Source organism: Labrus bergylta, chromosome 23 (assembly GCF_963930695.1).
Source record: "Labrus bergylta chromosome 23, fLabBer1.1, whole genome shotgun sequence".
NCBI classification, from domain to species: domain Eukaryota; kingdom Metazoa; phylum Chordata; class Actinopteri; order Labriformes; family Labridae; genus Labrus; species Labrus bergylta.
In genome coordinates, this window is record NC_089217.1 from 15,001,447 (window position 1) to 15,129,056 (window position 127,610).

Genomic DNA, 127,610 nt, shown 5'->3' on the forward strand with positions numbered 1-127,610 from the left:
GGACTCATTAACTGTATTTTAATGTGAAATGAGACATTCAAAGATGCAGCAGTTGTTTTCTTTTTCCATCACCGTGACTACAGGGAGACGCTGCAGAGGCGTATCCATGGTGCGCCTTAAGGGACATAGGATGCGATTAATCACGATTTAAATACAATTAATGCACTAATTTAAGACCTTAATTAATCTCAATTAAATAGCCATATTTGGATTAGGCTAAACATCAGAAGGTGAGGGTAAAAAAAAAAAAGATAGTATATTAATTTATCATTAATTCATGAATATATTTCCCATTTCATTGTATTCCCTTAAGCTTATTTACTGATAGAACCTCAATCAATTCTCCTGCCGGTCAATGAGCCTCATGGATTTACTGCGGTAATAATGAATGCACTACACCCCTCACGTTCCCGGCATGCATTGTGGAAAGAGAGAGAGAGAGAGAGAGAGAGAGAGAGAGATCGAGGGTGGGGGGCTTGGCTTGGAGGCTGAGGAGGACCGTGGACCAGAGCGCAGAAGAAGAAGCAGCAGCATCATACGAAGAAGAAGAAGAAGAAGGGTCATAATCCGACACTTGCTCATTACTGACAACCGCTCAGGTAAATTCATTTCGCTTTTTTTTTTTTTTTTTTGATCAGCACCACGTTTTTTTTTTTTGTTTTTTTTTTTCTCCAAGCTTTTGTCTGCGTGTTTGTTTCCGGCTGCGGGCTTTCCTTTTGGAGGAATCAGGTTCTTCTTTTACGCAACAAAGCTCATCTTTTCCGGGTTTCTTTTTTCATCATTATACTTGGATTCAGGCGTGTTATTGAGCATCGGGCGCAGCGTTGTGCTGTGTCACTGTGGTTTGAGTGCTTTGACAGCTTGCTCCTGCTCTACAGTAGGTTTGTGTGCAGGGATTCCCTCAGCCATGTCTCTGCAGCCTCCTGTCCAGTCACTCCTCCGCTCAGCGATTCAGGAGGAGAGAGAGGAGAGAGAGAGGAGAGGGAGGGGGCTTGATATCCATTTCATGATTGTGACCCGGGGAGACGGTGGATAAGAAAGTCATTGCACCCATATTTTGAAGCAGAGTAACAGAAATGGATCGTGTCCATTCGGTTTTAACATGTGCACACTGATAAAAGAAACCTTCATAATATTATTTCTCTGAACTCTGTTTTGAAATTTAGCCTCATGATAATTGCGTTTTCTTGTTTTTCATTTTATTACCCCTCCATCACTGTGTTCAAACAGAGCAACCCATGTTGAATATTCGACATGAAAACCCTACTTATATGTTGATTTGATCATTTTTAAAGACTTTAAAAAGCCAAAGACAAAAGCTATTAGAAAATACTGACATATTGCAGCATATTCTTAGTGGATATCAAACATTTGTCTTTTTTCCACAGCGAATGGATTATGAACATAACTTTTCATTCTTAATGTTTTTTTTCTGTCCTTCTTACTGTTTTAATTTAAATTTTAAGTCTTTCTTCTGAAAAAATCCTTTCTATTTTGTTACTACTTGCATCAAGTTGTTCACAAGCTAATATGCTTACTTTTGTTTATCTGTTTGGTTCTCAGCAGGGAATTTATAGCTGGTACATTTTCTAAATTATTTTGTGTGTGAATAAGCTAGTTAAGCTGTTTTAGCTTTAATGAAATTTGAAGCAAACTATTAAATTGTGTGTCAAAGAAAAAATGATATCAGGCTAAAATATGTCTACAGAGGGCTCAGTAGAGGCTATCTTATATTGACCCATGCTGCTAATTAGAGGTTAGCTTTAAATTCTATGAAGCTTTGAGAGGAAGCTAGCTTAAAATGTCCTGGGTACTGAGGATAGGCTAACTTAAAATGCTATGTAATGCATAAACAGGGCAAGCTTAATTGCTTTGTACCACAAAGAGTAGCTGCAGTGCTAGTTCATGCTCGTTACCGGTGCTCGACTGATATATATTTTTTTTTAGGGCCGATACTGATAGTCGTGGTGGGCGATATAACGATCTTAGATCGTGAAGGATTTTAGCGTGCTGACGATCTGCCAAAGCAGAGAGATCGTAGAACCGGACTAATGTGTTTATTCTATCATGCTGCAGTTTATGCTCCTACACAGACGTGTCTCCTCCTCTTTTGCTCTGCAGCGGTGAAAACGAAAACGAAACTTAAAAGTAAAGTCCGCGTATCTGCATAGTGTGCACAGTTAAGATTACATCTCGGATAGCGACACAAGAAACCGTTTAACGAGTCGGAGAGACGTTAACAGTCTGCTGAGAGTCAGACAGAGAGGAGCTCAGACAGACAGTGATGAGAGATATAACCCCGGTGTTTAAAATGTTGCTGTCTGTGTTTTCTGCTCTCTCTCAGTTTTTAAAAGTTTACTATCAAGCTTCTCCACCCGAAGCTCACCTGTTGTGATAACTGAATTTATAGGGATTACACTAAATGATGTTACAAAGCAGCAGGCAGGTGAGAGTGAGTAACCATGGTGACTGTCTGTCTGTCAATCAACAATGTCCCGCCCCCTCTATGAATTAAACTCTTCTGTCAGTAAAACTTACTTTGATCATGTGTCACAGAATGGACACATCCTGTATTATGTTTGATTAAATATAAACTAAACTAAAGTTAGTCCAATGATGTCATAAAAAACAACAAATGCTGCAGAGCCTGTATGAAGCTCCAGCTGGAGGAACTCTGCAGGGCTGAAATAGAACAGAAACACAAGAACTCGAAGTCTACATGTTTTTAAATGAATGCATCGTGTTCCTGATGAACATAAAAAGAGGACACACAGCATCACACAACTAAATCATAATTTCAAAGTGGTGAGGAAAACCTTCAAATTTTGTGCATAAATGTTGATCAAATTGAGGGAAAGACATTTCTGTTACTAAAGATGTTCTGGGTGAGACCTCCAGACCTCCTACAAAGATGTTTTTTAAATAGATTAAACTCGTCTGCTCAGTTTTTGTGCATTTAAAAACATTATACAGGGAAATATGTTTGGTTGAACTGGTCAGTAACTTACAAATTTGTCTAAAGATCAGTATGAAAAAAATCGTGATAAAATCGTGATCGGGATTTTGCCATAGAAAAATCGTGATATGATATTTTTCCCATATCGCCCACCTATAAGACCGATAAAAGACATTTGGAAACTGAAAAGCATTTGCAGTCTTTCTGTAACATTTTAAAATTGTGATTATATAACAAACCCCAACACAAGAATTTCTTAGATGCTAAAGGAGACTCTCCTGTTCCAGGATGCTCTCGTCTCTGCATGTCAGTGGCATCCAGGCTTTAATGTTGGTTGGCTATTAGTTGTGTGACAGATAGTGTTGTGGGCGGGACATTAAGGTGAGTGAAAAGAGACCCAGAGGGAATTTAACTTAATTCATTGTATCTGCGATCTGAAACGCCGCATATTGGTCACTGATAATCGGCCAGGCAGATAATCAGTTGACTGCTACTTGTTACCATGAAGTACTTTAACTTGTGCTATTTAACTTAGAAACATTAATACTAGCATTTAAAAAACGAGAGAAGTTGTCACTTAATTATAATACATCAGACATGTTGCATGATGGCCAGTATAAGAAATTACAGGTTTAGATTGTTTCTCTTTGTTAAAGTAGATGTAGAGTGGGTGGGGCTCAACAAGTGATGTCACATATTTGAGTTTACCAATAAGAATTTAGTAACATTTGACTCATAATATCTACCTAAACAGCCCTGAAGTTGTAAGTGAAACAGTCAAAACCCCCTTGTCATTTATCCTGCAATTGAGCAAAGAACCCCCAGCTACTCAACCCTCCATAACCCATGAATGTTTTTGCTTTGTATATTCGATTTTGTTTCTGTGCCATGGTCTGCATGTGGCCTGTAACCTTTGAGTCCTCTGTCTCCTCCCGCCTCGCCTCCCCCCCCCCCCCAACCTACGGATAGAAAAGGGCACAAGCCCTGAACTATCCCACCAGACTCCTGATCCTTTAACCTTATAGTCTAGATGTAAGTCCATAACTCTTAAAAAAAATCTTCCCTCAAGATGTGTTTTCTAAACGTTCATTTTGACAGTAAGGAAATACGGACACTACATCCTGTAGAGAAAGACTTCTCATAGAAACAAGAATGTAACGCAGCTTTAAGCATTCCCCACAAAAATACAAACGTACTATAGCTTTATTTTTTAGATAAAATTGACTCAGCATACTTCACAGTGGTAATGGTGGTATGGCCGCTCTCCCCTGAATATTGACGCCAATGACATCATACTTTCAAATAAACACCATGAAATATTTATCAGGCAATAAGCAGGCGGACACAAGTGTTCCCAACATAACCAGCTATCTATTCTGTCTCCCAACAGATGCTCCTCAGCATGAAAGGCTGGCTGCAGCCACTAATGATCTCTGTTTTTTTCTTTTCTTCCGGTGAAATGATAAATCGCTAAATGACGGTGACCTTTTTGTCCCTGATCAGTTTGCCTGGTGCCTCTCGGTGTGCTCCAGACTTTATGGAGGAATGTTCCACTTGGTGACTGGAGGAGACTTTGGAGACACAAGTTGTAGTAATGTGGGGGCTGGTTTGTTATGAATGGAGCTTTGAAATCAATATGCTGCTGATGCTGTTTACATGGGAAATGATTCATCAAGTGCCTGTTAGTCATAACTAAAATGTGAATGGAATGGATGGTGTATTGTAATAAGCTGGACTGAGGGGGTTGCTCTGAAGGGCTGTCAATCAAACTTTGCTTGTTAGAAAAGAATTGTTGCACTTTTGCATGAAAGTGATAAACATTTCTACTTCACTGAGCTTGCAATCTTGTCTGGATTGTTGATCTGTTGGGAAATTAAATCAGTTTATTTAAGCTCCTCCCACTAACGATTGCCTTAAACGATTACATTTAGCCCTATCCCTTTAGATTTCACTTTTAATCTACAGGTTTCTGAAATGTTTGGAGTGAACCTGTCCAAACTGTGGAGCCTGTAAAGACAGAAAAGAATGTCTGAAGTTGCTTTTACCTCCTCTCTCATCCCCTTGTTGCCTGTGTGTCTGTACGCGTGTGTCTGTGAAGATGTTAATGTGGCATCTGCACTGAGAGGTGCGATGAGGTCACTGCGTGGTGACTCGGCCGTGACTCCTCGCCTCACCAACTCGTCGCTTCTGCTGCTGCAGACACTTTTCCCAGAGAGCTGGGACTGTTGTGTCACTGAGCACAATCTGTCACTGCAGCCGTCAGGGTTCACGGTTCGAGGATGACTTTTCTCGTTCCCACCGGGCAGTTCTGCAAAGTGCCGAAGCAGCAAGACTTTCACTTTCCATTTGAAGCTCCATTGTTTTTAATCTGTAAAAGTCGGCTGTGGTGGAGCATCGCAGTCCTACTTGTCTCCCTATTTTCTTATTCTGTCTTCTCTGGTTACGCTCCCCTTGTTTGAAAGTGGCCTATAAAGTCACTTCAAAATAGAGCTAGCGTACTGAAAGCATTTCACAGCATGTTTGCAATTTCAAGCCCTGAAATCGACAGCCTAAGCCTAATAGTTTCCTCACAAGCTGGCATTTTACACGGTTTACTTTTGGCTTATTTAAATAAGCAGCAGGCTTCTAAACAACCTCCCATAACAACTAAAAGACATATTTTTCTCATGACAGCAGAGGTGACAACGGGCAAGAAGTTCAAGCTTTGAATATCAATAACTCTTAGTAAAGAATAAATATTAAAGGTGAACATGATGGTGGACTCTCACAGATTATATCTGTCCAACAGAAAATATGGAGGGTAACCATAGATTGTATATAAAGTCTTGGTTCCAAAAAATAAATCCGATGAAGAAGTGCCTTAAACTTGCATTTCAACTAATGCCCAGCAGGGGGCCTTAAATCATTTTGATTACATAGAGGCATGTTTAAAACATACTCTTCTCATTTAAGTTTTAACCCTGATAATTATTATTGAATGCAGTAAGGGCTTCAGTCGCTAGTTTGAGTTCTTCTCCAACACAGCATCAGGCCATTGTTTGGCATAGGCACGACAAATGTACAATTACATAATTCAGTATTGCAAAAAGGATATGACCGTGATAGACTAATACGAAAAAGTCAAAATAATATAAACATGTAACTCCCTATTACTCTGTTTCTGTCTTTAAATAAAATATGTTTTTTTTTAATCGCTTAATGAGGCAGTGAATTATCCAAAAATAATGATGCTAGCTCTGACTGTATCAAAATGGTGCTAAAGCATGGACATTATACTCAGACCTCCAGTGGATCGCTGGGTGAGAAATGATTGCTTGTTTTCATAAAATGTTTGTTCGTATTCATTGTGATAAATTTAGACTCCTATTATTTGTTTATTGCAAACAATAAACACATCATACTTGGCCGGTGCTATGTGAAAGAGGCACTGCAAAGCGTATTGACTAGGGCTTGGAATCTTTGAGTGTCTCACAATTCGATTCCATTTCGATTCTTTGGGTCACAATTTGATTCAAAATCTATTTTCGATTCAAATCGATTCTGGTTCCATGGATTAAAAGTCTGTTTTTGAATTAGTACATACTTCTGGATCTACTCCATCACTCGACCAAGATGGCAACTCCTCAAATGCCAAACTTGAGGATTGATAAGTTGTCTACATTGATGTGGATTGAGGCTTTGGATCAGTGGTAGAGATGGCCGTCTCTCAACTGGAAGACCAGGGGTTCAAATCCCAGCTCCTGCTGCCACATGTTGATGTGTCCTTGCCAAGACACTTACCAAGTAGCTCCTGCTGCTTTGCGACTTATGAATGTGTATGAATAGCAGCCTCTGCCATCAGTGTATGAATGGGTGTGAGTGTGTGGTGGAAACATTCTTTGAGTAGTCAGAACTGGACTCGAAAAGCTCTTTACAAGCTCCATTCCATTTACCATTCAAGTCTTTGGAATAAAACAACAACTATATTTTCCTTTACATTTGTTATTGTTTTATTTTTGTCCCATAATTCCCTGACCAATAACCAGCTCTGGTGTTCATTAGCCATGAATAGCTGCCCAGTAAATAACGTCATAAGCCTGGGATTCAGATATTTATTTAACTGGACTGTAAGGCTCTCTTTTCTTTTTTTTGTCTTTTTTGTCTTTTATTGATCGGACAGCTGAAGATAGACAGGAAATGTGTGGAAGAGTGAGTGGGTGTAGACTTGTGCAAAGGTCATGGCCGGGACTTGAACCATTAGACTGATGCGTTGAGGAATGAAGGGCTCTGTATATGGAGCACCTGCTCTACCAACTGAGCTAAATCAGCCCCCATCCTCCACTTTTTTTAATTTAATGATTTATTTACTGGTCTTCAGCACATCTCCAGCTACCAGTACTAATTCCATACTTGACTTTATTTTGATGCCGATTTGTCCAAACAAAGCTCCTTTGGAGGCTTTTTTCATGCGGTATTCATCCTCTTCATGCAGTAGTAGAAACACTGAGAGGATGGCAGAGTGCTCGACTCAAAGATGAGTCATGAGGTTACCACCACTGTTCCCTGAAAAGTAAGAGAAGCGTGTTACTTTGTTAGGCTTCTCCTGCACCACATGTAGGATCAGAAATAAAACAAGGAGCGGGTTGCTTAGCGACTGTAGGAACACTGTAGCTCATCTGGTTGCTGTGAAATGGGTCGTTTTAACATTTACAACTTGAATTCTTTCAGTCGCAAAGTTCATTAAATGTACAAGAATTTGAAAAAGGAAGATGCTGACATCCACTGGATATGAACACAGGAGCAGGGAACATTGCATGACAACAGTCAGCAGCATCGTTAAAGTTGGTGTACAAATGAGGATTTGGTGCCCAAAATATCACTTAAATCAACCTCTATTTACAGATCTGTGTAGGCTTACAGAATCTGTAGGCAGATAACACTTTTCTGGTTTTGGAAGGGTTTCTGTTTGTAGTCGTAGTAGTGTTGTCTGTAAGTGTGGAGAGCGAAAGAGGTGTGACTCATCGTCTTTAATGCAATATAGAAACCTATTGGTGATCATCTGACGGATAATGATTGAATTAATATCCATAAGGAGATATCTTCATGCAAATGCAACCAACAATTTGCGATCTTACGTGTGGTACCCAACTAGTGCTCGCACAATTCATCGCATTGTTATCATTATCATGATATGAGCCTTAGCAATAAACACATTGTGAAAGTCTGAATTAATGGTGATTAATCAGAAACAACAACATTTAATGTGGTCAAGTGATGCTTTCCCACTCAGCATGTGTACACTTAACCACTTCTGATGCAGTCAGATGAAGCTAAAGCTAACCATCTGCTAATCTGGGATTAATGAGTGTCAATTTGTGTTTATATGCACTCTTTACTTTTGTGTATTTATCACAATTCATGTCGTTATCGCATCATTGAATAATGTCATGGCACATTGTATATTATTCTCATATCCTGGACGCCTATTCTCAACAGAAACAACAAAGGTAGCCCCAGAAATGTGGCTGTCACTTCCAGGTGCTATAGCATTTTCAGACAATAGCCGATGGGTACCAAGATTGCACTTAAAACTTACAAATGTCAAATGTGCTGGTGGCAGTAGAGGAACAGTTAATAAATTCAGGAGTCACCAAAGTCAAAACTACATGAAATATTGAATGGGAACTATGGTTCAAAGTTGAGATCTTTCAGTATGAAACAAAATGTTGGACTGACTGACCAACAGTCTGACATCAACATCTCTAGAGTTACAACGATGACCAAAAAAAAAGTAAATTAAGACAAATAGAAGATGAGTCAGACTCAAGACAAAGACGTTCACAGGCAGTCTGTTTTAGTTTGAGTTTTTTTAAGCATTGCTTAAAGGCATCATAAACATAGACGCTGAGCTTTATCTTGGTAAGGGGAATTAGCAAAGAAATGTTGTACAGGAGTTTTATACATTTCAAAACAAAGCCATAGAATGATAGGTGGAGTTTCTCCTTTTAATCAAGACATAGCTCATTATATTAAACCAATTCGAAGGCAGGACAGGAGAAAGCATCCGAAAGAAACATTAACCAAATAATGATTTCATTATTGTAAGAGCCTGGAGCCATGATGGAATCACAAAAAGAGGAACTAACCAATCCAGAAAGGGCCCTAAAAGCATAAAAAGACAGACTAGGTCATATTTGGATGTATTCTTTTGTACATATTTCTATATATTTTTAGACCAATTGTTAAGCTAAATGTAGGTTTGTTATCCAAATAGGGTGAAACCTCTTGGGACCATGAATACTCATTTCATGGATAAAACAAGACTATTCAAGATACCTTCAGAGTCTAAAGTGTTGGTCAAAGTCTAATTTTGGCCTGATGGTCGCGCTACAGGCCAGGACAGGAAGTCACTGAAGGTATCATCCTCTGGGGACCATGAATATTTGATTTTATTATTATTCCCATGAGGTCAGTAGTTTTAAGATATTTTGCTCTGGAAGTGGCAGTGTTTGGTGGACTAAAAATTTCAATGAGGAATATAATTATAAATGATGGTTTCCATGACAACAACACTTATTTGCAAGGATTCTTTCACTGTTAAAAACTCCAGGATAACGACAGCCACGAACATCCATCTGGCAGTGAGTCCCACACGTTTATTTATAATCTCCCAGAATGCCTCAGGGCAGGTTAAATGCTTCCTCCTATCACAGCTTCGGTCCTCTCTGCTATCCCTCCTCTCGGAAATTTCATTTCTCCTCACTTTGAATCGTCTTTGCGCTGACCCTCTGCTCTAACCGGTTACACCCCCGGGCCCCCAGCTCAGACCATCATGAATCATTTAAGCCGTGTTTGAGGACTCCTAGTTGACAGGCCACATATCGGGGAGACACACGCTGATCCCTTTAAGCCTGTTACAGTTAACCAGTGTTGGACCATGAGCGTGAGCGAGTGCATTGATGTGGGTTGTGTGAAAAGTTTTAGAGTCTAGAAAAGGAAACAAAAACTAACATTGACTGTTTGTTGTATCAATAAGTCAGCTACCCAACAATTTAAGTTTACTTTAAAGGATCAATATGTAACGGTGACACCTAGGGCTTTAAATCAGTACTGCAGTAATAACAGGAAATATGGTGATTCGTTTCAGTTAATCATGGCGTAAATATATGCAGAACCACATTTAGCACGAGCATTTTGACGTTTTTGGCTTCTCTTTTTTGGACGTCTGTAGCTGAAGAAGAGCGGTGTACAAAAAACGGCTGATGAATGACACAAAGAGCAAATCCAACTTGATGAAACAGGTTAAACTGTCTTACTAACCTCAACAAAACTGACGGACTAATGACAAATTATTGGCATTTAAATACATATATAAACTGGCTAAACATGATGGTTACACACAACACATAGAAAAAAAATAGTTTGCTCCTGACATCGTTTTTACAACGTAAATATTGGCAAAATAACTTGGCATTCAACCCTCCCTTGGTGTGGCAGGTATTTGGCTTGGAGGGCAGATATCCGTTTATAGAGATAAATAAATGGTCGTCAAAATGACCTCCAATGTGAGCTGGGATGTGAGGATGGTGGATTGTGGTCAGTCTGCTTTTGTATTCCATACAGACACTTTAAACTGCATGAAGAGAATCGCTGTGACGATCTCCTCGCCATATGTTCCCAGACTCGCACAAAAACTAGAAAATTACACCAACCAAACAGAACTCAAGGCAACTAAATACATGTATTGGTCATTTGACATTTTGTTAAGCAAATACTGTTGGTTTTGAAATCAAATTAAACTTTCTTGTTTGAATATAAACAGCTAGAATTAGTAGAAATACCAAAATGCCATCACAAAACGTCTGTGAATCGCTGCCAACTAAAAGTTTTTCCAAGTTTTAAGTAGTGACCCCCTGTGGGCATCCCCATCGTGGCCTCCAATTTCCCACGCTTCTTAAAATAAATACACATGGCCTACATTTTTATCCACACTGAGACAGAATTTACAGGAGGTTGGTACATGAAGAGGTTACCTGAGGAACACATCTCTAATTCAGAGGTTTTGCACAAGTACGCCTCACTTTATCGTCGCTCATCCTCGTTAAAAATCAGCAAAAACAATTGGCTTGGGAATCAGAATTGTTACTTTATCACCGCAGACACTACTCTGTGTCCTTAACTAATTAGCCGTCAGTTCTAACGCGATGTGATGTGAAAAGTCACACAACAACACTCAGGGTATGTGATAGATTCAACAGCTTCACAGTCACAATGCCACAAAGACAAAAGGGAGAAACATGTAACAATCTGAGAGCAGCAGGAAGGAGAAGCTGCATCCTCAAAAGCTGCATCTTTGTCGGTTACAGTAAGATTTTCTTTAGAATATAGAATAAGTTAAACACGCTGTACATCAGCATCAGGGGTCTACTCTGGTATTATTCTGCTCCTTCCCCATCATTAAGGGGCAAAGCCTGTGATTACTGCTGAGCCAGAGTCATGTTTTCCTTCAAGGCAAGAAGGAAGGAAAAGGAACTGGAGGATTGTATTTATTATCGGCCCGATATTCGCATATCCAGTGACTATCGGTATGGGCTATTTTATCGCAGATATGTGCCAATATTACTAGATTTATTGACCAATCAAATAGCATTTCATTTGAGTTTGATTGTATTACACTAGCAGTTCTCCGTCACCAGCAGAGGGCGCTATTTAGATTACAACAAGCATTGTCACTATCCAGAGAAATGGATGGGCAACTTTGGTCACAGCAAGGGCCACATTCATTTAATTCTCACTGCCTGAGGGTCAAATTGTAGTTTCCAAAAAACGATTACAATCAATTATGTCTCCAATTTAACTCGACATATACCAGTGATCAAATATTATTATGGACATATTTCTGGTTTTCATGATTTCATGGCAGATTTGTCATGTTTTCTTCTTGTTTCCAATTAATTGAAATGTAAAAATTGACCTGAGGGCCACGTTGAGGGTTGATGGGGGCCGCATGTGGCCCCTGGGCCGCCAGTTGCCCACCCCTGCTCCAGAGTGTCAAGTGGTGACGCACGTACATGAGCAGTTACTCTCCAGTTGAGTGACCAGCTTGTCTTCGTTTCTTAAGTTTCTTAAAACTGCATATCAAGGGGTAAACGAAATAAATGTGTACATTTATATCCATCTATCTCTACAGATTTCAAAGATCTAAGAAAGAAATCGGCCGATAAATCATTTTGGTGTTAATAGCCTCAAACAAGAAACCTTTACCACACAAGAAAAGATCATAAATACTTTGATAACTCTTCATGTTCTTTTTTTTTTTGCCTGTCCTCTATGCATGTCTCTTTATACTATTCACCGTTACCTCCAAAATCTCTTATCACCAATGTAAGCCCAGTGGCAGTAACAGAGAGCGAGATTCCCGTGGTCTCCTCTGTGGTGAAGAGAGAACCAGGAGCCAAAGCCTTAAAGGATTTAATAGCTTCTGATGTGCTCCGGAGAGCACAGCGAGAAAGCCGCTTAGAGCGTTGTTGAGAAGGTGGAGAATGTGCCAGTGGTGTGAAGATAGTGATTTTCAGCAGACAGCTCCTTATCTGTCCAATGGGATCAAGCGGTTACAAAGAGGGCTGAGCTGGCAGTCAGTGGTCCTGTGACTGTAATTTCCACTGCTTGTTGTGTGCCATTATTCTGTCCGTTATCTGGCAATTTTCTGTAATTTGACTTAAGCCCTGCTAGTTTTCTCTGTTAGAGCTTTGTGTTGGGGGGTGGGCACATAAGCATATTACCCAGGGAGGGAATCCCGGACTCCCGAGCTCTTCAATCCTGTAGCCGGAAGGCATATTATATCACACGTTATGGTGTTATTTCTCGAGACAACAAGCATCTGCTGTGATAAAACGCCTTCAGGCAAAACACTGAAGCCTCTGACTCAAGTTTTCAAAGTTTTCTAGTTTACTGTCAACAAATCCCATGCAGAGAATCAAAGCAACTGTTAATTAATCCTCCCCAGTTCCCATTTTTTAATTGAATTATTAATGAATTTTGTACAAAAAGGATAGCAATACTTTTTGAAAGCTGCAAATAATCATTATTTGTATCTTCACTCTGCAGTTACTTTAGCTTCTTTAAGCTTATTGTTTTGGTTTTGAAGTCTTCCACTTTACATTTTTGCTTCAATCTCCTAACAGACAAAAAAAAAGACATTTTCCCAAAGAAAAAAATTAGACTGGAAAAAGTTAGCGACTAGCTGGTGAATGTAATGGAGCATGAGCAGCTAAAGAGCTACATATTTCCCTAAAAGGAGTTTGTGTAAACATGGGCTGCGATTAATCATGAAGTTATTACATCACAATAAAATGCTGTTGTAATAAAGTACTTTTAAGATAACCTGGCCTGAATATAGTGGGCATGCGCCGTGTGTGTTGTTTCCGCTCGTCTTCTGTTTCCGGTTGGTTTTGATTCCATCGTATTGCGCCACACTGAAACTATTTAAAATGTTTAAGCAACAATGTGAGCTGATGTAAAGTTCACTATCAGCACTATTGTTGCAAAGGGTTGGAAATTTCCAAAAGCTGGGGAATTTTGGAAATATTGCAAATCGGAAACTCCATAATATCATCTAAACTTACTTCACTTTATGTAGTCCACGGGGTGAAATGTGTGGCTTCAACAGTCTTGTGCTCTGGGCTCAAAAGTGTGATCCAGGGTTATAGAAATCATCTGTGCATGTGATGGAGGAATAGCATAAATATTCAAATGTACTTGCATGAAATCTGGTGGTTTTAGTCAAGATTATGCTAAAATATATTTTAGCCAACTATATTTAAGTTCCCGGTTAAGGGCCAACCTTCAATTTAGTAAATTACTGGTTTATTCCCGTTCATTTCCATATAACCTTGAAAATTCCCAGAATTTTGCAACCCTAATCAGCACTGCATTTCTTTGGGTCCACAGCAATACACCCGCCAAAGTCCGACGTCCATTGCATGAATGGTTGTCTAGAAACTCCACTAACAAACACACAGACACACACACACACAGAGATTTCTGGATTTAAAGATACTGCTAAAACAACTATCATCCCCGCTGATAATCCCCTCTGGCTCCTCCAGAGGTCAGGTTCTCTGATCTGAGTTCAGCTACTCTCCTGCAGATGCTCAGACAGAAGCTACAGCTTTAGCTCCACATAAAGACTTCCTGATGGTAAACGTCTCACTACATTAACTTGTCGAGCAAAAACATTTGCCCCACTTCCTCTTCCTCCTGCTGCCGGCTTTTTTGAAGACCCTCCTTCTCTTGCACTACGAGAGCACGAACATCAGGCACATCTGCCTGAGCGTTGACGCCTCACTAAGAAATGCACTTTTATTTCCATTTACCAGGAGTGCAGCCTACTTTTAATCAGGTTTAAGGGTTTTTCTCTCCCACCCCCCCTCTCTGCTAGCATGTTGGCATCATTGCAGTTTGATAGCTAATCTGTTTGAATGTCTCTCCTCTGCCACGCTGGGTTCCTCGTGTTATATAACGGTTTTCTTTTCTCCCAGCAGCCTCGATCTGCTTCACAAAGAAATGAGCTGTGAATCATTGCTCGGCAACTTTGCATCATCACTCCTGTGTCACTGTAAAAAAAAAATAAAAAAAAATGCCAGAGGTATCTTCCCCTCCTCCTGTGTGGGTAACCTAATCCTATGCTAATCAGGTTAAGCGGATTCAGAATGCATCAGAAATTAAATGTATATGCGTCACAGTAGAACTACACAAGTGAAGATTCTTTCAATTAACTCGAATAACGATCTGAAAGCTGCCGTTTTATTGCATTTTGACACATACCTGCTTGGATTCTTTTGGCCACTTGGGGGCAGCACAACAAGCATCATCGACAACATTAAAGTTGTCTCTCAATTCAGGGGTAGCATCCTTTAAAAGGACCCAGCCATCGTAGCCACAGAGCACTCAGGCAGAACTGAACTGAGAGGATCTGGTCTTCAGAGGGTTCTCCATTTAAGTCACCAACTGTCCCCGCTCCCCTCACCGTTTCATTTCTAAGCACCGCCCCTGTCGCCCAGCAACCTCAACGGCTGCACTGGAACTAGCCAACACAAGCTAACATCACATGCATCTATAATTTTGAGTTGGAAGGACGCTTATTTTTTAATGTTAGTATTGGTAGATATCCAAAAGTGTGTTACGCGGCTACTTGAGATTTGGCCGGGGAAAGGAGGACGCCTCTGTCGCAGCTTTCGAAAATGGGACAGCCTACGACTTGCCGCTGTGACGCAATCAGCCTTAAAATGTAGCCTTCAAAGGATGCTGCTCCTGGATTGGGACACAGCCAGTATGTTAAGCGGGGCGAGTTTCTTTAGATACCCAGGAACAGAACACAGAGGCACAGAGGCAGGTAACTGGTGCAATGAATTCTTCACTGTACCTGAAACGAGTAGATGAGCCTCTCGGTCTGGTGGATGCCGGGGAGTGGAGCAGAGGAAGGGAGATGAAGGGGGGGGAGGTAGCGTGAGTCCAGAGGTTCATGTGAGTGCTGATTCAGGTGGAATCCCAAAAAGAGGGAGTTTGGTTGAGTACAGGTGTAAGCAAAAGAGAGCAGGTTTGACCTAATCATACACAACAGGTACAAGATTTTGCTCTAATGGTTACTTGTCTATAATCTAGCAGCATGGTCGATTTGAAGCTCTGTATTTTTTTTTAGCAGAGTGATTGGAGATGGCTTGCAGCTGCAGGAAAACCTCTGCACACCTGACCCCACTCCTGTGATCAAGCACACACACACACACACACACAACTCGCACACACACACGCACACACAGAGCGAGTGGGAGCTTAAACCGTGCAAGGATGAGGCAAAGGGCATCACTTTTTAGAGTTTTAAAAGGATTTTGTACAAATGTGTCCAAACCATTTTGCACTGAAATATCCAGAAAAAAAGTTGCAACAGTAACTTTCTCAGATGTCCGGCCAAAATGTTCTCCTATAGCTTTACTATTTGTTACAACAAACCCCTGAGAAAAATGTCTTGACTCTTTAAATGTCAGCTTCTATTGATTTTTTTGTTGTTGATTTTTTAACAACAATAATGTGATTTAAAAAGGTTCACAAAAGCTGTTAGTGTCAACCAGTAAATTGAAGCTGGGGGCCATACATTCAAACCATTGAACTAAAAGATCCTATAAAGCTTTTTTTTGTGCAGAGTGGAACTGCAGATTTGTGTGATAATTATCTGTGGGGTTTTGAGTAATGCAGGGTACACACGACAAGTTAATCTGCTGATTTTGCGCCTCATTTTCCTCTTGATGGTTTTAATGATTATCTTTCCAGATTTTCCTCTGGTTTGAGGTGTGTTAAGAGTAGGGCTGTCAGGGTAAACAAGTTAACGCATTCATTTAAAAAAAAAAAGAAGCTATTTTGCACCCTTAAGGCACACCGTAGCTGAGCCACAGCACTGACCGCAGCGTTTACCTGTTGCCATAGTGATGGAAACTAACGGTAAAAAAAAGTCCCAGACAGCTCAGTTGACAAGTCAAAAGTAATATCCACCTGGGGACATCAAATGTCACTCTTTTACCGTTACTTTTTGCTGTTTTCATTTACTTTTCAATCCGGAAGTTCATTATTTTCTTTTAAAATAAAACTAAATTTGTATCCAAATAGGAAGTAAAGTACCCTATGCTCAAAACAGGACAAAAATACAAAATAAAAGCATCACAAAAACTATTTTAACATGCAAAATAATGGAATTTGCTATTGAAATTCTGCAATTAATGTGTTTTTTTTTAATTAATTTGAAATGTTTTAGTCTCGTTGCTGTCCACATAATATAGACACATCACTGTTCAATCATAACCATTATTATCTGTCATATGAGGTCTCTTACTGTATATTTTCTTAATCTTGTCTTTCAATTAAATCCAAAACCTTTCTTTCCTGTCTAGGATATCCAGCATTCTTCCCCCTCACCTCCTCTGGCCTGACTGACCCACCAGCCCTCCACCATGAACTACCTCCGCCGGCGCCTGTCAGACAGCAGCTTTGTGGCCAACCTCCCCAACGGCTACATGATGGATCTGCAGAGGCCGACCCCTCCAGGTTCATCCACCTCCTCTCCCGCCTCCCCGGCCACAGAGAGACGGCAGCCCCCGAGCCTCCCGACTCAGACCCAGAGCTCTGCCTCTGCCCCGGCCCCGGCCCTGGCCCCTGTCCCGGCTCCGACCGCAGCCCCGACCCCGGCCCCGGCCCCAGCCCCGGCCTCCTCTGGGGGCGGAGGGGGCTTCCTCAGCTCCTTCTCCAGCGTGGTGAAGAGTGCTCAGATGGCCCAGAACGTTGCTGCCGCTGCGCACGCCAAAGCAGCTGCAGCAGCAGCTGCCGAGGGGAACAGTCAGCCACCCAAACCTGTGGTACGCAAACCCAAGATCCTGCTGGTCATCGATGATCAGCACACAGACTGGTGAGTGGCACTTTGATGGTGTTACGGTGTGGGTGCGATGAAAAAAAGGTGTATTTTAAACGTGTGCTGTAGATTTTCCCAGAAGATAAATTCACTGATGTGAGGTAGAATGACTTAAAATTAGTCTCAAACAGTTGTGATTCATTTAAAAAAAGGATGCAGTTCATTCAAATTGTACCTCCAATGACTAATACACAATGGATCAGTTCAACTAACGAGCTGATTTTACTGACTGGACATTATATGACTACAATTCTGCAACATGAAGAGGAGAACTATGTAAAAAAAAAAAAGATCATTGTTTACAATTTGTAAATCCATCAAGAGTGTTGCATTGCATACTTTATAACTTGGGAATTTCTTTTCAGATACATATCTAGAAAATATTTTGTACTTCATTCAAAGAAAAGTTTCCAGTTTTTGAGAATCAGGGATATTTCTTTACTCTGAGAGATAGATAGATAGATAGATAGATAGATAGATAGATAGATAGATAGATAGATAGATAGATACTTTATTGACCCCAAGGGGAATTCAAAGCATCCAGTAGCAGGTTACAAAGACGTACATGACATGAAACATTTGTTACAAATTAAACCACAAAACCGACGCCCCCCCTCCCATACATATATATTAACCCGAAAAAATATTTAAAGAATACCCCTAGATGAATCAAACTTAAACTGTGCAATTAAAAGTAGACTTATACAAGAAATGTACATAACCCATGCAGGGATAAAAATATATGTGCAGTTTAAACAAGAACCTATAAACAGTTGAGGAAAAAAATCCGTAATTAGACCTGAATATAAAAAAATTAAAAAAGTGTTGACCTTCTGAAGTTCTGGTGTAGAGATGTAGAGATGTAACCCAAACCCATACAATCATGCTGGACAGCATATTAACCAGCAGAGGGCACTGTCTGCTTTTGGCTTTTTCTTGTTCGATGTCAGTAGCTGAAGAAGAGAGGCTGCAGACATGGAGGACGAGACCAGTTTTCCTCAGGGGACAAAGTGTGCATCATATCATATCACGCTGACTCATAATGTGTGGTATTGAATCGTGTTGTATCGTATCATAGAATATCGTTATTGTATTGTTTCATGTTGAGTCGTGTTGTATCGTAGGGTTAGGGTTGGCTCACCTTCAACACTGCGTTCTTTGCTCCTGGGTTTTTCCGGGCTCTTTTGAAATGAAACACCTGCCCTGGTTCAGTAGAATAGGATGGGACATCTGCATGTTTATGGTAGACTCTTTATTGGCCTCGAGGTTCACGGGTTATACTCTGTGCTGGAATTAAAAATTGCCATGGTAACAGGAGGAGAGTCTCTTGCTCTGGAGATGACGTTAATGAGAAGAGACGGGATCATGATTCAGGAGCAGCACACATGTGCGTGTTAGAGGCTGATATCTGCACACTGTGGGGGAATTGATTTCATGCAGGAGAGGCGTGCAGCGGCCAGTTTATCATGTTTGTCTTCCTGAATCAATAACCCATTCTTCCATTTTATGAATTGTTATTCTGTTGCCTGACATTTGCTGGTAAATCGCCCTCAGTGAAGCTGTTATTAGCTGTTTCCAGCCCTTTGAATTGATGTGCACAATTAGCCAGGATCATTTTGCACCAGAACATCTGTTTCTGAGGCTCTCCAGGGGGGGGAAAAGGACCATGTCTAAAAAATGATCTCTAAATTAAAGCCCTCCCACTGTCAGCCGCCATGATTGCTCTCCATATTCTGAAAAGCAGGGCCGCCTGTTTTCTTTAATCCGTCTGGCAGAAATCCCAAAAAAGGCCTGTTCATCCTGACGTCCTGGTGGTTTCTGGAGTGAGTCGTCAAGAGATTTATCCTCCCTCTGAGGCATCGAGGCCCACTGCCACTCTCAGAGGCACCATCCTCACTCTTAAGAGAACAGCAGTATTTATTATTCACCTAAACAAACTCGGTTACATATATACAGAGAGAGTTTACAGGCGGCTTTGAAAAGGTAATGGAATTTTTGGGGCTGGTTTCGATATTGGGGAGCGAAAAAATCTGATTGATATATTGGCCGATATCTTTCTTGTTGGATCTGTTGAGATATGGAATCATATTTGTACCAAAGAAATCAAACAAAACTTCTTAAATTGCAAACAAAAAACAAGACTTGGAGAGAAATGTAATCTCACTCAAGCAAAAAAAAAATTACTTGCAATTAAAATATTTGTGTAATGGTGTAAATAATCAGTCTTTTACTTTTCTTATCATCAGTCCTTTTGTTTACAGTTCCCTCTTTTTCTTTCTCACTGATCAGACTTTTGCTCTCACTGTCAGCTTTCTCGTTTGCGCTGCCTGACTATTTGTTTTGCGATTCTGGCACAAACTTCTCGAGTGGGTGGGCTTTATGAGTAATGCGTCCCCATTGGCTAATGAGTTTTTGAGTGACAGCTCAATGTCCCGGACGTTCCAGGAAAAGGACTGATGATAAGAAAAGTAAAAGGCTGATTATTTGCACGATTACGCAAATATTTTAATTGCAGGTATTTTTTCTTTTTTGCTTGAGTGAGATTATATCTCTCTCAAAGTCTTATTTTTGTTTGCAATTTAAGAAGTTTAGTTTGATTTTTTTTGGCACAAATATGATTCCATATAGAGATTGATAGATATAGATAAACATTTATTGTGTTGATCCCTCAAAAACAGTTATCGAACACTTGTGGAAAAGATATACAGCATAACTTAGACAAGATGGTCGCTAAACTGGAAAGTAACTGAGCATGTACGTGCATCGTCGCTTCACACGCTGGAGGGCGATAATGCTTGATATCCATATAGCGCACTCTGCTGGTGACAGCCGGAAAGATAACTGCTAGTCTAATACAACGATACTCAAATGAAATGCAGTTTGACTGGTAAATAAATCTAGTAATATTGGTGCATATCTGCGATAAAAGTAGCCGATACTGATAATCAGTGGATATGCTAATGTCGGCCGATGTTATCGGCTGGTCGATTTATCGGCTGGGCTCTAGTTAAAAGAAGGTAATTTTCTTCCAAAGGACTCTGATTATATGCACGCTTGAAACTGTATACAGTAATACCTGCACTGTATTATACAATCCACTGCAACAGCTCAGATATAAATGTCACCTTTGTGTTACTGTTCAGCCTTCTTTCAAGCTGTGACTAAAATATGTTGTTTGATTAGATTCTGTCATTTCCACGGCCGTCTAGATTATGTACTAAGCTTCATAATAATGTTATTCATTTTCTTTTAGCTTACTATTGTGACCTAGTTAAATGACGGTAGATAAGTGTCTATGTGAAGGAGAAGGAAAATCTAAATACAGGGTCATACAACTTGTAAACACTACAACCATCATAAGAGTATAGTGCATTTTTATTCAGTCTTTTATTCAATATATGTTCAGTCAAAGTCAATTGAAGTCAATTCATATTTGTTACTGTGAGTTTGGTGAACCACATTTGATTTATAAAACTTCTATTTCAATACTTCTATTGTTTTCAAAACTTGTTTGATGTGCAAGTCAACCTGTTCCTTTTCTGGCCACTGGGGGGCACTGTAGTTCAACTTCACAGGCCTCACGCAGACCTGCTCATCAGTCGTCCTCTGCGCTTTGATTTCTCTGAGCAGAATTGAAGGACTTGGGCCAGCAGATGGTGATGTTTCATAGGCTCTGAGGTTTATGTGGAACAGTCCTACTGTGTCGAACAATTAGCATTGCACCGTTTGAGCTCGCAGATGTTCTGTTATCAACAGGGTCTCTTGTGAGAGAAAGCTAAATATAAGCCAAGAACACATTGTGACATAACATATCTTCACACTGAAATGTCTAATATATTCAGTAAATGAATGTTAGGCTGCAGAAAGACCAAAGCTTTAGGGTTCTGGTAAAGTGTGACAGGTCAAAATTAAGGAAAGTTCTATGTCAGATCAAATCTTCACATCACACCGAAGGAGACCAATACCATCCCCCAAGTGAAAAATCTAACTCGGCACAGACCAGGACCCTGCTTTTAGTTTTTCTCATCATTTTGGTTTTTATTTACAACCTAGTTGGTTACAAGTCTGGGATGTCTTCCTTCAGGTGTTCACACCTTTGCCATTAATTAAAAGGCTGATAGAAGGATGGAATCAGTTAAAACACAGCTTATGGAGGTCGTTTAGTTACTTACAGTGGAGATTGTAGAGTCTGTTGGGGCCTTCGGCATGAATCAATTGGGGGCCCTCCACTCCAATCAGCGTTCATCACCATCATGTCTGCCAATCTCCCAACACTTACTCTTCTTCCTCTTGTTTCTTTTTTTCTCTCCTATAGACGGATAATTCCTCTTCATTTTTCATTGTTGACTGTCATTGACAAATTTTGGTTTTCACAGTGATGCTGCATGCAACGCTCAGCGGGGCAACGAGACTGAGTGCTGTCAGATCGTGCCCCCTTAGGGAGGTTTCCTACTGTCGTTGCAAAATTTGCACATTTTTCGGCCACTGTCTTGGTTTGTGGGCCCCCCTATTGGTCTTGGGCCCCAAGCAGTTGCCTGCCTTGCATGTTGACAAGCCGCACCTCTGGTCACTTAGACTTAGCCGTGAGTTAGGTTTTCTGATGATATATCGATTGCTGATATTTCCTCCAAGAAACATTCTCACTCCTATTAAGTAATCCAGTGATACTTGTACATCCAGGGGAACATTCAATAATTCTGCTTTCTTTTTGTGATGTCAGTATTCCAAAAATGAATGAATAATAATAATAATAATACGCTTTATTTATAAAGCACTTTTCAAAACAGGGTTACAAAGTGCTTTACAAAAATGAAAATAAAATAGAGAAATGTGAGGAGGACAAGGATTCAAAATGAAACAACAAAATAGGGAGAGATTAAACAACAGGAGTTCCACAAATGATAGAAATAAAAAGGAAATTAAACCATTTAAAACCAGTGAGGCAATCAAAGACAAAAGGGAATAAAAAATGTAAAAGAATACATTCAAAAGATTAAAAGATAAAAGATTCAAACAAAGGAAACAGATTCAAACTCCTGAAAAGATCGAAGATGATAGCTTCCTTAATTTGGAGCTAAGGATTAACAAACGCTCAAACAACAAATCCCCTAAAAGCCCTACCATTTATGAAAGAAGGGGCACAGTGTTCTCAGTTTTGTCCTTTAGCGTCAGTGATGTCAACCAAAGTGGTAGGCTGAGATAGTCGGTCAGTCACTGAATCAAGAACTCTTTAATACAGAAATCTTTTACATTTAGAAGAACTTAATTGTTTGATCACATTATTCTTCACACAAAAAAATGTATTAAACTTTGGAGGTGTTTCCCATTCACTTCAGTTCAGGTCCAATCCTTATTAGGGATTACATTTACAATTACATCCCAATCTGTGCAAAGAGTGACTTTAAATCTGAGACATTTCTCTTAAACTTCAAGTGTTAAAGATAAAGAAGTCAGTGAGGTCTGACTCTGAAAGGTGCAGGTAGAGCATGAAGCAACGGCTCCTCGGTTAAAGCTTAACCCCCGAGACAAGAACAACTCGTTAAAAAAAAAAAAGACCAAATATTTGGCCGCTGCTTTGGCAACCTGTCTGTGTGTGATGTTAAACCTGCCTTTAAGCAGCTGAGCCCTTTTGTTGATTCATGGATCTCGAGGAAAGACGGCGTAATGTATTCTGTTTGGCTGTGTAAATCTCTGCCATGACCAGATAAAAGTTTTTATCACCCTTTACGGCCTTCTAGTGGAATCACTGCACGGCCTGGAAAGCCTCCTAGTGGTGTTTCTTGAGTCTCCCAGCAGTTACTTTTCTAAACAGATGTGCTGTTTATGCATCTTTCCATGCATTTCCATCAATCAACTTTGATTTCATCTTGTATGTGGCCACTGGTTTTACTGGGGCCACAGAAGCCAACAAAACGATTCATCAGGAGGACAAACTCTGCCAGTCCGCTGAAGCCACAGCACAACTTTACTTTATTGCTCTGGCAAATGTCCACCAGATGAGTACAATAAACTTTATATTCACCACTACATATTCTCTCTGTATCTGGAGCAACTGTGAAACAACCTACCACGCTCAGTCCGGGAGTCATCCAGCTACGCAGCTTTAAAGGTCACATATTTTGCAAAATCCTCTTCACCATGTTTTTCTAGCACTCATGTTTCCCTATAGTCTGTCTACAAACCCCCCAATTATGAGAAAAGTCCATCCTCTCCGTCTTTTGCCTGCTCCACTTTTCAGAAAATGTGTGCTCAAACAGGCCGTTTGGAGAGTTTCCCTTCATGACATCACAAAGGGCAGTAACCCCTCCCCCAGGTGGGGGACACTCCCACAGCTAGGTGTTTGTTCTGCCCTCTGAGTCTGCCTTCTCACCGTAAACAATAGGACATGGAGCGAGAAAGCCAGAGACACCCAAGCCCTTCCAGAGAGGGGGCGTGGTCAGGCACAGCTCATTTACATATTTAAAGGTACAGACACGGAAACAGCCTGTTCTGAGCAGGGCTGAAATAGAGGGGTTTATAGACATGATCAAATACAGGATCAGAGTGGATTTAGAACAAGAAACTTCACACACATGTTTTGAGGAGCTCTGAGACTTATTTAAAATTAGGATAATATGTGACCTTTTAAAGGGTCATCTGAAGATGCAGCTTGATGTTGAGACCATGATTTGTGACCATGTCTAACCATCATAGTGGGTACAAATATAAATCTATGTTTTCTAACACTGGTTGGTGTGAATAAACAAAAAAAGAAGTCTGATGTTTGTTTTTATGCCAAATTACCAAATTATTTGCCAAATAAATCATACCATGATGTCCAAGGACAATGGCCCCATTGCAGATATAGTGACTGTGGAGGCAAATAGTTTGGTTATAATCAAGTAGCCACAAAGCCACTTTAGCATCAACTCTTTTACCTCTGTTTTGGGCTCCACCATCTCATTAGGGCAAATGTTTACGTTTTTTCACCAGCTAGTTCTGAACTTTGTCTGACAAGTATTGTCTGGCATGTTGTTTGCAGTAATCTAAAGCTATAATATACAACATTTTAAACAATTTAGCAGATATGAAATGTTTCCTTACTAAATATATCGTTGAGTAATGACTTGACTAGAAAAAAAAAAGTGAAACATCCTGTGGGTTTGTTGTTCTCAGCTCTGTGTCCACACTGATGGGATGCCACCTGTTTCAGCTTTTTTGATGTTTCTCTCAAAGGCTCAAACATGTTTCATACATTATTTTTGAATTGATACTCTTCCTTCTCCAAACGTTAGCCCTGTCACCGCATAGGGGAACATATTCGGCTATGTAGAGGCACAATGATGGAGTTTCGTTGCAAGAGTAAATTCAAGAAGAACCAACTGACTTTAAAAAGACTTTTTTTGAACTCAAATATTTCACAGGAGTCAGATCCAGAACAGCTTGGGGCTGAATATCTGAATGGAGACCAGTCCTACAACCAGCTACACTTGGTGAGAACAGTGAGGGTGGGGTCGGGGGAGGAGGGGAGGCGGTGTGCTTTGTCTTGATCTGAGAGGCTGGTGCTAAAGAGCGACATCTACTGGACATCTACTCTTAATGTCACAAACTATACCTTTAATACGATTATTTTGCTAAAACAAAATCAAAACAAGTTGTTGGCCAGTAATCCAAAAAGCTGTGACACAACAATAGTGTTAAGGTTTAAAAGAGTGACTAGAACTGTCCTGACTTGAAGGCACTGTGAAGGTATCCCAGTGTCCGTCCATCCACCGCTTCAGCTTTGGGGCTGAATTTCCTCTTGGGCATTCCAGCTGAGAGGCTGAGGTCTCTGGGGAAACATTGCTCTGTCCTGACAAGCTTGGCCTTGGGCAAAGACTGATGCACAATAGCAGTACACAGCACTGAGGCAAAGTCTCCGAGAGCATCACCAACACCGTGGACAATCCCTCCCTCTCTTCCTCTATGTCTCTTGCTCTTCCTCTCTCTCTCTCTCTCTCTCTCTCTCTCTCCCTCTCTCTGCAGGCCGACATGTAAGAGGTTTTTGCCAAGAGGCTGTCAGTCTGTTTGCACTGTGTTCTGAATGATATGAGCCTCTGATTGCTCAATTCGACGGCTCTTTGGCAAAGTGTTTACTTCTTCATGTATCTCACAGAGTATGATGAGATCCTTCGGTTGCCCTGAGCCATATGAAGTGGGTTTTAATTTCATGTTTTGTCATGCAGGGAGCCCACACACTGCTGTAACATCTCAAAGATTAAAAAACAGAAGAAAATCTCTTTTTTGGCATTTATCAGTCCTGGCTGTACTTCACAAACGGGGCAAAAGTTCACAAAGTGCAAAGTGCAGAACACGATGCAGACAAACGCCACATGGAACCAAAACTTAACAACGATAGAGATAGTCAATTACTGTATGATCTTGTTTATGCTTGAAGAGCATATTGAGGGGAGGGTCTTCTTAAATAATAATATAAAGAGAACATGTAAAACTGCTCTCTGTGACAATTCCCATGGACAAATTGTGTTATGATGTGTCTCCAAATATAAAATTGGCTTAACTAGAGGGTCGATTAATCTTCCTTTTCTTACAGTATTCTATTAGTGGGAGCCCTGCAACCTTCACAGAAGAAAACATGAGCTAAACCAACATATGTAGAATGTAATCATCATGTAAAAACATGTTTTCACCCCTAAAAAATCTCTTGAATAAATATGGCAGAATTGGCTCAACATCAGGTTTAGCACAGTGGCTACATATAGAAGCAGCGATAACTGTAAAACACACACTGGAGGGCCGGTCGGGTTTGTCCACATGCATGACTCATATGCTTTCTATTAGAAGTACACAAAAGTAGGAACATATTCTCATGGTAAAAAAAAGGAATTTTGCTCCATGTTTTTATAGTGGGTGTGTGCACATCGGGGGAGAAGCAAAGCCCGGACCTCTTTAGCAGAGCTTAATGTTTACATTCAACATTATAAAGCAGTTGCTCAAACCAGAGGCCCGTCAATTAAATTGATCACTCAGGGTGACGAAATGTTTTGCAATACTTTGCAATGCATACCAGTCATTTTTGTAGGGTGAGCCTGCAGGACGGCCTCATGCTCCATGGTGGTGGTGGTGCCCGGGTGACAGAGGGCATTGCATGTCTAGAATGTAGGTCAGTCACGCTGAAGATTCACGGCTTCCAGAATTACAAAGAACGAGACTAGCTAAGGGACCCCAAACTTTAAAGTCCAACAGCTGGGACATGTTAAGATCAAGATCCCCCCCCCCCCCCCCCCCATCCCCTCAGCAGCCATAATGAACCTTAATGAATGGACTTAATAAGGACAGATGCAGGAGATGAACAGCAACAGATGCGGACATGAAGATGACAAGTCGAGGAGTAAAGACGCTTTTTTTTAACGAGAGGCTCCAACAAAAAAAGCTGTGAAAGGAAAATGTTTGTGTTTTGGTGTGAGGAGGTCGAGGGGCACTTTAAATCCCAAACAGCCTGTCCCAGTAACTGAAAGGCCTCTAGCATGTAGCCTAGATCCTCAGCTATACGCAGCTCCAGCCTGAAGCCTATGACAGATTGTTAACCGTCCCATGCCTGTTAGGGGTGAGAGTTCAAAGCCTAGTCTTAGAGAGCACTGGGACGTAACATGACCATAACTATTTATGAGACGACAATGAGCTTCTCAAGTCAAGAAGGCTCCACATCTTAAAGCATTGTGCTTGTCTCTGATGGATTGCAATCTAAAAGGACAGGGTAAACTACACCTACTGGGATGCAGCTCATCTTTCCCAAACAGAACGATACATTGAGAACAAGCAAAACCCTGTTTTCAGAGCAGCGTTGTTTTAATGTTGTTGTGTTTTTTGCCACAGTTGCTGCAAGAAGGACTACAGTCTTCATACTGTACATGGGGCGCGCCACATAACTGTTTGGTTATCCATGTGATAGAACCCGTAGATTGGGCGTTGTGGGTGACCCTGATCCACGATACCCATCTGAAAGTGTTCTGTGTTTTAAATAAAGCATTTAGAATAATAGCCAAAAGGTGACCAATCACAAGAGGGAATTTTTTGTCTGTGGTTTCATCCAATGGGCCGTTGAGGGAGGCAAGCCAGACACCAGTGACAATCACATTCTCATTACAGCCATTCCAGATGAGAACCCTTCCAATCCCCCAGCCAACCCCTCATACTACCTCTGTGGGTACCTTCTCGACAATTATCAGCACAACTTCATGATAAACTGCCATTAACCACCAATTTACAGGACAGATAATCTGGTTTTCCATGTAGTGTTTCAATAAAAACTTTATAAACATCCAACAGCAGCACCAAGGGAACCATGCACATATCACCAACGGTTGAGTTTTACTCATAACAGTGAGCACTACTCTCAGTTCTGTGGCATCTTCCCCTAAAGGAAGGATGCAAACTTTGGAGAACATGTTTTTGGGACAATGAGACAAAATCAAGCATTGTAACTGGATGCATTTGGTGTGGAAGATAGAAGTATTCATATAAACGAGCTGAGCTGTATATGTTAGCTCAAGCCTTTTATTGGAGTTTCTTGCTAGCCCCCTTTTATTTATTTAACCAGGAAAAAGTCTCATTGAGATTAAAAATCTCTTTTACAAGAGCGTCCTGGCCAAGACAGGCAGCAGCACAATCACAGGGTTTCAGACATAAAACACTTAACAACAATGAACATAAATACAGGAATCACAAAAAGAACCATTCATCAGAATCCATCATAAGTCATCAGCAACAAAGCGATCAAAAAGGGCAATACGAGTTAGCTAAAAACATCTACAGTCAGATATTTCTGCCTCCAGTACAAAAACAAGCATAAGTGCTTTGGGGCTCCTGTATATGTTCATGAGATCGTCATATGGCTCCCAGACGTTCGTGTGAGCAGTCTTTATAACTACAATGGATGGCTTCTTTGATACTATCATTTAAAGATGTCTGCAAGGGTTTAGGGTTACCTTGACCACATCAAAAAAAATATATATATAAATAGCCTGAAGAAAAAATCCCCCACTGGGACCATCCTTCCTTCCTTCAGGGAGTTCTCTTTATTCTAAGCTCTGTACTTCACTAGTAACTCTTTGCCAAGAGATCCTGTGTACTAGAAGTGCCGCAAGTTCACATTCTTTAATTATGGAAAATCTGAGTCATTGTTGTGTCCGCTTGTGAGGTATTTTAGAAGGTCTGTTGAAATTTCAGCCCTCATTCAATGAAATAAACAAAGGCTATTTTAAGGATGTTTTGACTGTAAGGAGTCGCTGTCTTTTGGTGCCAGGGCGGGGAATTCACAAGTTCATGCACGTAAATGAATTAAAAGGTTTCAACTGTATTTAAAATCGTTTGTCATGCTGTTCCTTGACATTTCTGTCTTCTGATTTTCTGCAGGGCAAAGTATTTTCGAGGGAAGAAGCTGAACGGAGAGTATGAGATCCGAGTGGAGCAGGTATGGTGGATTTTCATAACAATACTGCCTACTTATTCAATGTCAATGAGAATGATCACAGCTGTGAACATTAAAGCTGCTTCGATTATTCAGTCAGCACTGCATTAAATGATAATGTGGACAACTTTTTATTTGTAGCTACTTCACGAGTAAAGCTTAACAAGGCAACGTGAGCTAATTCCCGCCAACAGTAGAGCGCAATGAAGTTGATGCCATGCAACAGAGTTTATCAGTACAAAAAAATAACTACCAACTCCTTCACCTGGTGCTCGAAACATGTTTACTTCTGCTGTGTTAATGGGCATTTTTTAATGGGGTTGTATGTGACTTCTGGGGCTCCTGCAGTCAGCCTCAAGTGGACACTTAAGGAACTTCAGGGTTTTGCCGTAGCACTGGCTTCTTTTTTCAACACCAGTTGCTGATTGGTTAAAAAAAAATCCAGAATAGCTGCAGCTGGTGCATTATTCTTAGGAGGGGGGGGGGTCTTCATTTGATAGCTTGATGCTAACACATAACAGAATTTGTCGTTAACAGGCTTATAGAATTAGCATCACAATTGCAGTAATTTTAACTTAAATAACAATATTAATGTTCGTCTCCTTTGTACAGTCTTTAATGCTGCAGTTGGTGGTCTGTTGATATGATGATCAAATCAAGTGGGTGTGCCATGACACCTGTCACTCATTTATACTGGGGAAATGAATGGAAGAGGATGCTACAGTGCGAGGGCTGTAAAACATAAGCATTAAGACATGTTGTGTGTGTTACTATTAGGCTGCTACTCTAGGCTGCAAAAAAATTAAAACAATCTGTTTGTAGTTGAAGAATAATTCTCTTGTTTATATTGAATAACAAAAGGAGGGCTTAGCCCTGCAAGCCTGTTTATACCAGCTGACCCCGAAAACTGCTATACACAACTTAATAATTTGAGAAAGCTGGAGTAAAAAAGTTGTATTACGGCCACACCTTCATATCCACAAAGCTTATTTGAAGTTGGTTATCATTTAAAACTTAACTTTAAGTATAGTTTAAGAAGAACACTTAGACACAAGACTGAGATAACAAGAATGATGCCCGTCTCCTTATCTGAAAAATGTGACTTATAGCCCAGAGGTGATTAGCTTTACTTAGCATTACGCTTTGAGGCGGAAACAGCAAACCGTATACAAACCCAAACATTAACAGTCTGCATATTAGCACTTCTAAAGCTCACTATTTAAAATGTTAAAATCTCATTTGTTGAGTATCTACTAAAAATGAAGTTGAAAGACCAAAATGTCCCCCCTTAATCCCATTGTTTATGCTAAGCTAGGCTTTTCTAACCACTTAATAGCATTAGCTAAATACCTTACTGAAAGACGTGTCAATCCTCTTTTCTTTGGAAGGAAACAGAGACGCTTTTTTAAATAAGATTTCAATTAAATATATCAGGAATGTGTGTATGAAACTTCATTTGAAGTAATAACTTTGTTTAGACTATTGGTTCCCAACCTGGGGTCCAGACTCCCTGGGGCAGGGGTTCCCAAACCTGCTACATCCCTGGATGTGATTAAGGCATTTATCATTTTATCATTTTATCATTTTTTACATATTACTTTAATTTCAGCATAAATCTCTCTTTACAAATATGTTGGTTTCTTTTGGCGATTTTTTTGCCTATATCGGGTAGGACAGCTGAAGAGAGACAGGAAGTGTTAGGAGTAGAGAGTGGGTGAAGACAGTTGGATTCGAACCCACAGCCCCTGAGATGATGACTATAGCCTCTATACATGGGGCGCTCGTCATAACCGCTAGGCTATCTGCGCCCTGACAATTTTTTGTTTTTGTTTGAACCACTTGTTTGCATATATTATCACAGCAATGGGTTAAATATACACTCTATAATTATTATTATTTTTTAAAGTTTTTTCTTTTAAGGTTTCTCGGGACCCCCCCTCTCAGTGTGTCGCGACCCTCCAGGGGGTCCCAACCCGCACTTTGGGAACCACTGCCATAGGGACCGTTTTTCTAAAAGTTAATTAGATTTCCACATACTAACTATAATCATGATAAAACTCTTTCGGTAAGAATAAGTACGTGTAAGCCTATTCAGATATGATTTCACATTAAAAATGATTAAATTAAAGTTAATATGTGACAGCAGTGGGTCACTTTTTAAAATACAAGTAAGGGGGCCTCTAAGGAAAAACAGTTGTGGACCACAACTGTTGTAGATAATGTCTGATATACCTCAAATAACCGCTGGGTTATACATCTGGGAGTCATTGTTTGGGACTGGATCTTTGAAAGGCAGAGGTGGGATTTTATGAGAGAAGGATAAAGGGACCACAAAGAGCTGGACCGGTGATTTTACGGCCTGTTTGCTCAACTCTCGACTGTTGTGGTCACATCCTCTTGTTGGGACAGGATGCGGCTGGAATAAGAATCTATTAAATGTAAACTTTCATTATATTTGTTCTTGTTGTGTCTCAGATATTGAACATCAATAAAAACAGTAGCGGAGTAAATGAGGGCCCTCAAACTGATGCTGAGAGGGACCATATGAGCCCACCAAAGCTCAGCTCCAAATGACCTACTTAGATCTCCTTTGGACCCCGACACTATTTCCCAGAAGCCCTCTGCTTTGACTACAACAAGTCAGTCACTAATTGTCTTCAGCAGCCAGACTCCACACATGCTGTTTGTGCACCTCGCTGCGAGCTTCAGGACAACAGAAACCCGATCTCTGTGTGAAAAGTTAGCGACATGCTGAGATAAGGACGACAATAAAATCAGCACTGCACTTTTTCCCCTTCTCTGTCTTCAATCCCACTTCCATGTCAGGTTTTAACATCTCTATACCCAGCTAATATTTTGACTAATATAAAAACTAGTTGGGGGTTTTAATTACTTACTTACTTACCTTACTGTCTACTCTGTACATTTCCTGTCTAGTGTAGTTGCTGGTGCGCGCTCCATTGGCTGAGGCTTTGGTTCTTCAGGCGGACAGCCCGGGTTTGAGTCCGACCTGTGTCCCCTTTCCACCATATCTATCCCCACTCTCTCCTGTTTTATCTCTAGACAAAGGCATAACCCCCCCCCCCCCCCCAAAAAAAAAAAGTGACCTAAGCATTGATCAAGTAGTCCTTCAAAATGAAATGTGCACTCGGATGGCCTTTGCCTGACATGAGCTCGCTGTCATGTCTCATACTCATGCAGTGAAAGCTCTCTGAACCAGAGCTGACAATCCTCAAACTATCATAACTCCCCTCTGGCTTACTCGCTGCCATATAAGGATCCATATCTTTAGACTGCAGCACAGACTGACCACAGCATGTGATGCTGCAGTGTGGAGGCCTGATGCCAGCCTGTAAGAAGTAGAAAGAAAGCGGTTTTGACTCTTCTGTCATTAAGGATGCCCCATCCAAAGCCTCAACCACACGGCTAATTTGGGAGCCTATTGTTGTGGATCTTTTCTCTCTAGTTTACATGACCCGCTTTGAAGTCACATGTTGGCAGGCGTCTGTGGTCCAGTGTCCACCTGGTAACTCCTTTTGATCACCTAACAGATCCTCATGGGAGCGCTGGTGGTGCGCTCCTGGAGCTCCTGAGCGTCTGATAGTAAAAAAAAAAAAAAAAAAAAACAGGCTGTAAATGGAATGATGAAACGTGTCCAGTCGTAGTTTATGATTCTGCCAAAAAAACATTCCAAGAAATCCTCACTTAGATCAGTAAAACAGAAAAGCTTTTTTGATTCCAAATTTTTAAAAACTGCCAGAGTTGTAAAAAAGAAGTCCCACCGATGCATCACTTCAGAGCCAAATATACAAAATGTTCCCCAGCACGTGTGGAGCTTGGAGTTACTCTCACTCAGTGTCAGTTAATCCCTTGTGGTTTCTAAAAGAGGGCTAATGTGTAGTTACATCAGGTCAGTGCTCGTTTTTCATGAGTCCGTGACTCACTTGGATCACGGGATCCAGGAAAAAAGAAGAAGATAAAAACCAATAAAAATAATGTCAACAAAAATCATCTACTTTTCAATCTGGTAAGTTTTTCTCCTTCTAACCACACTGTCATAATCCTGCGGGAAGAAAGAACAAATTAAGTATACAGTCATTATGGCAGCTTTGAAAGGCAGTCCTTCATTCTGCTGGACGATGTTAAAATTGAGATTTTTAGCAAATGATGTAAACCATCATCATCATCATCATCATCTAAGTTTAGTGTGTTAAAGTTAAAGCACTAAACACAAAGAACAGCTCAGGCCCAAAACCCTCAAATGCTTATTTTCTTCTTAGCTATCAATTAGGTATCCTTAAACTCTCCATACTAAGAAAAACATGTTCTTACATGCCACGAGTAAGACAATGTTGAGCTTGCAGTTCCTGTTTGTTTTTTCGGTTTTTGATTTTGAAATACTTTATTAATCCCTGAGGGAAATTCTGGTTTACACTCTGTTATTGAGAGACACACAGGCCTGAATTACATACGTGCACAAACAGGACCTGTGAGAGATGTCTTTTGTGGGGCTGCTGCACACTGCTACGCAGAGCAGTTGGGGTTTGGTGCCTTGCTCAGTTCTATATGGATTACAACAAGCATTGCGTCAAACTGTGATTCACTTACATGCACAGTTATTTTTCAGTTGAGTGACCATCATGTCTTCATTAAATATTAGAAATATCTTTTCCACAAGTGTTTGAAAACTGCATTTGAGGGATCAACATAATAAATATATCTATCTCAATCTTTCTCTAAAGGTCCAAATTGATCTAAGAAAGATATCGGCCAATATATCGGTATTGGATTTTTTCTCTCCCCAATATAGATATCGGTACACATCGGCCCCAAAAAGCCCATATCAGTCGGGCCCTAATTGTGACAAATATCAAAACAAAGGTTTGCCGGCTGCAATGGATGTTGATCACAGACATGATCACACCCAAAAAAAAGTCTGCCAAACAAACTGCCTGTTTGCTACCCACAATCCCTGCAGAGTCATAAACACAGCAATTTACACAATTGGACAAATTAGCTGGTTTAACTTGAGGAGGTCTGTTGTTTGTGAAAGAACGAGGGAGCAGTTCTTCAGGGTGACTTGACCATGTGTGGTTTTGAATGCTTGGGGCAACATCTGTTTGGCAGGCACATGACCTCAGCGCTGTCCATGCTACTTTGAGCTGCAGCAATGGCAGCTCACAGGCAGTTTGGCTGGATGTTATCTGTACCCATTCTTTGGCATTTGCCATTACGCAGGGCAAGATGGGCGATTTGGCATGGCCATTGGGCTTTTTGCCTTCTGTTTCCCTGTAGCATTTAGCATCTGTCTTGGATTTCAACATTTAGTGCCTCTATAGATTATCCCACTGCTCTGCTGTACAAGGTGGTAGTGATTAGAGGCAAATACTTCTGTGTGGTGCACATGAATGGACCACTGTACTCCAGACCTCTCAATTGCATCAGTATGTGATACGACAGAGCTTATCAAGAATTACTGAAAAGTAAGACAACAAAACAGGCTTGCCCTGCAACTACAAGTCAAATCAGCACTGTTTGTTCTCGCTTGACATTTATACACAAAACTGAAAAGTCTTACCTAAACACAACTCTGCCGTTTTACATAATCGCTTTCGAGAGACTTTTTTCTTTGCACCTTCCTATTAACTAAGAATGCATTATAAGCTGATGTGAATGAAACAGCTACTTCTTTAGTCGGCGTTGTGTTTGTTTTGGTCGGTCAAGGTTTTCTGGAAAGAAACCAAATGGAGGAAACAGAATAAGAGACACTTTGGTACACGGAAAAACATCTATTTTTAAATGAGAGGAAGCAACATGATTAGAGGCTCAATCCGGGTAAGGACATTTTTATTATTAGCTATTCCTGTTTGCTCTTCAACTTGGGACAAGGTCGGTGTAAGAAGGAACATCATAGTTATGTGTGGAGGCGAAAAAAGGAACGTTCAGTAAGTTTATTTATGTAATAGATCTGTGCAAACACATCTGGGTACATATATTTTATTTTGACTTAATTGGTTCCTTGTGAAGCATTCCCCCATAACTTTAAGTATTCAATACATTATACCAACACATGCTTATATAAATGAATCCAAACCTTTCTGGATCAGAAGGTATATAAAGGCCTTGGTCCACCAACAGCCTTTTGTTTTGCACCAGCAATGCCCACGACAATCAATTGTTTCCCTCACTGTGAATCTGACACCTACCCTGCAGGGACTGTTAAACATTAAAAATCCTTTTATAGAAATCATCAACCTTGTTGCTGATGGCCTTGTTTGCTGATGTAGATCATATGGAGGCATCAGTGTTGGTTTAAGTCTGTTTTCAAAACCAGTTAAAAACTCCTCACAAGAGCTTTAAAACTCCTGTGAGGATCTTATGGTTTGAATTGATTTTGGCACCCCCCTGTGGACAAAGCAACATTTTCTGATTCTGTAAAAGTCTATTTAAAAAGCATACAGTTAAACATTTTGTCTGACAGCTAACCTGCAGCACTGTTTTTTAGGCCTTAAAAATAACTTGTTGCCTTGTTGCTAGGTCATAAAGAGGCGTCATTATACATTTCAGTATGTTTAATAGAGTCAAAAAGTCCTCACAGGTGCTTTAAGTGAAAGTTAGCTCTCACGTTTTCTTTGCAACATTAACCTTTTGTTGTCATTTGGCCGTAGTGAAAGATTTCTGCAGCGAGATATCAGACAAGAATTTGCACAATGTTGGTAAAGTTCAGCTTCCAAACCGTCTCAGCTATTTTTTGCTGAGGACAAAATAGCCTGTTTACAATTTGACTCATGGCCACATGAAAGGCACCTCAACCACCTGAATCTAAGGACACGGGTTAGTCCAAACCTAAAAATATCCACAAAGATTCCAGATGAGCTGCTGTCAAGTGGTGTTTACTCTACTGTCCACGGGGTCACATGGCTGGGTGGTCAGGACAGAGTGCAGGCGGACAAATGAGGCTTGCTTGTAAATTGCTGTGGCCTTCTGTGGCTAATTTCACATGTGCACTTCTGAAAATTTCTAGAAAATGTCATGCAGGCAGCCCCCTGAAATCTTCCTGAGTAGATTACACATGCACCTCACACGAGAGGCTTTCCATATGGGACAGAAAAAGGAGGGCTCAGGAGGTGGGACATGATGTTACAAGAAGGAAACGGAAAAGGTGGATGAAGCCAGAGAATCCGACGCTAAGATGAACATTTTAGATTTTATATGAATGCTACGTGTAGTCTATCATATCCAACATATCAACAAGAGCAGCGAAAAACCTACTGGCAGACAAAAAACTTCTAAGGATAGAAATTATATAACCCTGTTCCTATTGCTTGTGGTGAATGTTACTGGATATTTTCTTACCCAGATTTAATGCTTAGAATGTAGTTGAGAGCTGGCAGGAAAAATTCCAGGTAAAGATCCAGTGGAAAATTTGCTCATTTGTGTTTAAACAAGTAGCTCACCCCAAAAATTTTGTTCAACTTTCAGGAATTTTGGGTGTCTGTGACAGCTTAATCGGCTAAATCATTGCCTTAAGATTCTATGCTTTCTGTCAGGTATGAGATATTTGTTAATCACAATCAAATCAGCTTTCATGATTCTGTTCTCTTTAATCGGCCGGCTAAAATAAGGTTTTTAATTCAGCCTGAATGCAGGTCAACAGATGAGAAGAATCAGCTCTGGAGGCAGTAGTCCCTTGTATCAGTTCCTGTTTTCCTTTCCCAGGGCAAGAAGTGCTCTAAGACAAGTGTCTGAATGTGTTACCGTGATGGTTACCATGGTGCTGTGAAAAGACCTCCTGTCCTGTCTTCTGGGCCTGTGCCCTACACCAGCCACTTCATCCATTACCGCCCAATGACAGTCCTTGTTCACACTCCTCTTACCCTGAACCAGCCAATCAGAAACGTTGTGGAATCCGTGACCCCTTGCCAAAAAGGTTGCCCACTCTCTGGCTTTATCTGGCTGCAGCTAAAGTCAACGTAGGCCCCTGTGTTTGGGATGGGATTTGTTGAGGAGATGAAATGATGAAGTATATGCGCACATGTGAGCGAATGTGTGCTAGAGCATTTCAGAGTCTGTTTTAGGGAGGAATGCGCTGCCGAGCTCACAGATGTTTCTTTCAGAGGAGGGTATCAGAAGAAGGGAGCTGAGAAAAGGAAGGGAGCCAAGAGCATGTCCTTGAGGCACATAGTGTGTGAGTGGCGCCTTGTTGTCCCCTAAATAAGATTACGGCATTTACTCGCCCCCTGCTCTTCCTCTGAGAGTGCAACACAATAAATAAAAGAGGTGGGTGTTTTTTTTTTCTCTCTCTTGGCAAAAAAAAGCCCCAGTTTCGTTATGTTGGTGCATTCTTTTCTAAACCAACTCACTCCCCCATGCAGAGTTTACACAGGCTCACAGCTCTGGATGAAAGGGAATTTTATCTCCGAGAGAGTATTGCTGATAATATTTCCGTTTTATGTAGATGAAAGCCCATGTAAAGCAGGCTTAAAGTCTCAAAGGATGATCACAGTATGAGAATGTGTAGATAGCGATTGACTTAACTTGCCATGCAAATTGGCAGGGGCTGGGTTGAGTAGAGGGTCATCTGGAGGATTTGCTTCCATCCCCATACATGATGGTTGTATTAGGGCCCGACCGATTTGACGTTTTGGGGCCGATACCGATATTGGGGAGCTAAAAAAAAAAACAGGTACTGATATATTGGCCGATATCTTTCTTGATGTATCTCCAATCTTTAGTGATAGATATAGTTAAACACATTTCCTGCATTGATCCCTCAAATGCAATAATCATACACTTGTGGAAAATATATGTAATCAAAAAAAGATAATCACTGAACTCGAAACAAACTGCGCATGTATGTGCATCACCGCTTGACATTCAGGAGAGTGATAACGCATGTTGTAATCCACATAGCGCCCTCTGCTGGTGCCTGAGAGAGAACTGCTAGTTTAATACAATGAAACTGAATAAATCTAGTAATATCGGCCCATATCTGGGATAAAATTAGCCGATACAAATAGTCACTGGATATGCTAATATCAGCCGATATTATTGGCTGGCAAATTTATCGGTCGGGCTCTAGTTTGTATGTGCTGATCTATATTAGATGTGTTTACATTGTGTGTCTGTTAAAGCCCCAGAGCAGAGTAGCTTACAGCAGGTTTGTGTTGTTTTGAGGCTATCGCAGCCTCATCTAATGCTAACCTGTCTGTCATTCATATAGTTTTCATAGCTATAATACTCTTATATTTTTTGCTTTCATAAGGTTATTTGTGTAAATCAGACAATTTTTTTAAAGAGATCGGACAAAGTCAGAGATTCTTAATGACATGACATAATGCATTACAGTGAGCATGTTTACATGCAGTTAAAGAAAGTCGATTTATTGTGTTAGGACTTTTGAAAACTGGACTTTTAAAATGCATGTTAACATGTTAGTCTGGCTGAAATGGTTCTGAATTTCTTTCTCAAAGTCGGACTAACACCTAGATAATGCAGTTGATGATCTATTAAGTCTTGCATGTATACACTTTAATTCGACCACTACACAATCCCTATGCCTTATTTTCTGTTGGAAGTCCAACAGCATTATAGACAGTATGTATTATAACAGAAGTTGCATTTTTGCCTGTCTTTGGATATCACTCTCAGACTCTGACTGGTAGATGATTCCAAAGCAGAGGGGCCTGATAACCAAGGGCTCTACCTCCCATAGTACATTTAGAGACTGTAGGTACCACGAGCAGGCCTGCATTCTGGGACCGTAATGTTCTCGAAGGGTAGTATGGCACCATTAGCTCTTCAAGATAAGATGGTGCCTGGTCATTAAGGGCTTTGAAAGTGAGAAGAAGGATTTGAGATTCTATTCCAGATTTTGTAGGGAACCAGTGCAGAGTTACAGCCCTTTAATCTGACTTTAAAGAGTTAAACACTGTACAGTCAGGCTTTCACTTATTTATTTATGTAGCCAGTCCAGGATTTAATCCACTGACCCTCCAGTCACGAAACCCTTTTCTTTGATTAGCAGACTACCATATGCTGTTAGCAATGTGCTGTACATGTGTGCAGGGCTTCAATCCAAAATGCAATGTGTCTTTCTGAGAAGGACTTTGTTTCTGAGTGTTTGAAAAATATTTGAATAACATCCAAAATACACTAAATCTCTTGAAGATCTCTTTCACAGAGTCACTTCTATCAAACAAAAAGCTGTAGCCATGCAGTAAATTAAAACATTCTGTTGAGGTTTTTTGTTTTTTTTGGAGTTGTTTTAATTGTCATTAATTTCTTCAGGCGTAATTTTATTAGAATGAAACACTTTCATGTGATAAGTATCATTTTGGGTGAGAATCTCTTGCAAAAGAGGCAATGACATAGTAATGTGTTTTCTGTAATGTCAGGGGCAGCTTGCTTAAGTCGTGTGACACTAACAGCTGAGGTGGAAAAAACAAAGCTGAACTTTATTGTGCCTCAGTTTGGCACATCTATGGTCAGCTTTTCATTTGATTTGATAAACATTTCTTCATTGAAAACAACATTCCCTTTATACAGTGTTAAGAGGGAATAAATTAGTGAATTTGGTCCATTGCAGGCTCAGAGTACTGACGGACAATTGAAATGCAGCCATGTTGTTTTTGTTGTGTTGGGTTTGGTAGTCGAACACGTCAAGGCTAATTGAGTTTTTTTCTTTTTCCACACAGAGTCAGCAGGCTGCTTGTTCAGGGCCCATTACATCCTCTACATCAATGTCACTTCCCATAATCAAAAGTGATCTGAAGACTAACAAATGGCCGCCATTTTTATCGAGGTCAACTTGCTGTTGTTTAGCAACTCTCAAGGGGCTTTCTGTGTCTGGCATTTACAGCGATGAAGCCTTGAGGTTGGACTCTGCCAGGAAACATTAGAAATGTGATCCAACAGTGTTGACTGAAACCAGTTTTATGTACTCCACCTCCTCCTACCACCTCCCTCTGAGGAAACAGAGTGCATGTTCAAATGAAACAGGGTTTCTAGTAGAAGACCACATTTTGTTCTTTTGAGGTTTCCTTTGGGCCAAAACCACCAGTTGAGAACAGTTTCTCAAGCTTTCGGCCAACTACTGTAAAACTGAAATACCACTTTACCATGTTTCTCTAACACTATATGTGTCTCTGGCCTGTCGACAAGCCCCCCAATCATGAGAAAAGTCCATCCTCTCCGTCTTCTGCCTGCTCCACTTTTCAGAAAATGTGTGCTCAGAACAGGCTGTTTGGAGATTTTCCCATTGTGACATCACAAAGGGCAGTAACCCCTCCCCCAGGTGGGTGACACTCCCACAGCTAGGTGTTTGTTCTGCCCTCTGAGTCTGCCTTCTCACTGTAAACAACAGGACATGGTGTTAAAAAGCCCAAGCCACTCAAGTCCTTCAAGAGAGGGGCGTGGTCAAACACAGCTCATTTACATTTAAAGGTACAGACACAGAAACAGCCTGTTCTGAGCAGGGCTGAAATAGAGGGGTTTATAGACATGATCAAATACAGGATCAGAGTGGGTTTGGAGTAAGAACCTTCACAGATATGTTTTGGGGAGCTCTGAGACTTATTTAAACTGGTTGAAAAGGAGGATTATACGTGACCTTTAAATCTCATCTTGATTGATGATCTAGGTTCAATGTAGTGGCAATTTATACTAGTTCAACATTTCCCTATACACGACACTTCTCTTTAAAGCATTGGATTTATGCAGGGGTAATGTGAAGCGCCCAAATAAAGCTTGTCTTGTGCCATAACTATGTCGAATATTTGTGTGTGCAAACTGGGAGTGTAAATATATAGGTTACCGTATATAAGACGCAGTCAGATTTTTGGCGGTCTCAAAGAGGGGAAAATAAGTTTAAATTGTCTTTCTGCATTTTTTTTTTTCAATTGCAAAGCAAACAAACGTTTCCACACCCACAACTTTTCTGTACAGCCTGGTCCACATCACTAATGTATACCAGCATGTGAAGCCACCGCCTGAAAAACACAATAAATGGAGGCCAATTTTCAATTGCGTTGGGTTATGTGCAGTGGCTGCACTTGCAGTCATTGTAGTGCATGACTCTGAAATCTATGGTATAATGGTCCAGCAGGAATATAGGGACAACCCCGCTTTTTTAGAGAAAAAGGGAATTCAAATGGGTCTTATGCATCAAATTGTGTAGTATTATGTGAGTCATCCAAGTCGGCTTAAACACTTAAATGCTTCAAGTTTTGCGACCAGTGCCTGAGAAGAATTGCCTTTGTCTGATAATACAGAGTACACGTTGTGATCATTGTTCACACCATTCCCTTTATCAATGTTAATTTGGTAAAAAAGACATTCACATCCGTATAATTTACAACTGCAGTGACTATAACAAGTAGGCAAATCAAATTATAACTCCCTTGCCCATTTAGGAAGTCCATTCCCAGAAGTCATCTGTCCCCCCTCCTCTCTTGTATCTCTGGGAGTTTGTTTGAGTCACTCGGCCGGGCTACAGCCTTTCACAAGGCTCTCACTGTCCTGGGGGCCAAAGACTGCGGATAACTCAATTTGCCTCCTCTCACCAACTCTGCCTGTCTCTCTGACTCTTGTCTTTTTCTCTCTGCTGTGCTAATTCAGAAAGTGTAAAATGAAGTCAACCTGATAGAGTCTATTGTCTGTTTTGTTGGTCAGGTATACTTTGTCAGTCCGCCTGTTAGTATCGTCATCTGATGACTTGTCAAATGAATGCTTTTACTTTCACTTCTGAAAATGAATGTAAAGTTTTTATACATTTGAAAGACCTTTCATTTGATAACTATTAACAAACCTGACCTTTTATGGAGTGCTGTGAAACAATCTCGGAAGCCATCTGCAATCACCTGACAACAACACATTTTTTCCGGGTCTTCCTGGTGTAGCCAGCGCTTAGCAATGGGGCATCTGTGGCTCAGTGGTGGAGTCGGTCGACTCTCAACCAGAAGCTCGGGGGTCCAATCTCCAGCTCCTGCAGCCATGTCTTGATGAAACCTTAAGCAAGATGCTACCCCAAGTTGCTCCTGCTGCTTCAGCGGCAGTGTATGAATGGGATTAGTTAATACTGATGGTCACTTTACAGAGCAGCCTCTATCAGTGTGTGAATGGGTAGGTGTGACCTGCAGTGTAAAAGCACATTAAGTGGTCAGGAGACTAGAAAAGTGCTATCCAAGCTCAAGTCCATTTACCATTAACTTCCAGTCATGACATCCTTTTCTGTGTATTGCCATTGTTTACAGGCTTACTAGCAACTTGAGAAGTGAGAATGGAGTTGGTTTTGAGAAGCGACATTTTCCTGTAAGAGCACCATCATCGTGGTGTCGTTTCTTCCCATCGCTGCAAGATCCAATGACACTGTCAGCACTAATTCATACTAAACATTTGATGCGGAAAACAACGTTTTTGGAATTTAGGAATAATGCTTGCTCCAACTTTATAAAATAGATTCACAATCCATGTACAATAAATGTCTAACACAACAATTAGCTTTGTTGGCCACCATATTGGTGCTGAATATCAGGGAATGTTTGCCTTAAGAATGATTATTGTTATTGGCCTCACCACTACCATATCAGTGGGGATACACTCTTAAACCTGTCTTTTTTTCCTTTGTGCTCCCCAGGCCGAGTTCTCAGAGATCAACCTGGCCTCCTACGTAACCTCGGGATGTATGGTGGACATGCAGGTCAACAAAGGGGGCTCCAAAGTGGTCAGGTAAGATGCTTGAGGAGCCAGAAGGAGAGCGAGTCCACTGACGCATTTTGCCTACGTTGTCAGTTATCTGCCTCATTGAGCCTGCATAAAGACTCCAGTTCATTTCTCTCTGTAGCATTGAGCATGGATGTGTGTGTGTATATAACACGCTTTGTACTCAGGGCTGTAATGTGATTATGCCATGGGGGAGCTAAAAAAAGACATTACCCTTTTTTAACCTTGTTGTGATGGTAAAATAAGAAGGATTCAAAGTATTAAATCTTGTATGCTATTCCTGTGTGTGTGCTTTTAGCTCTCATTATGTCACCTTATGTTGTTCCATATAGCAAAACAAATGTTACACAACCAAGTGTATTAGCCAGACAGCATGAGCAGAGCTCCTACAATACTGATAACTCCCTCCAGGGCAATAGCTGCAAAGCCAGCTCTTATGGTAACCAGGGAGGCGGATGGTAAGACATTAGTCAAGGTATTCTTTGTGCTAAATCACTCACTGTGTAAAAATCTGTTTTCTACAGTCTATATCAGCTATTCTGGGCTGACAACGCTGACAATGTGAACCTGGAATAAGAAACTAAAAGATTGGGGTGCCGGTAGACTAATTGTTAGTGTGCACGCTCCATGTGCGGAGGCTGTACTCTGTCAAGCAGGCGGCCTGGGTTCAAATCTGATCTGTGGCTCCATTCCCTCATGTCATTCCCCACTCTCTCGCTTACTGATTTCTGATATTCATCCACTGTCCTGTCTCTAAATAGAGGCATAAAAATCCCCAATAAAAATTGGGGATTTTTATTGGGGATTATTATTATTGGGGATTTATTTATAATAAAAAGAAAAAATCTTGCAGAGGTAGCCTCTGGTCAGCAACCCTCTCCTGCAGAAGCAGCAGGTCGACACGGGAAGTTGGGTATTAAAATAGACAAGGAGAGCACTGACGATCAGCTGATCAGAGTGGAAAAGATGACTTCATGCTCCTGCCACAAACAACACTTCGAATGCCGGAAGTGCTTTATTGAAACAGACAACAAAACAAATATTTAACATGCAAAGATCACAGCTGTAGAGCAGCCATGAACATTTTATTCTATTTTGACAAAGTCACCTAACTATGTGAAATGTATCGTGACAAACTTGCATTTCATCTAGTCATTTTTGTCATGTGTCCTTGGGCAAGACACTTATGAATGGGATTAGTTACTTCTGATGGTCAAGAAAAGCGCTATACAAGCTCAAGTCCATTTACCCTTTATCTGGGGGAGGGGTTATCAATCAATCAATCAATCAATCCATCCATTTTTATTTGTATAGCACCAGTTTAAAACAAATGTTACTCCGAGACACTTTACAAAAAGCCAATAAAATACCTTACTCATTGCTATATTACAAAGACCAAATGTTTATCCATCATGAGCAAAATTTAGCAAAAGTTACAGTGGCAAGAAAAAACATCCTTTTAAGAGGCAGAGATCTTGAGCAAAATCAGACTCATGATGAACAGCCATCTACTGAAAAAGCGCTGAGCTTGAAAAATGGGATGGGGGAGATGGGATAAGAGGCAGGGAGGAGGGGCTACTGCCCTTTGTGATGTCATGAAGGAAGACAGAGAGGATGGACTTTTCTCATCTTGGGGGGGGGGGGGGGGGGGTTTGTAGACAGACTAGGGACACATGTTAGAGTAAGAATACATGGTAGTGTATTTTGTGACTTAATACACCACATGCTGTACCAACTATCATAGGCAGTTTTAAATAACACAAGGTGTCAGTTCAGAAACTTAGAAATATGCATCCATTGTTGTACCTGACTGTCTCAGTACACTCATGATAGTCTTCTGCTTTGTAATCTGGAGTCTCCTGAACTCCTGCAACCCCATTGGTCTGTTCGATCAGCTGGCTGAGTGCTCAGCATCCAGTCAGTGTCAGCCAAGTTCCAGCCTTCTTGTGGAATTATCAAACCAATCTGTGCTTTTGGCCTCGACTCCACACAGTTTAGATTTTTTTTTAAAAACACAACAACTTTCTTATCTGTGAAGCATTAATAGCCTGTAAGTGCAGTGCAGTTGAAACCAGGCGGGAATAAGAACAGAGTGGGAGCAGTAATGCAGCTTCTGTGACAATGCAACACTTGGTCAGACACAGAGGTCATTGTGTGGTTGGAATTTTCTTTTTTTTTTGGGAGGCGTGAGGGGGTTGATATTACTGTAATGACGTTGAGTGCAAATTGGCTACAGATGGTCTGACATTCATTTGCCAAATAATCATAGTTTAGCTTGTTGTTTATGACCCTGAAGTTGACTGCAGATCATTTAACGGTTGTTCATAGCTGACAGACACAAATTCAAAGCTGCTATGTTGGAGTCAAACACTGGAAGTTTCTTCAGATAAAAGATCAACAAGTGTGAACTGATTGACATCGACCTTGCTGCAGACTGAAGCCAATGTTAGTGTATTATTTATTTAAAGCAGTTGTGAATTGTGTGTGTGTGTGTGTGTGTGTGTGTGTGTGTGTGTGTGTGTGTGTGTGTGTGTGTGTGTGTGTGTGTGTGTGTGTGTGTGTGTGTGTGTGTGTGTGTGTGTGTGTGTGTGTGTGTGTGTGTGTGTGTGTGTGTGTGTGTGTGTGTGTGTGTGTGTGTGTGTGTGTGTGTGTGTGTGTGTGTGTGTGTGCGCGCGTGTGTGTTTGGGGTCATCCAAGGTCACCTCACATGCATATGGCTGCATTTACACGCTACTGTATATTTAAAGCAGGGTCCTGCATATCCACGTGTCCTCAGTCTGTTGTGTTCTCAGCGCCGACCTCTGACCTCTGTCCACAGGCATGCTCTCTGAACATTTCTCCTCTGCTGGCTCGAGGCAGCGGCACACTTTCTCACACTTCTGAGGTTTCACTGCGGTTTATTCAGAAAGGTTTCTCTCACTTGTGTATTGTTTGCTATGCATTACAAAAATGTGAATCTACAGTACTGTACTGTATAGTTAAAGGTAAATGGTAAATGGACTTGTGATTGTATAGCACTTTTCTATTCTTTTGACTACTCGACACTTAAAACCACTGAGCCCACAGTAGCCTCTGTGGAAAAAACGCTCATGCATAGTGCAAGTTGACAAAATCGATTGGAAACGACATGCAGAATATCACCATGTTGACATCACAGCAGCTGTTTGATGGATCCAAGTTTTAGGACTACTCCGTTTTACACAGGCCCTCAATTTGTATATCTTCACTGAAAATAACCAGATCAAGCTTCTCCACCAATTTCTCCAATTTGGAACAATCTTTAAGGAATCCCTGGAAGAAAATAGAGACATGCTTGGGTGATAGGCCAAGAACAATTATAATACAAACAACGCAACCAGTTAGACAACACAAAAAAAACCAAAAAACATTCAAATACTATTATCACAACAAAATTCTTACCATGCAAGATAATACAGACAATTCTGCCAAATATTTACAGTACAATTTTAATACAGACTACACAGCAGGATAGACAAACCAGATAATACGACAACTCAAACAAAAGAACACCAAACAACCGAGTACCACACACACCATACAACAGAACAAACAGACAATATAACCAAATATAGACAACACAAAATACAAAATACAGACGAAACAACTTATACAGACAACACAGCCAAATATAGACAATAATACCAATTATACACAATACAACCAAATACAGACACAACACAAACAAATGCAAAAAAAATAGCTACAGTAAAAGAACAACTCAACCAAATAGAAAACACAAACAAATAGAAAACACACACAGCCTAACACGACCATATAGCTTGACATGATGCAAGGGGCCCAGCCTTCAACATAGAACTCTACAGGACTATACACAGCTGGGAACATAGCAGGGACACATATGGAGGTTTGTTGCCATGACTGTGGCAGGCTTGTTGCTGCTCATGTGTTGTCAAATAGATTTATAATGTTTTCTTAATTTCTCTGTTTTTTTAAATGGAGGCAATCAGAATGTTTACCTGCAACCTTTTTGGCTGATGTATACTAAAACTTCTTGCTGTTATTCCTTGTTACTAGATAAGAGATGGAATAGAGCGTGAATGCCAGTTTCGTGGTTCCATGAAAAACTGGACCTTACATGCAATTTCCTTTCACTATGTGCAACGTGGCACGCACTGCACTGCCTCCAGCACAGCAGAATGACACACCACAAGATACAGTAGTTATGGCGTGTTGTGTTCTGCTGCACTGCTGTAGTCAGCCCTTTGGCTTCTTTCTTCTCGGTTGCCAAAACCTCCAGCGAGCTGCTCGGCTCCAAGTAGGAACACTGGTCTGGTTGAGAGTGGTTTTCACAGAAGCCAAAGTATGATAAGCGTCAGAGCAACATTTCTCTCCTCCAGCATCCCCACAGAGCTGCTGGTGTGGCAATGGAACCCGTTCATTAATTAGAAGTGATTCAAGTTGAGTTTTAACGGAGATTGATTGAGGAGTTTGTTGAGTATTTGTGGAAGTAGTTCTGGGCTGCAGCGTCAGATTCATGGCTAAAATGTGGATGTATAAGAAAACTTGAGGGTGTTTGGAGGTCAGTGCAACCTATTTTAAGATTCAGTTAAAAACGTTTATTGCTGGTAGTGGGTCTGATTATCACTAGCTGCTCACATAATTGCCCCTTTTGGAACACTTCAAGAATAGAAAGTACGCGACAGGAAATGTTGGGAAGAGAGAATGTGGGTATGACATGCAGCAAAGGGCAGAGGTCGGATCCGAACCTACAGCTGCTGCGACAAGGACCATAGCTGCTGTACATGGGGTGCGACATAACCACTAGGCTATCGGCGTTCCCCTGAATAGTGACTTTTAATGGAACAAGCTGACATAAAGCCAAGCAGACATGTGCTTCCTAAATTCTGAGCGTTCTTCGCTATATACATTACCCTCACACATTCTACCATCTTTTGATTTTTCTTTTGTCATTTTGTCATAGACCTTTTTTAGCATAAAATATGGGTTGTTAATTCATTTTTCTGATGAATGAATTTCAGTAAAACCTGAAAAAAGTCAATTAAAAATTGCAATCTCGTATTCAATGTTTCACAGTATTGAAAAGTACCCAAGCTTTAAAAAAAACAACTGCAGATCTGTAGTCGCATTTTTTATCCAAAAAATGTCAGGGGTTGGCAAATACTCAAATACTGACATTTCTCCATGTCCAAATGCAGCTTTGACACTCAATGTCTGAAAATACTTTAGCTGAACTGACTTGGTTAGTATGTATTGTATTGTATTGTATTTTAGCAGATTATTTCTCAGATTTACTGAAGAAGTGTTGCATGTTATTTCTGTGGGTGTGGTTTCCAATGTTCCTTGACATATGGGATTCTTGGCTCTATAGATGGAAGGAGGGAGACTTCCTAATTACATGAACAGATCCTTGTCTGAATTTCTCTGCTTGCCTCTTACTTAATTCTCTTTCCTGAAAGCTGCCGGTCTCAGACAGACAGGGTAACCCTCTTTCTTTCCCAATCCCCTCGGAGCTCTTAAACAAGACTGTCCTCCTTTGGTTACCTCAGGTGACGATTAACCACAAAGACCACACAGAGACAATTCACACATGCCTGAACACCCCTTGTCTTGATTCCTATGAGAGTCCATTTTAATCAGTGAAGGACCTGTCTACCCAGGGTGGCCTCAACACCTAATACCTCAGACAGGTTCATCTTGTTACTGAGCAAATAAATCCCTCTGACGGACTGGTTGAGTTCAGACGTGGCTTCAGGCTGGCTTCCTTTAGGAGTGCCGTGAATGTAATGACAGCATACACAGGCTGTTTTCTAATACAGCCAGGAATACAAATGGTACCGCTAATTCCCTTCAACTCCTAACAAACACTAATTTCCCCTCCTGCCAGAGGTCATTTAATGCTGCATCGCTCTTCCAGCTCCTTCTCTTCATAACATCTGCCTCCCATGGGACTCTTATCCAAATACTCAACACAATCTCTGTTAAGCAACTAAACATTCTCTGATTCGTTGTGCTAGTAGATGTTAACTTACACCCTCTCCTGTTTGGATTTTAGAGCCGCTATTCAAATATATCCACAAGTCTTTGTTATGACAGTAAACAGGGAGCATCTTTATTTTTAAACGGGGCTTACGCTGCATTTGGTGCAATTGTAGGAGATGAGTCCTGGAGTGTAATTGACGCTGGGGATGATCCAGAGCTCTGGCTGGTCCAACCAAACCAACAGCCAAGATCTGAACCACTGCTAGGTTGCTACGGTGCCACTGTAGCCACATCCACACCCAAAGGGAGTCACAGACGAAGGCCAGGGGAAACAGGGCGTCACCATACACAGAGAATGAACGGTTGAGGGCAGAGCCGAGATTAGCTTCATCACGCCATCCAGCTTTGAAGCTGAATTATTTAAAAAGCTCTAGCTACTTTTGCATTTTTACATATTAACTTTCAAAGTGACTTGGAACCACAAAGCCCCCATAAAATAATCAATACTTTAAATTCTGAATTCCAAGCTGGAGCCCCTTCCAAAACTCAGTTGCCTGTCATTGAAGTATGAGTGACTTGGCCTTGAACATGTTTCAGTTCTGTTTAAAATCTTACATAACAATGATGTTGCACTGTGACTTTTGCTATTTCGTCTGTGCTCGTAAACGGAAAGCATCGACTTGTCTCTCTAAGGTGCGTTTCCATCCGATGACGCATAGGCAGTGCAGCACAATGCACCATTGTGTACGAATACTGCGCTGATCCTTGGTATGCACTGTTTGGCATTTGAGGCATTCCCGCTGACTTCTACCCCGATTATCCTTATCACTGAGAGACAGACTGATGGGAGGACGATAAGACCCTCACCAGCCTTTGAGCCAGGCACAGTGGTGTTATGAAGAATAATGTGCCCTGCAATTCACACATCCCTGTGGACCTTATTAAAAGGTCAGAGATTCTGTATGATAAATGGATCTGAAGACCAAAATGGCAGTTTATTGTCTTTGAATAGTGGTCTGCTCCTGGGATTCTGATGAAAACATCCTGTTGGCACTTTGTACTGTAAGCTGTATGATGTCCAAATACAACCGTCAAGATTTCTTATCAGATATATAAAGAAAGGGGAACTTTTCTATGACTTTAAACAAGTTTACTGGCTCTTTGGGCATTACCTTTCTTACAACCTATTGCTGGTTTGAATACATTTTTTTTTTACTATTAGGAGCACATAACGATGCAGAGATTGTATCGTTTAAAGACAAGTAGTGATGAAAAAATCTTAAATGATGACACCTTAGATTCAGATTGATACGTTAATATTATCCATACTATTAGATAGAACTTTCAAATCATTACATTTGGTTCATGTCATTGCAGAGCTTCACAAGTGAAATGGGTTTACAATAACAACCATGGAGGTAATTGCCTTTTGACAGTTCCTTGCTGAAACTGTTGGCTCAACTGCCTTTCAAATCTAGAGAGAACTGTTTCATGTCACCAGTCCAACACATGAGTCCAATTGGTTAACAGAAAGATTCAAACTTCTGGTACTAAATTCTCTTTTGTTGTCACGTCCTTGTCGCTAACGTTGTTTGAGAGGGGTGAAAATGTCAGGGTATGTCAGGATATGATACTATTCATTACAATTTGCTGAGATATGGTAGGATACAGGTACTATTTGATGCGATATAATAAGCGATATGTTGCTCATGATGATATCACAATGCAGTTATGAGATAATGAATTGCAAGACAATCATAAAATGGTACATCACCATATCTGATAAACTGATGAATACAAAATGCCTCTTAAAAAAGGCAAAGTGCAGGATTAACGTATCACTGCAATCTTGTGTAAGTTTCACCTCTTATCACACTCTCATCTCTTAACTCCATGTTTCCCCTCCTCCCACCTTTAACCTGCTGTCGTCTTCTTTTATCCGAAGGTCAACTTCTTTGTTGGTCAAGTAACTTTTTTTTGTCAGATTGGCATGGAAATCTGTTAAGAGCACCGTTTAAAAAAAAAATTAAATATATATATTTCACACTAGAATTTGGATAATTGTATCACACAAGTCAGGAGGACCATATATATTGTAGAGCCGACCGATTAATCGGCCGGTCGATAATATCGAGCATATCAAGTGAGTACTGGTATCGGCTACTTTGTTGCAGATATAAGCCGATATTACTACATTTATTCACCAGTCAAAAAGCATTTCATTGTACTACACTAGCAGTTCTGGTGAAAGAGTCTGCCATATGGATTCATTGCCAATATATCTGTATGTACATTTTTTCTCTCCCTAATATTGATATCGTTGTCTGACCCAAAAATACCACGTCGATCGGGCTCTAATATATTGACGTATTGGTATTTTGTCCCACTCCTATTTTCCACCTCGTTTTGATGCTAAAGGGAAGCATTAAGTCGTTTATCAAAGTTCTTTTCAAGAAGCCTTAAACCTAACAAATGCCTCTGTATTGATTTTTTTTAAAACATGCTTTACACATAGACACCCCTTGACTCACACATACAATACAAACAGTTATGCAGTACAAGATTAAAACTTAGAAAAGTATGTCTCATCTCTTTGCAAAACTTGTCCCAACTGTTAATTGCCTAATCTGACATGGACCCCTTGGAAATGCTAAAGACCACTGAAAATAACTTTATAATCATAATCAGTCTGCTTCCTGATGGTCTTGTTTGCTTTTGTAGGTCATAGAGGCATCAGTATTAATTTCAGGTCTGTTTCATCACCAGCTAAAAACTCCTCACAGGAGCTTTACTGTTGTTTCCCCTTTTCACGGCTTGATTTAACTTGACTCTAAGAATGACTTGTTTACGTGGATATTTTTTCCAGCATGTCATGCTCAATTTACGATTCAAGTGTTGCTCATGAATCCACATGGATCCATTCCCTCCTCATGTCCTGATCTATAACCCTGCTTTACCCCCATCAGTGCCTGTTATCAGCCTTTATTGCGCCGCTGATAACCCCATTCAAAGGGCGCATTAGCATATCGCCCGAGAAGTGATGACTGTAGGGCCCGAGCGATTGGGATCGTAAAGCATAGATGTGCTGCTTCAGTGTTCTCCACGTCCCCCAGGGAGCCCTGCTTGGGAAGAAAAACAAAGTTAATGGGTGGCAAACCCCAGTAATGCTCTGCTGCTATAGGGCACACGCTCCATTAACCGCAGCCCAGTGAAAGCCATCCCAGTGGGCTCAGGCTTTTCTGCATCTGGACTGTCTGTGCTAATGAGGTAGAAGAAAGGTGTTCTATATCTGGTTTTATGCATTTATTTAACACTGCATTGAGTAAACAGTTTGATGTTCAACAGTACAGCTTGTTGAAGCTGTTTTTTATCAGTCATATTTAATATGTCACCATTACATTTACAACTGTTGTTAGAATCCCTTTTGAAGTTGTTCAATTATCCCTTGAAAGAGAAAATTAAAAATATATTTTCTTGCTTACTGCTCTTCCAAAATATACTTCCAAGTGTTTGACAAATCTTTTCAGAGTAAACCGAAGTATTCTCATGCAATGCTAACAACACTTTGTCACAGCCCCTCTGCATTTCATGGAGTAACAGATAGCTTGATGTCTTATGTGTGGATGTTTTTATTGTAAGGCTCAGGCAATTTTTGAACTCATTTCTTTTTGTCTGATGACGATATTTCCTCTTGGAGTGAAGGCCAACCTTTTTGGGTCTTCCAGTGTTGCTAATGGTTAGCGACAAAGGGCACCCTGCTAAGACTTCCTTTACAATGTGCTGTTGTTTTACAGTTGGTCAGGCAACTTGTGTTGATTAGAAGCAACTTGAGTTTGGGTAGTGAGACGACATGTAGGGGTGGCATCATTAGCTTCACACATGTGGATTTTTTTAAATAACAATTAAATAAAGCAAGATCAATGTTAGATGAGTTCCAGTTCCAGTTTGGTAATGGATTGCATTCCAACCCTGATCCTCTCAACGCCTATACATCTCCACGCTTATCTTATGTTATGCTGGTTCTACAAGAGAAACCACAACAAAATATTTGTTTTTTAGATTCCTGTAAATGTTGTGATGGGTATTTAACCATTTCCTTACATGTTATAGAATAATGAATATATTCATCAGGAAAATTATCAGCATAGTAATGGATAAGGTTCAGTTCTACTTACTCCGATATCTGCATTCTCTTGGATGCAACACTTCCATATTCTTTTAGATTGGTATGACAGGTGTATTTTAAGTCAATGCTGAGACTAATGCAGCTTGAAACTTCAAGTTCAAGTGCACCTTCTGAAGCAGAATGTTATTCTCTTTGAGCTTTGGGTGTTTTGCTGGAAACGGCACGTTTGCACAAATAATAAAAACAGGAACTTGAGTCTCACATGGACTGTTGGGGTCTGGTTTGGTTCTGGAGCTCTAATAAACAGCTTCATCCAGTATAAATAGCAGATCGTTTGGTCTGCTGCCACTGCGGCTGAGTGCAGCAGCAGCAGCAGCAGCAGGGAAGAACAGCTGTAGTCTCTCTGTCGCCAAGACCTGATCAGTCCTCAGTAGGCCAGCCAGTCGAGTCCCGGTCTAACATAAGCAACACGTGAAGACCCAGATCCTCTTTAAGGACCTGGCTGTAATTTCACTCTGCATCCTGCCGCCCTTTACTTCCAGTTTGTGTTTACCTCTACATACACACACTCATGACAGGTGACATATATGTGTTGTGCAAGTGTCACCTGGATAACACGTATCGTTCACAAAATCAAAAGACTTCCGGTGCTCCTGGAGCCAGCCTCAAGCGGACACTTGAAAAACTGCAGGATTTTGCACTTCTGCATTGGTTTACTACGTTATTGTAGTAATGATTCAGAGCCCCCCTGGCGGTGGAATCTACATATTGTTTCTTTAAATTAAGAGCACATTACTGGATAAAAGATCGAACTAGCACCAAAGATTTTAAAACTGCAGTAAATGACAAGAATGTGAAACATGCAAAGTTGCCCCATGCCTAAATCTAAACTGAAAACATTAATGTGTAAACCATGACTGCAGTCGTATTGAGTTTCCTGAGTTAATGTGAGACGTGTGAACTTTAAACGAGGCCTCCAGGTGCCTGATGGGTCGCTTGGCCCTACTCCCAGAACAATGTGTAAAGGAAGGATTAGGCTGTGTTAATTGGATGGATGGTCCAAAAAGATTAGGTGCACCAAGAAACAGTTCTTCACCCCTTCAGCCTGACACAGTCGCTGAATAAGGGCCCTGACTGTTTACACAAAGCCCAGATGCAGTGTGTTAATGTGATGACAGAGGTGACGTCTGACCTGAGAACAGTCAGGTTACAGAGGTGATTCTCGTTAAACAGACACTGGGGTAAAAAAGCTTACATGAAACAAGATAAATTGAGGGCTTTAAACTTGCAATGCACCTTTCTGTCTGGAAATCATGTTCAGAACTTTCTAATGCATTTGAATTCACAAGTCATGTTTACCCTTCAGTTGTCATGAGAGTCCTTCTTCAGAGTGTCAGTGTCAGCTCTTCAGATGTTTGGATGGCCAGGGTTCACGAAGTTCAAAACTAAAAAGCTTGGCTGCAAAACCTTTAATTTTGCTGGTATTATTTTGTCAGAACAGGTATGCTTACAAGTACAATAACTTTGATTAAAGTGTAGAGCTGAACAGTGTGGTTCTGGAAGTAAAGATCCCATCAATTTTCTCCATAGGGAATTCGATTATTAGCCATAATGTCATAACCATCCAATGTAGATTATACCACAAGTTATCTGAATGTGAAACAATGGTGTATGCTCCTGTAAAAGACACACGTTCATGTGATATTAACCTCACAGCAATGGCTGTTGGCTGCTACCACTGAAGTTCATGGTTCAACACACTTTATATACACACACTACAATATACTGTATGACAAGATTATTATTAATAAACACAACAATAAAGACAAGAATGTTTTCTACGTCAACTTGCTACATTAAAAAAAGGCCCTGTTGATGACAATTTAGTCAAAGAACAACCGATCCATCCACAGCTATTGGTCAGTTCTGAAGGCAGGTGACTGGCCGTGTTGGCATAGAGATGCTTTTTAAGCTAACAACATTAGCTTTCTAACTTGCCAAAAAAGGAAACGCTATCTCGCACATGTTTAGCAGTTTCCATGTGCACCTTTTTAGTAAGGCGTGCTAGCTTGCAAACATTTGCAAAATTAGCATTAATACAGGCTGGTTTAAGGGAATTTAAGAAGCAAAGTACAAAACATACTTAAGTTTGATACAAATCTTGCCTTTTAAAGTTCCCCTAAACTACCTTTAATTTCCCAATCAAAGACCGTGAAAGTCTGCTAACCTAATACCAAAACCTTTCAGATACCTAACCCAAACTCCACTCTCCATCCTGCTGCAGGTCCTTTAAGCCAGACTTCGTCCTGATTCGCCAACACGCCTACAGCATGATCCCCGGCGAGGACTTCAGGAACCTTGTGATCGGCATGCATTTCGGAGGCGTCCCGAGTGTCAACTCTCTCTTCTCCATCTACAACTTTTGCAGCAAACCCTGGGTGGTAAGCAATCTTTAAATGCACTGTCTTTCTCTGCTTTAACCCACAGAACGGTGTCGGGAGGCCCTCCCTTGGCGGCTGCCTCCGACTGATTTATTTGGGCTATTATAGGGAGCTGTAACACCTGTCTCTGGAGAAGGTGGAGCGAGTGGCCTCCACCACTGCACATTATTACTCTGTAGACAGATTACAGCTTACAAGAATGCAGTGAAAGAGTGTAAATGCTGGGTTCATAATTGTAGTCTTTTGACCTAAATTATAACTTTTAAAGAGCAAGTATGTTTCACAAGAGACACACACATAATTCCTCAGTGGCGAAAAATGCACTGCACCATATTTGAGCTCAATTATCACATATTTACAACAATGTTAGCTCTTTTATGATCTCCCTCCCCCTTTGAAAGCCCACATCCTAACCAGGCTGCCCTCTTTCATACAGGAATCCATTTATTTTTCATCAAGTAGCTTTTGTGGAAGCTGGTGTTAAAAGCAGCCATATTGGATATAATATCAGTTTAACACATCATCATCTTTATTGGCTGACTCAGGAGCCATGTTAGAAAGCAGATAAAACACTGTTCCTTTCCCACTGCATATAAACACAGTACTCTTTTTAGCATTGTATTGCACGTCATATGTTACTCCATAGTCAGAATGGCTCTAGCGCTGCTAGAGGGAACAAATTGGCAAATCATCAGCCTACATGAGATCATTGATTACATTGTTACCCAGCTCAACTTATCACGTTCATATATTGTGATAAGATACAATGTTACATTTCAAGATATTTTAGTATTTGGTGTGGTCTTCTCAGGTTGCAATGGAGCCAGAGCAGACCCCCAAAATTTGAATCCAACTTAAATAACTTGTGTTATTCCAACATATTTTAGCCATGTTGTAATGAGCTGTTTGGCGTTTTGCATAAATATAAATTGGGCTTGAAGTCAGGTCAGCCATTTCAGCCGAGAAGAGTAACCCTTTTTGTGGCGTTTTGGCTTTACGTTTACATGATAATGACAGAGTTTTGGGTGCCTGAAATGCAAAGTTTTGATAATGGGTTCCACAGTGCAAGCCTTTGAAAACAGCTCCCTTTATGTCCTCATGTAAACTGGCAATATGCAGTTCCTCTGAAAACTGAGATTTAAAAAAAAAATTCACTACTATGCAAAGGATGAGTATGTTAGTATGCATGTTATTGTTTCAATATTAAGTCATACCAACAACTACTGGCCTGGCACTGTGCACCGTGTACTCCAGCGTTTTAGTCGTTTATGTGGGTGTTCACAGCAGTTGTCATCAATAGATCATTGTCTGAAACTGGAACTTTTTTGCAAATGCAAGCATAAAACAATTCCTATTTCTGTGGATAATGTTCATCGCCTTAGGAGGAAAGTCCATGACAGTACGGACATTGACCTTCAAGTCGTTTCTGCAAAGCTTCAAAGTTTTGCATCATTATCATGATGTAAAAGATTCTTTCCCCACAAAGATACAAACCAAAGAGTTCAGCATGTCTGTGAAGAATAAAGAGTAACTTCTCTTTGATCATGGTCGAGTCAATTTAATGAAAGTGCCCAACTCAAACTGTTCAACTTGTCTTTCATGTTTTCTTTCTGTTACTGCCATACATCTCAAAGTTGGATGGATGAGTAAAAAGGACTCTCTTACATCATCAATTGCAGAATGCTGGGATTTCTTAGCCAAATATAACTGTTTGGCCTATTTCCCCCACCTTAGAAGTAGTTAAGACACTTCAGCTTGTCCTCTGAGCCAACTTACCAACTAAAAGTCTTTTCAATTTATTTGGCTTATTCTGTGACTGGAGGTTGGCTGCACTTTGGTGCAGCAGTGCGGTGTTGCCTCACAGCAGGAAGGTTCCTGGATCCAGTCCCCGTCAGAAAGGGCCTCTCTGTGTGGAGTTTGCATGTACTGTGGGTTCCCTCCAGGTACTCAGGGTTCTTCCCACAGTCCAAAGACATGATCGTTAGGTTATTGGTGACTCTAAATTGCCTGTAGGTGTTTATGTGAGTGTGGCTACTTGTTTGTCTCTATACGTCAGCCCTGTGATTGACTGGCCACCAGTCCAGGGTTTTGCCCAATGACAGCCCAGCTGTTTGAACATACCCCAATGACAGCCCAGCTGTCATTGGGGTATGTTCAAACACCCCCCTTCAGAGATTATCAATGTAGACTTCTGGACCACACACTAATTTTACTGAGCCAAAGGTCACATATGAAAAAAATATATAGTAGAAGACATCAGCAACATCCACTTAAGCAGAATATAGCCCAGACTACAATTCAGCTGTTGTGAGGTTAACTCTACTGTTCTGATATGGATACAAGTTCAAACTATCATCTGAAGCAGCTACAGCAGGTAAAGCAAAGAAGGTCCACCAGAAAAAGTAAGTTACATCATTTAAAACTCTTGATTTCCTTCCTGGGAAACAGTTCAGGCCTCCACTGTCAGAGTTGGGTAACTCTATATTGGATCCTTTCACAAACTTCTGATGGGGCAAGACACCCCGTAGAATCCTAATAAGATGTTCAATTGGAGATTACCCATTATGCCACCAAGTCTGATTGGTAATGTTGTGCTACAGACACTTTTTAAATGTTGACATCTGACTGTTTTGTTTATTTCTGTTTGCAGTTTTCTCAGATGATTAAGCTGTACCACTCCCTCGGTCCAGAGAAATTCCCCCTGAATGAACAAACCTTCTATCCCAACCACTCACAGATGGTAAGTGCCTTGCAGATATTTTTCTTCATTTAAACAAACCAGAGAACAAACACATGCTCACACAACACAAACAAAATCTCTGTAGGCCTTGTGTCGCCAGTTTTTCATTAACTCTTTATTATAAAAATATAAAACACAGAAATTAAGTCAAACATTTCTATAACCCCTACAAGGAAACATCCCCCCACGAACGTCAGGAATCAGTGTTCACACACAGACTGTACACAGCTTCCTCGATTGAATTTCTCTTAAAGGATCAAACTTGACTGTTTCTGTGTTAAGCAGACAGTATATTTACACAATCAGGAACCACAGAAATAATGACACAGAGATGCCACAACTGGAGGAAAGGGCCCCTTCATCACATTTAAAAACCCTTGAAAAACTTTCCCTTGATGCTCAGTAACCTGTCTGATAGCCTCTAAAAATAAAAATATTATGCCTTATCATTTCATGTCAATTTGACAGGGTGATACTTCTAACATTTCATTGATATTCTAAGAAATAAGCTCAGACACGTGAGAATTCTGGTACCATTTCTCATGTGTGTCAATTAAATATGCAACTACAGAAGCCTTAGCTAGTCTTAGCTTAGCATAAAAGACTGGAAACAGCTACATTGGCTTGGCTGTTGTACGTTTTTAGGTTAACTCTCTCAAAAAGTGTTTAAAAACCTGGCCAAGAATACCAAATCTACTTTTTAATGGTGTTGGTTTGGTTTGAAAACAAGTTAGCTTTAGGATTCTGTTAGGCAGATTTCATTACTTGCGAGCAGAACCAGGTAGGCTAAGCTAAAAGGCCGTATGCTAGCGTCTTAATTAGTAAACAAGCTGTGTCCCAATTCAGGGGTTGTGTACTTTGAAGGACCTATAATCTATAGCCCTCGAGAGCACTCATGCCAAACTGAACTGAGATGGTTTGTCTAAAGAGGGTTTTGTTGTTTGCATCACCAGCGGTTCCAACCCTACCCTTATGTTACCAAACTCCTGTTGCCTAGCTACCTCGACAGCTGCACTGAGATTAGCTAACATATCCAAAGTGTCAAGGCCCCTTTAGTTTTTAACATTTGTACCGCAAGCTAGGACACATTTGTAGGCCCCATATTGAAGGAGCCTTCAAAATGGGACCGCTTTCCGTAACCTTAATTTGTTTTAAAAGTTGTTAACTACTAACATGTGAAACATTAGCATGTTCTATTATCTGGCCTCTACTAATTGTAATAGATTTTCATGTGTTGTTTTCTAAGTCTTTAGTCTTACAAAAATAAATAAATAAAAGGACAGCCTTCGACATGCTGCTGTGATGCAAAATGCGCCCTTGGAAGGTTAATGCTGCTTTGGTTAGCAGTACAGTATTGATTTAGTTTTTCATGATGGAGGAGCCGTTACCCCCTTTTGAGGCAAGTCTGTGTCTACAAATGGAATGGACTGAAGGTACGGCACTGGGAAGAGATAACAAAAAAACCCTGGATGGAACAGGTGAAGAAGAATGAATTTAGTGACAATATTGTTACTTTCATTTATATATATAATATGTCCATTTGCAATAGTTAAATACAAAAAGTTTGAATATACACTTACAAAATATCTCATTGTCTGAAACCTCTGTCTATGCTTGATGCGTGTGAAGAGTACCAGCCAGGGGAACTAATATGACCAAGCCAATCAAAAAGTACCATAAGTACCATACCATTGGATATACTGGTCCTTCATTGTGGATGGTTGCACAGGCTGTGGTGGTTGTCTTCTGACTGGATGTTATATAATATATATTTTTTGTTTTGTTTTTTGCAGACACACCACATGGTAAACGTGAATTCCATTAAACATATAAATAAAAGTATTACAGAGGTTTCAGCTGAGTTGATAGTTCATTTCTGTAGCTTACGTTATATACAGCAAAAAAATAAAATAAAAATCATCTCTGCAAGAAGTGAGCTCTCCCCTGCGTTGGCACTGTAACACAGACATATTTTAAGATATTCATCAGTGCTCAATAGAGAGGGCGCCGTTTGTCATATAACTGCAAAACGAGTTACATTTGCAAACATTCAGGTAAGCAGAGATGCTAGCATTCATAGAAACGCAAACAGTATAAACCGTCAACATAATCAATGTGTACTTCACTGTAAAACAATACCATTTTCAAAAAAAACAAAAAAAGATTCTAGCCAGAATAAGAGGTGTAACTGTCAGGGATAAAACCTCTCATTGGCACTCGATCAGTATTGTAGAAAAGTTCCTTGCCTGTGGTCTGTTTTGCTAATGTGCAGAACTGAGGCTAACGCTAGCATGTGCAGTTCACAAGCAATAATGTGGCTCCTTTAAATCTCAAATTTACAGAGTGATAATTGTTTGAACTGTTTAAATGAAATGAATGAATGACCTTTACTTGTGAGAAGCTAAACCTACCTTTATGTACAAAAATATAGTAATACTAGGTCAGCAATAAGCTAACTGCTGGTGGCTAATTTACCCTTATGATGCTTGATCATTTTAATTATGTACCAGTCACTGCTCGTCTTTGACTAAAGAAACACAGTGACGTTATTTCTATAATTTAGACAGTTCTTCAAATATCTCTTAAGAGACTTTTAAATTGAAGGGCTACTTGGTACGGGAAGTCGTTATTAAAGTTCGACAGGGCAATGTGCACAACAAAAAAAAGGTATTGTTTTTCAATCAGAAGTGCTACAAAACAGGCACTGTAATGGATTTATTCTTTTCTCTTTTTAAAACCCCTTTAAAAGAGGCTGACACTCAGGCCAGTGAGCTTTAAGAGTCCTGTAATTCTCTAGAACTGAAAGGACGGGACGGATACAGGGAGGTGGCAGTGGATTTTTTTGGGGCGATGTGATTTTGGGTTCAGGGGTCAGTGGCGTTGATGGTGGTTTTGTCGCGTGCGGTCATGCCCCGGTACCAGCTGCAGTAGCCTTCCTTCTGCTGGATGCAGGCGTAGTGCCGGGACTGGTAGCCGGGATAGCCGAAGTGGGACAGCATGTCCGTCCATAGGCACTCGTTCTTTGAGGTCACGAAGCAGGGCAGATAGTGGCAGGGCTTAATCTGAGGAGACAGAAGCAAAACTGGAGATGAAGCCATGAATCAAGAAACAGAACAGTATATTAGCAACAACCAGTGGGACATGTTCTATATTGTTTGTTCAATGTATGAATCAAAGACAATTTTGGATGGAGCGAAGCTAGCTGTTTCTACATGCTAATTATCTTTAAGATAATGTAAGCTAGCAGTCTGGTGCAACTAGTTTGATATTTAGCATACTTGTTTGAGCAAGGCACCTCAGTCTTCCAAGGAAAGCAAATAGCCCCTAAGTATATTTCAGAAGTAAATGGCATTCACACATTTGTCAGAGGATCGTCAAGGGGCTTATATTCCAATTGAGGCTAACCCTTTAGCAACAACAGTTAGCCAAGGGGGTGAAACGTTTTTTGTAAAAGTCAAAAGTAGAAATCCCTTAGTGAGTGAAAACATTTTCACACAGTTTTCCCACTAGAAATCAGCGTCTACGTTCAAAAGATGCACTAGATTACACATTAAGAAGATGGAATCTCATCTTTGCGCTACCGCTTTTCAGTATTTGCTTTCAATTACTGCAGCAGATTAGCCTAAGGTGTAAAAGGGCAGCTTTTTGAATCATCAACCGTAAAGTGAGGAAGCATTCACTGGCTTTTTTTGTATGTATTTTATTTAGAATGCTTCAAGTACGTCAGCCAGCATCCTGAAGTAGCGTTGATTTTGTCATCTCATAATCATATTTTATTACATTTTACTGAGTCTCTTTCATGCGTCACACCTCCAGGTGCTCGCACAAAAACACAAGCAGCATCATGGATGAATACACCGCATGAATTGACAGGAAGAAGCACATAGCTACTCAGAGGTGATGAACGGAAACGCGGCGTGTTATTTATGACAGCAGAAAGGAGTCATCAGCTGCACTTCTCTGGATCTGAATGTGCCAGCAAAGTCACTCAGAAAGTTAAGAGGGCACACTTTTCTTTTTTTTTTGTTGTTTTTGTTGTTCATGCATGAAGAGTCTGCCCTCCACGGTTCAGAAATGTTAGACACAACTTCCTGGTTTGTGCAGTTTAAATGGAGTGTGGAGAATAATTTTCTAACCGGTGCAACACGCTTCCTTTCTTTCCACCAAGATAAATCATCATTAGGAGAGGAATGCGGAGGATGACCGAGTGCCTTAAATAAGTGCGATGATGTTTACGCCCGCCTGTGATCCCTGACTCTCACTCCGAAGCCTCAGCTGATCGATGGCCTTCTCTGGATGCCTCTGGGCTGCTGCCATCTTCACAGTGAAGACGGTTTACAGTCGCTGCCTGCACTGGGAACAAATAAGTCTCTCTGCTAAGCCACTCATACTGATAGGGCCTGATGGTGTTAGCAGATGTCCAGGACACTTATGTACAGTAGGACGTTTACGAGGCGGGTCAGCAGCTGCACAGCGTCAGGCTACATGTTTCAGATACAGAAAACTTGGAATGAAGACTAGAGCTGATTCCAGAGCTGTTACTTAACTCACATTGACAGTGGTGAAACTTGTTTTCTCTGAATTTCTGTCTCTGTGGAACAGCTATTATGTATTGTAGAGGAAACGGGGCTCATAATTTATCCTCAATAACAACAATATGGCACTACAGCCATTTAACCGTGAAGGTTATTGGAGTTTAACAGACCGGTTCTAGCCATGCAAGTATGTGTTGGCTAGCCAAATAGAAACTGAGCATTACCATAAATGAGCCTTAATCGGTTTGACTCACACAGGGGAGGCACTTCAGTAAGAAAGAGTTCCCTTTCTCCTTTAAACATTAATCAATATTCTACTTGACTTTACAGACACCCTGCAACATTCAGTTTAAGATGTGAAATGAAGGAGTCAGATTTAACTCCTCCTTCTCTTGAACCTCCTGCTTCATCCTCATAAAGCAAATTGAATGTCCTGTTTTGACAAAGGTTACTTTGCAATGTTTTTACTCACCCTGCAAGCGCAGCCCAGTTGGTAACGATGGTTGATGCCTTTTTTCTGGGCCAATGAGAGACGTTCCCACCGCTCATTGAAGTTGCACAGACCTGTGTAGACCTTGTCATCATAAACTCGACCTGAGGAAGAAAAGAACAGATGGAACCGGTTACTATTTTGAAAAACAATTTGAATCTAATAAGCTGTGTTTAGGATTGAAGGAAATATTTCTGGTGCTACTTGGCAACTTGACAGCCACCTGCTGCTCCAGAGACCGTTAACATGCCATCTGACTTTAGTACAAATGTTAACACCTGATTCCAGCTGATCAGGTGGTGTGGATATGGCTTCTATCTTCTGCAGTCACAAGTCTGAACAGGTGCTAAAAGACTGATAAAACATGTGCCCTTGTATTAAAAGGGGAGCTTATACATATGTGCATTGGTGCGTTGAGCTAAATGCTAGGTAGCATGATAACGTGCTTGTAGTGATGATCTTGAAGTGCATACATTAGGGCTGGAATGTTTTCTAAAATAAGCATCTTGCATGAGACGTTTGTAATTAGTGCTAATTAGGCACAGGCGGGTGAGGGGTGGGGGTAGTGAGTGAGGGACCTCTAACTCAACTGCGTCTTTCTGGATACGGGAAAAGGATCTGTTTGACATTTAAGGGGAAGCCATCCAATATTTGAGATCTTTTACTATAAACTGTTAATGTCAACTAACTTGTGGGGCTAAAGCAAGAGCAAGCTGACCACCAACTGAATTTATAACCAGGGTCCGTGAAAATATTAGTGATCCCACTTTAAGACTAAAGTGGTGATATGAGAAATAATAGACAGAACTAGATTTGTAGCTTGAAAGCTTAAAAATACCACAATCCTTGATGGTCATTTAATCACAGTTAGCATTGAATGGCTGGTATGAAACTTTGTAGACTTATTCCTAATCTTTAAGGCAACAAATGCCGTTTGTAATTTGCCTAATTTCATAATCCTCTACATGTAACACAGGATAATGCAAACACACTGCTCAAGCAATCCAACCTGTTTACCTAAGGAAAGACAATCCCACACTGAAAGCCCATATTAAACCAACACCTCTATTTCAGAATTTCCAAAGGTTAACAGACATCTATTTTTAACGCTGGACCGTTAGCGGCTAACCGCCTCCTGAGACAGGTGCACCGCTGCAGCCTGTGAGCTCTCAGTATTTCATGATTTGTCACCATATGTCTCCGTCGATGTGTTGTCACCATACGGGAATTTGACAGCTCACAAATACGTGTTTCTTCGACCCCCCTGAACCTCCCTGCTCGGGGCTGCATCCCCACGCTGGGATTACTGGAGTCACTCTCCGGCTTATTACATAGTGTTGAGTGTGTGACATGCTCCTTAAATACTGATCAGGCCTGGAGCACTGGAGGCTTGATCAAAGGAGAGCCAAGCAGCTCCTTTCATAGGCCATGGTGTGTTTTAAGTGCACGTAATGCAGTCTCGATCATATGGAGGACTTAATATAGACGCCCTGAGAACACTGAAGACGTCAGTGATGTCACTCGCACTCTGACTGGGTAAACAAAATCGGTCGCTGCCTGGCAACGCATGCTCATTCACATGAACTGTGGGGTGTAGTTACAGTATTTGCAGGTTGGGGACTTAGCGACAGTTATATGCGCCAAGCACAGCAGGGTCCAAAGTAAACTGCACCTCTGTTGGAAATAGCAACTCATAAAAAGCTTTGGCTGGAAAACACCAGTCGCTTCCTGCTAGCTGTTAATTACCACTTGAGAGAGGGAGAAAACGGCTGCTTCTGGCCTGAGAAGTTGAGGGGGAAAAAGTGCAGAAGTTTAATGAAAAAAGGGTCCCTACTTTGCATGCCTGCACTGTTGTTAGTTGTAGTTTATAAATAGTCGGAAAGTTTGTGTCACAGGGCAAATGAGGAAGTCCTTGGAGAGGAGAGGAGTGAGAGGGGATTTTAGGCCAATCAAACTCGCTCTGAAGTGTTTATGGGCACAAGTCGCTCATATGTAAGTGAACCTTGTTAAAGACAAAGTCAGACAGTAAGCTTACCTGTGATCAGATACTGGTACTTGTTGATTTCAAACTTGACACCACACAGACTCTCTGAGGCGTCTGTGTAAATGTGCTGCACGTGCTGGACCTTGTCGAATCCTTTGTACATCTGCAAGACATGGAAAAAAATAAATCTGGAGTTACAACCTGAGTGAAAAGGTGCAATGCTGTACTCCTCCACCTGACACTACTAAACCTGACCCCAACTCCTCTCGTAAATAATCAGGAAAGAAAACAGTCCTCCTGCTTTATCAGATGACATTCCTGAAGGACTGCTTCGTGGGAGAAGCAGTATTAGGCACTGCCCTTAACTAAATCATAGTTAACATAATTATGTTGTGCAATACGCTTTCACTTTGATGCTGCTTTGGCAAAAGGTCATTACTGAACCACGGTGGACCTCAGCTCCTTCTGTTTAGCTCAGGCATGCAGAGCGCACAGCGTTTGCCCTGAGAACTGTTTTCTTCAGAGTAATTTATTTGTCTGGGAACAACAGGAAATCCCTGTTTAGACGTGAAGCTCCCAGAAAAGCAGAACAAACTGTGACTTAAGCCTGAAACTGCGGAGGTTTGGGAAAGCAAAAGGCATTTGTCTCATAGGATTTGTTGAAATTTGGAGGGAATTGTATTCTCCGACAGCTCACAAGGAAACCCACTGTTTGCCGTATGAACCAGCAGACTGTAATACAAATACATAACACCAAGAGGTGCAAAGGTCACCTCTAATTCCTGGGGATAATCCTTACAGTGATGATGTGTGCGCTTCACTAATAAGAGGCCACTTAATGCTTTTATACAAACTGGGATTGTACTGATGCAGTGCATGACTCTATTGAGATGTTTACACTCTGAGGGTGAAGTTTGGTTGAGCTGAAATGCCTTTAAGCCCGCTAATCCTCCGGCCTGGCTCCTGTGTGAGCAGCAGGCCCATGTCAGCATCTGTCAGAAATATGCAGCATTATATAAGAATATAGAGGAAGTGAAGAAGAGGCTTTCAGGATAAGTATCCCAAACCGTTTCTCGGCTATCAAACAGCAGCTGAGGGGGCGGAGGAGCAGTCCTGTAGCTAAAGAGGTTCCTGCAAGTGTATGACATTTCATCACTGGTGCATTTCAAAGGGAGGTAAAGAATTTTCTTAAAGTAAGAAATGCATTTAAGTGATTATTTTTCCCTGGAGTTAAACACTGAATTAAATGGTCCAGTGGTAACAAAATCATGGGTTACATAGCTACATGTTTAATGTCAAACTAACCTTGCAATAAGGTTGTCAAAATGTTCAATACTTTATGATACTGTTTTTTGATTTCACCATTCTTTTAATGATCAATAATATCACAAAATACCAAAGTTCAAGAAAACTACCAACCTTCAGCCTTTTATTTTTCAAAAGAGAGAGCGGGTGAGGTTAATTCAAAGTCCTTTTGGTGTTCCATAAAGATACAAATGCTACGTTTAACAGACAGAACTGAAGAGGTGACAGCACTGTCTGAACTTCAGAAATACATTGGCAGTGTATTGGTACCATGGCAACAAAAGTAGAAGTCCCATGCAACGTTTTGGTAGCAAAAGTATTGTCGTTTAAAATGCTGATAACTTGACAACCCACATGACATTCACAAGCTTGGTCATTCCACCAAAAATGAAGATGTGTTTCTCCGTTGATTTATTAAATAATGGGGAGCCGGTGGCCTAGTGGTTATTTTGCACGTCCCATGGAGACAGGCTTCCTTGAAGTGATTTGGTGTTTTGTGGAGCAGCGATAAGATTTACGTTCATACCTTCATTTGCTTGACTGTGTAGCGCATCGTTCCAAAGGGCCCATCTCTCAGGAGCTTCTTGCCGACCACTTTTGCTCGAATCACTGTGAAGAGAAGAGACAGTGTGGTCAATGACTTCAGATCAAACTGTCACATTCCTTCTTCGCAAGTATTACCCTGAGCTTTCCTCTCCAATCCTTCAAATAACACACTGCCCCGGCCAGCAGGAGGCATTAGGAAAGCCATTATAAATACCATTTTAGGACTAGGTTGGCACCACGGTTAATCCATTTATCCGATTTTCTGCATTGCTGCGGTTTGCCAAGGGAGGCCAATGCAAAAAAGAGAAGAAGAAAAAAATACTAGAGGGACGTTTGAGTTTGGTAGAGGAGTAAGTGGAAAAGAGGCCTCGTGCAAGTAATAAGGCTTCATCCTCATTGCTTTTGATTCAGACTGAGGGCTGCTAATACCGAGATAAACCTTGTAGCATTTACAGGAAATGTCACTCCCACTTCTAGGAACTTAAAGACGTAAATTTGACTCCTATAAGCTTTTTCCTTATTAAAAAAAAACATCAGAAAGAAGTCATTTGCAGTGTATGTTTTTCCTCTGAACAGGTTTCCTTCTATATCAGAATCAGGGCTTTAAAAGATCTTATCAGTTCGGGGGACCCTCATGTAAATGTCTACAAAGGGAAAACAATCGTTGCTGACTTTGATTTATTTGCTTTCACTCGTGTTGGGAGTAGGGAAGCTTATGGTGGAAGGCCACAGGGGCCTGCATAAGCAGTCAGTCCTCTGTGAAGTTCACCTGCTGCCCACATTCGACCGGCCGCAGACACAACTAACACAGGCTATGTTTGTTATCTTCTCCTGCTGGAATTTCCTTTACACATTCTTCTGGGTCTCACATTCCCCAGAGAGGTAAAAAGAAGAAAAAGTCTGAGGCATGTGGCATCTTCTGTTTGGTCCCTATTTGTCGAGCTGTCTTCCTTCCAGGCAAATGGTATAAAAATAAAAGTCAGGAAGCAGTTACGTCACGCCCACCCAGAAGTGGTGACCACAAACTTATTCTGGACATGAAGACCCCAATGTGAACCAAGGCTTTATATAAATAACCTGGAAAAGATTATTTTAGGCTAGTATGAACGAATCAAAGGAAACTGAGTTATCCAACAGTTTACCAATAGAAAGACAGCGTATTGAGTTTCAAACAGTTCATATTAAGTTGGTGTCTTTAAGGAGTGTTTCTAATGGCCAGTGGTAGAATTTGAATCAAAGAAAATAGTCAATGACAAAAGGAAGAGTAGTGGTTGGAAGAATTCTTACACCTTTGAGAGGCTGTCTGTACTTTGGTGCTAAATATATGAATATGCCAATTATAAGCAAGTTATGGTAACCATGGTAAGCATTTTATCTTAACATGTCAGCATTCAAGCATTGGCTAATTGGCACTAAACACAAAGTCCAGTTGGAGCTGAGAGGCTAAGCTTTGGTGTTAAATGCTAAGATACGCATGCTAACATACTAGCCACAATGTACAAACAACAAAGCAACCATTGGCAACCAACTGTCACTTAACACAAAGTCGAGTTGAGGTTGGGCATCAAACAACGTGAAAGTTGGACGTGATGAGCGCTAGGTGTAAAGTCAGAACATCACCTTAATGGTTACAATTCATCCCCTTCAACCTCATAGTGGCCTTAGATAAAAGTTAGGGTTCACTAAAGTCTTAAGTAATTATCTTCTTTCTAGAAGGGATTGTTGTCCTAATTTTAAAGCATCAATCCTTTATAAAGATATTTTTGTCTGGACCAAAGTTGCCAACTGACATTGTTGGAGTTTGCTTGGTTAATTAGGTTGTTGCACTAAAATATCTGATGTTCCATCGGTATCAAATCCATAAATACCGACATGCATTCAATATGCTGGACTACAAAATCTAAGTCTTTCAAACAGAATAAGGTAACATGCAAAGAACATTGCTGAGTGTTTTTCACCTGCCAGCATTGTGTTATATTACTTATAAACAGCTTCACAAGAAATCAAACAGCAACGACAAACGTCACTTCAGACCTTTTAGTGCTCCGTATGTATTGACTCCCTGCCTGCCCTTGCTTTCTGACCTCTCGCAATAGATTTCAAACATTAAATCCATTAATCTGTCAACTCTTTTCATATAAACTAAAGAATGCCATTGCCTGATGGTTTCTGCTAAATGTACCCAAGCGCTTTTTGACAGACGTCGGCTGCTGCAATTACAGAGGAACTTGGCTCAATTACAGAAGAATGTGCAGATTGAACAGGATACTTCTGTTACAGTTATATACACCGCCAGCTAATCTAAAGTGTCACCCCAAAACCTAGTTTCTGACCTCATAACCAACCCTCAGACCCCGGCTAAAATATAGCTGATTATACCGAAGTACACCTAGATAGGACCTCTCTTGTTGGAAGGCGGCCACTAATTGGCCAGCGATGGTGCCATCGCCCAAAGGAATGCGTGAAGGGTCTCAGCTGCTCCGGAGACAGAGGGTTTGAGTCATACTCCCGACTGCGACCCCTTGACCTTCCCTCCATTCAGCAGTCATATTTACGTTTCAGTGCAGGGCTGCCTGGTCACGTCAAAAAGTCTACATTACAAGTGTTTCTTTAACCCAGTTTCATAATGTGATCTCACATCACACTGGTTCGACTGAAACTATGAGCATATTGTGTGGATAAAAGTCTGTTTATCCTCCACCCTTAAACTCCTTTCTTATATACTGACACTTACACTTAAACCCCATGTACACATATATACAACCTCACAAGGATATTCAACCATTTCCGGTTTTCTTAGGTTTTTCTAACAGGTTAGATTACATTTTGGTAAGTAGTGTTACTCAGAATGTTGCAGTTATTCTCAATATGAAGTCAACTGGAGCCATTGTGCATGGTTTTCTGTTTTGACATGCGTTCAGCTCACACTGACATGAGACTTTAATATTGTAAAAGCTTACTGTAGTTACGTATGCAATCTGTCCGATCACATCATTTAGTATTTGGATGATCCATGGAGCTCAAAGTTCTATCAAATCAAAAAGTAAACGCTAGTTAATTTAAGATAGCTAAACATGACTAATCAGAACATGAAAGATAGTTAAACACTTTATATAACGTATCTGAACACATTTTTGGGAAATAATTTGGAATTAAACATGGGAGGCAGCAACAGGTTATCCTACTGGGCGACATGATCTAATTTATTACTCAATAGAACAAAATATTTATGTTGAAATATCTGTCAGCAAATCTCTACTCTTATGTAAGAGTCTCTCTCTCTTCTTACTTTGTTAAAGATGAGGAATTACAGCCCAGTACTGTGACGCACGAGCACTCATCTTCTGCAGAGGATCTGACATACATTTTCAAGAGTGGGAGGCTTGTGGTGATAAGAGCAGTAACCAGGGTCTGACAGAAAAGAAGTGAATCCATTTTTCACTCTGTATCTCTCGCCTTAAGCAGGGGGATTACACAAGCATGAATGCAAGCGCTAAATCGTAAGGTGAGCATGTAATTTAGTGAAACATTTATTTCAGCCTACGTACGGTGTGGCAAACTGCAGACATGACGGGAACGAGGTTACCCATTTGTGCGCGAGTGTGTGTTTATGTGTGTGAGGACGAGAGAGAGAGAGAGAGAGCGAGCAAGGCACGAGGTGCATGACGCTGATTTTAGTATGCAGAAAGTGGTCCAAGTGTGAGGAGGCGAGTGGGAGGAAGAGGAATTCTCAGGACGACACACTACCACGCTCAAAAATAAACACTGAAACTGTATCCTCTGAAATGCTGCAGCATACAGCCAGCAACGTCCACTCACTGCTGGCAAAATGCAAAGACGGCCAATCAAGTACTTTGACAACTAACTCATGTAGAATAAAACTCTTCTACAATAAGTCATGGTTGATTACAGGGAAATGTTATTGATCTGACAACACTAGATTAACATTGTAGTGTAAGAGTCAAAGTACAGGAGAGTCCTAAAGGCAGCATACTGACCCATAACTACCAGTTACACAAACGTCCAAATAGAGTTAGCTTCTTTTCATACAAGACCAGAAGACTGGAATTATGTTGCATGTCTTAGATGAAATGTTGCATTGTCTCCTCAAGTTGCACTACTGAGAGAATTGTGAACCCATGTGGGACTTTGAGTAATCACATTATTAATCCAGAGCAAAGAAAAGGGGCACAAGTGATGGGAGTAGTGGGATGTAGTATTTCTTGACTTGAGAGTTGTATTTCATCTTCATTGCTTTGTTTTTGAAGAAAAATGTTTTCCTCTTTCATCAAGGCGACGAATGTCTTTTCCACAAGATGTTTCTGTTGGCTTGATGCATGGGAATCTCTAACCCAACTGGTCATTTAAATTATAATACCAGGCTCACCGACCTCAAAAACACCAGTTGTCTAGGCCAAAATTGATGTCTCCGTAAGCTTCCTTCACAGTACAGCCCCGTCTCCAAATTAGTGAGTATCTGAGTGTGCCTTAAAAGAGTCACAACCAACTCTTGAAGCCTTGACAGTTGGCCTAGCGTTATCTGTGTGCCTGCTTTCTGTATCTCTCTTCTCTTCTCACTTTGTCATTCACCAACTTGCTGTGGCTCTTTTTGCTGATTGCCTCTCATCGTTTCCTTTAGACTTTTGGTTTGACATAAATTGTTCACCTTTATTTCTTGGTCAATGAAGGGCAAATGACTCTTAAGTTCTCTTATAAAGTGGATGTGATGATAAATAGAGGACTGGTCTGTGGTCCAATAGTTATATTTTATGCTATGCTTGCATCCATGGCCCCTATTGCGGGCCTCCTGTTTAAAACATAGAACCCCTAAGAGGCTGTGTTGTCATTACAGAAGGGAGGGCCGGATCGGACATTTGATACGCCTGGCTCAGTGGACAAACATCCCAGGCTTGTTTGGAATCTACAATGTTTGACATCTCATTGTGTTTTAGCTCTCTTTTGGGAATACTATGGATATTTGATCCGAGCTTACATAACAATCCTCTACACAGGGATTCCGGCTTGCTCAGGTTGTCATCTGTCACCTGTTGGAGGAGGCTAGGACTGATGAAAAGGGAGTGATTTAACTCAACACTACATAGCTCATTAGCAGATTGATGACTCCTCTTTACCCAACAAAGCACCCAAAGCAGAGCAGGATCCCTTTCTCTCAATGGCCTGATCCGCTATCCCAAAACGAGCATACGCATCACGCTAATCCTCAGCAACTGACCTGGTTCACGCTGGAATCATGTAAAGATTTGCTCCTGTCACCCAGAGCGCTTGGGAACCAGCGTCCTAGCAGAGCGATATTAAATCTCAGGGTCAAAGTTTACTGCCGGGCCTCTAATCTTACCTTCGGCGAGGTTTGGGAAAACAAGCGCTGCTCATTACCCCTGGTGAATGAGCTGCTTTAACCAGAGCTGCGTAATAGCAGCCAACTGGGTCTGAGTGTGAAAGCAGCCAGGTCATTGCTTGGTGCCCAGGTATGTGAGCAAAGAGAACTAACAAGATGCCTTTCTAACCTGGTCAGAACCGAGACAAGCCACTCAAAGGCACTGTGGAGGACTTCCCACTTGTTGTTCTCCAAAAATTACGTTTATTGAGTAGGTATTGCCAAGAAAGTTGCAATCTAGCTAAATGCAATCTAGATCCTTACAACATACCAGACAATAAAAAGACTTAACTAGATACTCTCACAGAACCGTCATGCTTTATATTTCAACTTCAATTCATCAAATTAAAAAGACAGCCTCTAACAACCCAATTTCCAACGTTTAAAACCTAATTGTGATTCATCCTGTGGAGTGCCTGCGGGTGATTATGGGTCAGGGCCATGAAAACAAGAGCAAAACCCCTTTGAACTCAACTACAAGTCTTACTTCGGGAAGATTCAGGCCTGTTGCCTTTGATGTCAACGGTGAGAATTACAGGGTTTCTCCCTCGTGGCCATTTCAACCCCTATGCTTTCTTTTTGTTTTTCCGAGCCTATGTTCATAAAGTAGGCTCGTAGACAGGAGTAGAATGCTGGCTTTAGTTTGAGGTGATAGAAATGGACATAAAATAAAAGAATGAATCAAGTTTGGAATATCACATCAGGTTAAGAGAGCTCTAAACTGATGCACTGCAATCTTGAATTCTTTGCTTCTTTCACGAATTTGGACGACCAAAGATGTTTGCTTAAATCATCACCTGTAGATGTAATCTGAAGTTAACTCTGTAAATGAAAAAGTTGCATAAAAGCATAAACTGGATTATTTTAAACCATTCAGACTTCCCACACACATCCTTAAAGTTTGGATTTGATTAACTTTGATTGAGGAAGCCAAGGGAAAAGTGCAGTTTCATCATGATTCTAACTTTTAACATGCAGAACAAGTCATTTTGACACAGATTAATAAATGCAGCCGTCTTTGACTCTTGTACTTGTACAGCATTGATCTGCTGTTTCACAAGCGTTTCCCCTCGATGGATGGAGCAATATATCAGAGGGACTGCGAGTATTCTAAGCACACGTCGAGTTAAGCTGGGACCTTGGAAATGGGATTTGTGGGGCTCACCACTGATCACTGCGCCCATTGAAGTCAGTCCCACATTCTACAAATGCAAGTCTCAGCGGGTGCCAACACCACGAGCTATCTGAAGATCTGAAGGACTGTGAAAGGCATCGCATGAGTGTTTGCGGAGGCGGTATTTTCAATCACTCCAACCGGGTCACTTGGCTGAAGACGCTCCCACAGGCCTGGTGGTCAAAGTTCACCAAAAACGCAAATATCTGTGCCCTATTTCTAAGACTTCCTTTTATTTTAAGTTGGGGTCCTCAGAAAGCTAGTAGGCCAAGCCCACACCTCCTCCCTCTCTACGACTCTACAAAGGATTCACCAGAGCATCAGCGTGAATTCCCGCCTACGTCGGAACTAAAAGAAGTGACTGACGCCTACAAGAAATACACTGGTTGTGTTCTCCAAATTTGGGCAACAATGCCAAATATTCTTGGCTGAAGGATGAGGAGCATTTGGAAAAGGAAAGCCTTGTAGTGCACGATGATGTAGTAAGTAGGACACTGCCAACGAAGGACCATTTTAAAGGCACATTATGTTCTTAAAGTGAAATAGCCGACACTGCTCAAACAATCGAAAGGAACAAGTACAAATGTAAATGATTAGTAATACCTAAATGGTTTGGATGTCTTAAATGTTAGACTGAAATGAGTTGCTTTATTTTATTCACGCCATGTTTATCTTGTTGCAGTGGACTCGTTCAGAATTGCAAACCAAAATAGGAGATCAGATCGGAACAGAAACAGTCTTAGCGAATGGGAAGAGTGAAGGGACATGACGGTTCAAACTGTTTTTGTGTCATAGTTGCAATGACATCATAAATAACCGAATAGTTTAAAAAAGCTTGAAGCTAGAATAAAAAATATTGAAACCACTCTGATGACTGTAATATTGACTTTTAAAACAGCCAACAGCCAGTTAGCTTAGCATAAAGAATGTACTCAGGGGGAAACAGTTAGCCTGGCTCTGTCCAACCAGCACATGCAGCAGCTTTCCTTTTCAGGATGTGATTTCTATTCAGTTTGATTCGCACAAAAGCCAAAGTGTAAAGATGTTTTCTTTTTTTAGGGGATTATGACATAACTTACTGTGACTTACTAGAGTCTCCTGTGGTTGCCTAGCAATCTCACCGATAAAACAAGACTCCAGACTGATGAGTGTTTCAGTAAAAATAACTATTCTAAAAGGTGGATTTACTGGAGGGTTTAGCCTTATTTAGCCTAAGCTACATACTGACATACATAACTTGCATCGGTGGACACTAAAAATGTGTTATACAAGTGCAGTCAGTTTACCATTTAGCATATTTACCTTAAAACCATACAGAAGTATTCATTTAGTTTGGTAAAAACAAATTGTTATGCATAAGGATAAGACATTTTGGACATTTTGCAAGTGTTCCATATTTTTCATTCAGTTGTAAAAAAAGAAGAAATTATTAAGACTTTGGTCATCTCTCCTTATCAGCCTTAACAGCTGACCAGTTGTAAGAGCAACATTATTAAAAGTCACATCTGAGTGTGTAAAAGAGGCGTTCCTGCAGAAACTAGGACTTCCCTTGCAACGTGTTTCCCGACACAAGGCTTTAGAGCGAACACATGGCTGCAGTGTGTGTGTGTGTATGTGTGTGTATGTTTGTGTGTGTGTGTGTGTGTGTGTGTGTGTGTGTGTATGTGCTCAGGCAAACTGAGAGATTATTGTGCATTTATGTGTCAGGGTTTTAGAGAGCCTCATGATGGATTCACGTTTTTGGGTCAAATGAAAATGAAGCATAACGTCGTCATTACCAGTACAGACTGTTGTGATCGTGAATTCAAATAGGTGATGGTAAATTTCATGTTATCAGGCAGGGAAACCCGAGTCTGTCACAACTCTCCTGTCCCATCAGAAACGCTTAAACCCCCCAAACTCTCCAAAACCCCGACCCAAAAACACCCTCTCAACCTACAGGGCAGATCAGATAATCCCACAGCCTTAACCAGTGTTATCTAAAAACAGAGGACAGGTTGGAGTGGAATTCCATCATAAGCCAAATGCGGAGTTAATATTTTTCTGGGAAGTCAGAGAAAGCATAACCAGGCAGTAAAACAAGCTTTGTAAGCCCCCCCCCCCTTCAATGTCCAAATGTTTATGAAGCTGAGGCTGGGCATATTCTATCTGAGGTACAACAGGGTGGCTGACTGACAGAAATACCAGACTGAGCAGATAAATAAGCAACAAAAACACACCTGTAGCTCAAAACAAGACTGAGGGAATAGATCATGATTTCAGAATATATAAATCACAGTCACTTTGGGTGTGAATAAAAGGAAATATTTGATACCTTTAGACGTATTCTCTTTTTCATTGATTGACATATGGTTGTACATGAGAATACATTAAAATTTAGTTAAAAATTGAAAACTTAGCTCACAATTAAATGCTCAGAAAATCCAACTACATCCATTATTACCTTTTAACTTTATGCAAGGATAAAGTAGTAGAGCTGGTGTAAATATTGGGTTGATATGTGTCACATAATCGTAAATGCAACTTGTTGTGTTTACTCTTAACTGAAGGAAGCTTTACTAAACGACACGCATGAATTAATAGGAGGTCGGTCCATTCTTCTGTTTTGATTGACAGGCTGTACAATATCTTCATGCTTGGAAAAAAACGCGGTATAGCTGTAGAAGGGTCCATAAAATCCGTCACTTACCGATGTCGGAGTTGCAGAAGGCGTCTTGCGGGTGCGTCAGAGCGCACGAGCAGCCCTCTGTCAGCTGGTGAACGTGCAGACTGCTGAACACAAACAGCAGGCTGATCAGGTGCTGGTACACTGACTGCATTTCTCCAAACTTTTCCCGCTTCTCTCTGCTGCTGGAATAAACTGTATGAAGTCCGTCCTGGATTCGCTGCTGTAGTTGTAGCAGAAGGCTGTGTGTGTGTGTGAGTGTGTGTGTGTGTAATGTCCACTTCTCTGCTCTGCTTGTTGTCTCGCTGCTGCTTCTCTCCTGATCCCGGAGCGGCGCGCAGCCCTTCATATAGCACGCCCCATCGCTACCTCTGCAGCTCGCGGGCGGGGCGGCCAATCAGCGGCCGATGATGGCATTACGAATTACAGACATGATGACATACCTTAACTTAAACCTGCTTCTTCTTTTTTTTTTTTTCGTTAAAGATTAGCCCCACAGTTTGAGTTTAGGATTACACAAAGATTTAATACAGGAAAGTTTGATCCAAAACTGCCTGATTATTTGTTCTTATTAAAACAATAATACATTTATTTATAACGCACTTTTACATTTAAACAAATCTCAAAACGATACATGTATTTAAAAAAGGGGCATACAATAGTTAAGAACAAAAATGATTTAGATTTTTTTTATATTCAGAAAACAATTAAAAACACACAATAAGGCTGGTTAATACATTATATTTTTCTACAGGTAGATATTTTTTGAACTGATTTCATGCTGAAGTGTTGACAAAACATATAATTATATCATAAAATGTGCATAGGGATTTATTATGGGATATATTCAAGAAAAAGAAGATTTACTATAAGTAATTCCCAAGGGGGAATTCAATGTTTTCCCTCTGTTGTTGAGACATGCTACACACACCTAAAGGCTGAAATACACCAACACACACACACACATGCACAAACAGGATCCTATGGTCATGAACTACTGGAGAGATATCATAGTGACGGGGGCTGCACATGAAAGAGCGATGTGCAGTTGGGAGTGAGGTGTGTTGCCCAAGAGCACCAAGGCTGCGCTCAGGGAAGTGAACTGGCACCTCTCCAGCTACCAGCCCTACTTCCAGAACTCGGTCTGTAACGGGACTTGAACCAGCGACCATCCAGTTCCCAGCCCTGAACTCAGCATAATACTTAACTTTGTCTTGAGTGTCCCTCCATATCATAGTTATAATCATGTTTTTTTTATTTTACAACTGCAAACTACTGATTCATGAATTAATTTCTTGACTAATCATTTCAGATCCAGTTAATTTACAAACTTGGAAACATGTCTTAGAAATAAAGTTATGCAAGATTGGCTGTTTCCATTTTGTAAAGAGCATTATCTTCTTTGCCCACTTCTCACCTAGTCTCACTTAGTCATGCTGCCCACCCTCCTGACGCCCCCTTGTTAGTATTAGTAATACTTACACTGTATTGAATACAGTTTGCAGCCAGATTCCAAGTGTGAAGATTAAACAAGGCATCAGTTTTTCTTTCACGTTTCCTTACATGAATTCAGTTCTACCTGTGACTGCTTCTGTGGACATGCAGGCATCCCTCACAGACTAATTTGGTGCCTTTCATTTTAAAATGAATTCGCTCAAGCACCACCAGTCACATTAGACAATTAAACACCCTTCTCTTTGTCCTGGCTGTTTTTTGTGGTTCAGACTGGAGCAGCGTTATCTCTTTTGGATAGAGGCTTATCTGCTGAGACTGAGGGAGCTCTGTTAAGAGTTGACGCTTCTCAAAGTTATATAAGCAAGCCTGTAATAATCAGGTCTGGGAACTCTGACCCTTTATGCGCCTTCATTAATAGTTATCTCGGTTTAAAGAGCCCCCAAGGCCAGAATACATTTTATTTTGTACGGAGCATGGTGCTGATAAGCTTGTGTTAAAAGTTGTGTTAAAAGTGAGTTTGATTTAATAGAAATACTTGTTAAAGTGACTGAAGTCAGTTATTGTAGGCCTCATGAGACAATTCTCCCTTGCTTTGCAGACTGAACAAACAGGATATATTGTTTTTGACTAGAATAATACACAGGAAATGTCATGAATGGTTTCCATTCAACCTTCACCCATGACTCAGACTTACATCCAGAATTCATCATCCACACTCTTTTTGTCCTTTCACTTTTACCCTGGACATGCTGTTTTAACGGTGGTGCGTTCAGGGACAGAACTGTTCATCAACACATATTTGGTTTCACTCCAAATTAAAGTAATAACAGAACATTAAACATATGCTGAAATTCAGCATCATCACCAAGCAGGTCCTTTCTTACGGTATTGGCTGCATGTCCAGAGCAGGTTGGATGACTCTAACAGCTTTAGTGGAAACACAGCAGCTGCTCGACCGTCGTTAACCATTGATAATGCCTGGTCAGATATTATTTCAGCCTCAAATCTGAAGTCTGAACCAGCAGATTAGTTAGACATTAGATTGGCATGAGTAACAGGTGGATTTACATCCTCCTCCTCCCCCCCCCCAAATATGGGGATGAAAACGGGTTCAGACCGATTGGAAGAAGAGTGAATCACTCACTGGGCACCATAACTTATGACTTCACTCATACATTAAGAGGTGAAACAGTCTAACATTCTTAACATATATCCCTCAGATAACAGCTTGAACCCAGCCAAGGGAAGGAAACAGACCAAATTAGGGATGATGTTATTGGATCTATATCTTTAAAAGTCCGTCCTTAAATGCTCATGAATGAAATGAAAGGAAATTTGATAAAAACATCTCAACCCTTAATTCATTTATGCAACTGAGATGCTTTGAATGATTTTGGGGTTAGCTTGTACACTGCTTGACACTTTGCTCTCTGTGTGATTGGTTTGGGTCCAACAGCTACGTGTTAGCTTTCCAAAACTGAAGTTGCTAGACATATTAGGAAGCTGTTGGCCTCTAATAATTAGAGGACATTATCAACACTTTGATACTCCAAAGTTGTCTTCTTTTAGTTAGTTTTAGTTTAGTTAGTTGTGCCTCTATTCTTAGTTTAGGTGATGATTTTAGTCAGCTACTTGTTAGCTTGCCAAAGAAGCTAGGGGTGTTTGGAAGCCATAACAGAAAAATACAACACCTGGATAGGATACTTTATACTTCTTTTATTTTCATTTTGAGTGATTTTAGCTGGGTTTCTAACAAAAGCCAAACAACATAAGTAAGGTTACAGTTGGGAATCAGTAAAAACAGTTTATAATATTTGAAGGCCAATGAATGTGTATCTTCATGTATGTAGGGTAGTATTGTTTGCCATTGAATTTTTTTGCTGAGGTTTGATATTTTCACATTCAAAACTGTCTCTGGCTGCTTTATATCTCCATCCAAAATTGCACAGGAAGTTGTTCAAAGGCATTTCTGATTGAGCTCATGGCAGTGTAATATTGAGGAATTGGATATTTGCTGCTGACTGTACTTTCATTTCTACCAAATCAACTTTAGAGTGCTAACAATCTTAAAATCTAACTGTACATCACAGGGTCATATATTCTACCATATCTCTGATCTAAAGATCACCTCAAGTAGAACATATCGCAGTCAGTTCTTCAGAATAATCAATGTAAGTCATGATTTTGGACAATATTCCTTGATTTTTCTTCATGACTGGTTTTTCACTATCTCTATAGCATTGTTTATGATCAAGAGGGTGAATTTACACATGTGTTTTATATCTGTCTGTTTAAATTATCCCTAATCTGGACTGGAAGCATCAAGGTCAAACTCTTCACTGTGTGCAGTTCAACAGGCCTTCTAGAAAAAACAGCAAAAAGGCAAATTGGAAAGTGGCGTCAGATAAAGACAAAACTAGAGTGCACTTTGTAAAAGTATATGAAGCTTGATTTCCCTTAAGTAGTGAACAGTTGAAGAGGGAAAGCTGCTCACCATATGTGTGTGGGATCAATGTGTCGTCTTGGCTTCCAGCTGTCCACACAGAATAGTTTAGACTGTAATAAGAGAAATGAAGCCCTCCTCCATATACCTCAGCCCAACAACAAGGTCCCTAGGTTTGAACATTGTAGCTATACCAATCAAAGCCCGGGCCACTTCTGTGAAAAATTGTTCGCTCTACTTTAACTTTCCAGTCATCAATAAATGACTCCAGTCAGAAATGGGACAAGATTAAACAGAAGAGTGTCCAGAATATTCTTGTTATGTGGGTCTCTCACAGCTTGTCACCATGATTTTGATCCACGCAACCAAAGCAAAATCAAGGAAACTTGGGACCCTCTGGAGAAGATGTCATCAAACTAGGCCAACACATACTGTAAGCATAAAGCAGAGCAAAGTGCATTTCATCTGAAAAAGTCCAATTATAGTAAAAGGCCTGTTTAGAGGCTGGCTGGCCGCGGGGGGAGCAAACAACAGCATTGTGTTCCGGAGGTCTTTAAAGCCTGCGTGGTTCTCAGTTGACAAAAGGGAACAGAGCGGTGACTCAGAGGAAATACCTTTCATCCGACTGACAAGCCGCTAAAGAGTCACAGGAAGAGGCAAAACTTGAAAAGATAGCACCGCCGGGAGGAACGGTCGGCGAGGGAGAGCGCCCAGCCCTCACTCACATGGCCCTGTTGCACAGCCCACATGCCATTCTAGTTAACTGGGACAGACAGGTCGACCCTAGCTCTGCAGCTCTGCGCTGTGAGGACAACCGGTAGTGCAAGTCAAGTCAAAGGAGGAAAGAAGTAATTGGATGTTTCCGAGTTGAAAAGAGTGTTGACCTCAGTTCTTAGGTCGAGAGGGGATATTTGGATCTTGTGGTTTGGGGTGGATCTTTGTCCAGATTTTTGGGTGTCTGACTTGTCAGAGAAGAAACACCTGTTGTCCACTGAAAGCAAAACTGACTATTACTATGAATGTGATTTGGACATATCCTTTATAGGCTGTTATTTGGTGTTGGTTTCACCTCTTATCATGGATTATCCTTCAACTTCTTTTCACTGCTGTCCAGCGTTATCCAAGGTCTTCTTCTTCTTCTATACCGCTGTCAGCTTCTTCTTTGTTCTTGACGTACTAATGCTGTGAGTCCAACTGGCAGGAAAATCTGTTCAGAGCCATGTTTTTAAATATTAAACCATGTAATAAGGGTATCACACAAGTCCGGATAAAGATATTGCTGTATCGATCCTTTGCCCCACCAATAGTCTCAGCTGGAGCTTCATTTTGTTCTCCACCAATTCCTGAGGGAAATATCTGGCCATTTAGCTGCTTAATGCTTCTCTATGTTCACAAGCTAGTGTCTGTCTGCTGTTTGATTTTGCACAGTGGTTTATGTGGTGGAACAGTGGATGTTATCTGAGCTGTCTAATGCTACCTTCAGTAAACGTTGATGTAATTTTGCATTTGTATGCCCTGCTTTCCCAACATGCCAATGGACTCAGAAAATAGTATAAACCCATTTACGTAAGGCATTCTTCCTCGATGACAGCAAGTAGTTTAACCAACTAAAACCTAATTTGAGCAGAATGGACACAACTGCCCTAAGAAGTCATTTGCGTGACCTGACATTAGAGACCCTTGGCCTTTATTGCTGCTTATAGCTTGACAATGGAGGTGAAATTATTGGAAATGAGTCCAAAGATGTCAGAAAGCTATCAGTAGAGTGAGCTATTGGTTGTTGAGTGACATTCTCCTCTAGGAAGTGATATCAGGTTCTGGTAGCACATTGGTTAGCCGTCAAGCCTTTACACTCCACTGAACATTTCAACAGATGTTCGCCAGTTTCCTTCTCCAGCACGTCTGTCATCTGATGTGGAGTTAAGACATCAGAGAAGGAAACACAAACACAGCCCTGACCCATGATCCTGCTCACAATGGGACTCCCCCAGCTATAAAATATGATGAACGGTCAGTAACTTCCTACTCAAGTGGGCCAAATGAAACCACAGCACTCACTGCTCAGACGCAGGGTCCCCTTCTGCATTCTACTGTACATATTTGGTGTGAGTGTGGTCAGGAAACCCCACAAAATGACTAGGTTGTATTACAGCATGGGGCCAGGCCTAACCATAAACACCAGAATATGACAGCATGGAAATAGCATTCAGAATTCCTTAAGGATGAGGGAATGCCTAAACTGGTTTTGATGCTGAGCACAGTAAAAAACAGTGAAAGATTTTAACTTGAGATTAGTGTAGTGTCCTCATCAACTCTTCATGAGCAAATGCAGCTGTTTAAAGCTAGTGTAAGGAATTTATTCTTTCTAAGCTATTTATGGAATATTTGTGAAATTGTTAAATTGTAGTTATTTTTTATTTTGTAAATAGAACAAACAAGTAGCTGAGGCTTGCAATTATATGTCTCTAATTATTTCCCTTCATATCAAATGACTGGGTGACTCACTTGCCAATGGACCTGCCTTCCATCTACCTGAGCACATCCTGCCCCTGCTCTAGTAAACCGTTTTCAATAAGCTAAAACTCTTATAAACCAACTGACTTAAGACAGACAACATAAGCAACTAGCTGACAGTTACAGAGGACAATTTTCAGCTAATCTGAGGTTAACAAAAAAAAAGAGCTAAAATCAGATTGATTTGGACTTACACGCGTCAAGTGGACAGACCAGTCCTGTGTTTTGTCTACTGCCTCTAGAGGTGTATACTAACAGAGCTTACATGACTCGAATGTGTTGTTGTTGTTTTTTGAATCAATGAATATTCCTTAAAATACCTGATTTTGGCTGGCAAAATGTATTTTTATGCTCATAGACAAGTTTTCATCCTTTCCTGCATCTAACCTACTGTGTTGGGATACCAACATGCTAGCTAGTCCCACTCACACAGCTAACATAAGAAACCTATGTGGTCTATTAACTTCAGTGTTGTTTAAACATGGTTTAGTAGAACTACCAACACTCATAACCAAAACAATACGAAAGGAAACTCATATTTCTTTTATTGGTCACACAATGCAGTCATGGGCTCTCAGAAACATTGAAGTCGAAGGCACAATCTGTTTCTCCGATAACCACTTATATTATTTTAAGAGAGGAGTACAAACCGAGAGGTGTGTTTACCCATACGTCTCCTCCATAAACTATTCCTTCTTAGTAACGCAGTGTGCCCAGTTAATCTGCCTCGTGTGGAGTTCTTTTGCGAGATAAAGTAAATCATTCCATTGGGTTTTTTTTCTGCTCAGAAAACTGTAAAAAAAAAACAATGTTTCCGAGAAACCAAAGCCGCAAAGGGAAGGTGTGTGTGGGAGGAGGAGAGAGAAAGTTAATTTTAAGCATGATGGTCAAGGGAGAACCAGTGACTCACCAGCAGGTCAAAGGTCATGGGTGTTAAGGGTCCACAGGGTGCTGACGTCACACAATGGTAGGGGTTAGGGACTCGGGCAGGGTTAAATTTAGAAATGACATCACACTGTCAGGATACCCCAGTCCGTTTTTTTCTCTCTTTCCAAAACAATTGAAGCGCTGTGTTATCTCCTCATAATGTTTTGCAGGAAGTGGAACCGATTAATAAGTCACTGATGAATCATCTGCCCTTCACTTAAAGAACAGCTATTATTTTAAGAATAGTGTCATCTCAGTGTCTCTGTGGGAAGTGGAAAATGCGCCAGAGGATTATTAATCACGGAACATATCGACAAAAGCTAAAAGAGTTTTGGACATTCATCAGGTGGTAAGACTTTAAGTGAATACTAACTGTAAGTGGCTCTTTGTTTTGTAGATACATGAATAGGCCACACAAATCATCAGTGAAGACTTTATAATGTTTTGCCAATGTTGTCTTTACACACTTACCTACAGCTCACAATGCTGCATCCAACAGACTAAAAATATATTAAAGCAGCTCTAGATGTTTCGACCCATTTGACTTATGACCCTCTTAAATGACTTTATATCTCGGAAATACATGACATGGTCTTAAGCCAAACACAACTTTATGTGGTTACTTTAATTTTCTATGATTACATGCTGGCAGAACGGATACATGGGGGTACGATAAAGCCTTTGTAACACATGATTAGTGTTGTTTAACTGTTGTAGTTTGGTTGGGTTTGGAGACACCAAAACTACCTGGCTTGGTTTTGAAAGAAGATTGTGGTTTTGACTAATGTGCGTCATTTTGCCAGTAGAGGTGCAGTTTTGCATCTTGTGTTGCATTAAAGGAAGGTAACACCACATTTAGTTTCCACAGCCCTGTCTGGCTCTAAACTTCCTGATGCTACAGTACATGGCGTTTCTTTACGTTTTATAAAGTTAAGTTTCTTTATTTTTCTCCCCAAAAAGGTTTTAGTTTATTCTATATTTCTTAGACACCAAGAAAGTTTGATAATTTGATCGCCTTAACCTGTAAGAAACATTTGTCTTTATTGTCGCACACAGCTTGGGAAAGTCAACCAATCTCAGTGGAGTCGTATTAGGTTCTTCTCCATTATTTGTTTAAGCATTGACAAACAGCTGTAGGCTGTTTTTTCTTATAAAGCTCTGATGTTAGATGGCTCAGTTTTTCTGTGGCTAGTAAGGATCCGTCCCCTGATAAAACCAGAGGGTGTAGGCTTTATTGACCAGCGTTAACCACGATTCGCTGGACAAACCACAGCAGGAGGCAAGTCATCCTACATTTATTTTTACAACTGGAATCCCCCATTAATAAGACAGGAGACTAAACAAACATGTATCCACAGCTAGGAGACAAAGTCACATAACGTAACTGTTATTCGAGCTGTTACGAAATTCATAATGCTGTTTAGATAGCTTTCAAATACAAGAGCCTTTGTTCAGCTTGTAGAGGGGATCTCTCCCTGCTAGCTGAGTCACATAACAAACACTTGACCCTGTGTTCGCTTTGTTCCCCTGTTTCTCCTGGAATTGTTCATTTCATTTGGAAAAAGGTTCAAACCCTTGTAGAACAAATACAATATCGGTTTTATCTTACCCGCAGTCGTAGTTAAAGCATGTTAACATATCTCTAGAGCTTTGAGTCCCAACTTGAGGGTCAGGAGCCCCATGGGGGGCCGAGATAATAATGAACAACTTCCTGAGAAGTTGCTCTTAATAAATATGATGAAAACTGGAAAAGCTTCCAACTTTTACATTGACCTTACATTCTTTAACCTACTGTAGGATGAACTGATTGTTGCTATGGAAGAATTTCAAAATAATCCAAATGGAGACATCCAATCAAACACAACTACCCATGTAAACGTGCTGAACTTTTTTCTACAGCTAAGGGTTTTTCCCCCACAGCATGTTCATTTATTAGATCATAAAGAACACACTGTGTATCTGTTCCCTTCAGATATTGCACAACTTCTCCTTTTATTCATTAAAAAAAGAACATGGCTGTCATCAACCAATCACTGCTAGTTATCACCAAAGGTTAAAATTGTTAAAGGGGTTTTAGAGCCTGACTGTAATCTAGAGCTGTTTATGATGACAAAATACATCACAGACTTTGGTTTGATATTGCAGTAATTTATGACATGGTACCGCCCATTCCTGCTACTTGCACAGCTGGTTTAAATACAGTCTAGGTCTGCCACATCCAGCTGTTCCAAAACATCTTCCACCTTGATGTTTCTACTTCCTCCTCCCTTTGTACCGGTTCTTAATTGAAAACAGTGGCGGTGCTGACATGCGGGCTGAGTACTTGGTATGCACGCTGCAGAAGCCAGCCTTTCCTTCCTCCTCTTTCAAAATATTGCTGACACACCATGAACCCTTTCATTCACTGTGCCTTATCAGCAGCAAAGAGCAGGAAACATGTATTAATATGTCCTAAAGTTACTGTCATGTTGTGGGGGTTTGAGGGAGTGTGCCATCGTTATCTATTTCAGCCATGACTTGTTTGAGTTGAAAGATCCAGAATGCAGATTCTGTATTTGACCTTTTTGCAAATTGCATGCTGCAATGTCTTCTTTTAAAATGTAGAGAAGGGATTCCCTCTGAAACGCTTCCTACTGTAAAGTTCAAGGCCTTCTGTTTTAATCTTATAATCACGCTGCTATAATAATACTAAAACAGTAACCTCCAGAAGTTAAAAATAGTCATTTAAAAAGTGGCAAAAACTGCAGCCCCTCAAGTGGCTTGCTAATGGCCTAAAACTCCAGTCATTGTGTTTTTGGTATCTATCGCTATATTCTAATAACTGTTTTTTTTCTTCACTAAATTGGCACTAATTTTTTCGGAGAGCAGCTGATGGTCAGCTTTAGCCTCATCTGACTGCATCAAAATAGCGTGAAGACATGGCCATTATTCAAAGTCCAATAACTCTTCACTATACACTATTCACACTCTGGCCGGATCTTCGTCCTATGTGGCAACTTCTGGCTTCAGTAAACCAACTCGGTCATGGCCAAAATCCCAAACTCAACAGTCTAATTGATTTATCTATCGCTTTGTTTTTGGTGTTTTGGAATAAAACATTTCTAGAGAGACTAAATGAATACAGAGGAGCTGCTTGTCAACAGGCAAGGCAGGCAACTGCTTGGGGCCCCAGGCCAGTAAGGGGCCCCAGAGGGCTGAAAATATTAAAACCACAGCAGTGGCTCAAAATGTGCAATTTTTGCAATGACAGTAGCAAACCTCCCCAAGAGGGGCCCAATCTGACAGCAATCACTCTCATTGCGCAGCTAAGCATCAATTGCATTATTCCAGTGAAAAACAAAGTTTGTCAAAGTCAACAAAGAAAAATTAGCAGGAGTTATGTGTCTATTATAATCTAGAACATAAAGGTGATTGGAGGGCCCCTTGTAACTTTTGGCCTTGGGCCCCAACACACTCTACAATCGCCACTGAATGAATGAGTTCACTGTTCAAACATTTGAACTGTTCAACTTCATACCCATAGTCAATTGCTGCTTCTGAAAACAAACGTTGTGGGATTTAACTCCATTTTCTCGACATTATTGCATGGGACAGTGGCAAACCACAGCTTGACAGCCGATAGTGTAGCAGTAGTTAAAGCAACACAATCCAATCCAGACTGCGGCATCTGCTTTGTATCCTGAACGTTACAGTTCAGCTGTTTATTTAAAGCATCCAGCTTCCTTAGTTTAATGTATTTTTTTTGTGGAAACAGGATATAAAGCCGGGACATGATGCAGGAAGAGATTGTTCAGGGGAAGAGTGTAGGGTATATTTGTTTTCTTGGAACCCACGTGTAACGGAAAGGCAATTGAGTTGTTGTGCGTCAGCTCAGAGGCTTTAATGCAGCGCAAGAACTGTCAGCAACTTGTGACTGTGACCTCTGTTCTCCCTGTGAGTGACAGATATGATTAGAGAGAAAAAGAGAATTGGAATCTAACCGCACAGGTAAACTGTCTGCTTGTTTGTGTGCTATTTTCTGTCTTGCTCGTCCTTACTAGAAGTTTGGAATTTGGATAATTGTTTTCCCCAACATCACTGAGCGGAAAGGACTGAGCTACTGATTCCATTCAGTCAAGACTGCGCGCAGTCACTTCATTTCTGCTCAGTCTTTTCCGAGACCTAATACTGTTAAAGCCTCTGGAAAATGGGAAAGCAACATCACTTTTCCTTTTAGACCGAGAGGAATGTGGCACAGCGTTGATGGTTTTTGCAGGACTGGCTCGCCCGAAGCCTGTCTGCCCTTTTTTTTCATCTGAAGCAGGGATGTAGGTTCGTGAATTGATTAGCGCTAATAAGGCCTGTTCAGGTCCCTATTTTAGCACGACCGCAGAGAAGCTAGACTGAAAAATATTTTTTGTAGTACAGTCTGGACATGTACTCAACACTGACTTTCAAACAAATCTGTGTTTATTTTAAATGAATGGACTGGACTCAAGTAGTCTACTCCATTCTGTTATTAAATGATATTGGTTAACCATCTGTAATATTAACCACATGAAAGATCGCTGAAATATTACTCTCTCATAAGACCAGTTTCTGTCCATATATCATGAATAAATGAGCACAGTTTGTCCCACATCTATTTACATAGAAACCTGTCTGTCTGGTGAACCTGTTTGGACTGGGCTTTATCCTACAGTTAAATCAATATGACTAGATGTTTTCTGTTGGAACATAATTAAATCCATTTGAAAGTCAATATGTCTTGGATTATGGCTCAGTGGTAGGGTCGGTTATCTCTTATCTGGAAGGTTGTGGGATTGATCCATAGACTGTATATTAAGAATGATATGAGCATAAACCCCACCACCTCCCACAGAGTGAAGCCTTTAGAGCCTCAAATGATTTGCAACTTCTGCTGTGATGATTTGACAATGGCTTATAAGGTATTGAGTCATTGGTAAAATGACAGATGTATGGAACGGCGTGTTACTGTACTGACCATTTCTTCCTCTCCCAAAAACCTTGCAAGTTGTGATGACAAAGCAGGTGGCTTGACCACTAGAAGATGCAACCAACCATCTCTGTCCCTTCTCCATCAGCCCCTCAGAGTTGAAAGAAAGTGCCCACCCTGGAAACTTTCCCTAGGAGTGGTGTTTTCCAGACAGCTGTCTACATAATGGAAATACACTAGAACAGACCTTAATGGAAGCCAGATGAGCTTAAATTCCACAACAATAATTACTAAGCCCCATTAGATGGCTTTACTGTATACGTTTAAGCACAATGGGTATGACTATTACTTAGAGTTTGGAGCAGATGTTAGCCCAGAGGGGTTACCATGACAACTCGTAAAAGTCTGTTGTGGGCACGTATCCAGGAACTACCGTTTGTGTCACACTTATGTCACTCTAGGTTTTGGAACAAGCGTTAAATTTGTTTTGAGGGTTTGCAGTCTGGTGAATTAGGCCTGCTGCTATTTTGTTTACTTGGGTAAGGAATAGCTACATGTTATCCCCAAAACAAACCATAAAGATTGATTTTAAGTATATATTCTATTTCTTTTTTTTAACCAATTATTATTATTATTATTATTATTATTATTTATAAAGTTGTCATTTTTGCTATTTTTAATACCAATTAGTGGCCCCTTTTTGAAATAATTGTTGATATGCCACATATCTAAAACAGAGTGGAAGCCTTTTCTGTCAGGTGTAAGATTTCAGTCAGTAACTTAACTTGGACTTACATGATAAACATTATTGGTCAGGTTAGGCTAACTTAATCCACAGGCAGGGTTTGAAGTGGGCAGGCTGTCATTGGTCCCACTGTGGTCGGACACTTGAAAAAGATTCTGGGCCGGGGTACCCTACTCATGTTGTCTGCCCAAACCATTGCGTCTCATGTTCTTTCCTTGATGTGGCACGTTTGTATGGCCATAATAAACAATAAGAGATCCTAAAGGCAGGATGGATGCACCATGTGTGTCTTGGATAATGCTTGTGCCCCCAAAGAACGATCCGGCTCCTTTGATTCAGCAACCAAAGTACTGCACGTTTCTTTATCTTTACATTGGATAGCTGAATGTGACGCATTTGTCTTGGCTTTGTTTTCACCCTTTAACCACGTCAATTGGTTTAATGTTGTTTTCACTAACTACATGATAAATAAAAAAAACATGTGTATTGTCTCAATCTAAAATGACAATTTTTTTGTAAAAGTTAGTTCGGTTCACTTTGTCTGAAATAGAAGTTTCATGGTTTGCCACACTGGTATTGTCACTAGAATAATATCACTGACAGGTTAATCCATCTTTCTGTTTGCATCTCCCTCTTTCCCACTTTCCAAGACCAATACAGTCCCAGCAGATGGCTGTTCAACATGAGACTGGTTCTCTTAAAGACAGTTTTTTTCTCGCCACTGTTACTTTGTTAAATGTTGTTTCAGGGTCAGGTCAGTACACTTGGTACTTCAACAGAAGGGTAGCAAAAAGTAGGATGGTATGGATCGGTTATTTTGGTACTGTTTCCAAATTTTGACAGTGGAAACACCAATAATTGCATAAATCTACCAAAATGAACAGGACCGCTTTTTGGACTCATTTTATCTCTGCTGATGTGGTACATGGCAGGCAGAAAAAGTTTGTTTATCACAGCATTGTTCTAAGAACAGCTGATGCTGAGTGCTATACTGTATTATGATGACCACAATCAATCAATCAAGCTTTTGAAATGCAAGCAAGCGAAGGGTTTACCTTACCAAACAGTATCAAACTGGATGGCTTGGTGGAAACAGGGCTTTGGTGACTAGTTGATGGAAATAGTGGAGATTCTAAAGAGCTTTATGTTTTTACAAATAGGTGGAAACTGTATGTATGGATCCGTATTACTTGGTGTTCAGAACCCTGAGTCAATAAAGTTGAAAATGTTGCTAATGTTGTTAGTTTTAGTCTTAGATTTTATTCAAAGCTGTTGCTCAAGGTTGTGCTTTGGCCCAAGTCGCAACTAAATCACTTCAAAATGTTTTCAAGCCACAGTTATCACAATGTAAATCTTTTAAAATGTTGTTGAATAAGAGATGATTTAGCATTCAAAGCAAGAAGACAAAAATCCTTGTTTATCCCACTTGGTCTTGTCAGGTAAACAGTTTATTGATGTTAGAGTTTAAGCTTAATGTCAGAGAGTCAGAGTCACAGAGTTTCAGTTAAGAGGCCATTTCTACAACCTAATTATAATCTGCAATCAAATACAATGTTTAATGTCATTAATGTAAAAAGGTCATTAAATGATAGCAGGTAAGCAAGGGTTTTTGAATTCTCTTGCTCTGCACATAATTTTGGTTTCAATTTTGAACATTGAGTTCTGGAAACTTCCAGCCCCATGTGTCTGAATGTTTTTGGGATTGGAATGTCACATGGAGGTGTTTTGAAGCCAGGGAAGCCTGATTCACCTCAGACAGACATTAGCGACAGTTCTTCGTGACTCACTTACAACAAGCTTTCCATATACAGCCAGAGGGAGGGGATGCATGTGTGAGTGGATGGGCTTCCCTGAAGTATTTCCATCATGTGCCAAGCCTGGTCGTCTGGCACATTTACTGTAAAAGAAGGGAGCCTCTGTGTTACGAAACAAAACCTAGACTGGTGAAATCCCCCACCGTATAATTAGCTTTTCTAAAACGTGACCTCTTACCATCTTTACCACACTGGATGCCTTAAACAGATTTCTGCCGGGAACAAAAGGCGGTGTAGACACTTGCCGCTGGGATGAAACATAAAAATGAAGTTTTAAACGAAAATGTCCACATCTGAGAACTCTCTGGCACTAATGACCATCAAGGCTTTTTTAAGGACGGAAACTTTTTTTGTTAAACATTCTCGTAAATAATATCAATCACTGAAGGCTCCTACAATTAAATAGTCCCCCTCATGTCTGAAGGAAAGTCTTAGTGAAGTCATAGTTTGCACCACGGATACAGAAAGTTTTCTAACTTACTGTAAATTACAAAAGAACAATAAACAAACCAAAAGAGAATAATTAGTGATATATATTACAGACTCCATATACAAGTCACAGAAAGATTAACAGAGAATAGTACAACTACTTTTCAACTTTTGGAAACATAAAAACAGAGCATGTGGAATAAATTCAAGGCCAAACAACAATACTTAAACACCCTCACATATAACAAATCATGCTGGAACTTCATATTTCTGAATTCTTTGCCACTGTCTGAGTTTGAGCTCACTCTTTAACAGACAGAACACACACACTGACAATCTGGCTCAAGTGGTGTTAAAATAACTTCATGGCCGAAGTAAACATTCTTGAACCACTGCAATCAGATGTCAATGTTCTCATTCCCTGATATTGTAATATCATTTGTGTTTTTGTGGTCTCTGAGTTCATCAGGAAACAACAGTGAGCACACGTCTCCCGTCTGATGCTCCGGTTTCATCAGGGGGCAGAGGATGTGGTCGTCTCCCCCCAATATGTTCAGTGTCTGCCGTCATTGCCACACTGATGGGAAAGAGTGGAAGGAACATGTCCAGACAGAGTGGGTGGTTAAAGACCCTTCTACCCAAAACACTCCAGCAGACTTAACAGACGTGCAAACTGTGATTCTGCCTTTCTCTTCGCACACACTCGCAAGAACCTCAGGCAGTTTATCATTCCTCATGTGACGCACACATGTAACTGCTGTTGAACTTCTGACTCCTCCTAGGCTTGAAAGCTGAAATACTGAAAAGTCGTGTGTCCTTTCTATGTTCAAATTAAACGTATATTTTAGGTGATAATGGCACTTGAGTGTTGACCATACCATAGTCCTGTAACTTTAAACTTTTCAGGTTTCACTGTTTCATTTGATACTACTGTACTAGAGTAAGGAGTAAGATATATAGAAAAAGTGTTGCCATCTGAGCTTGTATTTATTCCAACTCATTAACTACTTCATTAGAAAACTGATTTGTACCAGTTGTGATATTTAAATAGTTCCATTGTCCAGTTTTCTTCAAGACAGCGTTATCTTTGCTTGACAAAATGCTTCATACAGTTACATCACTTTAACATGTATTACAAAGTGAACCTTCCCCTCCCTCCTTCCTCTGTCCACTGGCACGCGTGAAGTGATAATGGAGACAATTAGAGAACACTTTATCTTGGCAGCATGTCGGCCGAGCCTGTGCTGTCAAAACCTGTCAGCAGAAGCGAGAGCTCACACCCTCGAGCTCTGCGTTAAACAAGCTGATAGCAACATTAGGATGTGTAGTCCTGTCAGCTGACGGGAGGGTTGGCATGAAGTTATAACAGCTGTTTAGGCGTTGTCTTCCTACTCACAGGTCTCAACTTCACGCCCCTGCTGACTTTTTGCCTCTGGTTGAAACATGTTGATTCATGTTAATAATTAAGACTATTGCTTACCATCAATGGTTCTTTTCATAAAACATTTTTATGTGATTTATCATCGCGAGGCAGCTTCCCTCTGATTTGTGTTTGCCAAGGGTCTCTTTAAATAACCTTGGGTAACCTCCAAGGAGCGTTTTGGAAAATGCTGTTGAAACTGAAAAAGTCCCTCTTAGATTACGTCTCATTTACAGTCATATCAGTGGATTTAACAAGGGGCGTGTATAACCCACAGGGACGTTTGAAGTAATCTGTTGATGCTTCACTCACTTCACTTCTACAAACTATGAGAAATAGCAGGTTTTTACTGTACAAACCCATCCCAATGAGCTGTGGTCTTCTACACAGCTTCCCAGAACCAAGTGTGTAACAAACCAACATTCTTCTGTCTACAGCTCGCGGCTCCTCAAACTGGGCAGCTTTAAGTTCAGCAGGACGGCATGAAAAGCCACTTCAGGGTTCTGCACACTCAATGTACACAATTCAAACTGGAAATAGTTTTCCACTTTTGGATTTCCTCTCAATGCGGTGTTTACCACACGTATTTCTTTCTGTATATTTAGAAGACAAAGTAGGACCTGAATGTCTCCACTCACTGTGACATCCTTTTCCAAACACCAGCAATTCCTGGGCTTCCATGTTGATACTGCAGAGTCAAAGCTTCATGTTTAAGCAGCTTTAAAGAACATTTGAATCCTTATTTGTTGGCACCATTTATTTAAACAACAACCCTGTCGATTGTTCAGCTTTTCCTACGTCATCACTCACTGTAACGCATATGCTGAAGTGCTGTTTAAATGCAGAGAAAGTAAACATGATCTCCATCACGCTCACCTAACTATGGAATGAATGTGATTATTATATCAGTTTCATATTCCGATGTTTTTCTGTCTGCAGGTTACAACCCCTACCTACCCTGTTGTGGTCAAAATGGGGCACGCCTACGCTGGAATGGGAAAGGTGAGTTCCTTAAAACATGCAGACTACAACACACACATACATTTTAACTTTTATTTTTGATTGACACAAAAGTTTAAATCCCCTGAATTAAAAAAAAAAACTTTAACTTTAAGGTGCAACCGTTATGAAATGGCAGCAAAGCTTGGACTTATTCCATGATTCTGATTCAATTTTCTTATTTAGAACTAAAGCAATATGATCAGGAAAATAACTTTAAATCATTTAGATTACTTAACATGTCACGTGTCAGAAATCCTAACTCACCATTTAAAGAGTCTACATCACACTGACTTTTTCAGACTCGGCTCAGATAACGGGCTCACACTCTGATTTGTCTAGCTTCCAGTCATGCATACAGTCAAGTGTGATGCTATCACGACAGCTTTGACTGAACTTGAGGTTCAAACATGAGACAAGAGATCAAAAAGCTAAACTTGTCTGATCTAGTTTGTACAAATCTGTGATGTCTGAGCCTGCTCTTTAGAATTCCTCGTGGTGTCCAGATCACAGTTACTAATCAGGGTGTAAATTTGTATTCCTGGTTTACTCTCACTGAGTCTGATTGTCTGATAGAGCACACAGACAGACAAACAACTGATTCAGTGTGGGTACAGCAAAGTTTTCTTACACAACAGTCTTGCTGAGTCACAATTTCAGGCAAACTAACACGATACCTACATGTGAATAACTTAAGTCTGCTCTGTGTGTGAACAGTGTGGAGTATTTGTTTCCATATAGATTCATTATTTTCTTTTAAAGCCATGATGCTCAACACTAAATTCACACAATTTGTCTCCCACACGTCTCTCTTTCTGCCTCCAGTTATATTGGATTCACAAGCGGAGACCTAGCCTATATGTCTTTGGCCCTCGTCTGTCTGGATGGGCTTGGTTTCCTGTTCGGGAGCCAGACATGCTATAGAATTTCCCATAAGCCTTTAAGGGAACTTGGCAGGCCCCTGTAGAGCAGGACCTCGTTTAACCCCTCAGACCTCACAGAGCTATGAGAGCGACAAGAACATGTGGGATCATGGCTGTTTTGTTTGCTCTTGCCAGAAACTGGTTTAGCTTGCAAATACCATGCATTCAAACACTGCCTATATTTTTTCATTTCCTCAATCTTTATTTACACTGCATTAACACAACTCGTTAAATTTAAAGGAAGAACGTGCAACATTTGACACATAAAAAGCAGAAATCAAGTATATCCTCTGTAAATGTCTCTCTGAGTCGACAATGAGTGAGAAGCTCGAGTCCCGCCAGCTGTACTGTTGTCGGAACGTGTTTACATCCTGTTTACATGGACGGGACATAGCTTACTTGCTGCTTATTTGGATTTCAAGTAAGAATTTTTAGATCACAGTCATTCTGGGTCAATTTAGGTTTAGTTTCATGCTTGTGCTCATGAACCTTTTAAAATAAAAATTTAAATCAGAAGTGGTAAAATTCCTCCATGTTGCTTTTCCAACTCACAACTGGAACCCAGTTAACCTGGGTGTGGCCTCATTCCCAGCTCTGTGATACAAGTTCTGAGGTAAATGGAGCGCACCATAAGATCAAACCCCGAAGTAATGTACAGAGTGATGAGGTCATTGAAAGGGCTAATTTATGCTAACTGTACCAACCAGCAGCTTGAAAGGCTATGTGTAATACATGGCTCTGCCTTATTGGCCTGTCATTTTACTGACATAACAGTAGCAGTGTTTTGTTTACACAGTTACACACTTGCTAGCAATTATGTCATTTAGCCTGGACTCGACCAGTATGACACGACTGTTTCCACCAGGCGCTGCTCTTCATCTCTCTGCCAGTGTTTCACCTTCTCTGGCTTACCTTTCTACTTTCTCCTTGCATCATTGCAGTTTGTTTAGTTTCTCAGCGGACTTGCGTAATTCTCTGGAGCTTTGCGTGCTTACAGCACAGAGCTGGAGCTGCCACTAGCTATCAGTTTGTTCCTTTGGAGCTATGATGTGAGCTGTGACTCACTTCCCTCCATTCAGTTGGTTTTTAGTCGTTTCAACTTCTGCCCGTTCACTTTGAGCAGGCCAGGTTCAGAGCTCAGCCTCAGTGCCTGGTCCCTCAAAGTCTGAAAGAAGTCCCCTGAATGCACACGTTTATAATGAACACACACACTCAAACCTTTATGTAAACTATATTAAAATCTAAATGAACCCCTTCAATTCTGCCCCTAAATTAATTAATTACATTTTTCAGAGTTTAGACCATGGACAGTTCAAAAAGGTGGACAACACAACGGCTCTATAAGTGAAGCCAATTTATTTAGAGCTCACCCTTACTGACTGGCTGTAGAACAAAAAGCCTTCTCCATGTTGACAGATGGGACATGGGATACAAATCCAAATACACATCCAAAGAATTCACAAACAAAGTTTTTGTCTTTATAGTTCATTCTTATCATACTGATTCTTGCTCAAGTGGATGGTAGATTATGATTGGCAGATCATAACGAGCACTAACACAGGAGTCACTGAACTTTCAATAACCGTGAGTGTCTGATCCAAACGGACACAAAAATCTGTTCTGCTGTAGACTATGCCGATCTGAGGGATCTTTGCCGTTTAACTGGTAAGTTAAATGTGTGTTTTGGTTAGCGGCGGGGGCAGGACATCAATTCAGCGGCCAAGTACACTGCAAAGCTCCGGCTCTAAATGAAGTCGCCAGCCCAATAAATCAGCGCCCATTGCAAGGGATACTTTAGCTTCAACATTTGATACAATGAGAGGAGATGGAGACTGTTGTAAAGGTTCAAAGTTATGTCAGGGGCTGGTCTCTGATGACAGTCTACCAGATAGTGTTCTTTATTACTTATATACTTGTCTTTAATTCTAACAGACGTAATTCTAAAATTCAAGCTCTCTACATCTGACAGATACCAAAACAGCTTGAACATATTTGTCTGCCTCATGAGCTCATTTAAGAAGCTAATGGATTTATTTGCAGTAAAACTGTTTTTAATGTGGGCTCCAACAAGCGTTTCCATTTTATTACCAATCAAACTAACAACTCTGTTTACGGGACCACATGAACCATCAAAGTTTGCATGCCTTTCTTTAAAACACTTTTTATTGTTTTGGTGCAATTCTCACTCTTGAATTTGTTCTCGTGGATTTTTGTGAGTGTTGCGTCATTTTTAAAAGCTCTTTGGGATTTCTTTGATGCACCCACACATTTTTTTTTTGGGGGGGGGGGGGGGGGTTTAGGATTTGTTTGTGTGTGAAAGTTCATTTTACTTTAGGCCTTTAGGATTGCATTTTCAAAAAGAACCTTACAAACTGTCTTATTTCTTTATTTGCTTTACACTCTTTATCCCATATTAATCAGTTTATCAGCATAAAAGTAAACCTTTATGTCCAACCAACAGTGAGGTACTACCCCAAATCTTTTTGACATTTTGCAATTGAAAATTGTAATCTACTCACACAATAACCAAGCTCATGTATGAATCATCGAAATTACGTACAATTTTGATGATGTTTAGTTTGAGTAGGCGTTTAGGCTCCAACCTAATTACTCCTTACAGTTTGAGGGATGATATCTTAAACCCCCCAGTCGGAGCCTACAGGTGGATGCTTGGGGTGGTGGTGGGTCTGAGCAATAGTGCAGTACTGGTGCAGGTCAGAGGTGGCAACGAAAGAGCAGAGGGTGAGACTGGGAATTTTGTAGCTTAAATAGACTGCTGATTGGAAGGAGGTGTTGTCAGGTGATTGGTGAGAGTGAGGCATATCAAGTATGAAATCAGTGCAGCTCCAGTTGACTGCCTGAACTACCTTGTATGTGTCAGCTCTTGAAATCCAATTCATTTAACCAAACTAATACTTCTAGAAGAGTCACAGAGAGTGACATTTTGAAACCCCAAAGTACAAAACATGGCTTCCGGCTCTGTCTATTTGGTTTGATGGCACCTCACTTCCTCCACCCTACTTCCGTGATGAGGAGCAGTGAGAGAAGATGGTGATGAGTGAGTGAACCTCTGGACTGAATCATTTTGTGTCTGAGATACTGAGCACTGACAGTTTGCCATACATTTAAAATACTGATAAATGACTTTGTCTGCAAGATCCTACATTTCCCATGACCTGCTGTAATACACCGCATGAATGTGCATCAATGTAGTGAATACGACAAAGAAACCACGTATGGGAAAAATTATCCATACATCAGAATAGAGCTGTTAAATGACAGGTGATCCCTGGGAAATGGAAAAGGCAGCCAATGAGAAGCTGGGTAGAGGTGTATGAGGGTCTTACAGACCTACTAAAGTGCAATGAGTTCTTTCCTTCCTATGTTTCAATGTCACACCTCATCATTCCCTAATTATTGAAAAGTTATAGTGGAAAATACCTTTGGGTACTTTGTGACAGCCATGTTTTGTGTCCCATTGCGTCATTTCCCCCTCAGTCTGTGTCTACAGTCTAATCACCTGATGGCAGTGAGGTGACGTAGTTCAAAGCCACCCCGGGCAATGTTTCCATTCAGCGACCCTTCATTATCCTGTAGTGTAGAAGTGTGAAGTTCTTGTGGGATTGAAAAAAAAAAAAAAAAGTGGCCACCACCAGCTTTGACTGCGTGCTTTGTAATTAGCTTCTCGCTAATGAATGATGTCTCTCCCACAGATCAAAGTTGAAAACCAACAGGACTTCCAGGACATCACCAGCGTGGTGGCCCTGGCTGGGACCTACGCCACCACCGAGCCCTTTGTCCAGTCCAAGTACGACATCCGCATCCAGAAGATCGGCAACAACTACAAGGCATACATGTAAGATGTTTAGCACCAACAGATCATACATTTGACATCAGGTTCCTTAACCTCAACCAATTTGATGGTTGAAACAGTCAAACTGTCTATAAGATACTATTTTGGGACAGTTTTTTTTCTTCAGTTTTGACCAGTAGATGTCACCCTTGAGCACCAGCATGAAGCCAAAACAAACTGCTGTTTGGCCACACCTCCGCCATGCTGAAGCCTCCACTCATCACCAGCAACTCCCCTCCCCTTGTGTTCGCGCAAAGGAGTTATCAAATGGAACGCACCAAAATTAAGTACCATTTAGCGCAAGCAGCGGAAGAAATTGGCTGGAGCTGCACTTGCCTGTGGCCTGCATTGTTGTGTTAGCAGGCTAACGTTAGCCCTCTTTAGTTAGCTCGTAGCTTTTCTCTAGTCCTTGACTGAAACAGCTTTTAAACTGAAGGGGAGGAGCCGGCCGTCCCGTCCATGTAGACATTATTTAAACACGGCTCAGACAACAACACAGCCAGCGAGACTCAAGCTTCTCACTCATTGTAGACAGTCATGACGCAGAGAGACGATTACAGAGGATATACTCGATTTCTGCTTTATTTATGTGTAAAATGTCACACATTCTTCCTTTAAAGCAACTCTAGAATTATCTGGATATAACAAGATTGGTACTTTCCATATTTCTGAGATGTCTGCAACCTTGAAGAGTCATGGTCTTTATTTCCTCCCTCAGACATTCACACCCATTTAGAAGAAAGAGACCTTGTCATAAATTCATCCAAGCATAAAACAACAAAGAACATGAGTCAACACCCTTTTGCCTTTCAAGTCTTTGTATATTAACAACTACTTGACCAAAAGCCTAAATCAGACCAGACCAGTTCAGTCTTATCTCATCTTGTTTTTCCCCGTGGACACACCATGAGAGCGTGTCTTTAAACGGCTCTGACACAAACGTTATGTAGGTGTGGAAAGTAATAATAATCTCTGATCAACTGATGATTGCTAGTCCTGTGAGATTTTCCATTCAGGGTTAGTAATAGCTGTGAGTGTTTAACTCTAAGTGGCGCCAATGAAATGGTTGATGTTTTTCTTTGATTTGCAGGAGAACGTCCATCTCTGGAAACTGGAAGGCAAACACAGGCTCTGCCATGTTGGAACAGATCGCCATGACAGACAGGTGAGCTGACTCAGAGAAGGGCCATTTTTTTAAACAGTAAATAGTTTTAGTTTTTAGTTACTTTAAGACAAGTAAGGTCCAACTGCAATTACAAAATCTCCAGAAATGTTTGCGTTTAAAGTCATTTGTTATGACTTTGTCAGTTAGAAGTTTGTTAGAAGTCAGTTATTTGTGTCACTGTGTTCCAGATATCGGATGTGGGTGGACTCCTGCTCTGAGATGTTTGGTGGCTTGGATATCTGTGCAGTGAAGGCCGTGCACGGAAAAGACGGCAACGACTATATCATCGAGGTCAGTTTGTCTTTAGAATAACCCCCAACTTGTTTCTGAGATTGCAAAGTAGAAAAAACAAAAACAGTGCTTCAGGGATAAAGGGTTATAAGTTATAACTACCAGGACAAAATGCAAAATGTCAGAAATTTGGTATTAGGGCTTTCGTTTAGCCTAGCAGGTATATATATCACCTCATGTACGCAGGTTAAAGTCCTCAGTGCTGCAGCAGTGGGTTTGGATGAAGTTTCTGCATGAAATCCACCACTCTCTCCGCTGCACATTTCCTGTCTAACTTCGGCTACCCTATCCAGTAAAGGCACAAATGGCCCAAAAATTGTTGATTGATAGACTGAAAATATGCCTAATTCAAATCATTTTCTACATTTTTAACAATCTATAAGCGTTAGACCCCCCATCAATCATCAGTGCATAATTTATTTTTAAAATCTTACCATTCTTTCCATCCAGTATATCTTTGCCTTGGATTCATTCTCCATCTCTGCTGATAATATTTTTGTATCAGACTTGGTGGTCCCTGATGTCCAGAGCCTTGAGAGAATGATTAGCCTGTAGACCAAACACAGGCAGGAGAATGAAAACAACATCAGCATTCAGGCGTTGACTCACTGTGTCTGTCAACACAGCCTGTTTATTTCAAGTCAGCAGGTAGAGTTTCTGTGTTCAAAGTAAAGTTTGACTTTTTATGCAGTTTGTAGTTTGTAGACGGACAAAAAAGGGTGTTACATAACCTGACACAAGCAATTTGGACGAGGTTTTCCTCAGATATTTGATCAATTTTGGGGGTTCTATTCAGCGATGCAATATTCATGTTGGCAACAGTTTAGGTTGGGTTTTAAATTCAAGCAGGAGCACCAATGCTGGAAGACGTGCACAATGAAACAATGTGTGAAATGAACTTGTTTCTACCTGTTTGTAAACACAGAAGAAAATCAAATAGTAGTTGAGGATTTTTGGAAGGCCACTGAGGTGGCCAATCAGATTTCAAGGGCGGCCCTGGCCACCACCCCCCCCACCACCTCTGACTCTGCCCCTGGACATCCACTCAAAACGTTTCAAAAATCCACTTTTAAATGCTCAAGTAGATTATATACTGTTGTATGAGGGTTTTTGCAAAACAGAATAATTTGAAACTTGAGATGCTGTGGACAAAGCAGGTTGAGAGAACTTAGAGCCAAAGCTTTCCAAAGTCCTCACACAGCAGTGACATCATACACCCTATAAGAAGATGACAGACGTGATCACTCTATTTTCAGAGCAATGAAAAAATAAATAGTTGTTTCATTGCTTATCAGTCATGAGACTCCTATGACTTCAAATCTAAGGAAACAGGACCGTCAGGAACCTCTTATGTGCATACATAGATGGGTAGTCTCAGAACAAACTGGTGACACAATCGAGTAACGATGTTCTCTGACAAGCAACTCTTCCTCCTCCTCGTCTGCTCTCTCTCTTCTCTCTCTCTCTCTCTCTCTCTCGCCAACCCTTCAGCATGATAGAATTTAATTAACCACGACAAGGAAGAGCTGTGGGTGCATCACAGTGGGAATCTGTTTTTTGTTCCAGACAAGGACATCAGACATGACACCTCTCTGTAATGAAAAGTAATGAGCTGCTCAGAGGCACTTAGAGTAATTAACACTTTACTGCAGCTGGCGTTAAACTTCAGCTTTGTCTCAATTCACTGAGGATGTGCACAAATAATAGCGTGACAGGATATCCTACAACAATACAACACATTGTAGAATAGCTTAATGGCAAATGTCATGAAAGTAATAAACAACAAGACAATATGATTTCTCTGACGTGATGATGTCAAGACCTGCTTATGGTCTGACTGGATATTAGCTTCGAAGTCTGTCAAAATAGCAAACATAGGCTAGCAATCAACTTGAGTCAACAACCAGCAGGCTGAGTCTAAAAACCCACTGAAGAAGCTTCGGGCTTTGCAGAACGTACCAGGTCCAGTACCTGACATGCCAAAGAAAGCAAATCACTAAATACTCTATAACTTGGCTTAACATTGGCTATCTTGGTTTTGTTATTTGCATGTGGAGCTAACCAATGTTACATTCTGCCAGATGGGTACTGTGCATGTTCAACTTTTAACAAAGATGAAGAAGACGTGAGATGTCTCCCTAATTAGCTAATTATTTTAATGACTAGCTATCAATCAAGACGTTTCTTTGAATCAATGGGTTATTGATTAATACGCCAATGAACCAAGTTTAGTGTCTTTGGTATAGTCTGACCAGACATATATTATCCCATGCATGAATTTGATAGTATGACAAAACCTTTGGTCATTGTCTGGGCAATAGTTTAATGTATGCAAATAATAACTGGAAGCTGGAAGCCTTGGAGGCTAATATCCAGCTATAAAAAAAGCAGAAGTAATATCCATAAAACATAAAAATCATGACTCAGTGACATTATTTACCTGTTCTATTTAAACAGTGCAGATATAGACAGAGGGATGAATGGAGATACATAAGAGTTTAAGAATACAGTGGATTTAGTAAGATCAACTTAGATAAACTATCCCTGGCTCCTGTTGGCTGCTATGTCTCAAACCTAGTTGTTTTCCCAGGAAAACATCATCTTCTTCCAATCCCTGCACCACGACTGCTCTATAATCATGATTTGAGCACATTTCACACGTTTTGCACTGTAATCTTGCACATGCAGCGGAGTAAATTGTCTAAACAAAGCACAGCACAATGACATTTCAGACCAACACCACTGGAACCAGTGGCAGCTCCAGTCTCCTGCTCGATGACTTTCTATCCAATAAATCAGCAGGGTGGATCCCGGCTCTGCCTGCCACCACAAAACGTTTGAAGTGGGTTCCTGGTGGTCGCTTGCCAGGCCTCTGCTCAAGTCCCCTGTGGTAATGACTCAACTGGCCAAAACACCGTACCACACCCCATCTCACCGCCAAATCCTCGCCAGGACGCTGGGTACACACAGGCATGGAAGAACAGTATGAACCCAAATGTTTGGATCTGAAAGTTCTGAAAAACAAAGAAAAACGTGTGAGAAACACTGGAACATGAAAACACAGCTTGGATATAAAATGTTTTTTCAATACTTTGGATTCTCTGGATTCATAACATACAACAATACATGAAAAAATCTGGACCAATTTAGGGTTATACGTTCGGGTTAATAGCTTGTACGCATGTCCACATGAAACATAATGTTTAGAGAGGATTTATGATCAGGAAGAGACAATATTGAGGCTTGACAAGGACTGCTCTTTAAGAAATCTGTCACTTTTTATTGGATGTGACTTTTATGTACTCTGCAGAGTGTATATAAAAAAAATCATATAATGTCTCAAACAAAAGTAGGACTTTCATAGAGTTTATGAAACAGTTGATAGTAAAACATACTGTATATTAAGGAATTATTTTAGACCTTCAGTTGTTTATGTATTACATCATTTAGTTAACATGATCATCATGATCATCTATAAAACAAAAACACCTAATTTAAGATAACATTTACTTAATTATCGCTTTGCTTAAGTTAGCAAGCGTAATAACTGAGCTAAAGAGATGGTAGATTTAGCTGTAGCTAGCTAGCGTAATAAGCTAGAGTTAGCTTCATAACTCTTGTTCCAACTTTTTGAAAGGGTATAGTTGTTGGGCTCATTGGCTTCTAAAAAATGGATTGAACAGCTGAAGACAGTGAGAAGAAAGTTGGGGATAACATGCACCAATAGCATCAGGTCCGGGAGATGAACATGCTGATCTTTGCTTTGGGCGCCTGCTCTACCAACTAAGCTAAACTAGCGCCCTGTTACAGCTTTTAATGTTTCCAGGTGTCTTATTTTAAAATCTTAAAAAATTGGGTTTTAGACAGGCACTTATACCTTAACCCTCTGACATAAGATTTTCCTTGTTGATAAGTTGTTGTTATATTAAGCCATTTATCAACTAGAGTTATGTGATGATCCAGCTGTATGTTTGAGGCATTAAATGGTAAATTCGTGAATGGACTTCAGCTTGTCCTGCATTTTCTACTCTTCTGATTGCTCAAAGCTCTTATACGCCGCAGGTCACACCTATGGCCATCAGTATTTAGGGTCCAGTGCCTTGTCCAAATGCACTTCTATATGTGACTGCAGGACCTGGGGATTGAAACACATAACCTTTCGTTGAGAGACGACTGACTCCACATCTGCATTAGAGAATGGTTTGAGTATAAAAAGCATAAAAAGTATTGCCTGTTGAAAACAACACTAAAAACAAAAGCAGTTATGATAGCTTAGTGTACTCGAGACCGCTGTCTTCTTTAGGCTGAATCAATGGACTTTAGGATAGTAGCTAGAAACTAGCTAACTAAGTAGTATATTTATACAATATCCATTAGGCCACCTTCCTCTGGGGCTATGACTCTACAGATAGGTCGATCAGACAGTTAGATAAAAGACAAGATGCATCTTCTGGATGGGTAACTAAACAATGAAAAAAATGTTCTACTCTTCCTCCGCCTTAGGACAGAGGCTTCAGATTGTCATGAAAATTTCTATAACCATGTTTATATTTTTTGAAGAGCAGTTTTGTTGGTGTGGGCAGTGTAACCTCACCAAGAAAAGGTCCCTGGCTCTGAAAAGACTTTGTGTGCATCAGTTGTGTCTTATGAAGCATCAAAGGGGAAACAACTTTGATGAAAACACCACAAAACTCTGAGTGTTTCCCTTCCAAAACGTGCTTTGGTAGTATCACTTCTGTGGGATAAAAGTATATACAATTGAAGTTAAGTGATGCCTCTAATAAAAACAGCTTCAAACAGAGTAGAGAGATGACAGGTTTAGTGAAAGGAACTTCTGCAGTTGTTTTTTTTTAAATGGAATCTCTGTGTCTGCAGCACATGTTACTGCACACCGTGTGCATGAGGATCAGCACATGCAGACTTACCCCGTGCTGTGTTTACAGCTTGTGGCCGGGGTGCGGTGCAGCAGTCTCATCCACCACACCGGGCATCTGCATCCAAACCAGCAGTCCAAGCAGCCACACTTCCATGCTCGTGTTTGTTTTGGTCCTCAGGGAGGAGAACGTCAGGTCCCACAGCTCCTTGTTGCTCTGCGGGTCTGCAGTGCACGTGTGTGTGCATGTGAGCTCAAGTGGTGGGAAAATGTTTTTTTTTTTCTTTCTTTGAGGTTAATTAATTGAGTATTGCAATGGATGTGGCCTGTGCCTTTCCGAGTCATTCACTGGGCAACATAATATATACAAGTGGAGTCACATTGTACATGCTGCTCAATGGAAATCCTAATCTTGGGTTCTTTTCGAGCTCAGAGAAAGGCTCCATGGCTGCACATGGACACTTATATATCAGTGTATTTCTTGAGTTTGGTTCATGGGATTTACATCAGAGAGGGCTGAGGGGCTAATGCCCAACATTAGAGAGAAATTCCATCCTGTCCTGCCCTGTTTTATTTTTCAATTTGCATCCTTTTTGCAGGATCTCAAACTGCTGAACTTCCCATACAGCAGTTGTTGCAGCGCTATAGAGTAGATGTAGCAGGACAGACTTAGAACAAGAGGCTTTGTGAGGGTTCTAAAGTGCATGTGAACAAACTCAAATGTCATGCTCAGTACATAAATTGTGTTAATGGCCATCATCCAGTGTTGTATAGCTTATATTCCCTGAGATCTCTAAAATGACTCATCATGCTGGCAATACACCAAACAGTCCATTATTGTCTGACATCATTTTTCTGGATGCTTCTGAACTCCAAATGCAAATGCAATGCTGCCATCTAGAGGACTAAAGGAAGCGGTTAAGTTCCCTTGTTTTGATTGTGCTGCAGAAAGAGTCACAGAGGTATCTGATTGGCCGTTTTATTTTCTGTCTGTTTAGGTGATGGACAGCTCCATGCCTCTGATTGGTGAACACGTGGAGGAGGATAAACAGCTGATCACGGAGCTCATCATCAACAAGATGGCCCAGGTGCTGCTGGGAGTTTCCACACCTCAGCCTTCCAATGTCAAGGTACTGAAAACACACATCCTCCAGCTCAAATTCATGCAACTGCTTTTAGTGTTCCTACTGATGTAACGAAATGGAAAGTCTTCTAGAAATGATGTGTCATCGTTAACGTAATGTTGTAGCAGCTGTTACTGACATTATTGTTACTATAAAGATATCTTCTTGAATTGTGTTGTTTATAATTGTACTTCTGATCAAGATTAAGAAATAGAAAGCCTTTATTGTCGTTATACAACTTCACACAATCAACAAACAACTTCCATTCAAGTAAGATGTGCAATGTGTGTGTAGAAAATATCTACAGCAGATCATGTAGATTGAACAGTAAAAAGTAACTTGCCACAAGTAAAGAATATAAATAAATCTGAAAATGTAAATATTGCACATGTAAGAAATGGATGTAAAAATTAAAAAAATATATGATTAGTCAAAGAGAACAGTATATGCATGTTCAAGTAGAAGTGTATATCATACTCAAAAAACTAGTTGGGGTATTGTCAAGGGTGATTGTAGAGTCTGGTGGGGCTCAAGGCAAAATTAAATGGGGGGGCCCTCCAAACAGCGTTCATCACCATCATGTCTGCCCGTGTCCCGACGCTTACTCCTCTTCCTGTTTCTTTTTTCTTCTCTCCTATAGACGTGTAATTCCTCTTTATTGTTATTTGTTGACTTTCATCGACAAATTTTGGTTTTCACAGCAATCATGCATGCAACGCTCAGCAGGGCAACGCGAGTGGGTGCTGTTAGACGGGGCCCCCTTAGGGAGGTTTCCTACTGCCGTTGCAAAATTTGCAAATTTTGGGCCACTGCTTTGTTTAAGTTTGTAAGCCCTCAGGGGCCCCCTACTGGCCAGGGGCCCCCAAGCAGTTGCCTGCCTTGCCTGTTGATAAGCAGTGCCTCTGGGTATTTTATAGCTTTAATGGCCAAGTAGAAGTAGAAGTTAATCTTTAAACAAATATTATAACTACTTTTGCAAATGTTTCTGCTAATAATATCCAACTATAAGAATTACTTGTACAGCTTTCACCAACAGTCAAACATATCTGTGTTTGTGTTAGAATGACTCAATAATGACTTTCTCTCTCTTTATCCACAGACCACACAGCCCAGACGAGGTATGTTGTTTTTGTTTGTATTGTTTTTTCAAACAGAGAACTAACTGTCTGCGTGCAATGGCTAATCAACATGTCATTATGAATATCTCCTGCAGGGGGACACCGCTCTGCTTCAGCCTCTCCATCCCAGTCAGCCCAGGGTTCCCCTCAGCGAGCCCGGTCAGCCAGCACCTCACCCAGCCAGGCCTTCCAGCCGGGCCCCATCCCCGCCTCCTCCGGGCCTGGAGCTCAGAAACAGTCTCCACAGCTGAAGTAATTTGTGCTGGATTACCACAGATGGCACCCCATTTGAGTCCTTTATGATATAATTATTCAGCTAAATATTTCAAACAAATATGAAAGTTTTGAGTGTTTCATTTTCATTCTTGTCAGGGACGAGTCAACCATAACTCTGGAGAATGTGTCCTATAAAAGTTATATGCTGCGATCAATGGATCAATCTTTGCTTCTAACCTCTTAACTCTTCATGTTCTAAAGTAGACTTCTGTTCGTTTTACTGTACAGCAAATCCCAGTCCCTGACCAACACCTTCACGGAAACGTTACGAGGAAACGTGACCGACGACGAGGCCAAAGCCGAAACCATCCGCAGCCTCCGACAGTCCTTCGCCAGCCTCTTCTCCGACTAAACATCCCCTTGCCCTCACTCTTCCCAGAAGCTTCCTCTTTCTGTCAGGTCGGAAGAAACAAAAACAAACCCCGACTGGTTAATCTGTAATGGAGTCTCTCCCTCCTCAAGCCTCAGCTTCCTGTTCTCCTCTCCTCCTTCCTTCTCACTGTTTGTGAAGTTTAAAACTTGGTGCAACCCGCTGTCCTCACATCTGTCAGTTATTTATCACAAGAAAGGCCAATAGAATTTAGGGGTTCTTCAACGAAAGTTACAGAGGTTAAACCTGTAGATGTTCACAGGTATAACTGGTGATTTCATGCTAGTACTGTAGGATATAGAGCTGCAACGAGTAATCGATTAAAAAGAAAATCAGTGAAGAAGGGTTTTCGATAAACAATCAAAAAATGTGTACTGAAAAATGTCAGATTTACTTGTTTTAATTTCAATTGGAGCCAGAAAAGGCAATTTGCAGACTTGACTTCGGGCTCTAAAACTAAAGCCGTTTTCACATATGCACTCCTGAAAATATCTAGATAACTTCAGGAGGACTGCTCCAGATATAATAAGCTATAATGAGAATATTTGCCTTTATATCAGTCCTAGTCCAACGGAATGACAAAATAAACAAAAGAGCGTAGAACGTCATACTGATGAACAGAAAACTTAATGCAGCAGGTTAATTTGTAGTGGTCGTATGTGTACACTCAATGCACCGTGCAGCAGTCACAGAATATAAAAGTCACTCCCCCCTCCTATTGGCTCGAGGTAAATTCTCCGGAGAATATCCTGCTCTTACATCAGCTCACTCGGACTTGCTGCAGAAAAACATACTAGGGATCTGGCAGAAGAAACTCCGGGTGAGGTCCAAGCAACAAATTTGGCTGTTTGCGTTCACACATAAAAATAGAAATATCCTCAGTTTTTCAGGAGATTTCTGCTGGTGTGAAAGCTCTATAAGTAACAATTTTCTGTGATTCACAAACTGAAATTCTCACAAAATTTATCGGCAGGCTAATCAAGAACAAAAATCATTTTGTTGCAGCCCTAGAAGGACGTTTGTGACGATGCAAAACCAAACCAAATCTCATTCAAACGTTTGTTCATTTCATTTGTACGCCTCTTGATTGTGATGTCCCGTTTCTGCTGTTGTCAGGTTATGAATGGGGATAGAAACATGTTAAGCACTACGTGAGCCCCCTGTCTATACCATCCAGTATCCTTTGCGCTATTCTAAAACAGCCTGGTAGAAGTCCTTGTTGAGTTCTGTGTACGTTTTTTCAAGCCCCCTTTGATGCCGTATTGTGTCCTAAAAAACGTGTGAATGCTTCCTAGACTTTAGATCAGGGCTGATGGCAGCTTGGCCTTTCTCGTGTTAAATAGTGGCAGTGAGTAATCATAGTCATAGTCTAGCTCATAGTGCTCGATATATAGTCACTACTCTGCATTCTGATGGTTCAACCAGTGTTCATTATTGGGTAATGTCTGATTTATTTAGAAACAACTTTATTTATCTGATTAAAATTCTTTAGATTATTTAATCGGACGCATAGCTACCAAACTGTTTTCAGATGCCATCGGCAATATCGGATATGAAACTGTTCCGCCTTGCTCACGAGAAATGTTCAGACTCCCCCCTCTCTCGGTTCACCAGCGATTTTAAACATCTTGCCAGCAGCCACATTCCTCCCACATCCATGTGCTGTCGTCACTTATTGGCTTATGTAGTGACTCCTCTATATGACATTACCAAAGTGCTTTTTAATTAAACAACAAAAAAAAAAACATTGAAATAAAAAATCACCCTGCACTGGGTCAATAAAAAAAATAAATCACACAGCAATGCAACCTGAGCTTGTGATTTCAGAAGGTGCAAATGCTGTACTGGCTTACAGCCGTTGTCTTCCATCACAGGCCAGATCTTCCCCTTACTCTTCTTTTTCTGAATCTTTTTTGAGCTTTGTGAATGGCACCATGGTGTGTTTTCTGTAGGGGGTTTGTTTCATAACTACTACTGTAACGTGTTCAGAGGCAAACAGTGAGGATGTCATATTATGAGACTTAGTGTGCTTAACTTTCTACGGAGACTGGGAAAAAATGGCTTATAGCTTATATTATTCACCTTTATTCCATCAAACCACACCAATTCTAGCTGAGACTGTAGAAAATACAATATCATCCTTTTTGTTGTTTATGCGAAATCTGCAGAGGTAGTAAAGCAGACGTATTCAAATTTAATGCTGCCTTGGAACTGCATAATGTCTAAACTACTCTATAAACACAACTATAACCATTTTTACACTTTATTGAATGAGTGATCTAGTTTATCATTCATAGAAGCTTACCAAGCAAGGACAAGATATACAGTGCATGCAGAAAGAATCAACAGTGCTTCACTTTTTCTACATTTTGTTATTTTACAGCCTTATTCCAAAATGGATGAATTCATTTTTTCCCTCAAAATTTCTACACACAATACCCCATAATGACAAATTGAAATAGACATTTTTGCAACTGTACATAAGTATTCACAGCCTTTGCCATGACACTCAACATTTCCGGATGCACTGTATAGTGTCACTGTTAGAAAAAAGTGTTTTGACAGATGATAAGGCACCACATGGATCCACAAAGTAAAAAGTTAATTTACTGCAAGATTTTGTCGTATCAAGCTCACAGGAAAGGATTGACTTTATATTTTTCTTTTCATGCTGCGCACAATCACAATCAAATATCTGTATTTTAGTAAAATTTAGGCATTGTCTTGTTCTTGGTTAACCTGTGCTGCAAGCTCAGCGAGTCCAGATATCTTTGTTTTCATTAAGATCGATCTTTAAAGTTTATGTTCCCTCCTTTGTTGTCATGTCATTTAAATACCTGCTAGCAGTATGCATAATTTTAAACAGCCCTACTGCAATTCCCAAACTTCTAATTCTCTTTGAATATATTAATAATGATAATTAAAATACTAATATGATAGTAATAATAGCAATTATGAGGCCCGATTTTAAGATGAGATTCATTCAATTGCATGAAGCTGTGTAGTGGTGTGTGTGGAGTTGTGTATGTGTGTTAAGTTGTGAATTTGAAGACTCAACCATTGGAAAGATCTGCCCATTGTGCAATAATTAGGTTGATAATAAGTTTTATGGAATTTGGATTCTAGCTGTGAAAGGTCTATTTTTTGGTCCTTTGCCTTCCAGTCTTGCTGACAGAAACACCAAATGAATAAAAAAAGAAATAGATGTTTGGAAACTGGCACTAAAACGATAAATTACCTTTAAAATATCCACACTCCAGTTCTCATTAACAACAATGATACTAGCAAGGACTGCAGTTATACTTCCACAAACGGATGCTTTAGATAGAAAATAATATTGGATGGTTACATTATTCATTAGTGGTTAGAACCGCTGTAGCACACTTCTAAGCCTACAAAATTGTCCGTTAGCTAAGCCCCACCTTCTGTTGCTACAAAGAAGTTTACAAAAATGATGTTCATAGTTGGTGTTTGAGATGACACTGTATTCTGTCTTGATTTCATTAACGCAGGAACAAAGCTTATTTTAATTTTAATGAAGTTTATCTTCTGAAATAACAACTATTGCTTACAGACTGAATCAGTTGTAGCTATCCAGCTAATCAAGGTAACATTAGCTCCTTGATTTGGTTGAAAACAGCAGCAACCTGACTTCTTAGTGTCCAAATGACTCTGGTTTTAAACAGGAACAGAGCCTCAAATATTCACTGGATGACAGCATATCTTAAATTGTGCAAAAATGTTTTAAGCTAAAGCCACAAAGTGTCAAGCAAAATGTTAGCATTATAGCTAGTTGTGGATCCCAGTGGAAGACAAAAATATAATGTAGCCTATCGTAGGAAGGACATTTCTGTTTTTTTCATTATTACACTTAATACAATATCCGGCTTAGAAGGCTATTGTTTTGTTTGTTTGTATTAAAAGTAAGCTATGTTGCTGTATGTCATCCAAGACTACATTTTAAGGCGTTGTTGAGAGAATGTGTCATGTTGAAAATGACTTTAGGTAGATGTGTAACCAATGGGTTTCCCATCTGAAATGCTTTATTTGCTAACATGGCTTGGGTTACTTGACACTAAACCTTATGAAATCTTATTTAGAGTTGAATAAAGTGGCTAACCTTAGCCAAAACGTTGTAGCCTAACGAGCTATAGACAGTGAATGTGTTTGCTCACAATAAATGTATTATTTTAGTTTTATTTGTTTATTTTTTGCATTACCTTCATCGAACAATTAATGTTGTCTGTGACCATCTTCACCCCGCTTTATCCCTGGAAGTAGCCTACCAGAGGTTTAGGTAACCAGTTTATATGCTAGTTATTCGTACATGCTAATGTTAGCAGCTTGCATCAGAGCAGATGAAACATTATTTTATCTCATTCATTTGTAGTGATTGGTCATGTACTTGAAATGGCTAATGAGAAAGACGAAACGTTCTTAACTCAGTATGAGGAGTATAAATCTGACAGCCCAGTGAAGAAGGCTTTTGGACTTATACATCCCAAGCTTAGCAGTAATGCTAGCTACTGTTGATGAACTATGATTGAAAAAATGCTGTTCAAGGAATGTGTTCAGAAAATGGACAAAGGACTTGCTCACCTTCCAAGTTCATATTCACTTTACTAGCTTTGTTTATTGACCTTTAAATTTGGCAACACTGTGATTATTTGCTTGCAGTTCCAACAAACTAATCAGTATAATTATTATTTTTCACAAGGTTGTTTGTTAAATCAAAATTCTCATCATCAGTCAGCTGAGATAATGCTGTAATTTGTCATTTCACCACCTTTGTCACTGTGTCAAAATGGACCAAATTAGTGTTTCATTGTGAGAGCCCTTGATGGAAAAAAAATCATATTGTTTCATCGTTATTGTATATAATCTTGACACATAGTATTATATAATACTGCAGTATGATAAGCCATAACCAAACCATGAGGATTTTCTATCCCTTATGTGCCACGCAATAATGGCTGTGACGTCAAACGACATATTAACGTAGATCACTGTGTCCTCTAACGACTTAAGGAGGCCTGTCCTGCCCTGTAGACGCACACAGCAGTTACTGTTTTCCACTTTGAGTTCAAATACAGAGAAAATCATATCATACAGTTTATGAAACTTCTCCTTTTTTTTTTTTTATCACATTTGGGTTTAAAATGCAGTATAGGATTCAGTTGCCATGTATGCAATCTAATGGGTCAGATTCTAATAAATGACCAGATGTCAGATTAGTTTTATTTCTCATCACTGTTGGTTTCTCTTTTTTTTTTTTTTTACAAATAAAGAGTCTCATTTAGCCACAATTGCTTAACACACATCTGAAATTTTTAATCTGACGTAATGAGAACTGAACTGCAAGTTATCTACCTCAAGTTCAGCAGTTCTCTGCGGAAACTGATCACAGAGCGGTAGTAATGGCAGAGATTACTTGCACTGAGCAGTTTTTTCAGACAGTATTTAAGATCATGTTATGAACAGAAGAGGGGAGGGTAAGTTGCTCCCTCAGGCTCAAGAGATTAGTTTGTTTGAAACACGGATGTAGAGCGTCTGTGACATCAACCTGTGGAGGATTGGAGTCTAGATATCCTGCAGCATCCACAGATAGGCAACCAGATGGAAACTCTGTGTGCCTTGTATGCAACATATGTCTTTTGTAAGCCTCAGTATCCTCTTGGTGGTACTCCACTGAGATCTTTTTTTAACACTCTGAACAGCCTCAGAAAGGCCTCACTCTGGATGGTTTTTGGATGCTCAATGTGCTTCCTGAATATATTGCAAGTCAGTAAAAAAACACCACTAGAGGCATGAAAAGCTAAAATGGTAATAAGCTACAGATAAATCCACCAAAAACTTCCCCAATTTCAGTGGTGGGACCTCGACCTTGGTCCTTGCTAGGATTGTGCACGGTCCTTGACTGTGATGTGGTCCCCCACGGTGACTAAGTCTAAGGTGTGTCAACGCGGACGGGCTTGTAACGCCCCTATGTGCCACTTGTGGAAACTAGTTGCAACAGTTAATTTATCCACCAGGAGGAGCAGTGATTATGGAAGCTAAAGTGACTTGCTCCTTTTTTTTTTGCTAATTTTGGTTGTGTACTTTGACAAGATCTACTTTATATACTCTTACTTTATTATCCAAGTTGTGCTACTGTGTTGGAAATAAACTCCTTGACTTACTTAGGTGTTGGATGAAGTTTATGCCATCAAATACTGATTTGTTAGATTAAACTGTTAGTAGCCACGTGTTAAATCTTACCTTACCATCAATTAAAATTTGCTAGCTTAGATTTGAGTTTTTATACCTTTTTCTTTCACAGCTAAAGCACAATGTAGCTGTCACTTGTTTCCTGTGTTGCACACCGAACCTATATGGGTACTTGAAAGCAGCAGGAAAAAAAATTGTATAGAGAAAGGGGGGGTGGGCTTTTGGGGCCCGCATCTTGTTTACAGCCCCCGGTCCCTCTTGCAGGTTCATCCGGCCCTGATATGCAAGTTTGAGTTGATGTTTTTTGGTGTTAGCATATAGAGGAAATTCTTTTTTTAGCCATCAAGAAGATAATAAGGCTTGGAGAAGGGTATCTTTATGGTCTTTCCTTTGACAGCTGATTCAGCCTATCACAGACTCCGCTCCACTCAGGTATCTTCATCCAAAACTCCTACTTTACAAACATATCCTTAAAAACCAGTTGTTGATGTCACAGATGCTGCATTCCCGTATTCTTACAATGTGCAGAGTTTCACAAAAGTTTGAGAGAAGGCCTTGCGTCACATAAGCCATCTTTTCTTTTATCAAGGGATTTCAGCTTAACATGAGATATTATTTGAGATAAGGCAATACTTGCTATGTTTAACATTTTTCTTTCTTTCAGTCATGACATAGTTGGGTCAGAGACTCAACAATAGGTGTGTTGAACTGATAGCTTAACACTGTTCTGAATATGCAGCTACAGAGACTTGCCATTAAGTTTAGCTAATACTGCAAGGAAAAATAAAAGTCCACTTCAAATGTGCCGTTTGTAAACGAGAGATTAATGTCATTGCACGGATTTATTTGCCAATTGTTCAGTCCACTGTGTCCCCTCCTCTCTGCTGAATGGTGGATGGTATTGTATGGTATCTTAAGTGTATTAACGTTCTGTATATTGGTGTAAATGTGGCATGAAAAAAACCAACCCCTCCTGTGTGCCTCAGGTGTGTAAATTTGATTGTTATGTGATCTTAATGTCTGGCTGCTTCTTTGTGAGAAGTGTGATGCATCTCATGTGTTTCTGTACTTTACTAGATTTAGGATTATTTTGATTTCTGTACTTTTCTCTTTTGTCTGAAAATCAACATTTCTGTTATTAAAGGTAACTTTTACTAAACCTTTAGTCGTGCATTCCTGTTTCTATCAGTCAGCAGAAGAGCTCCACATGAGAGGATTTGAATGTTGTTCTCCATTTATGGTCCCTGCATCAAAAATCCTGGCTATTCAAAAAGTCATGTTTGAAACACGCAGCTCTCAGATTTATGTGCTGATAATCCCTAAATCCCTTGATTTTGGATTCTTACCTTATTGTATTCCTCTTGGAATGAAGGTGTTAAAAGCTGACTGGCAACACGGGGCCGCGGAGAGGGAGAGCTGCTGGAGTCCAGAGCTGCCTTTTATCCGCTGCCCACTTAACGTCAAGCTTTCAAATCAACTGTGTGAGGCATTTATGTTACCGAGGTAATGGAACACATTTCAGTCATGAATATGTCACCGCTCACTTTCAAACAATGGCATCATGGCTCAGGTATTTTTGAGAATACCTCATGACTGAATGTGCTTCTCAGACTTTAAACATTGACAAACCAAAATACTTTATAGGCCACTGCTTAAAGTAAAAAAAAAAATTATTACATGACCAACATGGTACCTTATGTACAGCCAACCTACATCCTCAGGCAGTGGTGATTCTACAGTCTGTTGGGGCTCTAGGCAAAAATCAGTTGGGGGGGCCCTCTTACCAGCGTTCATCACCATTATTTCTGCCAGTGTCCCGACGCTTACACCTTTACCTCTTTTTCCTGTTTCTTTTTCCTCTTCTATAGATGGATAATTCCACTCATTCTTTCTTTGTTGACTTTCATCAAAAACATTTGGTCTTCACACCAATAATGGGTGCGACACTTAAGTGGGCAATGAGAGTGAGTGCTGTCAGACGGGGCCCCCTTAGGGAGGTTTTTTTTTAACTTTCATTGCATAATTTTGACATTTTGGTGCCACTGCTTCAGTTTAAGTTTGTGAGCCCTCAGTGGCGTCTGGGGCCCCAAGCAGTTGCCTGCCTTGTTGGTTGACAAGCGGCGCGTCTGTCCTCAGGTGCCAGTCGGTTGCAGGAACATACAATGAACAAATAAATATACCGTGGCACACTGAAAAATACTTTACTGTCACTTTATTGTGAGCGAACAACACGTTTCGCTGTGAAGCTTCCTCAGGTTCATCCTGCATAATCACATGGGCACACACAGATGTGTAAATAAATATGATCACATGACCAATCATCACAATATTGATTGACACAAATGAGAGCTGTAGCATATATCATGATGCACGCTATAGTTACAGGTGAAACAATAAAGTGACAGTAAAGTAATATTCAGTATGCCATTATTTGTTTGTTTTTTTAAATTCGTTTGGGGGGCGAATTCATTGAAATAAAATATTTATTCCTTTAAAACAAAAAAAAAACTAAAAAGATTTGTAAAACATAATGAATTTTTGTTTTACCAACATGCAAATCATCTACAAATGTTCAATATTCAAACGTTCACATTTCTTCTGGCCAGGAGCTGAGCACGTGTCTCTTAATCTGTTAATCATTCATTCATTATCGGAGTTTGTTTGTCTGATTAATTTTAAACGTGGGCGTTCATTTGAAAAACAAATTGATTGGAATCTTTAATTACCTGTAAATCCAATCTCCTTTAGTGTCATTTTTGTGACTTGAATTATCTTCCGCCAGCTCAAGTGGATTGCAGACAACCTGGTCATGAGTGTAGCTGTCGCAGGAAATCTCGTGTCTCTGTACGGGTTTTTGCTGTAATTACAGAGAACACGTTCTATTTTGAAATATGTTCAACATCTATGGTGTGTCACTGACACCTACTGGTCGAATTGTGTGTTGCGCTGATTGGTCAGCATGCGGTGTTCACATGTTTAATTGAGGAAATTAAATGTGCTGCCAGGAGATATTGCAAACAGTAGGACACATTCATCATCACTCATTTAAAAAGGCTGTAAAGACTCAACATTTCTAGTAAGAGGGCGCACACGATATGTGTTTGTATTGTAATTTGTTACGGACATTTTGTTTAGCTTTTGTAGAGTTATTTGTGCTTGTAAAGTCTTGTGTCAAAATTTACTTCATTTCGTGTTTGCTGCCAAAAAATAAAATAATAAACACTGTTCAAACATGAGTTGGAGCGTGGCTTAACTGTACCAGAAGAAAACACTTTGGGAGCAGTTAGGCTGTAAAGAGCACACCACCTCCTCTACTTTATAGAGCTGGTTAAATAATGAGCCAAAATGCCTGTTTCTGCCCCGGGCGCTTCTATTATGGACTGTTTTTATGAAGTTACAGTACGAGCTTCTGAGGCGCCTTTAGAGTGAAGACAGTGGTAATCAAAACGTTTTTTATTTGTAGATTTTCAATACAGACACGTGTGTCATTTTGTGTTTATTAAGTCATCACATGGCCTCTTGAAGATGTGAGTATACTCTTAATTTTTTCCCAAATGATTTTTGTAAGTGTCCGTCCAGCGGAGGATAAACGGCCTCAGTTACCAGTGACATAAAATTACTCTTTACTCATATTTAGTTAGTGCGTGTGCTAGCCAATGGGTGACAGAGTAGAGAGGGTCATCCCTTCACCATCCTAGGAATTGCAGAATCCTACTGACTATGGTCAGTCAATTAATGTTGTGAATCAGAGGAGATTTAGAAGTGGGTATACTCCATATACCTGTGTATACCCTGCACTACAACGCCGCTCTTAAGAATTCAAATCCATTGAGATTGCAAAAAGTCGATATTTTCGATGTTGATACAATCGGTTAATATCAACTTTGGTTAATTATTAAAAGAATTTAGAGATGACCTGCTATCGAAGTTATCATCCTTTGAAGAGTTTGAAGAGAAAGAGTAAAGATTTGATTTTAATGTTTGTTTTAGCCATCAGAGTTTCTCTTAGATTACGTCAGAGGCCGCTGCTTGTCAACAGGCAGGCAACTGCTTTGGGCCCCTGACCAGTATGGGGGCCCCTGAGTGTTCACAAACTTACACCAAAGCAGAGGTCCAAAATTAGCAAATTTTGCAATGCAGTAAAAAAAACTCACTAAGGGGGCCCATCTTACAGCACTCACTCATGCTGCTGAGCGTTGCATGCATGAAAGTCAACAAAGAATTATCTTTAGGAGAGAGGCCCCCCGATTGGCCCAACCAGACTCTAGAATCACCATTGCATTACAGTATGTCGTTTAAATCCTCGAAAAGTAGTTGAATTAATCTTGTTCTTTATAAATCCCACAGATAAAATAAAGAGATGACAAACGACTGTACAGTATGTGAGGAGTGAGATTCTGACTACACTGGACAGCAGGTATTTTAATCCACCATAAATAGATAGAATACAGCATCACATAACATTACTCTATGCTTTTACTTCCATGCCTCTTTCAGGAAGTAGATCGGTTTAAAACTGTTCTTCAGAACTCGACATCATTTGACCTGTTACCCTCTTTGACAGTGGTTCTCAACTGGTGGGTCGGGACCCAAAAGTGGGTCGTGGAGTCGGTTTCTGTGGGTCGCGTGTGGGGAAAAAAAGTGTGAAAAGATCACTTTTAAAACATGTTTGTTTTGTTTCATCTCTTTCATCTTGGTCATATGTTTTGTACCATCTGAGGTCCAAACTGCACAATTTTTCATAAAACAAATCCCAATCGTTGAAAAATCTCAAAAATGTGGGTCTTATGAAGGAGTTGGTGGTGGATCCTGCGGCTAGACCATTTGAGAACCACTGCTCTAAGACGCTCTAAATCCTCTAACCTCCCCTCAGCCTCTCCTTTTCTTCACATTATTTTCTCACTCTGAGACACACATACCAGGCAACAGGCTGCCTGATGGTAATCTGCAGAGTGATTTCTTACATCCTTAAGCTGGAATGCATAATCTTTCATCTGCTGCAGGTCTCTGCCTGCCTGCAATCACTATCTCTGTAAACACACCTGCTCCATGAAAGTCCATCTTCACCACACTATACTAATGTGTATATCTGGTCCAAAGAAGGAAATGATCGTCTGAATGTTTGAGTTTACTCTCACCTATAAATTCTGTTGAATTTGAAAGCACAAGAATAGCAGGGGAGTACACTCTCTTACAGTACACAGATTAAACCAGAAGGGGGCGCTGTCCTCCCAAACAAAACCATTTTCCTCTTTTTTCTCCCTCATGACTTGGACATGCTACTTTCTAGGTTTCATGAGGCTTCAGCAAAAACATACGTGCGATAAACCGCACACATAAAGATTAGATCAAAACGAAAATACTGCTGTTTAAGCCAGTTTGTAAAATCTGTCTTTTTACAGGGAACGTTATTTACTCTGTGAGTTTGGGATGGCTTTAACAAACATGGCTACAGTGTCTTGGAGATATAAGTTTGACATGGACTGATTTTCCATTTTCTTCCACTCTAATTCAGTATCAGCCCACTCCCAAAGTTTAACAACCGTATATGTGAAGTTTAGGGGTTGTTATCTTTCCATGGTTCTCACAGATACAGAGACTTTCAGTCCTGCTAAACCATTATAAAGAGAAAAGTTGAATATGTTTTGTAAAGAACTAACACCCAATTGTGTCAGTTCACTAAGCTCTCATGAACATATAAGGGTTTTTATTACAGCCGATAATGTTTTGTTTCGGTCAGTCTAATATTCCCAAATATAATGGTAGATAACTCACTTTATAGGAGCAAACAACATAAAGAAAAAGTCGGTATAAAGCTTGTGAAGAAAATCATTTCAAACTGATGTAAATGTTTTTTTTGCAATAACTCTTGGATTTATAAAGGGCCTTTTTTTGACCGCTCAAAGGTGTGTTCAGTACTGTATATGTCAGCGTTTATCCTTTTCTTTTTGATAGTTTTTTAGGGACCATTTTGGTATTTATTAGATAGGACAGCTGAAAGTGACAGGAAATGTTGGGATGAGAGAGTGGGGGATGACATGCAGCAAAGGGCCAAGTTTGATTTGTACCTACGGCCGCTGCCACAAGGACTACAGCCTTTGTTCATGGGGCATGCAACGTGAGCCACCGGTGCCACCTGCCACCTGCATTTATCATTTCACTGATGCTGCTATGCAAAGTGTCAAGTCCGCTATATTGCTTTAATCATAGTATATGTCAAGGTGCTCTACTGCCCCCTAATGAACAAAATAAGATAAAGCATTAATCCATTAATTCAAGGGGGGCTCCAATAAACCAGGAAATGTGAAAAGATAGCGTGCAACAGGATGTCGCTTGGCAACAAGGAATTTTATTTTGTAGAAAGTGGAAATCTAAACACTCTCTGAAGGTTATACTTTGAGTGACACAGTGAGACAGAGAACCTAGTGTGACACAGCTGAAGGTACAAGGCTGATACATGGAAGTCAAAGGCTTTGAGGAAAACAATTCAATCGTGTGCACTGTTGGAAATGTTGTCAAACAGCGAGTTTTTGATGAACAGAGTTGAAATCACAGTGACTTGAATTGGATCAAAGCTTTATTTTTTTAGATCCCACTGTTGACTATGAATCATATTTTCATATTTACACTGATGTGTCATCATCATGCTGCAGATTAAAGTGCGAAACCGATCGACCGGAATAAGACCTTGATTTTAGAGGACAGAGGGGCAACACCTTATAAGTCCTATTTATCATTCAATCAACCTTCATCCATATGTCAGACCCTGAAGGATTGACTATGCACCACAGGTTTAATTACCATGTGGGTGGGTTTGTGTGTTTGTACATTGACAGTACCTGCGAGTGTGTGTTTTAAGTGTGTGGAACCCTCTTCCCCTCCCCTCCCAACCCACCCCGATTTCAAATCTGTCCACTGTACAACAAGGTCTTGGTCACCATAGTGAGACTCTTTAAAACAAGGAAAAAAAACCTTGGTTGTCATAGCAACTGCAATGCTTCATCGAGCTCAATATAAAGAGAGAAATGAAGTGGTGGAAATCCTCTATCTACTGTATGGTTTCCACAGTTCCATGTGTTTCTAAAGCTGTCATGTTCTTTGTTTATGTTCTCATGGAGGGATTTCATCTGGCAAATGGCAGAGTACATTTTTAACCACATATCTCTCATGGAAAAGACACTGATAAATGTACACTTGTGTCTTTAATGTGCCATCATTTCCGGTCTGAACATTTGAATGGATTTGTTTGCAGATGTGTTTTCCTTTCTGTGTACCGTTCTGTGGACTGCATTTTATGACTTCCACGCTCCATTTAAGTCTGCGTTTGTATCCATTGAGTGCCTCTTTGTGTTAGTAAGTTTGTTAAAAGGCCAAAATATAACATGAATCAAGCACCAGAGGAGGTTTGTGACCCTGTATAAACCAGCTCTCTCAGAACGCTCCGTTTTGGTGTGTGTGTCTCTTTAAATGCAATGAGCCCCCCCCCCTCTGTAGCGAGAATAAAAATGGCGGTCCTGAGCAAACACTTTGTTCTAGGCTGGGGGTGGAGATATCAGGGGAGGGGAGGGTATTTCTTTTTACCAGAATCCCACTGTGACATCACAAGGAGAGCAAATTTGAAAGGGAGCATTTTTCTCTGTGTTGTAAGACTTATGCAGACCACAAACAAAGGACTGGATGGGTTTATTTCACATTTTGTGGGTCAGTAGACACTCAGGTTACCCAAATATATGTTCAGAAACATGTAAATGTGGATTTTTCATAATATGTCCCCTTAGAAGTTGAAAATGAATCTAAAAAATTACAATTATTGTCAAGAAGCCTCCTAAAACTGATGGAATACAACTGGACACTCTGTAATGTTTTAAAGGCGCTGAGTGATGAACTTAGGGGGGATGTTGGTTTTTTTCCCCACTCTGAAGCGGATGTACTGTATAGCACTTTGGAAATAAACTTTTCAAGTCCAATTTAAACAGCTTGTCAGCGTATACACAGCCCACTCAGGGAAGAAGTATGTGTTGTTTGTAAGAGTTTGGGGTGAAGGAGGAGAGAAGAGCTTCGGAGAATCGGTCTGTTTACAGAGTGAACGATACCCCTCTCTGTTAGGCCCACCTTTCATTTCCTCTGCTATGAAACACCCCATACTTCCCTACTTTGCTTTGTAATGGATAATTTCACCAAAAAGGGTCCTGAGAAGAAATCTTCTACCAAGTAGGTTCATAAATAAAAAAACATCCAAAGTCACTTTTATTGACTTTGATTGCTCGACTCACTTGAGACGGACCTCAATAAACTATTTATGTTTTATTCTCAGTCATTCCTCCTGTCAGTCAAAATGCTCTCCCATGCTTATTTGCGTGACTCTGCCCAAATCATAGTCGAGCTCATTTTCCCCATGATTACATAGCTAAACAGGATGTATGGGGATAGCAGCATCTGCAAGGATATGGAAATTATTCTCGCTCTGGAGACTTTTGTTTCCCTCCGGAGATGTCATAGGCATTGTCAGAGCAAGAGAGTTTTATGTTTTCCATGCTGAATATTTTTAGCTGAGCAGAATGTTACTAAAGACTGGAAGTCAGGTGATAGACTGTTCAGTCACAAAGATTCTCAGTTCATGGACAGGTGAGTCATTGAAAGCTGCACTGTGCACTATTAATCAAAATGGGCAGCGATGGGTTAGTGTTTGAAAAGATTAAAACATTATAATATGCACAATGGAAAAATAACCTTGAAGTCTGTTTGATGATCTACTGCATGCTTATGAACACATCTGTGATTTTCACAAGCTGATTAGAAGGGATGTTGCTCTGCAATACATTCACATGTTTAATGCAAATCTAAATGCTATTTTTTTGTTTTTTCAAGACACTTGAACAGTTTTGCACACCTACACATTTCACTTTTTCACATTTCCACCTGGTATAAATGTTCATTTCTGTATGAGTTTTGATTTTTCTGTCGATCTTGTTCTTTTTACCTTATGTCAGATTTTAATTGAGTATGATTTCACTGTTGAAAATGTCCATCTGTTGAGTTCTGTGTGATCCTGCTGTGAAACACATTTCCTCTTGTGGGACAAAAATGAAAAAAATCTGACATCTTAAATCTGACTCTGTCGACCCAGATTTCAGAGTAGACTCTGAAAACAAAGCCTCAATGCACAACATCAACTGAAAGTCCTTTTAGTGCTCAGATCAGAAACCATCGACAGGACTACGTTTATTTTAGTGTATAGATTTCATTTCCTGTTTTATTTTCTGTTGTTCGTGTTGCTTGTTTCCTGTGTGTATTTTTTATTGCTTCAAATTCATTCTTTGAAGTTTCCTGTTTTATTTTGTCACGTCTTATCCTCGTCTTTCTCCATGTCCTGTGTGAATTGTTACTGTTATATTCTCTTTAGTGTTTCCTGTTTTATCTTGTCCTCAGTGTTTCTCGCCTTGTCTTACTTCTTACTTACTGGGCAGCTGTGGCTCAGTTGGTAGAGTCGGTCTTCTCCCAACCAAATGGTTCGATCCCCAGCTCCTGCAGCAACATGTCCAAACTACCTTGGGTAAGACACTTAACCCCAAGTTGCTCCCACTGCTTCGTCGGCAGCGTGTGAATGTGTTACTTCTAATAATCACTTTACATAGCTACCTTTGCCATCAGGGTGTGAATGGATAGGTGTGACCTGAAGCGCTTTGAGAAGACTAGAAAGGCACCATACAAGCTCAATTCCATTTACTATTTACCATTTACCTTCTCCCTTTGTAGGGTTTCCTCCATTTTCATTATCCTGATTGTAATCCCCTCCATTGTTGGTCTCACCTTTGTCTGTTTAGTTTCAGTGTACCTTCCCTCTTGTTGTCAATTTATTACGTCGTCCTTCCTTTGTTCCTGCTTCCTGTGATGTGTTGTTATTTCCTGGTGGCTCCTTGTCATTTCTTTCTGGATTATTGTTGGACTTCTTTCGAGTATACCTTGTTTTTTTACCTTTTTGTGTATGAAATATGTTTTAGTTTCTGCACATGGGTCCTCCTCTTTGTTTTTTCCTCTATTGTGATAAAATGAACCTTCAGTGAGATGATTTAGTTGTCCTGAAAGTAAAATCAAATTACTATTGAGTATTTTCATGCACTGCACACAACTGAACTTAATCTCAAAATACATAAAGTCTGAAGACCAAAATGTGCAGTATTTGTGAGTCTCCTTGAATGTGGACGGAAGACCTCTTGTTGTGTAGAAGGGGCTAAATCTTTCCTACAACCTTGCACATCTCAGTTGAAAAAGAAGAAAAGTCTTACAAAGAATGAAAGAAACCGAAACCTTGAATATGAAAGGACACAGGTAAGAAGAAGCCGTTCTCATATTTATAATTGCTACCTGTTTTATTTCGAGATCCTCATAGCTCAGACAAACAAAGAAACTTTCAAACAAGCACTCACCCGATTTGGCTGTGGAATAAAGCAGGCCTTACTTCTTCTAGCCAACTTTATGTTTGTCTATTAATGTTAATGAGGCCTTTTATTTGAGCCCACTATTATGGCAGGATTAAAATCCCTAAGTGAAAATATTTCACTGAAACAAGCTCCCTTTAAACACAAGGGACATGTAATGCATCATGGTCCAAGGCTAAGAAAGTGTGACTAAGATTGTGATTTTTCTTTTTTAGATCTAAGCAAGTTGTGTGGTATTATGAAAAGTCCAGCTCATATAATGTCACACTATCTATGCCTACTATGATTTATTTGGCATGTAGGCATATGGGTAAATAAAAGTTTTACTAAGTGGCTAATTTAATTTCCGACGTCGAGCGCAGTCCCTGAATCTATCATTCTTCATTTCATGTTGTATATTTGATAGGCAGGTGTCTGTCTTGAGAAGCCCATTAGTCAATCAGCAATGAGTACTTAAGACGTGAAAACAGTTTTAGTTAGTTTGGTAAAGTTAATACAACGATTATTTTTTTAAACCTATGTTAAGAGCCATACATTCTGTCATTTTACAACCATTTAAAACGGTAACAATAGCCTGAATTACGTATTTATTTTGTTCTTTTCTGAGTTAATTGGCGCACTACCTAATGTCAGCCCACAATACAAGAGGAAGGTAGCCTGCGGGAAACACACCCCAGCTCGATATTTCTGAGTGAGTGTGGCCACTAACTGTTTACAAAATTATGTGGACATTTAATGTTAAGAAGAAAATAGATTTTAATGACTATTTGTGGATTATTTGATGGTTTAATTCAGATGGTTGTTGTTGCTGCAGTAGAGGTTGTCTGGTCTTGAGTCAGGACACATCTCTCCACCAAAGAGGGCTGACTGAGTCACCAAGTAACAGTGAGTAAGTCACAGACAAGTTCCTTTTTATCAGGATTCATACAAGCCACCAATATGGTAACCTAAACTGAGATACAGAACCTTAAAATGATATTGTGCCTTTTAAATAATTATGAAATGATGGTCCAGTGAACCTGAGGGGTATGATGTTTTTCTGTGGATTCGTACATTTTGTTTGCACAATTGTGGTTTCTAAGTTAATGCACATTAGTATGTAATAAGATATACTCTAATGAATAGGATCAAATACACAAACATTAGGACTAAAAGAGAAACAACTTTAAATATGTGTCACCCAAAAAATCAAATCCTTAAAGAAACACTTAAGAAAAAAATAAATGAAATCCCTTTTAATAAAACTCATTCTTGAAAAGTGTTGTCAAAGAAGAAACTGATGGAGCAGGCGGGAGGTCCTCTTGCTTTTCCTTCCCTCATAGACTGTAAATATTAATGGATGAAGCCAGAGTGACGTCACTCATCTGTTACAGCAGGGGGCTCCAGAGGCTCATCGACAGCAGCCGCCATGCTGGAAATCCTGTCTCAGTCTCCAGTCAGCTGGAGCTGAGGCGGGTTTTAGGCCTTATGACGAACCATTACATCGTGCCCACCTGTCAATTATGTCAGCTTGAGCCTTACTATGTTAACATGTATCAAAACGAAGCCGTTTAAAAAATCACACCCCGTACATTGTTTGCCCATGATGACAGTAACTAGTAAGACCTGTTTGTTTTTTTGAATCAGGCTGTAAACATGTTAATTTCTGCTGTAAAACCTGGCTTTTTTGGCTGTGTTGTGTATGCGACTTAATGGAGCCAGCCTCAGACAGACACTCGATGAACTGCAGGATTTGCACTTCTGAATTGGCTTCATTTTTTTTAAGACTGGAGGTTGCTTGGTCCTTCCACAACAGAGTTGACACCCACGCTAATATAATGCAACAGTTTCTATGTTTGCTGTCAGTTTTGGAGAAGTGCAGAAGCCCAAGAGGGCAAAGAGGATTGTAATTTTATATCCTGTTTGCGGAGAAGTTATCTACATGTTCAACCATGTTGATGGTGAGACACAAGCACATGCATGTTTTTGGCTGACTTTGCTGTGAAGCTACATCGAGTATGGCACTCACGCTCCAAATATCTGATTGCCTCCTCAGGTTCTGAAGTGTCTTCTCCTCCTTCTGTTTCCCCCATTAGACCCCGTTCACTCTCTGAGTGTCCCTTCCTGCTGACTCCCCTATATTGATGAGAACTGTGTGAACTCAAACTCACCCGACAAGTTGCAGTCATGCATTTTTCCATGCCTGTCATTGCATGCGTCATGTTTGACTCAGAGGCAGAGACCCCCGCTGAAAATTAGAACGGTGCTGTATCCTCTGTGCTGTACGCCATCATTTGCCCACGCTGAAGTGCGTAACCTCCACCACCTGTCTGAAGAGAGAGAGTCTTTGATCACCAACACGTACATGTTCGTCTTCAGAGTGATGGAAATTGAGGGCTCAAACTTCCAACCCCACATCTTCTGAGGGCATCACAGAATGAAAGGACAGCGTGAGGATGATGCACAACACAGCCCCCTCCTTCTAGGGGGGTCTTAAACACTTCACTCTCCAACCTTAGCAAGACTGCGGGACCATTGGAAACCAAACGCCTGATCTTAGAAGTGGATCTTTATTTAAAGCTACTATGAGGAGCTTTCATTTTGTGCTGGATTTGAAGTCCCATGTTGATTTTTCCTGATCCTGTCCTGCAGCCCAAAAAGGAAATAGGTCTGATTAGTTATTGTCCTCATGGGCACACACTGTATGGGAATACAATTATCCTATTTTATTCATGCACCACAAAGATGAAGGCTACCCAGAAGCATTTAAAATCACTGCAGTACAATGGGGACAGATTGTCCTGCTACTGGACTCAGAGTGGACATCAGAAGAGGAAATAATTAATCTTTAAAAATCAATAAGTTGTGTTGAAGTGAAGATCACGAAGTGTCCTGTTCACTCTCTGAAACTGGTCGGGATGAGGAGGAGCACTGTGGCTCCTTTCCCTGGTTATTATGGGATTTTTGCTTCCAGTCATTATCTGTGCCACTCCTTCCTGCTCAACCCAAACTAAAGAAACTAATTTTTTTATTTTTGCCTCTTTTCCCTGAGTCAGCAATCTGTTTGAAGTCACAGGGTGTATTTAGTGGGAGGTTTCTTTTTTTAACACAGCAGTTCTATGTTTGAAGTCACTTTTTCAATTGTCTTGGCTACTGACTGAGGAAGTGAGAGAAAGTTTGATTCAAAATGTTTAAAGGCCTAAACGGAATGGAAATGAACATTTGGTATGAGTTGTATATTTTGAGATCCATGATGCCCAGAAAATGCTGCTGGGTGATGAAATATTGAGCTGCAGCAGTGCCAACAACCAATCCAGTTTTGTTAAAGGCTGTAACACGATGAGGAAGCGTTTCCCCTCAGATGTG

At 40.4% G+C, this 127,610-nt stretch overlaps 2 protein-coding genes across 2 annotated transcripts; one reads left to right on the forward strand and one right to left on the reverse strand.

Moving 5' to 3' along the window:
- Nucleotides 1-480: 480 nt before the first annotated feature.
- On the forward strand, nucleotides 481-114,985 carry syn3 (synapsin III). The gene is made up of 14 exons (XM_029277524.2): nucleotides 481-599; nucleotides 16,876-17,387; nucleotides 28,785-28,842; nucleotides 42,476-42,567; nucleotides 54,954-55,110; nucleotides 57,761-57,850; nucleotides 93,567-93,629; nucleotides 98,263-98,405; nucleotides 99,493-99,567; nucleotides 99,756-99,858; nucleotides 105,730-105,861; nucleotides 106,955-106,973; nucleotides 107,069-107,225; nucleotides 107,478-114,985. The coding sequence occupies exons 2-14, from the start codon at nucleotides 16,936-16,938 to the stop codon at nucleotides 107,599-107,601; spliced, it is 1,665 nt and encodes a 554-aa protein (XP_029133357.2). The 5' UTR covers nucleotides 481-599; nucleotides 16,876-16,935; the 3' UTR covers nucleotides 107,602-114,985.
- Nucleotides 57,947-76,275, reverse strand: LOC109984572 (metalloproteinase inhibitor 3). Its single transcript, XM_020634787.3, has 5 exons — nucleotides 75,969-76,275; nucleotides 66,691-66,773; nucleotides 64,911-65,022; nucleotides 62,858-62,979; nucleotides 57,947-60,912 (listed from the first exon to the last, which is right to left on the reverse strand). The coding sequence occupies exons 1-5, from the start codon at nucleotides 76,096-76,098 to the stop codon at nucleotides 60,715-60,717; spliced, it is 645 nt and encodes a 214-aa protein (XP_020490443.1). The 5' UTR covers nucleotides 76,099-76,275; the 3' UTR covers nucleotides 57,947-60,714.
- Nucleotides 114,986-127,610: the final 12,625 nt, after the last annotated feature.

Coding starts and splice junctions, on each gene's coding strand:
- LOC109984572 (XM_020634787.3), bottom strand. CDS start 76,098: ATGCAGTCAGTGTACCAGCACCTGATCAGCCTGCTGTTTGTGTTCAGC. Junction 66,774..75,968: donor CTTCTGCAACTCCGACATCG/GTAAGTGACGGA, acceptor TTCTCTTCACAG/TGATTCGAGCAAAAGTGGTC. Junction 60,913..62,857: donor AACTGGGCTGCGCTTGCAGG/GTGAGTAAAAAC, acceptor CTGTCTCCTCAG/ATTAAGCCCTGCCACTATCT.
- syn3 (XM_029277524.2), top strand. CDS start 16,936: ATGAACTACCTCCGCCGGCGCCTGTCAGACAGCAGCTTTGTGGCCAAC. Junction 42,568..54,953: donor GGGGGCTCCAAAGTGGTCAG/GTAAGATGCTTG, acceptor ATCCTGCTGCAG/GTCCTTTAAGCCAGACTTCG. Junction 107,226..107,477: donor AAACAGTCTCCACAGCTGAA/GTAATTTGTGCT, acceptor TTTACTGTACAG/CAAATCCCAGTCCCTGACCA.